Genomic DNA, 144,179 nt, shown 5'->3' on the forward strand with positions numbered 1-144,179 from the left:
AGAAAAACCCCTCTTTTTGACCATTGTTGTACTCTAAGAGGCACAGACCACATTTTAGTAAAGTGAAAGGAAACCAACTCTGTTTTTTTTTGTTTTTCATTTTAAAGTCTGATTTTTTCCTCTTTGGTCTCAAGACCTTTCTATGTTTATAATACGGAAACTTTTATCTATAAACATACTTTGTTTTGCAATTAGGTTATTTTCTTTACTTCTGCTTACGGAATAGGATAAAATACAGACAGATCAATGTGCTTAAAGGAGACTCTAAAATGTGGGACATGTTCCTTTCCTAGCCCAATCAGCCTGAGACCACGTGGGACAAACCTTACACTAAATAAGCCAGATGTACAGACTCACTGAGATGTGGGAGACAGCACAACAAAGGAATTGTGGGATGTTTCAGCAAAGGAAGGAAAAGAGTTAAGGATTTTACCAAAGATTGGAGTTTGGGTGCAGTGTAAATGCAACAGTGTTTTGATGGGCAGTATGTAAAGGGACCAATATCAGTTCTGGACTGTGAAATGTACCTTTTTTTTTTCTTTTCCTTTTTAAGTAGGCTTCATGCCCAGTGAGGAGCCCAAGTTGGGGCTTGAACTCACAACCCTGAGATCAAGACCTGAGCTGAGATCAAGAGTTGGACACTTAACCAACTGAGCCATCCAGGTGCCTCTAAAGTGGACGTTTCTTGGAAAGAAAGTTAAAATAGATGTCAAGTGTTATTTGCAGAGACCTGCTATCTGAAGCTCTGCACGTGGCCTGTAAATCAAGGCTGCTTCGCTGTGTCACAGCTGAACTCTTCCAGACAAGAGTGGGATGTTTTATTACTACTGAATCATTTCAAACAAAAGTGTTTCTGATAGTCTATGATTTTAGAGAAAAAGATTTCTCAGTAAGAAATCAGTAGATTCTCCAATATTTGCGCTCTTATGACACTTTATGGCTGCAGCATATATTTGGGAGAAGTGTTGTTTTCTGATAAATTTTCACTTGGCTTTATCTACAGTTCTGATTCTGGACTGACGAATGGTAGAGAAGATTTTTGCTTTGTTTTTCGTTCTTCGTTGCTATTATTACAACTTCCTATAGTTTAAAATATTGGGGCCTAAGTCGCTGTCTCTTCCCGGGTAATCTTGTTCAAGACACTTGAAGAGATTGTATCTAATAAAAAAAATGTAGTGTAAGGATGTTGGGAGAAATCCTCATCAGTCTTTGTATGTAAGATTAAGCCTCGTTTATTTTTAATGACCAAATTACAATGCCTCCCACAGTATGTTGACAAGACCTCAGCATCCAAGAGTCTTGCAATTATGTCTGGCAATCTCCAAAGGGAGCCTCCCAAGTGCTCACACTCCCAGTGTGACATCTTCGTATTCTTCCTTTCTTGTGTTAGCTTCCCCAGGCTAACAATCACTACCATCCAAGTCGTCTGAGAAAGACCTCCTCTTGCTGTGACTGATGAGTACGTGGCACCCTAGCCATGTTCTCATAGCTGTTGCTCACCAAGGGAGCAGAGCATTGAATGGTTCTATATGGACCTCAGGGGATGCCTCTTCTCACTATGATATCTTCTGGGTTAGAGCATTCTGTTCATGCTAAGTCTTTCAGGAAAGCTGCTTCTCTCTTCTGTGCCTCATCTCTTGCAGATAATCCTCAAAAACATAACAAGCAAAAAGAAAACAAAAAAACAGAGAAATAAGTCAACCAGTAATAATGATGATAATAATAATAATAATAATAATAATAATAGAAATGAAGTCCATATTCTTACAGATCTAACTCTGATCCTACCTTGCATAATGATGTATCAAACTACAACACTTGACTTCAGCTACAGAGTGCCACAATTTTGTCAAGAACAAAGAACTTGCCTTACATTTATATAGCTAAAGGGATCACCTGTTGATTTTCTAAAAACAAAGGAACAGTTTGTCTAGGTAATTTGAAGGCTACATCTTTAGAAGACCAAAACTTATTATAGTGCTACATTCAAAGTTTTTGCTTAATTTTACTCTTCAGAAATTTAAAATCTCTTGACTCAAATCTTAGCTAAAAGGAAATCCTTTTGCATAAATAATCTTTAACATGCCTTCCAATGAACATATATGGTCTCTCATACCTTGTTGGTTGGTCTGACCATGTGATATCTCTTTAACAGTGTTCCACAAGGTGAAAGTCAGCATAATACTTATGGTGGAATGACAAAGGAGAAAGATCATGGGGGGTGCTGATGAGCATATCATTGATGAAATCTAGCAAGAGCTCTAAGTAAGGTAGAGAACTAAGTCAGGAAAGAAAGGTGCTGATGGGGCTCTAAAAGAAAGCCTTCCGGATGGAGTATAAAAACAACACAAATAATAATTATTGAACATTTACTTTGGGCAGGCACGGCACATAAGACCCTTGTCTTCATTATCTTGTTCCAGACTTAGAACACCTTGAGGAGGCACATGCTAGTCTTATCTCCATTTTATGGATGAGGACACCCAAGTTCAAAGAGTAACTTGCTCAGAATCACTCAGCTGTAGTAAGTGACAGTGGCAGTTGTAAGCCAAAATGTCTGTGATTTCAGTACTTGGAGTTATTAGTTCTCAATGTAATTTTCAAAATATCATGAGATTTGTGCCTTTTTCTGACTAAATAGACCTGAAATGCACATGCAAGTCAGTATCTGACACAGGTAAAGAACTAATACATCTATGTGTCTTGACACGCATACTCAAAAATTCTCTAAGCTTGCTTCCTTCACTGATATAATCAGCTACATCTTGACTTTTTTGGTTTCTGACTTATGAGTCCTCCTATTTTTACTATGTTACCACTATCCTTGTATTTTTCGGGTAGATGTCTCATTTTCAAGCTTATCATATTGATTTCTCCCTTTAGGATGAAAATTGGATGTAATTCAATTTCATGGACCAGAACCACTAGTAAGAGATAGCTTTACGGTTGCTAAATAATCACAAGGAAAATATTAGATATATTTGAAAAAAATTGTAAACCATTAGCTATGCATCTGATGTGCAAAGTGTATTAATGAAAATTTATAATGGATCCAGAAACCCCATTTCTGGGTATATATCCAAATTAAATTAAATCAGTATCTCAAAGAGATATGCATTCCTATGTTCACTGCAGCATAGCCAACACAGGGAAACAACGAAACAACCTAAGTGTCTGTCAACAGATGAATGGATAAAGAAATGTGATATATAATGGAATATTATGTGTGTGTGTGTGCGCGTGTGTGTGTATATATATATATACACATATATGTATATATATACATATATATACATATATGTGTATATATATACATATATATATATATATATATATATATATATATATATAGTGATGGAAGAGAATTCAACCGTAAAAAAAGAAGGAAATCCTGCCATTTGAGACAACATGGATAAGTCTAGAGGATGTTATGCTAAGTGAAATAAACCAGTCCCAGAAAGGGAAAAAAAAAACCCTGCATGATCTCACTTGTATGTGGAATCTAAAAAACTCAAACTCAGAGAAGCACAGTATAGAATGACGGTTGTCAGGGCCAGGGTGAGAGGGTGGCAAGGAAAATGGGGAAATGTTGGCCAAAGGGTACAAACTTTCAGTTATAAGATGAATAACTTCTGGAAATGTCATGTATAGTTGGTGACTAGTTAAAATATTGTTTTATATATTTCAAATTTGCTGAGAGAGACCTTAAGCCTTTTCACCACACACACTCACAGAAAGGTAACTGGATGTAAGGTGATGAATATGCTAATTAGCTTGATTGTGGTAATCATTTCACAATGTATATGTACGTCAAATCATCACATTGTACACCTTAAATACACACCATTTTTATTTGTTAATTATACTTCAGTAAAACTGGAAAAACCATACTAAAAAGGACCCATGAAGGTGAAACACTTAGCACAGGCAAAAAATCCAATATGAATATAAATGTAGTTCCTTTAGTTTTATCTTTAGTAGGTTTGATTTTTCTCTCCACTGCTCATGAGAAGGAATAAAAAATTAATTAAAAGCCGAGTCCAATCTATTCATTTAAGCAGAAGCTTTATCTAATACTTGGTCTCTCTTAGCAAAATAAAAGCCACACATATTGTGCCCAGTTTATCAAATAGCCTCTCAGTTCCCCGATTTCTCTCTCTCATGGTGTCACTGGCTATAGGGGAAGGGTGTGGCTTATGGATCATCATGAACATGAAGTGTCAAGAGTCCTGAGATGTCTTATGCATCTTCTAGTTTCCAGAACTACATCCAATTTAATTTTGGTATTTTCTGCTGGCATTCATGGTCAAAGTGTAACTTTTGTCTTTTGCTTCTATCACTTAATGGAGACTGTCAGCATCATTGGTGGCAGCCACATTGCTAAATCCAACAATTATGTCTCTGTCATTATTTACGTGACCCTTCAGCAGGATCTGTCATGGTTGATTTTTCCTTTCTTTTTGCTATTTTTCATTGATATGGCTTCCAGAACACCACATTCTCCTGGTTTGTCTCCTATCTTCCGAAGTCTCCTTCATCGGTCTGCTTGGGTGGTTTCTCATTTCATCCATGACCTCTTAATGTTGGAGGGCCCAGATTGCTCTTCTGAAATCCAGTCCCATATTTTGAATAGCTTACCTGACAACTCCACTTAAAGGCCTGAGAGAAAACTCAAACTTACCCCCACTCTGCCCTTCTTGTAATCTTCCCTTTCTTAGCCAGTGGCAACCTTATTCCAGTTGTTCAGACCAAAAATCTTGGAGTCCTGAGATTCTGCCAGTCCATGACCTTGTCTCGTGCCCAATACGAGGGAGACAGAAATTAGGATATTTTGTTCCTAAGGTCCTGCCTTTGTGATTCCCAACACTTTCTCTTCTCTTACCTCACAATGTCACTCTACTATAGCACATAACCACATGATTGTTTTGAAAACTGGAGTTTTGAGTCATCTTGGGGTAAAATTATATATAGTTTACAGTTTGCATTTGCAGTATATAGTCTGAGGTGATCTGTTTCATCAGAATCAATTATATCCATCAATTGTCCTCTGTAGACTTGACTGATAATTTTAACTGGCCACATTTCCTTGGCTTTCTTTTGGCCCTGCATTGGGCCTCAAATTCAACAATGTCTAAAACATCATCTTTCCAGGAAGGGACACTGACAGCTATGTTTCTGCTTCTTCTAGAACTAGTACTGCAATTCTTTTCAAAATTACTCCTCTGTCTCCTCCCTGAGCTTCCTTGAGCGTTGCTATTTTCTTACGTGAGTCTGCCCCGCTGGCCTCATTTGGTTGGTTTAGGGATGTCAACCTGGCCTAAACTAAGCCAATCATAGTCTTTAAAAACCCTAGTTACAATGAACTGATCTATTATTATATGACACTAGGTGGGTCAATTAGAATCCTTTCTTAGAATTTTTGAACTTGGACGCACAGAGAGTAAAAGGCAGAGAGTAAAACTGCCATTTACTCTCTGTGCGTCCAAGTTCAAAAATAGAGATAAAAACCTAGTTTAAAAATAGAGATAGAACTAAGTTCAAAAATAGGGATGGAACCTATGAAAAGTGAAACTAGGGAGCTGTTGTGGCCACATTTCCAACTCTGTAAAAGAAAGTAGTCTGTAGTGGCAGAGAATGAAACCAATATCCAGAGAGAGGCACTGATGAAAGGGGGGAGGACTAGTGATATTTCAGTCCCTGGATCTAGTTTCCCTGAGGCCCAGTTGTATCTCTGGCCTTTCGGAGGTATTAACGGAGAATAGTATACTTTGTATTACAGAGTCCCATTGCTAACTAGCTTAGGGGAGAAAAAAGGAATTTATTTTCTTATATGGTTGGGAAGGAGCTTACAGTAGCTAATATGATCAGTGAAATAACTGCATTAACCAGGCCTCTATTTATTTCTGGAACTGACACTTCAGAACTGCCAGATCTCTTTTTATCCATCTTGCATCTCTGCTTGCCTCAGCTTTTGACTTGGTCTCAGTTGAACCCCCGCAATTAGGCTTTTTCTAGGCTGCTGAGGAAGACAGTTGTAAGCTGCTCCATTCTTTCATCTATCCTAAACTGTGACCCCAAAGACAAAAGCTCTAGGGAGAAAATCTCTGTTAGTTTTAATGAAAAGTCTCCTGAGGTCCCTTGATTGATTGGCTTAGCTCAGGTCTTAGGACTACCTCTGAGCTAATCACTCTGGCCAAAAGCATGGGTGCTATGATTGGCCAGACCCAGTTCCTATGCTATTTCTATGTGCGTGGGTAGGTCAGACATAGCTGTAATCAAAACATAAAAGTCTTATTAGAATGGATATCAAAATATATTCTAGGAAGACAGCACCATAGCTCTCGCAGTTCACTACCCTATTGTTGGTTTAATGCTTTCTTAGATTCCATGCAGCAAGAAAAGTCATTTTTTGCCCTAAGCCAAATGAGTTATTTTCTTTCATTTGCAATCAAGAGTCTTGATGCATATACATTTTTTCATCTCTCTTTTCCTTAGGTGCTTGTCTTCCAGAATGGAAGTGTTTGCTGAATCACCCTTTTGGATATGTGGGAATCCTCTTCCGTTTCTGCCTATTCCTCATTCTCCATACCCAAATATCCTATGTGAGTTCTCACTAAAATATTTCTACAACCAACCTCACTGTTCCATCCGTATCGTCACCACTGTTCTTCATGCCTTTATCATCATATGCTTGATTTGCTGCCTCATTAGTCTTCTTACTTTCAGTCTTGTTTTTTGCATTCCTTCCTCCACTCTATTGTGCAGGTAAAATGGTAGTGTCGTTTCTCTGAATAAAATTTTCTCTTGGCACTCACTGCTAAGAAGCTAAAAACTTCTTGGTGATGTGTACAGGAGCTTTTGTGTACTTCAGCTAAGGATGCCTCATGTGTCCCTCGGTGTTCAGGTCTTCGCATCCGTTCTTACTTGTGTGTCCCATTAATTGGCTTTGTATTATCTTTGTCCTATTCCTTGCAAGCATTGCTGCAAAGCTTGTCCTAAACGCCAATATCAAATCAGATGTCTTTTATTTGCTCTTGGGATGCCTTGATAACCTGACTCTTTCTGCCTTTATTATTTACCAGGTTCTCAAACGTACTGTTACACATAAATCACTTATGGAGCTTGGTCCTTACCCAACCCAGACACATTGCATCAGAAATATTTTTTTATTTATTTAAAAAAATTAATGTTTATTTTTCAGAGAGAGAGAGAGAGAGAGAGAGAGAAGGACACACAGAATCTGAAGCAGGCTCCAGGCTGCATCAGAAATATTTTTTTAAATGCCTTTCAGAGATTCAGAAACACATGGTTTGTAGAGCATTCATTTGGCTGACACTGTTTGAGTATCTCTTGCTACTGCCTGCTTTTGAAGTTCTGATTCCTCTACCTATTCCTGAGACTTCTGATTGGCTGAACTGTCTTTGAAGTCTCTTTAGGTTTATATCCTAGTCATCCCTGCTCTAGACCTTTGTGCCATCAATTGGGAATCAGCTATTTCAACCATTGACCTCTCCTATAGTTATATAGCCCCTTCATTATTCCCCATTCTTGGATTTATTCTATTCTTGCTTTATCATCTCAACTTCAACTCCTAGTTCAAGTATAAATTATTTTTCTCAACTAGTTTGGCTATATCTCCAATCACAAATTCTCCCTCTCATTTGAGAGCCCCGAATTATGATTGCTAGATAGTTACTAGTGCTTTAAAATTATTGTCAAGACTCCAATTAGTGGTATGTTATAGCTTAGGGCAAATTGTGTGCATCTCTTCCAAATTCCACATTCAATAAAATCATATTGTTTGAAATTGGCTATGGTGAGAATATTTACATCACAGAAATCAGCAAATACTCAGAAAATGTTACTTACCCCCTCCCCCTGAAGGACTGGTAAATGTTACCAGCCAACCCTATTTCCAGTAGAAGACCCAGATGTGGGAATCCTGGTGCCAACCTAGAGTACCTGGTATAATCCTCGTAGGTGAAAAACAGATACCATGGATTAATAGCAGCTGAAAGCAAAGGTGGACTGAGCCTGGACAGTTAATGGTCTCTAGGCCTTAAAAAGTAGAAAAGTAGGGTTCTAAACCTGTTCCACTCCTACATTGATCCATCTCAGTTAATGGCAACAATAGTCACAAGGACTTTACACAAGTCATTTAAGCAACCTGTGTATCAAGTTCCTCATCTATAAAATGGGAATACTAATAACATCTGTCTCATAGGGTTATGAGGATTAAATGAGTTATGATTGGCAAAAGGCATAGGATAATGCCTGGCACAATCATGATTTCCTGACGTAGTATATAGACGTTTAAATAATTTCGGATAGAAACCCATAGAATTAACCTTGCTTTTATCCTTTTTTTCATACCCTATGTCCACTCTGTCAAGAAATCCTTTTACCTTGAATATATACGTATATATCTGGATCTGACTTCATCTTATCACCTCTACTGTGGCCATCTTGGGTCAAGCCTCCATCATCTCAATCTAAATTGTTTTGATGATGGTCAGCAGATAGTTTTTCTGGCTTTCACTCTTTTGGCCCCTCCTACCCACCCCCCAACTCCCTGTTATTTTAGTCTGTTCCTAAAATAACAACCAGAGTGATCCTTTTCCATCATTTTTACACAATGTTAACTCCTTAGCTGAAAAACCTTCCAATGGCTCCCCATTTCCTTAGGGGTAAAAGACAAAGTCTTCACAATGGCCTACAAGGTCTTGGCCCCACTCCAAGCTGTCCTCTGACTCTTTTTCTATGACATTCCCTCACTCAATTCTCACTCAATGGCCCGTCTAGCCATTCTATAATGGACTAAGAGAGGAAAATATAGTAGGATTGTGAAAATAAGAATGGGTATGACAGTAAGAACGGACATAGTGAATGAAGTGGGGGCAGGTGTGGAGGGTTGGGTTTAAGTAGGTACAAAGCAGCCAAGAAAGAGTCAGAATAGGAGAAGGTCAGAAATTTTTCCAAAGCAAATCAAGTAAGAACAAGATCTATACCCAGCCACTTGGAAATGGGCCTAGTATGAAAGAGCCAAAAAAGCAGCCCCAACTAATACCTTGCAGAGAACCTGGCAAGCTTGAATGCTCCTGAGTCCTGGGTGGAACTGGGCCAAGTGTGGGCTGGCTTTGTTGTGGAGGTAGGTATTCAGCGTGAGAAAGCCTATGCATGTCTTGACAAAAAATATTTCCAAACCTGGTGGTATGCAGAATACACTCCACTAATAATATTGACCTCCTTCTCTCCTAGAAAAATGATGAGAACTGAATGTTCCTTGGGAGCAGCTGGGATGAGACTAGGATGAGGGCAAGGGTTAACACAGCAAAGAGCAAAACTGGAAAACAGGGAACTTGGAGAATTAGGCTTGATCTAGCTCATGGATAAACTTCCTCTTTTTCAGAGAAGAGAAGGCATAGCACAAAAGTAGATTATACCGAGTTTCATCTTTAAAATGTCATCTTGATAGGGCCAGGGTTGTAAACCAAACAAGCAGATAGTCAAAAACAAAGCAAATCCAAAAAACAAGTCTTTTGCTTCTCCAACTGAAAAATATTGCACTAAGAAAAAGATCCTGTAACAGAATCTTTTGGAATCCTACAACAAAATCAGGGTGGGATCCTGACTATTGTCTTGTAGCCTAGCCTCATCCCCTGGCTCCTCTCTTTTTCTGGTGCTGATTTCAGTCTTTAATGCTGTTGCAGTCTGCACATGTACCTTTTTTGCTGTGTTTCTCATCCATGTGCTCACTGTTATCTCTTTGTTGCTAAGATTCAATATCCCTTACGATTAAATAGCTGTACCTTGTGTACTCACTACTCACTTTGCTTAGGTCTCTATGCTTTAGGTTCCTGTTGATACAGTTGAACCTAATATTTTAATGTTTCTCTTGCTTGCCTTGTTCTCACATGCATCTACCTCATCCTGGTTTCTTCCATTCCATGTCCTTGGGATGGTAACTCAGATTACCCTCAGATATATACCTACAGAGATGGACTATGTAAATATCTCGCTGCAGGATAGAAAATTCCATCATAACATATCCGGCCACAAAATAAAAGATTATGGAGTGCCAACAAAGTCAAAGCTTGGTTTTACGCTACAAAAATTTGTTTTATCTGAGAGTTTAGGACCTGGTGATGAACCATTTCTACTCATATGCAGTCAAGCTGTTGGTTCCCTATGTAGTCTGCCACTCAGCTAATGTATCCTTCCCCCAGCTGCTGAGAGCACTGAAGCTAAGGCTTAGATCTACAACTTTTTGAGAGATTGCCCTTGGCTGATGGGAGCTGGCTCAGCTGAGATACTTGGGAAATTACTCCTCTCTTCTCCTACCAGTCAACCTGGATTCGATTTCAAACCTCACTTTTTGTGTAGGATCAGGTTGAAGCCGGGGGTTGGGGGAGAGCCCATGTAATCACTATACATGGCTCTTTGAGAAAGGTTATGTGTCTGTGACTTTGTGCTGAATGAGTGGTGCCAATTAAAATGATCCTTCCTCCCGTCTTTAAATAAAATTTACCTGGAGACTTAGAATTTTTAGGTGATTCAAGCATGAAAACCTTTCTCCAACTCTGATTAGGGTATTATTTCCAGATGAGGGCTCTGATACATCTTTTGGACAAGCTGTCAAACCCATACTTCATCGAGTATGCCTTAACCCAGTAATGACTTGTGTCTTTTGAGGTAATATATCTTCAGACTTATAAAATACAGGTAGGAGGTAGTATGTTAGTCCCCCACATCAAATTGCATTGATGTGAGGCTCTAGAGAGAGATATTGGATTCTGTTTCCATGGCAACTGCTTCACTGCTCAAGGGGAAAACAGGACAGCAATTGAAGTCTGTGTTAATAGCAGCTCTAAAAATAATCAGTAATGTGTTGAAACAAAGTGAAACACCCAGGAAGCAATAGGTAAAAATTATAACCACGAAGGGTGGGATTGAACAATAAGGTGTTGTGCAAATATTATTACAAATACAATATGCTTTAAGAATTACAGGATGGCTGATGACAAATAGATTTCTGAGGAGAATCAGTTATTTTATTTGTTCATTCAGGTGACTATTGAATACTGATTCTATGGCAGCTATGAGGTAGGGCCTGAAGACACAGAGATGTCTCTATCTTCCAGGTTGCCATGGCTTTATAGAGACGATAGAATAAAAGTCCACCATAGGTATAATGGATGTTTCGTTTGTCTATCTAACACCATTCTGTTTCCCACTGTGTTGCAGCCAGGAGATTAAGGATTTGTGTTGGATGGATATCACATCCAGCTCCAGGGGCAATTCAAAATCATTTACAGCAGCTATTGTTTTAGCAATAAGCATGTAACCAGGGTATAAACCTCTATGACACTCTTATCTATAGTGAATGTCTTTTGGACAAAGCTCAGAAATCTTGTTTGATGGTTGCGAGATGCTTCTAATCTTTTTTACCTAGATGCGAAAGAGGGATCATGCAGTCTGCTGTTTCTTCAAGAAGCCACCTTGTGATCAGGAGGAAATTCAGCCAAGGATACAGCCAAAAAGACCACAAAGAAACTTAGCCAGACATGGCTGAACTGAGCTAAAGCCTACTCTACCTCTGGATATTTGAGGGAAACTAGCCAATAAAATTCTTTTTGTGGAAGCTTGACTAGGGTCTCTGGGTTTTCTGTTGCCTGAAACCGAGAAGAGTATCCACTAATGTCAAATGACAATACCAGGGGATGGGTGAAATAATGGAAATAAGCAGAGGGAATTATTGGATGTACAGAGAAAGAATAAATAAAGGGAGAAAGAGTAGGTAAAAACTAACTTAATCTTGGAGAAAGGAGTGCAGCAAAATCCTATTTCCTGTATTGTGAGGTACAGAATCCAACTTTTCTGTCAGCATAGTGCCTGATTGTCTAACTCTCCAGGATTTCTGGCTACTGGCAAAATGGGTCTCTCTTAACCCAAGCTTCATGACATAGATGTAGCATGAACCTAAAGAGGCTTCAGCTCTAGTGCACTTCACTTACACTGCCCCTTTGGGTCTGGGGTCAAAGTAGCAGGCCCAGCTACACATTGGCAGATTGTCCTAACTTAAAGGTCACTCTCTAAAATCTGGTAGTGTTTCTGGGCTGTGGGCAGGGTGGAGGTGGGCTGACGGCACCATTGAACTATTTCTATATTTTTCTGGCTTCTATTAAGCCCTGGTAAGCCCCATCAAGTACCTGGACCTTATATTTGACCCCAATGAACTACTCCCTGCTCTCATCTCTTCCTTGAACACTAAGAACTAGGCTTCCTGGCTGTTTAGCACGGCACATCCCCAGACTGGAAGAGTGCAGAAAAAAGGTGAAATCCGGCTGAGTTAGACCAGCTCCTATGGACAGAAGCTGTGTGTGTGTGCGTGTGTGTGTGTGTGTGTGTGTGTGCATGTGCACACATGTGCAAATGCCTGCATGTGTAAATTATTTCACAATGTATACATATATCTAATGATCACATTGTACACTTTAAGCACATACAATTTTATTTGTCAATTATACCCCAATATATCTGGGAAAAAAAGCACTAAAGAAACAGAAATTGAGTCACAAGATAATAATTGCTAAGGTGAAGGTAAAAGAACAGGAGTTTCATGGTCTTACATGCAGTGTGTAAGTGCTATTAAAAAACACCACCACCGGGGCGCCTGGGTGGGTCAGTCGGTTGGGCAGCCGACTTCGGCTCAGGTCATGATCTCGCAGTCCGTGGGTTCGAGCCCCGCATCGGGCTCTGTGCTGACAGCTCGGAGCCTGGAGCCTGTTTCGGATTCCGTGTCTCCCTCTCTCTTTGCCCCTCCCCTGTCCATGCTCTGTCTCTGTCTCAAAAATAAATAAAACGTTAAAAAAATTAAAAAACAAACAAACAAACAAACAAAAAAAAACCCACCACCACTTGGGGCGCCTGGGTGGCTCCTTCGGTGAAGCATCTGACTTCAGCTCAGATCATGATCTTTTAGTTTGTGAGTTTGAGCCCCGTGTTGGGCTCTGTGCTGACAGCTCAGAGCCTGGAGCCTGCTTCGGATTCTGTGTCTCCCCCTCTCTCTGCCCTGTCCCTGCTCATGCTCGGTGTCTTTCTGTCTCTCAATTGTAAATAAATGTTAAAAAAAAAGAAAACAAAACAAAAAACCAAAAACCAAACACCACCACCACCAAGCTGGAGATGAAAAGTACTCTGCAATAGAAAGTTCAATAATCTGAATTTCTGTTCTGCTCTACTTCTAACATTAAGCAACCTGAGTAAGTGATTGACCTAGAGTTACTTTTTTACACTATTAATCTGTTTGGTAATATGGAAGTCAGCAAGAAAGATTTAAAAAGAGTTTAATTAAGAAAACATAATTTAAAAATGATAGAATGATCTATATCTTTGGATAGTGCTGCTGAACATATAAAGTTAAATGAGAGAGAAGGTCTTGTATAGTGAAAATATTGTCTAATTTGAATTCAAGAATTCCGATTCTGGCTGTGCCTTATCTGTGCCTTTCCTTAGGTCATTTGCTTGTGCAGGTCTCGATCTGCTTCCTCTCTAAGATCAGTGTGTCATATCAGCTTATCTCTCAGGCCTCCTCTGGTTCTAAGATTCCACTGTAAAATACAAGTATGTTTCAGTTATCCAAACTTGGTATTGTTTCCTTTATATAAAAATGTTTGTTTGAAACAATCCTTGCTGGAGTTTGTAGCATTTCTTGAATCTGAACTCTCATGGCCATTTTTTTTTTCTTCAAATACTGCTTTTGTCAGATTCTCTCCTTTCTTTCTATACCTCAAATTATTCTTGTCTTAAATCTTTCTCATAACCATGTCTAAGAAGTCTCTTATACTCCTTTATGTATTTTCTAACCTAGTAACTGTCTGTGTTTCAGTTTATATATCGTTTTCTGACCCACCTTTCAGTTTACAAATTCTCAACTCTATTTTGTTTTTAAAATTTTTTTAATGTTTATTTATTTTTGACAGAGAGAGAGAGAGAGAGAGAGAGAGACAAAGCAGAGAGAGAGAGGGAGACACAGAATCCAAAGCAGGCTCCAGGCTCTGAGCTGTCAGCACAGAGCCCGATGCGGGGCTCGAACTCACAGCCTGCGACATCATGACCTGAGCCGAAGTTAGACGCTCAAATGACTGAGCCACCCAGGCACCCCTCTATTTTGTTTTTTAGTAAGCTGACCAAGAGGTGGTTATTGGTTTTCTTTGACATATCTTTCCTTGAGTTCAGTGAGTTTTTTGGAACTTTGAACTGATGTCTTTTGCCAGTTTGAAAATTCTCTGTCATTATCTCTTTCAATATTGTTTCTGCCACATTGTCTTTCTCTTTTCTTCTGGGCATCCAGTTATGTATTAGATCTTTTAATTGTGTCCAATGTATCTCTTAAACACTCAGTTCTTATTTTTTTCCAACTTCTTCTCTGACAGTTTTTATATTTCTTAGGGACCTGTTTCTGATTTTACACACCTTGCATTTTTACCTTGTCCAATCTGCCTTTTAAACCCAAATAAATACTTTTCATTGTAGATATTTTTTTTTCAGATTAAGAATGTTCATTTGATTCTTTTTAATGGTTCCAATTTTCTGTTGAAATTTTCTCATTCTTCATCTTTTTTGTTCATCTTTTGCTTTTTTAACTTTCTAGTCTTAGTATTTTAAAGTCTGAATCACCAGTGGATTCTTTATCTCTTTCTCTCTTTTTTTAAAAGTTTATTTATTTATTTATTTAAAAAAGAATTTTTTAATGTTTATTTATTTTTGAGACAGAGACAGAGTGTGAACAGAGGGGCAGAGACAGAGACACACAGAATCTGAAACAGGCTCCAGGCTCTGAGCTGTGAGCACAGAGCCCGACGCGGGGCTCGAACCCACAAACGGTGAGATCATGACCTGAGCCGAAGTCGGACGCTTAACCGACTGAGCCACCCAGGCACCCCTAAAAGTTTATTTTTGAGAAAGAGAGAGAGCGAGAGAGAGCACATGCACACATACATGCACAAGCAAGGGAGGGGCAGAGACAGAGGGAGAGAGAGGATCCCACTATCAGCGCAGAGCTCAATGTGGGCTTGGGCTGTAACTCACAAACCGTGAAATTGTCACGTGACCAAAATCAAAGAGTAGGATGCTTAACCAACTGAGCCACCCAGGCATCCCCCTGTCACTCTTTTTAAAACCATTGTCTCTATTTTATAGTTCAGAAAAATAAGACATTGCATGAGAAATGAACTCCACCATATAATGTGTAATACAGTCACAGGTCTTAAGTAGAATTTGGTGTAATGACTATCATTTCCCACGTTTAATCAATAAGCATTGTTCCTCTTTTAGAGGACCTGCAGAAATTACCCATATTAAACACACTGAAAATAAACATTAAATACCATTAAATGATGAGTAGCTCTAAATTTCTCTAACCTCTTTGCATTCATTAACTAGCTCTCCAGAGTGAAAATAATTATGGTTTTCTATTTCTTTAAAATATTGACTGAAAAAGATTTCCAGTTTCAGAAACATAAAAACTAACGTCATTTGGTTCTAAACAAAAATATACCTTAATTATCAAGCTAAAACCATAGCAAAAAAAAATAATAATGACATTATCACCTGAGGTTTTCCTCAGCCTATTTGTTTACCATGTAATCAGACTCTCTTAAATTAATTTCAGCAGAAAGTCTGCCAATTCATGGGCTTGCCCCAAAGCACATCAGGGGATCGTTAATACATTGGGCAGTTAGAAGAACAGTGGTAGTAGAACATCTTATTTTATACAGAAGTGGGAATCGTTATGAATTTTTTTTTCTTGTTTCAGTAACAAGATTATAGTACTTTATAGTATGGCATACTTTAATGTTTAAAGAATAAAAAAAATGCAAGCGAGCACCATAATACACTTGAAAGAAGTGTATTTATTTCACGGGCCCAAGTGTATAACTTTCACAGGCACAAAGTTCCCTGTTTTAAGTAAATCTAGCTAACCCTCACTGTTCATTAGGACTATTTCATATATGCCATCTTACAAATAAGCAACACTTTACAAAAGGCTCTTATCTACTACCTAGTTCTTAGAATAAATGTGTTTATACTTTGAACAGTCATGTGGATACTATAAAGACTATAGCACGCTCTAGTCATGTGGATACTATAAAGATTACTATTCTTGATGAAATTTATTGCCTTCTGTCATGATTTCTTTAATCTCTTTTTACAGTGAACAAATGACTTCCTAAAAAGTCTGAATTTTGTAAGTACAGGTCACCTCCTGGTTAAAGCTGGAGTACTTCTCAGCAACTAAAAATGTGATGGGCAGCCATTTTTCCTGGCCTTCTAACGTATGATCCAAACAAAGTTTACGCAAGTCAGAGGGAAGGACAAAGTTGTCAAGTCTTATTTTATGGAACTATGGGGATTCCAGCCAAATTTCTTCTGACAAGAAATTTTCAGTTGCCTTTGGGGGAGATGACCACTGGCAGCCTACTGTTGGAGACATTTGGTGCAGGAAGCCATTGACTTGCACAGGTGTATGGGAAGAAGAATGGTCAAGCAGTAGCCTGGGCTAGAGGAAGTCCAGTGTGAAGTGAGATGTGCTCCCAGGTGCAAAAAGTGGCCAAATAGCATTGGACTGGGCTTCTCCAGGTGATCAGGGCCAGCAGTGGTGACTCTGTGGTGGCCCTGTGGATGGCACCTATATCTCTTTATTTCTTGTCTTTTCTCTTCATATTGGTCATTTTCTTTTATTTTTAGCATGCGTATAATTTTCAGTTGCTTTTCAGATTATGAATTATAAACTGTAGAGGCTTTATAGAATATTCTTCCAAAAAGCATTAAGATTTTTAGTCAAAGAGTTACAGTGAATGACCTTGATCCAGTCAAGACTTGTTTTTCAGCTTTGTTATGCTTATTTCCATTTTGCTTTTATTCATAGGGGTGGTCATTAGCCCTAGGGAATGCCTAGGTCTCAGTGCTTCAAGTCTCTTCCATCTTGAATAACAATCTTTTAACACCCTGGTGCTGTCTGGTTGCTGAAATCTACCTCAGTTCTTGAGCTTTCTGTCTGCTGTTTGCTAATTTATTCAGGATTGCCTTGCACATTCACAGTTCAGAAGCTGACCAGCCATTTGAGGGAAATTTGAATGCAGATTTTTGGGCACTTCCTCCGAAGTTCCTTTCTCTCCAATATTTTGCTTCTCAAATCCCATCTCCTTGGGCATCCCCAAACTCACTCTCTGACTCCTCAGACCTAGCAGCATGCTGCTTTCTTCTTGAGCTCTTTTCACTCTTGCCAACACTGGGAAAGTGCCCTCAGAAAAATTCTGAGGAGTGCACCTTGTGTGCTTTCTTTTCTCAAGGATTCTTGCTGCTCAATGTTACTTGAGCTAGTTCTCCAATGCTTTCAAAGAATTTTTTATGTTTTCCCAACTTTTAAAGTTATTTTTGGTATAAGATTTAGTTCAACATAAGCTACATTATTGGGTCCAGGGCCAAAAATTTTATCCATTAAATTTTAATTTCAACAATTTGTTTTATCACCTGAGTGGTATTTTATTTTTATTTTTATTTTTTGAGAGAGAGAGCATGCATGTGAGTAGGGGAGAGACAGAGAGAAAGACAGACAGAAAGAGAGAGAGGGAGAGAGAGAGAGAGAGAGAGAGGAAGAATCTTAAGCAGGCTCTATGCCCATCATGGAGCCTGACTTTGGTCTCAGTCTCACAACTGAGAGCATGACCTGAGCCAAAATCAAGAGTCAGATCCTTAACTGATTGAGTCACCCAGGCACCCCACCCGTGAATAATATTAAAAAAACTTTTTAAAAATATGTCCTCATTATTTTTAATCCCTTTTTATTGCATGCTCACTTTGTCTTCCTTTAAACATTTTATATATATATATATATATATATGTATATTTATATATGCATATATATATATATACATATATATATAATAAATTTATATGTGGATTCTGACAATTCTAAAATTTGTTTTTTTTTCCTTCTTTGCATGCTTAGTGATTTTTTGTATTCACCTCATATAAACTGATAATAATTTGTGGAAGTTTTAAATTTGAGAATCCTTCCTTTTTAGAAAACTTGTAAACAGTGGATTATATATGTTTTTCCTTATTTATTATGGGTCTAGGCTTAAAGTAAGAAGGCCTTTGAGTATCTAGCCTTACATACTGCTGAGGCAGAAGTTATATATTTTAATCTCAAATTATGCTTTCCATGGAAAATTTAGAAAAGTAATACAAATGTTTAGTGATATACTTAGATTCACCATGCTTCTTAGACATTTGAAAGCCTTAGCTACAGAAATTCCAAACCCATCTATTAAACATTTATTTAAAAAAATTATGTATTTGAGAGGGAAAGTTACCTACTTGCTAGCAGAAATTCAACCAATTTTAAAGGATTTTTTTTCTTACTTAAGGAAAAGAAAAATGCCTTTTCCAGGATCCAATAAGAGAATAGGTGAAAATAAGCTTTGGTTCAGTTTGAAATTTATGATGGATTGGTAGGTAAATTATTCATTAAATGAAAATGAATAATCTATGAAACTAATCAAGCCAGTCTAGTACCATTACTTGGCAGATGACAAATTTGGCCAGATTAGAATTGCCATATTTGATGCTGGGTATAGGCATGATCTAGAAAACAATGGGAAGACTTGAAATCTGAACGTAGAAGATGTGTCTATTAGATGTGGGCAGATTCTAAGGGTGGTACATGGGCGAGAAGGTGGAGAACTGACAGAACTGAAAATTTTTAAAAGCAATCCAGTCTGGAAGGTCGGGTCCTACATGCTGCCCGACTTGCTAGACCACCGAGTATCTTTTTGGAACCCAAAGTAGCATGACTAATTTTAGCAGAATATACTCCTGCTTAATTTTGAAGTCTTTTGTTAAGTACAGAGGGAGATAGTGAGCAAATCCTGGATACCATGCTGCATTGGTAACTTGGTAAGACTGACCACTATTTCTTGAACCTGCAATTATGTATTCATCAGTGCTTTATCCCATCAATGTTTTCTTTCCCTGGTCTCTTTAGAGAGTGCTTAGTCATTAGCATCATCCTTCCAAGAAAAAAAGAGCAAGTACATGGTTTACAGATGGCTACCTTCTTTCTGGGTCGTCACATGGCAGAGACCAGAGAAAGGAGGCAAGCTCTCCTTTGTCTCTTCTTAGGAGGGCAAAAATTCCATCATGAGGGCTCTACCTTCGTGACCTAGTTACTTCCTGGAGTTCCCATCTCCATTTATATCATACTGGTAATTAGAGTCTCAACATATGAATTTTGAGGGGGCACAAACATTCAGTTAATAGCCCTTACCAAAAGCACCTAGCTAAGAATATTTTGTTTACAAATTCCTCAACTCAGTGGAATTAAATGTAGATCTATTGTCATAAACTGTATTTCTGGCTGTTTCTATATTATGAGGAATTAGTACAGAGATAAAAAAAAAAAAGGAGTGCTGCCTTTGAGCTGATGATTACTTCAATCAAGTTTGCTTTATTGCCCAAAAAACTGCAAAATAATGTGCCTTCTTAAACCAAAGCATTGGTAATTTCCTGTGGAAAAAGAATTGGGGTGTGTTATATTTAGGGAAATGACATGTTCATTCTTATACAAATATTTAGTTTTCTTCTGTGTGTCACACTACTTTGTATCTGCTCATTTTTTTATGTTTCAGAAACCCATTCCAGGCTTCTCACCAAAGCTTTTTGGCTTATAATTTTTGTCTATGCTACACATTATGTGGCCATGGGAACCCTAGGACCGCCTTTGGAAAACAGTGTGATTTTCCTATAAAAAGTGTCTTTATGGGTACAGATCTGGCGATGGCCTGCAGAGGATTTGATTTCTTCCTGTAATTTTCCTTAGACAGTCCCTCCACACCCAGGAGTGTTCCTGGTTTTCATTCTATGGTTTGTGAATTTTTGTCACTCTCAAATTTCTTCTTTTCCCAGTATCTACATGCTATGACCTTGCTTTGAGAAAGGGCTAGAATCAGTCCGGCTGGGTAGGTGAGGGTGCCTGACTGGGCAGAACATATGATATTAGCACAGTCTGTCTTTTCCAAACCAAGGAATGAAGTGCCAAAGAGGAAATGAACTCTCATAAAGAGGAAAAAAGTAAAGCATAACTTTACATAAATTACAAATGCTGTTTTGACACTTACGACAACTTTTTGCTCTTTTCTATTCTTCCTTTTTTGGCATTTTCCTATCTTCTTGCTGGCCTGCCCTGTTCTTTTTGGGGTTCCTCAACTAGAGCCATGGTTCTCAAACTTTAGCATATGTCAGATTATCTGGAGGGCTTGTTACAATACAGATTGCAGACCCTCTCCTCCAGAGTTTCTAGTCCAGTAGGTTTTGGGTGGCTCAAGGATTCACATGTCTAATAAATTCCCAGGTGCAGTTGATGCTGATGGTCCAGGGCCACACTCTGAGAGACGATAGTCTGGAGATTGTGTTTTATCATCTTAACATTTTCATTCATTTATTCATTATTTCATTCACTCACTCATTCAGTCAACACTTATTGGGATATCACTGGCCTTTAGTGGGTCTTTAATAAATGGTAAGTTGTTGTGCATTTCCCTGAGTCTCAGCAGCCTACGGGTACCAAGCACTCTTTAGTGGGAGGACTGCACGGACTCTTACCCTCTCCTGCATAAAACAAGACCTCCAGCACCTCTCAAACAAGCATGCAACTGTGTCACAGAATGCCAGGGTTTGTCACTCAAATGCTTATCACCCAGTCATTTGCAGTTACCACATTCCAGCTTCTCATGGATGTTTTCTGTCTGTGCAGCTAGTTAGGGTGATTGACTCACTGCTGAGCCTGCTGTTGCTGCTGCTGCCTTCCACGTGAAGCATGAGGGTCCGTGCCAGGGGTGCCACCTGCCAGGGCTCCCCAAAATTGCCAACACCTTGAAGCGGTCAGGAAAATGGGGTCATCCCTGATCTGCTTCACATTTCCTTGCCTGGAAACCACAGCGGGCTGCTGATGCCTCGACATATCACAGAACAAGATGTGAAAATATATCCATCTGTGTTTGTCTGTGGTTATTTCCTGGGGCTTGAATCTACAGGACTGGGAAGGTGGGAATGGGTGGCTGGGCAGAGAATGTGATATTAACACTTTCTGTCTTTTCTAACCCGGCTTCTCTATCAGTTCATGAAACGTGTGTGTGCAGTTTTCACACCCCAACGACTTCTCAGATATGCAACACATGTCTGAATCGCAGTGGGGGGACACAGCTGAGTCTCAGAACGGCTAGATGCAAATGAAAAAAGGACCCCAAATTTCTGTCTAGCTTCTTCTCCTGTATTTTTAAGGTGTTTGTTTATAATCCCGTTGCATTTCTAGAATGCCAAATTTAATCTAGTCTAGCCAGGGGGACTTTCTTCCACTGAATGTACTTTGCAGCTTCTTTCTTTTATACAAACTCTGCCTTAGGTGAGGAGAAAATAGATAATTTGTAGCTCTGCATAATTTTCTGCAAGGAGCCCAAGGATTCAGATGGCTTTATCCAATCTTCACTCCTCGACATAGGCTCAAATGGTTTTGGTTTTCCTATCCCAAGCCACAAATTACCTAGGGCTGGCGTGTCTGTCCTCATTTCTGTCTGTGGCCTGGGAGTGGAGGTGGGAGGTAGGGAATAGAGGCCTTCAGCACCCATGGCTGAAAAAGAGGAGCTTAATTGTCTAGACTGTCCAGGGGCTTTTAGAGGGACCTCAGGGAGTTTCTGATTTACCTAATTCTTCTCTGACTCCATGATGACTCTGCATTCTTGGGGTTTAGAACTATAGAAAAAAAGTGCTGGCTATTATAACATGTGTAAATCATCTAATTATCCAGAAGGGAAATAAGAACCATATAAATATGCTCTTTCAAATTTATGTCAGGTTGGCTGTCATACATTTTATTTGTTCCTTGTATTATGCTCTGTCCATATAAACATTGCTTGGTTTCTGGTCATGTGGCAGGGGCATCCTGACGCAGACACAAGTTTGTGTAAATAGAACAAATCCTCCCAGGGAAATGAGGCAAAAGGGATGGTTATGGTAGATTTCCACAGCAGGAAAAGGCAAGGAGGCTCATGTTCCTCTTTGCCAGGTATAACAGTAGATAGAGGGGAGAATACCCAATGCAATGAAATGTCAGGCCCTTCATCGCTTGGAAATGTGCCTATGTGGTGCCCTCCTGGTCACACGCGAGAGGTCAAGTTATGGCACTCAGCGTCACTTCACAGATTTGTAAGGCAGGCTCTGAGAAGACAGGCAGTTTTCTTTTCCAGTGTTTCTTCTACCTACAGCGAGTGGATGTGGGTCGACAGGAAAGATGTCCTTAGGAGTGACTAAATAATCTAACATCAGATGAAAGTGCACATGTTTTTAAATCAAATATAACACAATAACTGTAACTTCTTTTGCATATAGTTTTAAAGGCAGATATAATATAGAGCACAATTTAAGGAACTACAAACTTCTTGGTAGCAATCAAACACCTTTATGACAACATTTCAAAGACTATAAGCCTAAGGGTTTTTCAGGGTCAGGACAGGCCAGCTCAGGGATGCCCAGGCCTGGTGTTAGAATGGATAGCAAAAGTCTACGGCCATACCACCCTGAACGCGCCCGATCTCGTCTGATCTCGGAAGCTAAGGAGGGTTGGGCCTGGTTAGTACTTGGATGGGAGAATGGATAGCAAAAGTATTAGCAAATTCTGTATGACAAGCAAGACAGAGTGGGTACCCAAGAACCTAGGCTAAAGCCAGGATTATAGTTCTAGAAGGCTAGGTCCTAGAGAATCAGGAAAGTTGTGAGCAAGGGTTAGGAACCCAGTGGAAGGATCTGGTCAGCACAGATCCAGGAACGAAATGTCCATTTGTAGTAGGTGTGTAATCTATGTAACAAGCACGGGCCAACAAGGAAAAACTTTAATACTTAGGTTTTCAGTGACTGGAGTCCTCATATATTCCTTTTCACTTTCTGAATGGCTCTGAGGAGGTACATGAGCCTGAGCCCACAGTAGCAGCAAAAGGTACACGTGACAGGAGTGGGGAAATGAGAAATGTGAGTGAGAAATCTGGAGCCCTACGCACTGCCCAATCTGGTCCTGGAATTTTCCCAGCTTCAAGGAGAACCAGACTTTATTGCGTTTGGTTCTTACAACTGGAAGCCTTGAAGGATTTAAAGATTATTCTACTGCTGATGAAACCTAAGACTTATCACTTAACTGCATAAAGGTGTTAATTTGCTTCTGAACCCAGCCATTTAACTTTTAGAAGAGTGAATTACAAAACCGCACATTGGAAGGTTTTCAAACTATGGATTGCTGGGCTCTACCTCAGACCAATTAAATTAGAATCTCTGGGGAGGTGGATGGGGCCTAGGTGTCTATATATTTTAAAAGTTCTCAATGATATTTTTCTTTAACTTTTTTAAATTTAATTTTAAATGCTGAAAGTATCATAGACTCTTCATTGTAAATAAAAATATGTAAAAATTATTACTTCTCCTTTTCTAGACAGAGGCAGAGCATATGCAAGATATAAAAAATATAAAAAGACTATTTGTCTACCTACCACCTCTTTCATAAATCATAAATGGATAGCCAATAGATTGTCCCAAGATAAACATCCTTTCACAAATACCATACAGGTCAAGAAATCAAATGCTACCACAGGCTCCAGTTCCTGCTCATGTTGCTTTTCCTCACTACCTTCTCTTACCTCCAGTAAGGTATAAAAAGTTTCCCAGGGAATTAAAAAAAATTTTTTAATGCTTATTTTTGAGAGGGTGGGGAGGGGCAGAGAGAGAGAGGGAGACAGAGGATCTGAAGCAGGCTCTGCGCTGACAACTGCGGGGCTTGAACTCATGAACTGTGAGATCATAACCTGAGCCGAAGTTGCACACTGAACCAACTGAGCTACCCAGGCACCCCAGAGTTTCCCAGGTAATTTTAATTTGCCTTATAATTGTCTTTTGGGGTGCCTGGGTGGCTCAGTTGGTTAAGCGACCGATTTCGGCTCAGGTCACGATCTCACAGTTTGTGAGTTCGAGCCCTGCGTCAGGCTCTACGCTGACAGGTCAGAGCCTGGAGCCTGCTTCCGATTCTGTGTCTCCCTCTCTCTCTGCCCCTCCCCTGCTTGCACTCTGTCTCTCTCTCTCAAAAATAAACATTAAGAAATAATGAAATAAAATAAAAAAATAAAAAAATAATTGTCTTTGCACTTTGTTTTCCTCATGGATTTTTTTTTTTAATAGAGAGAAAGTACTTTACATATGAGGATTTGATCAGTCTCTCTGATCACATAATATTAATACCAGTAATAAGTATTTTGAGTGTTATATGTACACGCACATGTTATAGGTATATGTGACTGTTATATCTTGTTAACAAATTTTCATGCCAGTACTCATTCAAGGAATTGAGGTTTATTTTTCCAAAACAAAATTAAACTTCTCTCTTGAGCCACATAACACCCGATGGTAGAATATACCTTTCTGTTCAGTGTCAACAGTGACCATGAGCAATAGATTGCCACTGCTTCCCCCTTCTAGAATGAGGCTCCACCACACCAAGGGAAATAGGTTGCTGCCTTGGGAAGCCAGGGGTTGCTGAGGCCAAAGATTGTGGTTGTGTGTATCGGGCCACTTGTGGGCGATATATACAGGCCCAAATGAGAAAGCCACCGTGTTGGCCATTTTGAATGCTGAGAAACAGCTTGAAAAGAGATGACCTCAACAGAACAGAGGGCTACCAGATCCCAAGGGACTGAGGAGACATCAACAGCCAGCGGGAGAGACAGTAATAGGGGTGTTTTTGAAGCAACTGCAAATGCCCACCAGATGATCAGCTTTATATACCTGCACTAAAGTCCAGAGACCTTATAAATCAATTCACGACAATGTAATGGAGTAGCAACACATTTCTACTGTTACTACTTTTCTGTTCCCACTACCCTTCAACTCGGGAATAGCCAGAGAGACTCGGAGTGGGGTGAGTGGGCATGTGGGTGAGGAATTGAAGGTCTTAACAGGAAAAAAAAAAGCAATTCAGGATGAATTTTCCCTCCCCCTTTTCAGTAGGTTTTGGCTATGCTTTTTGAGGGACAGGTGATTTCTGGAAAAGGAAAAGTTAAACAAAATTTGAAACTTTTGACCCTGTTTGGATCAAACATTTTGATCAGGTTAGGTGCAGATTATGTGTGTGTGTGTGTGTGTGTGTGTGTGTGTGTGTGTGTGACGAAAATGAGTGGAGACATTTTAAAAAATCCAAGTATGACTAGAAAAGTCATATCTGGGTTTTTTACCCAAGGGAGTGGGAAAGCACTACTAAGCCACAGAGCAAGTTTGAATAGGCAATGGGGAGAATGATGAAAACTGTTTTCTGATTACATCTGACGGATATTCGTGTCCACTGTGTTGGTTATATCCACATGTTGACTATACCAATAATTCAATGAGTGTGTTCCTAAATCTACCATGATACCTCCCCCGACCCCCTGCCTCCTTGGTGCAATGGAGATTCTTGTTAAGTTGCCTGGGCTAGGAGGAGGGCCTCTGAGAAGTTCAAACAAGTGCTAGAGGAATAAAGAACATTAACTAGCATTTCAAATTGTCATTCCATCACCGCTATCTCCTTTAACCATTACAAGAAGCCAATGGGGTACGTGCTGTCATTAGTCTTCTCTTAAAGACGGAAAATGAGGCTAGAGAGGTAAGGCTACCTGTCACAAGGGACCACAGCTAGGAAGAGAAGAAGGGCTAGAAGCCAGGCTTTCACTCTCTGGAGCCCATTCTCTAAATATCCTACACTTTAGCTTCTACTAATCTCTCTTGTGGCTGTAAGGGGAAGCAATGCACTGGTCTCCTTCTAGTAAAAAGACCTTTTTTGGGGAGAGTGGCAGCCAAGCAAATTTACTAACTCATGAACTTCTCATCTAACTCTGAAACGTTTCTTCACGAAAAATTAAATTGCTTTAGAAACAGCCAGCAGAGGCTTCTGTTTGTTACAACCTGGCGTCTGCTTTTAATTTGAGGTGCACTTTTAATTTTGAGAGGTCAGTTGTTCTTCTCGATGTGTGAAAATAATAATATGGTTATAATAAAGCAACGCTGTTATGGCTTCCTTTCAAGAACTTAACATTTAGCACCGAGAAAATAATCTTGTGCTCATAGAAGTGAGCTTTAAGAGTTTTGGAACACAAAGAAAAATGCTTTTGGAAAAATGCTTGAATTCTCATGAAGGTTAGCCAAAATCCACAGGTACTTCTAGGCCATTGTCAATAGTGGAATTGTTCCTCTCCTTTCTCTATGTGGCAGAGCTTTTAAAAAAACAGAGAGGTCTGAGTTCGAGTGCTAAAGTAACAGTTGTATTAGAATTTTTTGGCATTTTATCACTTAGAAGATTGTTCTTTCCTTTTCTCTATATTTTAATTCCCTGATCTTTTATTTTTTATTGCATTGTAAAATGTGGTAGTTTTAGGATTATATATCATACGCTAATCTCTTACCCCCTCCCCACCCTAGGATCCCAAACTTCTTTTCCAGTGGGGAAAATGTTCCCTGTAGCCTTCCTGCCTTCTGACTCTATTTGCCATAGAAGCAAAAAAAAAAAAAAAAAAAAAAAAAAAAAGGAGCTTAAATGACACCCAGAGGTCATCAACCCTACCTTTGTGCCAGGACATGCAATCTCCCCAAGCCAATTACTAACCTGTTTTTAAAACAACCTCCAATCAGAGAGAATCCATGACTTCTTTTTGTGAGCTGTTGCACTGTGCAAGACCACACTATAAATGTCTTCGCCTATCTGTACGTACTCTTATCTCACCGTTCTATTTTTTTCCTCGTGGAAGTTAACCCTTTCTTACCTTTTTATAAACCTGTAGGTCCCTTCTTCTCAGAAGAGTTGGCAGACACATGTGACTCTGTAAACAGTCAAGATGGTAAGGTGAGTCGTAGTTCCGGGAACCTGGGTGCTCTAAATCCCCAGCTACGTGGGAGGGACAGCAGGGCAACGGGATTCCTCATTTTATAAAGTATTTATCCGGCTGCTGCCAAGCAAACACTCCCAATCCCTTTTTAACTTAGGAGACTGACATTTCTGAGTCTGTTTCCAAACAGGACACTAGAGGGCTCCCAGAGGTTAAGAATAAGTGGAAAATTATTTGAATGAAAACTGCTTCTGTACGGCTTTTGTTGTTCCAGAATTTAAAATCAAAGTTTATTTTTTAAACTATTTAAAAAAAAAAAACTTAGGCATCTGAAAACTGGGATAGCAGCAGCCAGTTCACAAGTAACTGTTTTGCTTTGCAATCAGTAGTTTTCAAGGGAGCTTTTAAAGCTGAGCTGAAATATTTGAAATGTGGAACACTCTTGACCATGAAATATGTTCTACTTACATGCTTCAGCCTTTAAAAGTTCTTTGCATTACAGTCAGGGATTACATTCTTCCTGGAGCCAAGCATGGGGCCAGCTGTGTAAGTAAGGTTGCTTGTGAGTTCTTCTTTTTCATAATGTGAAAAAATAGAGCTAAAGATCCCTTTATTTTCTTTCAGCTGACTTTTGTGGGAAGAAAAGGAATGAAAAGCAGTCGGATTTGTGTTTTGTGTTTGTGTGTGTGTGTGTGTGTGTGCATGTGTGTGTGACTGAATCAATGTAACTTCTGTTAAGATATATGGATGTTTATGGTTTCATATTACAATAATTCCTAATGCAGGATGTTGAAACATACTCTGAAGAAAAAACTGTACCATCAGATTAAGATAATATGTTTCTGAAACTGAATGTTAATACTTGATGCTTCTGCCCAATTTGTAATGCAGGACTTTAAAAAGTAAACACGGGATGGCAATAGATTGTTTTTAAAAACTACCTATCACTTGCCTTAAATTATTTCTAAATGTCAAAAAGGAAAAGCCTGGGTTGGTCAAATGTCAATACATTTCTTTCAGAATCAAATTAAATGACTCCAGCTACAAGTTATAAAATATTCTTGCATTTTAGGGTTTTGTTTTCATTACTCTAAACTGAGTATCAAATCTATACATCTATCTTGTGTCTATTTGTTAAACTCTCTTTAAAAAAAAAACATTTCATGGTGGTGATATTTATGAAAGGAAAGGGTTACTTTTTTTTTTTCCTTTACTCTTGAAGAGGAACTGAACTCGTCTGAGATTGTGACTCAGTTAACTCTGTTTCCATTCATTCTCAGACACAAGCCACACTTCTCCTCGGGGAAGCTGATAGGAGTTTAAACGGTTTGTCGTGGCGAGCGTCGGAAACATTCCCAACTTCATCACCAACCCTTTACACTTCCACCTTTACTCTACCCACTGGAGACCACTTATATACCTAAGCAGAGGCGACAGCTGAATTCAGGAAACCATGCATCATGTCAGCAGGAACCAACTGCAGACTTTAAAGTCTGCTCAACATGTGGATGCAGCAGAGAAATGACCTGTCCAGACAAGCCAGGGCAACTCATAAACTGGTTCATCTGCTCCCTGTGCGTCCCGCGGGTGCGTAAACTCTGGAGCAGCCGGCGCCCAAGGACCCGGAGGAACCTCCTGCTGGGCACTGCCTGCGCCATCTACTTGGGCTTTCTGGTGAGCCAGGTGGGACGTGCCTCTCTCCAGCAAGGAAGGGCAGCAGAAAAGGGGCCGCACCGGGGTCGTGACACCGTCGAGGCGCCCTTCCCTGAGATACCCTTGGATGGTACCCTGGCCCCTCCAGAGTCCCAGGGCAATGGGACCACGCTGCAGCTCAACGTGGTGTACATTACCCTACGCTCCAAGCGCAGCAAGCCTGCCAATATCCGTGGCACAGTGAAACCCAAGCGCAGAAAGAAGTATGCAGTGGCATCTCCGGCCCTGGGGCAGGAGACTTTGGTTGGGCCATCCCTTCAGCCACAGGAAGCTGCAAGGGCAGCTGATGCTGAAGTGCAGGGAGGAAACCTGGGCAAGGTTGGGGAACGACCCTGGAGGTTGATACGGGGTTCAGGGGTGCAGGTTGGTGGCTCAGATTTTCAGCGGCCCGAGACCAGGGAGAGCAACATCAGGATCTACAGCGAGAGCGCCCCCTCGTGGCTGAGCAAAGAAGACATCCTCAGAATGCGCCTGTTGGCGGATGGTGCCGTGGCCGGTCTTCACCCAGTTTCCTCTAAGAGCGGAGCCCGCTTGCTGGTGCTGGAGGGGAGCGCCGCTGGCTCTGTGCCTGGCTGCGGCCCCAGCCCCTGTGGACTGCTCAAGCAGCCCTTGGACATGAGTGAGGTGTTCGCCTTCCACCTGGACAGGATCCTTGGGCTCAACAGGACCCTGCCGTCTGTGAGCAGGAAATCAGAGTTCATCCAAGGTAACAGCTTCACATGCTTCGTTATTTGCAGCTGTTGGGGATTCGGGTTGATTTTTCTCTTTTCCCTCACTCTCCTTTTCGAAATGATTTTCTCCACCCACGTTTCACATTTGGACAGCAGCAGCATGTCTTTCCATACGTTTGGCATTCTTTACTTTCCCAGCTTTGGGAGGATATGAGAGTTCCAGGGAAATGCTGTACTCAACATGCAAGAGTAAGCCCACACTGTGTAATCTTTGCTCTCCATTTCCCTCCCTGCACTTCCCAGTGGCTTATTAAATCTAATTAAAGCCAGTGGCAATTTGCATGATGAGAAGAGGAAGCGGGGTGGAGGCAAAGAACTTGCTGACAGTCAGGCATATTATTAGAGAGGTTACTATGGAAGTAAGTAGAATTTCATTCGTTAGGAGTTTTTAAAAGGAAAGGGGAAATGGGTTATCTTTCTTCAGCAGATGGAATCTTCTTAAAAGGCCCAGAGCCAGACCATGTTAGCTTCAACCCTTGGATTCTTTTACAGTGGATTTAACCTCCTTATTTTACAGAGAAAATGAAGCAAAAATAGGTAATTTGTTCAGTATATATGCTAACTAGCCCTACGGTTTCTTCAAGCCTGTGACTGCAATTTATTGAGCCCGATTTCTAAGACTCTCTCAGGTGACGGACGATTTGGCAGGTTCTGGGGATATGTAGCTAGTCACTTTAGTTTCAGGCAAAGGGGCTGATCTGTGGCCATGCTTATGCCATATAAAGGATATTCTCTGAATCCTGAGGCTGTTCCAGGCTTTGAATACCAAGTAGGGTGGGTCAGTGGCTCGTGTTTGCAAGCAGAATAATGCCAGAAATTGCCAGTATGAATCTAGGTTGGCCCAACAGGCTAAAAAGGAGCACAAAGGGATCATAAACTCAAAGAGTATTTTCTTGCTTTGTGTCATAAAATTTAGCATTTTATGGAGCCTGGACTGGAGTGGATTAAGATTCTTGGGAGTGGCCAAGAACTAAACTGCATTTCCAATGACTTTAGGATTATAATTTAGTCTTAAAACCAGTACTTCTTGAAGTACCAGTGATACACTTGGAAGTACTTGGAATTCCTTACTTATCCTGGTTCATGTCTAAGTGCTTCAGATTCACAGGTATGTTTCGATGTCTCCAGTTCACAAAATAGTCCATCATGATTGTGCTGATACAACTCAAACATTTAACAAAAGTTTGGTAAAAGCTAATTTTTATTGGGTGCTCGCTGTTGGCCATGCACTATAATAATTGATTCATACAATTCATACATGCCTTGACTGTATGTTTCTCACAACAGTGCTGTAAGGTAGATACCACTATTATTTACATTTAGTGGATATGAAAATTGAGACTTATTTAGCCAAAATAATCGGCCTCAACTTCCACAGCTAGTAAATGGCTAAGTTGAGTTTCAAACATAGACCCGGCAAACTGCACAACCTAAGCTCTAAACCACTGGGCTTAGGTGACTGTGTTACTTATTTTCCAAAGTGGAACACCCTGGAGTAAAAGAAGATATTAGTGGGCATTGAGATAATGGGTATATACCAAGTCTGTCTTGGGCAAAGCAACACATAGCATAGAGTGACGCTTATTATCCTATACTGTCATTCACTATCCTGTCATAAAAGCCCCTGTGTAGAGAAGGTGAATTCTTGAATAGATCCTGAGGCATAGTACCCCAATATGGCACTCCCCTGGGATGCTCTTGGATGAAAGTCCAAAGAATAAGATAGTGGGTAGGAACTTGGAGCTGTTACCAACCATGGGACCCAGAAATGTTACAGTATCTCTGTATGGCTCAGTTTCCTCAACTGTAAAGTGACAATAATACCTGCCTCATGAGGTTATTGTTAGTGAATCCATGAAAAATACGTGGAATGAGTGCTTGTCACACAGTAAACCTTCAATAAATATTGTCTATTTTTGTTACTACGCTATACACATGAGGTACCAAGCTCACTGAGTCACTCACATACCCTCCAGTCCTCACATAGATATCATTTCTTTATGTGACCTGAACAGGTCTAAAACCCTGGTTTCTTGATTGCTCAAACTTTTTCAAAACCAGGATTCCTTGAATATATTTCATTCTGTGCTCTGAATATCCAGCATTTTTGGGAATAAAGAGTGCAGTTGCATTCGATTTGAAGGAGAGGTTTATAATCCCAATATATCCTAGCATTCTTCTCTTGTTTCAGAAGTAAGTAGTGATGGAAAGAAACCAATGAGGTTGTATTGATATGACTCTCCATGTGATGAGTTAAATACCTAAGATTATATCTCAAACAATACTATATCTTTCTTTGTTTTTTCACTTCTCCTATGTAGTTATTTAATTTTGTTTTGATTTGTTATTGATTTTACATCAAGCCAATTTCCTCGGGAGTCTATGAGATGATTTAAATATAGTTATGAACACTCTACACAATATAATTCTTATGTAGGCTATTACATTGATATAAAGTACATAAATAGTTCAGTTCTGCTCATGGTAGGAGATGTATGTGGACAGTCTTAGCTTCTTGGTATCTCTCTCTCCATCCACCAATTTCTAGGCTTTTCCTGACATGTCTTCCCTTTCTTGATTTCCACAGAAGTGTGTACTTTCCTCTGGGAGCCTCTTATTCTTCTTTCGGTCCAAGCTTAGATTTGTTTCAGCCTCCCTGTCTACATAAGGAGGTGATAGATTTTATCTAGTTACCCACGACCTATTTCTGCTTCATTCTGTATCATCTCTTTGCATTTTGGTTGTTCATTCAATCATCTTTTTTTCCCACTAGGTCTGTAGATGTGTGAAGGCAGAGATATTTCCTGTCTTTGTTTTATCATTTCTAGATTCTAGTGGGGAGTCTGGCCCATAGTAGGTGTTCACTAAATATTTTTGAATGAATGCAGGGATATAGTCTGAGCCTGTTCCACTGACTCCTAACAGTAAACCTGTATTTGCTTCCATCTTCCCATACTGAGGACAAGTACTAACATTTTTAGCCCTAAACATTTGTTTTAGTACTAACAATTTTAGGCCTAGATTTCTCCTGGAGGATCTTACAAAGAGCTCATCCTAGAGGTAGTGGGAAATGTCCTTGGCAGTCTCTGTATTATGCAAATAATAAGGTTGATAGAGCTTGTTCTTATGAGGACCATCAATATAGTCTGCTGGCCTCACACTATAGTTATTCGATAATGTGTTTTCTGTAGGAGGAAGTGTTGGATTTAGTTTAGGTATGTATTTCTCTGATGATCTGGCTTGGTCTAAAATAGATATTTTAATATCTGGGAGAGTGAGTAGTCAGAAAATCCTGTAAGTAATCCTGTCCTAAGCGTTGTTTCTGTTCTGACTTTTGATTAATGTTTGTGAAAATAAATTCATGCTCAGTACCGTTGTAAACTCTGGGTCTAGAGTTCTTTCTTGTCTAGCAAGAAAGCGGGACACAGGATTAAAATTCGAGAGATGGCTAATGTCCGGGAAAAGACAAGAGCCCCGATTGAGGGTCCTTGTTCCATTTTTATTAGGATCAGAAGGCTTACAAACATGGTGATGCACGTGCACAAAGAGACAATGAAACTGTGAACAGTAACTCATGGACGTGAAGGAAAGGGGGTTTTGAAGATATGTGGGGTTAGGGGTTTGCGTTAATATGAAACAAAATCCTGGTTCCAGGGGAAGGTTGTTTACAGCAGACTTAGGCACTATGTCTGTTAACCTAAACTGGTCTAGGGGACAAGAAAGACAGAGCATACAACCTCAGGGTCAACAAGGCACCTTTCTTTTGCTAATTATCTCTGTTCTGGGCAACCTTGCCCCACAGCCGGTCTATAGCCCTATTTACCTGTTTACCTAATTTGGTTCTTCCTTCCTGTGAAAGCAGCTTTCTGCCATTGTACTAAACTGGGGGGCGTTTCCGCCCTGAATACCTAATCTTGTTTACCTCATATACCTTCATATTGGGGCCTTTGCCCTGCCCTCTCTATACCTATTTACCTAATCTTATTTACCCACACTTGGGTGTGAGCATACTATAGCTTTCTGATTCTTTATGCCTTGTTAATAACCCATCAGTGCAGGCCCAGGGAATTCCTGACCTTATGGGAATAAAAACCAAGAACATACCACAGTACCAAGAACATAGCTAGTATGTACTGTGAATCAAATATAGATATTTGGCTTATCTAAGTAAATCTTTCCAAAAAACCTGTGCAGTAGAAGTTTTTTAACCTTCACTTTAAGTTGATAAAAGATAAGGGACGCCTGGGTGGCTCAGTCAGTTGAACGTCTGACTTCGGCTCAGGTCATGGTCTCACGGTTTGTGAGTTTGAGCCCCATGTCAGGCTCTGTGCTGACAGCTCGAAGCCTGGAGCCTGCTTCAGATTCTGGTCTCCCTCTCTCTCTGCCCCTCCCCTGTTCACACTCTGTCTCTCTCTCTCTCTCAAAAATAAACATTAAAAAAAAAATTAAAAAAAAAAAAAGATAGAAGAAGATTGCTCTCGGTCACACAATGAGTTGGATATCCAGAAAGAACTTCCTTGTCTTTCCTACTTTCATCAATCTGCTTCCTTCAACAAATCCATTAAGGGCCCTTAAGGAGGTCGTCTCCCTCCATCACCACAACATGTTAGTGCCACAACATGTTAGTGTATCTGGTTGTTTAATATAGTGAAATAGATGGCTTACACAGTGATGCACCAGTACAGGCTATGAGAGCCTCTTTTTCTCTCAAGGAGTCAACTACCCTAACCACAGCAAAAGTAATGTTGAGGTTAGGATATACTAGGCACCATTTTAGGTACTGTGCATGAGTTATCTCATTAAATCCTCATAAAAATTTTACAAGGCGAGTACTCCATGAAAAACGTTTTGTAGACACGGTGGTGGAGGCCCAGAGTAATTACGAACTTTGCTCGAAGTCATGTAAATTGCCTGTATGTAAAAAGGATACGTGAGATGCAAGAAGAGATGTAAAAGAGAATCAAATGCTATGATTAAATGATCTACCTGCCCCCAGCCTCTCAGATTGATCTTTCCGTTGATTCAGTCCAAAGACGAAAGGTCTCCGTTATAAAGCTTGTCTTCAGGTTTTGTTTGTTTCTTAATTACTAAAACTGTTGTGGGTGATCCTTTCAGCACAGAGCCATTAGCTCAGGCTAGCTTGGGACAGGCCCTTGATTGTATAATTTGATGACTTCTATGTGATTCTCCTTGAATACAAAAAATATGTATGTGAAATTAGTGGACTCGCTGACCTTGTACTGTATGCCAACCAGTTTTTGACAGATGCTACTCCAAAGATAACCCAGAAAAGAGGACGGGTGTACTTGAGGAAAGGCAAGGTTGTAATTAGGTAGGGAGTGCCAGTGGTGTACCATGCTACAAAATCTAGCAATTATCACTGGAGCAGATGCCTATCCTGGGCCTATCTATGTGGGAAATGCACAGTTGAATCGGAATATAACATCAAAGGGCTGTTTTTAAAAAATCATTTTCTGAAATAATAACACCTTCTTCAATTGTGAATTTATAATGAGTCTAGTGTTATGCATCACACCATTCCTGTACTGCATTTGGCGTCTTATGTCTATTGTATCACTTAACCATTATATAAAGCAGATACTACTGATACTTTAAATATGGGAATCCTGAAATTCGGCAAGATTTCTGAAACTTGTCCAAGGACACATAGCTAATGAGCAATGGAACTAGAATTTGTAACCATTCTGTCTGATACTAAAGCCTCCTCAAGTTGATTCTCTTAACCCATATTGCCTCTCAGATATAACTTGGTATAATTATAGGATAGTGGCAAAAATGGGCAAATTTTAGCATGGTGATTTCTAATTTGCCACTACACCAACATGTCTACTTAATTTCTTTCTTCAATTCAACAATTTAACATTGATGATACTTTTATGCAAGAAAAGTAGGACATATCACTCTGAACATTGCTGCAAGCTTTTTGTTTTTTATCTTTTTTTAATGCAAACCAATGCTTACCAGATTTTCTTGTTTTACCATAAATGATCATATAGATGCAAACGTGACTGAACGTAGTAGTGTATTTTCTGCCAAACTATTGCGAAAGTCTTAAATCATTTCAAAGGTCACCAGATACTATACGGTGCCGATACATTTAATTTTTTTTAACAAAATATTCTAAAATGTTTACCTAAGATTAGAAAAGCAGACTGCATTCATATAAAAGTCAAGAGCGTAAGAAGATCCAGCACCCCTCTGTGATCTTCGATTTAGCAGCTTTGCCCAAACTTCCCTAGCGGTCTGCACAGTAATGTGAATGAATCCCAAGGGACACCATTTTGGTAGCATTTAAGCATTATACTATTTTTCATGCCCAGCATGGAAGATGCATTATGTATGCTTTATTTTTAGAATGCTGTCTTATTGCCACAGAGCTGTCATACCGAATTAAGGTAGCCTGGTTCCAGGAATTCTGTATGTCAAGGCTGCTTAGATGACAAACTGTAGGCACCCCACCAACTTCCATATGAATTCATTGTAGATCCCTAGTTGCTCACTGTTTCCCAACTTGCATTGCCTCATTTTATTATAAAGTAGGAGAAATCCAGTGTGTATTTTCCACTCTCTTTTTGAGTCCGTGTGCACAGCACTGTACGTGCTGAGTGATGGGGCAGTTGCCAGAGCGGGGGGACAGCACCTGCACATTTCATGTGGTTTTAGGGTCTCAGGTAAGGACAGAAGCATTGTGTAGGGAGTAATGAGCATAATATAGCTGTCCCTACAACCTGGAAACACATGGACTCTAAATCCTAAAAATCTTGGACGTATGTACCAACTTTCTTAAAATATTTATTTGGGAGTGTAGGAATCACGTTTTGTTGTTAAAAATCTGGATGGAAAAGATTGTGTTCTTTATCAGAAAAGCCCTAAGGTTTTATCTTTAGCAATCAAATTGAGCTGGTCAGCTTAATACTTTAATTCCCTGGCGAACACAAGTTTGCTGGCATCCCCTCCAAGCAGCACTCTGTTCCAATGTCCTCTTGTTTGCTCACTACATACCTTCATAGACAAGCGAGGGGACCTGGTAACCTTGTCTGCCAGGCCTCTGCACCTTGTCCCTTGATCCCACACATGGCTGCGATAGAAAGGACATGACTAGTTACCACAGCATAAAACATGCACGTGCCTCAGTCCCATGCAATCTGCTCACATTCATCTTTTCTCCTTTTAAGAAATACATTACTGAGCACCTACTCTGTGCCAGCTGCTCTTCTAGTCATTGGGGGCCACATCAGTGAACACAAAAGTCAAGAATCTTTGTGGGGCTGACACCAGTGGCCTGTGTGAGAATTCGGGGGCCCGAATCTTTTGCCACTGATTTCAGGATCCACTCAGAACCTTCGGGATCCGCTCAGAAGCTGCCTGAGCTCAAGGTTATGATCTTTCCATTAGTACTAAATCTGTTTCCATCTTTAGATTGGTCTATGGACCACACGGGTGCAGAAGGACTAGACGGCCTCATTCTGATTTCAGTGAATGGACAAATATTGCAGTCATATTCAGTCGTAATTGATAGCATTTACTGTCTATGTGTGAAGCACTGTTCTAAACATGGGGAAGAAGCTGTGAGCTCTCTAATTCAAATAGCTTTGTAGTTAAGGGTGTGGATTGTCATATTAGTTTCCTAGGGCTGCCGTCACAAAATACCACAGGCGGGGTGGCTTAAACAACATACATTTATTTTCTCACAGTTCTGGAGGCTGGTAATCTAAGATCAAGGTGTCCATAGGTTTGCTTTCTTCTGAGACTTCTCTCCTTGGCTTGCAGATGGCCACCTTATCTTGTTCCTCTCACATGGCTTTTCCTTTGTGTGTGCCCATCGCTGGTGTCTCTTTGAATTCTAATATTTTCTTAAAAATTTTTTTTTAACGTTTATTTATTTTTGAGACAGAGAGAGACAGAGCATGAATGGGGGAGGGTCAGAGAGAGGGAGACATAGAATCTGAAACAGGCTTCAGGCTCCGAGCTGTCAGCACAGAGCCCGACGCGGGGCTCGAACTCACGGACCACAAGATCTTGACCTGAGCCGAAGTCGGCCGCCCAACTGACTGAGCCACCCAGGTGCCCCTCCAATATTTTCTTATAACAATACCAGTCATTTTGGATGAGGGTCTACCATATGGCCTCACTTTAACTTAACTACCTCTTTTTAAAAATATTTTTAAAATGTTTTATTTACTTTTGAGAGAGAGAGGGTGAGGGCAAGGGGCAGAGAAAGAGGGAGACAGAATCTGAAGCAGGCTCTGCACTGACAGCAGAGAGCCCAATGGGGGGCTCAAACTCATGAACCACAAGATCATGACCTGAGCTAAAGTTGGATGCTTAACTGACTGAGCCACCCAGGCACTGTTTAAGTACCTCTGTAAAGGCCTTATCTCCAGATACAATCACATTTTGAGGTACTGAGAGCTTCAACATATAAGTTTGGAGGAACACAATTCAGTTCATAATAACTAGCAATCTAGACTTCTAGTTTGAATCCTGATTCTATACCAGTTGTGAATCAAGCCTGGGATAAATTAACTTAATCACTGTGAGCCTTGTTTCTTCATTAGTATAATAAGGATGATGAGAGTAAAAATAATGATGATGACAGTGCTTAGCTCATGAAGTTGTGCAAATGAAGTGAGTTGATATGTAAAAAAATATTTCTAAAAGTGCCTAACACATCATAAGGCTCAGTACATGTTACCTTTTCTTTTCATCCAGGTTTAAAGCTGATTTAGCCCTTTGTGACGCGTTTGCTTAGATTTTCTTAATTTGTTTATCTGGATTAATGTTTACTTGAGCTAAGTAAACAGGCACCTAACATGGTCATTTAAAGAAAGTGCTTGGAGTTGATAGTGGATTGTAACAATATCTACCATGCGGGGAACACTGAACACTTTACATTTATTATGTCACTGAATTTCGCAATGGCCCCATGCATCAGATATTACTAGACAGATTTTCTGTGGAAAAAATGAGGCTCCGAATATAACACATGTCCTCCAGAGGTCCACAGGTCATGTGTAGTGGGGTTGGAGGAACCCCATAACCTTGTTCTTCATCACTGTACTATACTATCTCCCATAAGTCCTTCATATCATGTGTTAGTCTCCAGGGTGGTAGCCTGGGGCTTTCCCAGTTAATCACATATTGGGATTGTAACCTGCTTTTTCCCACTGTCCCGCAGTCTGACTCCTGAATGTAGCCACGATGCCTTAACTATTCCCCTTCTTATGACAGTGATCTGGGGTCAGGAGGAGAGAGGCTGGTGGGTCTTTCCACCACCCCATTTTTATTATTCCAGTGACTCACAGGATTATGGAAACATGGAGTGACTATTGAGCACAAGCTGAATAGAACCTGGTCATGGAAATCTCTGCATATCCTCACCTCCGTTTCTCAAGTTTCTCTCTAATCTTTCTTAACTCATTTAGAGTGAGGACAATGAAATCACTGTTTACTGCAAGGGTATCGCGCCAACCAAACTTCGATTCTGAGACAATTGACTATTCCTTGGATCTTCAGAGCTATAGATAAAACTTGAGGGATTCTGAAAAATTCATTCGTTCATTCACTAACATTTTTTGAATGCTTGCTTTCATGCAGACATCATGTCAAGAGATGGAGGTCCAAAAGTGATTAAGAAATACTCCCTGTTCTCACAGAGCTCTCAGCTTGGAAGGTAGCAACAGCTAAGCAGATGTATCATATAAAATGGGTATAATAAGACTGCAGTGGAGATATTTTTAGGAGAACTTGCAGGCATAGAGAGGGAAAATTTAGCCCAGAATGTGTGCATAGGGTGGTGGGTGGAGCATTGTAAAAACTTTCCAGAGAGCTAATGTCAGAACTGGATCTTAAGTCGCTGTGGGTGGAGTGAGAGATGGGGTGGGTGTTGGAAGGGTAGAGAGAATAGAGGTGTGGAAAACTTGTGAAGGCAGAGGTGCTTAGGAAACTGCAGAGTTAATAAGGAGACTAGGGTTTGGGAGGGTTGTAGGTGGGGATGAAGTAAGATAAAGCTGTGGTCTGTGGAGAGTGGCTGGGTTTTATGTCATGTAAGGACATGGACTTTATCTTGCAGATAATGGGGAATCATTGAAGGGTTTGAAGAAGAGGAGTGATATGATGAGTTTTGCATTGTAGGAAGGTCACCCTGGGCAGGAATTCATGGCTCTTTTATCTACATTAATAAACACTACCTTATTATCTACATTAATAAATTGCCCAGGACTGGGTCACCCTAATGTGACCAGGACTTTGTTCACAAAATATGATTGTTGGTGGAGCCTGGCTCCATCATCACCCCCACCCCCCTTGGAAGTCACATTTGATTTCTGTTTTCTAAATGGAATATCGAGATAGGAATTTTCTGGGAGTTTTCATTTATACAGTGGCAGTCCAGAGCAGACCTAGAAAGCAGAAGTTCCTGTCCATTAGTCTGTTCAGAACAGAGAAGGACACTTTGTTTTTAAAGCAGAGCTGATGATTTAGATTATTTAAGCAGTTTGTGATGGAGGAAGTCACAAGACATTCTCCTTTCCTGCTTCCTCAGCTTCACACTTAGCTAACTCTTGAGGAAATATGGAGATTATTTTAACTCAGTCCAATGTAGAGAAAACAACTTATAAAGTGAAAAACAGTTATATAAGTAAATAAATACTTTTTTGGTTGTTTGAATAAAAGTGTTACAAATCACCCAGAAATCTGTTTCTGGTACAAGTCCCCGTAATCAGGATTTGGTTGGCTATAGAGAACCTATACATAGGTTTTATACCTATGTATGTACCTATGCATAGGTTTTATGATTTAAAAAAAAAAAAGAGAGAGGCAGAAGAATTCTGCCTTTCTTCTGCCTCTCTTTTTTTTTTAATCATAAAAACCTAACCTAAGTTTGGTTCTTTTAAATATTTGACCGTGCTGTATTTTTCAGTATATCATTAGACTCTCACCCACCCCTGAGATAGATTTGGAAGGTACTCTTCTCAGACCTTGGGGAACTCGGTGCCTCAGTCAAGCTGACCGAAGGACCTCGCTCACGTCCTGTGGAGACCAGTGATAAGTCAGGGATAGAATCAACATTTGTGATTTCTTTTTCTACCACACCTCGTATTCTCAGCTCCTTTTCAGCTAAATCTCTTCCCCTATTAATTGTGACATTTCAGCACACAGCCATTCTAGGGTACAGCCTTTCTTCATTTCTTAACTTTGCACTGAAAGCTCAGTCTTTATGTTAGTCCTTCACTCGTTCCCTTCAAACACTCATTCAACTGGCAGATATTTTTGTTTGGTTGTCATTTGTGTGCACACTTGTCTTTCTCCACTAAACTCTAAACTGTCTGAGGCCTGGGCCTTGCCTGACCTGGGGACCTTGCGAGTCCTCCGTGTTTGCTCTGCCTCGCTGAATCCTTTCTGTCTGAAACCCGTGAACTAATAGGTCTATTTGAGGACAATTGAGGGACCATTGTAAAAATTTGTGTTTTGAATAAGTAAATTAACAACATTTGAAACCCTGAGCAGAAGGACTCATCAAGTCCTCCAAATTTCCTCCTTGCTCAAGGCTGTCCCAGAATCTTGTGTTCCTGGTTTATCCTCCCTCACATTCACTGACTTGTTCACATTGACCAACTCTAAGCCAAGAGATCTTACCTGCTTTTTCCCTTCAGCCTAATATTTTTAATTGCCAAAACCCTACTGGGATAGTCACTGAAAAAAAATTAGAGCAGCCAGTACTTAAGGGATCATTAACAACTAGTTGTTACACCTGCTACATCATCATTGGCATTACACCAGCACCAACAGTTGCTTTTAGCAATTGGAGATCCAAGGCATTGAGGTTTGTCTTCAATGCGTTGTGGATAGTTGTGGTGGAATGGGGCAGAATTCATTTCCTATAACAAAGATGAGTCTCAAGTTTTGATAGGCCTTTGTTTTCTTTGATAGGTTTTGTAGTCATTTTTAATGATGGACTCTGAACCTGAATTGCTACTTCCCTTTTTGTCTTGTTCGCGGGGAGCCTTGGAGCAGTCTTGGAACTTGGCCCATATGGTAGAAAGGGTTTTTGATTTCAGAACTCGGGACATCTTTACTAATTTTTGCCCGGGGAGAAATGCAGACAGACACTCACAACTTGACCCAGCGTGCTTAGCATTCACCTTTAGTTCAACAAAACTAGGCAGTCAATGTTCCAAGTGGAGGGCATTTCATAAATCCAGGCAAAGGAGATTGTATATAGCACATTCTTAGTGAATTTTCATGTTCATCTTTTCAGAAGAATGTCTTCTTTGTCTTTCGAATAAAGAATGACTTGGGAGAACACCAGCAGTAGAGGAGATATTCAGATTTTGGGGAAAAAATAAGTTTTCTGGCAAGTCTCATTTTTAAGGCAGCTGTATAACCTTTAATTCACATGAACACCCACATATCTTTGAAAACCTGCTTTCTCACCACTCTGACAGTTAAAATTTTATCTCTTCACTGTTAAGATTTCTCTAGAGAGTACAGTACTGCATCATTTTGACAAACCTGAATGTGAAGAGATGAATGTCCCTCATCTCTGAAACACTTCAGGGTAAGTTGCTTTAACCAGTTTCCTGTTTTCAGAGGCTATTTTTCTGTCATTCCTTTGGATCTATCAAAGTTCATTTAATTCTTTTAACAGCCATATTTTATAAAAAGTGGAATTCTTTTCACAGTAGTACTTATAGCCCTGAGATCTGGAGCCGTACTGACTACTGTTATCTCAAGGGCCATATGCACAGAGACTCAGCAAGAAGACCAGTGTGTGGATGGGACCCACCCCACCCACGCTCAGCCTGAGAGGTACTACTCATCCTACTTTCTTCTTGCTTTCTAGAAATCCCCCTTGCCTGAGGTGCATGGATTTCCAGCAGAGCAGGATGGAATGTTTTTATGTTATAGTCAGTACTCAAAATATTTTGCTGAGGGGACGTGAATGGATGTGGAGAAAAACCCGGAATACTAATTGAAAATGAATTATTCCTATCAGCTTAAAGCTCCCTTTGGAAGATCGAGAACAGCTTTTAAAATAATAGTTTAGAAAATGTATCATTCACACAATTCGATGTGCTAAAGTAGAGAAATGGTAAATGAAATACAGTACGCTCATAGACTAGATCAGGGGCTGATTCACTGCAGTCTGTGGGCCAAAGCTGGCCCCTCGCCTGTTTTGAATGCCCTGTGAGCTACAAATGCTTTCTCCAGTTTTAAATGGTTGAAAAAAATCAAAAGAATAATAACATTTCTATGACACTTGAAAATTCTATGAAACGCAAATTTCAATGTCAATAATAAAGCTTTATTGGAACACAGTCACATCCATCTGCTGATATATTGTTTTTGAGTGCTTTTGTGCTATAGCAGAGTTGAACACTTGCTGGGGGAATAGTTGTGAGGGAGACTGGATGGCTGTCAAAGCCTAAAATACTTTACTATCTACCTTTGACAGTTTGTTGACCACTGGGCTAGATTATTGTATGGCAGTTAAAGTGATGCTACTTAAAAATATTTAATTATAAGAGAAACTCTTGTGGTAAAATATTTAGTAAAACAATTGTGACACACTGTATATACAAGACAGTCCCAAATGTTTATTTTCTTTGCCTGTTTGCCTCTTTCTCCTGGTGGAAATGTAAACCCTAAGAAAATAAATAGAAATGGGCATTTATTTATTAATTTTCTTATTTGGAGTTTCTGGAACAATGCTTGGCATACAGTAGATACTCAAAAAACAAAGGCAGCCGAAGACTGATGAACTGTGCAATTGCATAATGTATATGTGTAATAACATGTGTAATAATAATAATAGTTACAGCAAAAGCTTTCTGGGATGTGCATATATGTTAGGCATCAGGTTGAGGACTTTAAATGCATCCTAAAAGCCAGTTTTAGAAGGTGTGTTATCGCCACCCCCCAACCCCCCTTTTTTTCAGAGGATAAAAGCAAGGCTTAGAGAGGTTGCTTAACTTGTCTAATGTTACAAAGCTAAGAAGTAATGTGACCAGAATTCAAAAGATCTTTTGGATTCCAGAGTCTAGGCTCTGATCATAAGCTATACTTCTTAAATTTCTAAAAACAATTTCCAGTTTTTTAGGTGAAAAGAAAGGGATGGGGAAAATACCAGAGGTCAGTATATAAATAATATAACCAATTACTGGGACAGAAGATTATAGATGATTTTTGTTTTCTTAGCCTTACATTTTGATGTTTTCCCACATTTCCTGAAATGAGTAGATTTGCTTTTAATTGCTTTAAAAATAAGAAACAAATGTTTCTAAGGGAAAGGAAAACAGCCCAGAAGGTTAACTGTTCCAATTGTTTATGTAGATCATTTCCGTGTTTCTCTGAGGGCCTCCTGTGACTTGTTGAGGAACCTGCTGGCCTGTCTCCTGTATTGATTTGTGTTGTTGAGCTTCAGTATTAGGTTTCAACTCCCTTTGAGTACTTCCTAGCCCTCAGAATCTAAAGTGCTATCTGTGTATAACTTTTATCTAAAGACACTGATGGCTAGAACTTCTTGGTGTTTATATTTAGAAATCTAAAGTACATGTGTCTTTGAAAGCTGTGTTGTGTCTTCCACCCATATTTGATTACACTGGTCTCTACATGTCTCCCACTGCACGATGGACTGCTTTTATGTGAATTTTATTACTATGATTTTTTACATTGATGCAGTATTTGGGGTACACTCATTTAAAATTATATTTATCTTCTATCTAAGAAGACAGTTGGGTCCCAGCAGCCCCCAAATCATTTAGGAAAGTCAAAGGAAATAAAAAGGGGAGATTGATGTTACAGATGAAGTTCCTTAGTTTGGATCTATGTTGTTTATTTATTTTTTTTTAAATTGTGTGTCAATGACTGTTACATAATTTCCAAAATCTAAAGGACTTCTTACATACCCAGGTCTAAACTAAATTGCCAGGCTAAATGGAGGAAGAGTTTTTTTTTTGAGCTAAACTGGAATGCAGGTTATCAGAATGATTAAGTGAATGCCACTAACATTACTGAGGTCACTGTAATAGCAAATTCAAGAGAGGTTGTAGAAGATGATGGTTTCCTGTAGTAAAGACCACACAGACATAGGAACTCCACAAGAAGGCAAACAAGCTAGATGGTAAAACAAATGCCTTTAACAAAAAGGAATACAGTTATAGATTGAGTATCTCTCAGGTTATGTGAAAGGGCTTTTAAAAATTCCTGTGATGTGTCTTAGACATTCCAGTCATAATTTGAGAGGCCTCTCTTGTCCAGGCCTGTTAAGAATGAGTTAAGTGGGCTTTTCTAGCACTTTGTGACTTATTTATTTTTTTTCCCAAGAGCATCATTCTGATTTTTAAGTGATAAGCAAAATCACTTAACATCATCTCTCAGTGACTTTACTTGGCAGAAATGGGGGCTTGAAAGCGATGTTATTGGTTTTAAGCTTGAAATGTCATTTAATGGACCCTTCATGGTCTTTTACATTTATGATGACTTCACTCAGGCTCATCATTCTTTATATAGTTTAGCAGTGGAATTTCTAAACTATCAAGAGTGAGACAAAAGCAATTAGGGTGACAGATTTTTTTGAAAACATCATCTATACAGATGCAGTTGAAGAAATGACATTTGCTTAAAAGCACTTTGTGAGGTTATGTGTGAATAAACGTCCATTATGAAGAGTGCTGTTTCCATCAGAAAAGAAAAAAATTTCCATCTTGCTCCTTTTTTGTGTCTTTGGAGAATATAGTGACTGATGTGAACCAAACAATTTCACTTTTAAATTTGCGACTTCTAAAAATTCTTTTTCTGTGGCCTCAGAAAATCAGACAGTTGTTATTACAAATAGCAGCTCCACTCAGACATTGAATAGACAATTATAAATGCCTGGCTTCTTTCCTTTTTCGTGGTAGCTGGCTTTTAGATGTGGAGTAAAACCACATTAACCAGAGGACGTTGTTATTGGTGATTAGTGGCTTATTGCTGGGCCACATCTTTAAAGCGTCTTGTTTCAAAAAGCTTTCCTTTCATTGTCCAGCAAGGACCATGAAATATCATCTACTCAAACTCCTGCATTTGGTAGGTGAGAGATTGAAGCTATGAGTGACTGCCTGAAGGCACATACTGAGTTAATATCATGCTAAAGTATGTTTGTTTTTTGGATTCTATAGATGGCCGCCCATGTCCTGTCATTCTCTGGGACTCATCTTTATCTCCAACAAGTAATGAAACTCACTCTTCTGTTAAGCTCACCTGGGGAACTTACCAACAGTCATTGAAACAGAAGTGCTGGCAGAATGGCCGAGTACCCAAACCTGAATGGGGTTGTACTGAAATACATCATCATGAGTGGTCTAAGCTGGCACTCTTTGATTTTTTGTTACAGGTAAGTTTATCAAATCACATTAGTGGTTATCTAAGACTGACACTGAGTTATAGAAGTCTGACACTAAGGAATTTTCTGTACCTTGAGTTTTTGTGAAGCCAGAGTTTAAGTTCTACAATGCTATATTTGGCAAGTATAATACCACATTACAAAATTTTGTGTTCTTTTGGGAAATATTCAGAAATGTCCCTCAGCTCTTTTATTAGTTTCCGAAGGAGTAATTTTTCAGTTCTTCAGTTCTGCAATAATCATAGAACCGATTTGTTGAGGAAACCCATGAAAAACTTTTCAAGGGGAATGGTCTTCTCGTATTTGTGAGGTGGATAAACTGATGTTTGATGAGGCTAAGGAACTCATCCAAGTTCTTACAACTACTAAAACCTGGAGGCTGGAGCTGGGTTTCCCTGGGATCTGTTGATGGTAAAAATTTGTCTTCTTTCCACACTGAAGTTCCATCATTCCACATTGTGTTTCACTGGTCACTTGGCCATGTAGCTTATGGCCACCATTTCTCTTGTGTTCTTTCCAGTAGTTTTTTGCAAATATTTAATTAAGATTGGATATTGTAGAATAATAAATATTGGCCATCTACTTAACTGAATGACTCAGAATCCTACAGGTTTCCTATAACTTATCTCCTTTTGATAAGGATCTCATTACTCTTGATCCCTTCATTCTGATTACTGCTTTTCCCTTTCTCCATTTTAGAAAAACTGATTGACTGCTGTTGTTGCATTGTTAAGTAGTATTTTGTGGAAATTTAGGTCTGTCTTAGGACATTTTCAAAACATTCCCCTTTTGTTTTTAATTTTTTTTACTTAAATTTTTTTTAAAATTTTTCTTTATTTTTGAGAGACAGACAGGATGCAAGTGGGGGAGGGCCAGAGAGAGAGGGAGACACAGAATCCAAAGCAGGTGCTGGGCTCCAAGCTGTCAGCACAGAGCCCACTGTAGGGCTCGAACCTATGAACCATGAGATCGTGACCTGAGTCAAAGTCAGATGCTTAACGGACTGAGCAAAGCAGGTGCCCCTCTCCTGTTGTTAATTCTGTGTGTGTGTGTGTGTGTGTGTGTGTGTGTGTGTGTGTAGGAACTAGAATGGGTTAAAATTGTAAGAAGGAAACCAGTTTAGTGCAGAGTCACAGTCTAAGGCATAGGAACTTTCAAGAGGAGGATGATATATGTTGTCAGTTCTGCAAAGCCATCAGTGAGAACTGACCTAGAGAGCAGGCCATTTGGCAAGGAGGCAGTCAAGAGTCACCAAAAACTGTTATTGAGTCCAGCTATGAGGCTCAGACTGGTTTTAAGTATTGTATATATATCGTTATTCCATTTAATTAACATACTCTGTGAGATAGGCATCTTTTCTCCATTTTATAGCTGAGTAAAAGGAAACTGAAGCATAAAGAGGTTATTATCAAGAACTGTGGAAAATCTGAGATCTTACCTTTCTTGAAAGCTAACAAATTAGCCAGCCACCTGTTCATAGATGCTAGCAGGTGACAAAAGATTCCTGGGTCAGAGACAGACAAATGACTTCATTACTCATGGTGGAGAAAGTGGCATGAGCTTCATGTTCCTTTGCCCCTCAAGTCCCATTGGGTTGATACAGGGTGGCCCTGGTGAATGCTGCATAGAGTGGGTTTGGGTCATTACAGAGAAACCCTAAGCTTAGGAAACCCCAATCTTATAGAGGCTGCTAGCAAACCTGTCCAACCTTTCCCTGGAAGGAGACATTATCTTGGTCAGCAGACAAATCAAATCTGCTTTCCACATCAGAGGGAGATACTCTTTATATCTTCCATGGCTATCTGCTATACTAACATCTTTGAAGAGACAGTGCAGAGCAAAATCTGATGTCAGATTGCATAAGATTGCAATGGAGAATTGTTTCTCAACAGTTACCTAAAACTTGTTTGGTATTACATAGCTAGTAAGTTCTCAGAGAGAGGGGTCAGCAGGTTCGGCTACATTCCATATTTTTTAACCATTACTGTGTGACAACTACCAGGTTATCCTTAGGTTAATGAAGGGAGTTGATGTGATGAAATGTATTAGGAATAAAATGAAGAATGAGTGAAGATTTCTAGGGCTAAGTAGGTAAAGATATTTACCATGAGGCCAGGTGTTTGGGGAGTGGTCAATATAGATGTTGAAGTTCCTGAGGGTGATGACTAGGGGCAGGATGGAGAGGAAATTCATGAGCTTGGAAGTAAAGTCTATGAGAAAGAAATGACTTTGAGGTTTGTAACTGAGTCACATTAAGAGCTAACTTACACCGAATAAAGGGCAAACCCTTTAGAAGTTGTCTCTAGTGACATTTGTTTTAATTCTGGAATCTTCAACTAAATCTCAACCTACCTTCTGTTTTTGTCATTCTCCTTTCTACTGAGGGAAACAACAACTAGGGTTCAACCAATAATAATATATTTATGCAATTCCTACCGTGCATTATACTGTAGAAATTGACACAGGGTAGCAAACTAGTAAAGATGGTTTATTCCTCCATCCCTATCCCTGTTTTGTTTTGTTTTGTTTTGTTTTTTAAATCACTTAGGAAAGAATAGTGTATGAAATAAAGATAGATACCTATAAGAATGGCTGGATGAAATAATATAAAATTTCTTACTGGTATAAGGTTAGCAAGGGAGAGCATTTTGCCATAAAATAGTAAAGAGGGAAGAGTCTGACTAAGATTGCAGGCTGTAAATGATAAAGAGGATAGACACAAATGTGAGGAAGAATATGGGGTTGGTAATGTTCATAGGATGCTTAGGGCATCCTAAATGTACCATTTGTCTGAAACAGAGTCATTTAGGGAAGTAGTGATACTCCCCGCCTATAAGAGATATCATAGATCACGGAGGAAGAGAGCTTTTTTTTCACAAAAGGTGTGTTCACATTGTCACACTCTCTTCATTACCTTGACTGAGTGAGAATAAATTCCAACTGAGCCATGGTCTCCTGAGTGTGTCAGCAGCTTCTATCATCATGTCCGTTGTCTGTGGTCTTTAGGATGAATCTAGGCACCTCACTAGTATAAGTTTTCAACAAAGATAAGTATTTTAAGTTCTTAAACTATTAATAATCTAACTATTATATAACACTTTCTATGTGCTTGGTACTGTTCTAAGCATTCTATACTAAGCACTGAGATATTAACTTATTTAATCCTCATAACAATTCTATGAAGTAGATATTATTATTATTATTATTATTATTCATATTTTAGAAATGAGAAAATTAAGACAAAGAGAAAGTAAGTAATTTGGCTAGAGTCACATCTCTGGTATCCAATAGAATTTGGAGTCGAACTCATGAGTTCTGGCTTAAGAGACGAACTTCTAAGCAATGCTTTCTTCCATTCATTTTATAGGATAATGGCACCATCATCTTCCAATTTCCCAAGCCAAGAATTTGGGAGTCATTTATATGCCTCGTGATACTTATCCTCACGTGCATACAGTGACCAAATCCTTGGTATCTACCCAATCCATCTTCTTTTAGGTATGGCTTGTGCTCCTATCTTAGTTCAGGCTTTGCCAGTTACTACCTGGATGATTCCCTCCAGTACACTCAAACTGCATGAGGCAAGATCACATTTGGCTTGAGATATTGGGCATCAGGCTGCTGCTACCTCTGCAGAAACTGATTCTATTGGCAGGTCAGTTCTATTTGTAGTATATCTTCTTTTTCCTTCTGCCTGGGGGAGGTGGTAAGGGTGTCTTTCACATTCTTGATAATCCATGAGGCTGTGATCTCTGCAAAACTTTACTGGAACCTGTTCAAGTCATGACACAAGATTGGACTTTCCAATTTTGGCTCGGCTAACGTACTGAATCTGAAAGTCAGAAGTTAATTCGATTGTTCAGAGTTAATGTGGTTAGTATCTAAAAGAGTATATCAAATTATGCATATGAGGATGTCATCTGTGAGAATAGACTTACTTTTTTTTTTTTATTCATCCAACATTTAGTTACTTCCCACAGTGCAACAGACAAAAGGCTAATTTCCTATACGTGCTGTAGCATTTTATTATTTTACCAATAAGGTGTGAGAGTGTCTATTTCCCTCTGTGTTGCCAACCTTGGGAAGTGGAAAACTGATTAATGTTTTTAGTGATTTAATGGAGGGTAACGAGATCTTGTTTACATTTTTATTTCTTTCATTACAAGTGAGATTAAGAATATCCTATTTTTAAATATTAATTATTTATAGTTCATTTTTTTGTAAGTTGTTTAAATCATTGCCCTTTTCATTGCATTCCATACCTTTTCCTTATTGATTTGTAAAGACGTTTTTATATCACGAAAATTAACCTTTATCAAGCTTGTATGTCTCAGATAATTTTTTTACTTTGTTGTTTTTCATTTGACTTTGCTCATAGTAGATATTACTCCAGAGAAATTTTACATTTTTATATAATATTATATCTTTAAAAATATCTTTTTATGTTTATTTTTGAGAGAGAGAGAAAGAGAGAGACAGAGTGTCAGCAGGGGAAGGGTAGATAGGGAGGAAGACACAGAATCCGAAGCAGGCTCCAGGCTCTGAACTCTGAGCTGTCAGCATAGAGCCAAACACAGGGCTTGAATCCATGAACTGCGAGATCATGACCTAAGCCAAAGTCCAACACTTAACCGACTGAGCCACCTAGGTACTCCTGATAATATTATATCTTAATTTATCTTTTTACTTCCTGTATTTAGCATTATACGGTGTTTACAGAGAGTTGTTGGTTGAAAATGTTTGCTAAAAATAAAAAAAGGAAAATGTTTGCTGAACAAATAAATGAATAAATGGACATACATAGGCCATTTTTCATGAGTACTATAATAATTATCTTTACTACAACAATCCTTCTCATCAATTACACTGCAGTGTTTACCTTAAAGTCAAATATATGCCTCATTTAAATGGTGGCTGGGAATGTGTTGGGAGTGCATTGGATGGATTTTGTTAACAATCTTAGGAAAGTTCTGCCTGAAGCAAATGAAAATCACTTGTTCTAGGATGCTACAGCGAGGCAAGAGAGTACAGAACCCAGTTGTTAATTTTCTGTACACAACATTCTTATTGTTTTACCCAATTAACAAATCTACATTCATAAAGGCCATGCCATTTTACTGGGCCTGTAAAATGTGACGGAGGCACAAGTAACCTTTTATTCTTGAAGCCGTGGGGGTATGAACTACATAGACAAAAATTTACCTCTGTGAGGATGAAAAAGGGCAGTATTCTAAAGAGCATTTGAATTTCTAAGATTGGGAAATTTCTATCAAAAGTTCATATAAAATAACAGGAAAAGATTTAGGAGATAGAAAACTTGCTTTTTGAGCTCAGAGATAGTCTGTATAATGGTTAGGAACTGAGATTCTGGAGCCAGCCTTCTACATTTCCACCCTGATTACCAATACTAATTTTTTAACATTGAAAAGTTACTTAATCTCTCTCTGCCTCAGTTTCCTCAGGAATAATTATATTGTTTATATAGAGGGCCATTGAGAGAATTCAATACTTTTACACACATGAAGGATTTAGAATAATGCCTATACATGATAGGTTCAGTGAGTATTACATATTAAGAAAGTGATCATCCAGAAATAATAGTAGAGGTCGATACCAATATAAGAATTAAAATATTTTATCATTATTTTTGTTCATTAAATTTTAAGTAATTCCCAAATCATTAATTTTTGCTACTCTTATGGACTTCCATACTTATATTATAGATCTTATCCTATTAAGTTTTAATTATTTTTGACTAGTCTGTCTTTTTTAATAAGCTGTGAATTTCTCAAGGGCAAGTCCCTGTCTTATCCAACTCTGTAACCTTCCAGTTAATAGCAGAGTATCTGAAAATGTCACACTCAGGGCGTTATATTTTTGGTCAAAGAAAACTACCTAGTTATATTAAAATATTAAATCAAAAGTGTCAAATTAAAGATGTCAGAAGTGAAAGAAATAAAAGTGTAATTGCAATAGAGAAATAAGGTTTGTGAAGAGAATTAGAAGTTTAGAAAATAAAAAATCAAATGAATAGAAAATATTAAGTATTTTTACTATTTAATGAAGTTCTTTCTGTACTTGTATTTTCTAAGAATAGCTATTTACTTGATGAGAAATTAAGGAGTGTTTAGACAGAGGAGGACTAACAGAGATGTGTTTGGGGAGATGTTTGCTTCTACCTTCAACCAAATAAGTTATACACATTTCTTTGCACTTGCACTCGCAGACTTTTTTTGGTCCCTATTCTGTTCTAGACACTTGGCAGGTTTAGTGCTGGTGATAAGATGGGTGAGACAGTGTCCCCGACCTCAAGAGTTATACAGTCTAATAGCATTAATAGAAAACCATAATAAAATGTATCAGGCATCATAATTGAATGTTAAATTCTTTAGAAATAAATAAGATGCTATTGGTTCTTATAGATTGGTAGAGAATGTGGATGAAAAACGTGACATTTAATCTAGAAACAAAATCTTGCAGTATCAGGTGAGTATAAGAGTTAGGAAGAGAGTTTCAGAGAGGGAGGGATTCTAACAAAGGGCTAAAAGTATGAAAAAGTTGAGTGGGAAAAATTATGCTTATGGAAACCTCCTGTGCCAGTAGGTAAGTTTCTCCCAGGTGGCTGTGAGTAGTAAACTTATGTTCACAAATTCAGCAAACAACAACAATATGACCTGGTAGGTCTTTTCCCCCTAGAGGTGTCTTTTGTTAGTCAACTCTCCTACCTTTTACCTGGCTTCTAATGATTTAGTTCCTGAATATAACACATTAGATTAATAGGTGTTAATCTCTGACATGTTGCCTTCCACTCTTTTTTCTATGCATCACTTTTTTTTCACTTAATGATGTGATAATAGTAAAAGTAAAACTTCCAACCAACTATCACCTAAACAAGAGAAATATAAGTTCTCACTAAAAGAATATTTTGTTCTGTAGGAGTATCCAAATGCTAGGCAAAGAAAGATTCCCATTGTAGCCTCCATGATAGATTATGAGGGTCTTCCAAGCATCCCCCACCTTTTATCCCTACTACTCAGTGATCAAAGATCTCACCTCTGACTTCCAGAGATCACTCATAGATAGGTGCTCTGACAACAAGAGACATACCAATCCAGGGTCTTGGACACTGGGATTTCTAAGAGTTTGATCAGTTCTATTGTTTTGCAGAAGTAGCATACTGCCAATGACATGGACAGTCAAGAAAATTTGATAGAAGAGGATCCCATGATCAGTGACATTGGTTATCAGGCACATTATTGGTTAGAGATGTTGGTGACTGGAGACAAGTGACCAAAGTCATTGTTAAGGAGACACTGGTGATGAAAATAGTGTGATCGGTGATATTGGAGACACATGGGAGTGCTCAGATCTATCAACTATTAGAAAAACATTGATCAGTGACATTGGTGATCATGTTTCCTGATGAACTAGGACATTGGTGACTGGTAGCCTTGTATTTATTGGTAAGTCCAAGCAAGCAATTAATATAGTTTTTTGTTCATTTGCTAGCAAACAAAGAGATGATGTAAGTCAGATACTGTCTTGTCTTCAAGTAGTGAAGAAAGTCTGGGATTAGCTTTGGCAATACTGGTTGACATGCTGAGTTGGCAGGGACCTAAGGAGCAAAGATGGCCAAGGCCCAAAGGTTTGGAAAATATATGTTACTGCTTTTTATTCTTTGTTGAAAAATCTTCACAATTTCTTTTTATGATGAGAATCACAGTTGTTCACTTGATTACAGAGAATATCTTGCTAAGGTAAAAGACATGGGAGTGTCTTGTTCTAGGCATTAAAAATGACCAACTCTAAACTTTGAAGGTGTAGGCGTGCTAAGAACTGAAACATTATGGTTTCTAGAGAATTTTAATTGTATAAAGCTAAGTATGCCTATTAAAATGAAATTCAAGTGTCCGTTCCTCAAAATCACTCCAATTATGGTTTTCTTTTTATCTCTATTAATACTTTCTAATCAGATTCTTATCAATATGGGTCCAGATGTTGTAAGGGACTTCTAGCTGATCTCCTTGTCTCTATCTTCCCCAACTGCGATTTGCTGTGCAAATTATTGCTGAGTTTATTTTTTCCTACTTTCCTTTTAATTGTACTAATTGCTTCTCACAAGAATGAATGAATGAATGAATGAATGAATAAATAAATAAATAAATAAATAAATAAAACTCAGAAGACTTCCATTGGATTGGAAAATAAATTTTAAATGCCTTCGTGCCTTACTGGAGAAATTTAAACATATACAAAAATAAATGAACCCCCAGGTACCTGTCATCCAAATTCAACAATTAATGAACTCATAACCAGGCTTGTTTTAGCTGTATCCCACGCTACTTCCCAAGCCCACATTAATTTGGAGCAAATCCCAGACATCATATTCTTTCATCTGTAAATATTTCAGTCTGTATCACTAGAAAATAAAACACACCCAAAAGAAAAATTAACAATAATGCCAGTCACATATCCAGTCAATGTTCAAGTTTTTGTCTTATAAATTATTTATTTATTTATTTGTTTGCTTGCTTGCTTATGCATTTATTATTTCAGGTTGTTTCTTTGAATCAGGATTCAAAGAAAGCCTAGACTTTGTGATCAGTTGATATGTCTTTTAATCTATGGATTCCACCCCCCACCTCTTATTTTTTCCCCCCTATTAGCCTACTTATTGAAGAAAGCATATGTCTTGTTTTCTACAAGTTCTAGATTCTGGAGTTTGCTAATTACACTTCTCTGGTGTCCTTATTTGTCCTCCTGTCATGTGTATCCCATATACACTGGTATGGAGTTTGTAGACTTGATCACATTTAGATTTCACTTATTTTCTCAAGACTTCTTCATAGATAGTGATGTATTCTTCTGCTGGGAGAGATAATGTCTTTTGGTCTTTCTTTTTTGCAATGGTAGCAGCTACTGATGCTCAATGTTGATCCATCAATTCAGTAGGCATTGAGAGACAGAGATATTTTAATTCCTCATCTCTTCTTCCTTTATTAGTTGGAGTACTTCTCTAAGGAGTAATTTCCCTTCATCTCTTATCTAGTTATAGTTGGTATGGCTGACATAATACCTGGTTGTCTAGTGGTACCATTTATCTAGAAAAATATTAACACCGCTTTTAAGAAACACTATGACCTGGGGCACCTGGGTGTCTCTTTTGGTTGAGCGTCCCACTCTTAGTTTCGGCTCAGGTCATGATTCATGATTTGCGATTTCGAGCCTCACATTGTGGTCTGTGCTGACAGTGCAGAGCTTGATTGAGATTCTCTCTCTCCCTCTCTCTCTTTCTGCCTCTCTCTTTCTCTTTCTCTCTCAAAATCGATAAATAAACTTAAAAAGAATAATAATAATAAAAAAAGAAGCACCATGCTTTGACCTCCTAACTTCCTTTCCATTCTTATCTTCCATTTCTTATATGTACTTCTGCACTGTAGGCTGAAGGGTTAACTGGAGGGTTATGTGTGCATGTGTCTGTGTTATAGTTTGGTTAATTTACTGTCTATTGGACCCCTCCCCAACCCCCCACCATGCTTTACTCACCACTGTGCCACTGCTTCTGCTCTCTCAGCTAATATGCAGCCTGTTCGTCACACTCCAATCAAATCCCTTCTTTGCAAAGTCTTCTGGAACTAATTCAGTCGTATTAAGCTTCCTCTTTCCTCTGAATGTCCAATATCATTCTAAAAAATTTCCACAAGTTTTGAGTACATTAAATTCAAAGGGCAGCAACATAGAATAGTAATGATGTAAAACAATAGTACTGATATAATATTGGCTTCAAATCCCAGCTTCTTCAATAGTTAGCTCTGTAATCTTGGGCAAGTTCATAATTTCTGAGCTTTGCTTTCTTTATTACTTAAATGGAGAAAGGCGACTTTAGTTGGAGACTGATGTGAAATGAAATGCTTATCACATGAAATGCTTATCATGGTACCTGCCTCCCTATGGTCTGAATGTTTGTGTCTCACCAAAATTCATATGTTGAATCTCAGCCCCCATGGTGATGATATTAGGAGGTAGGACCTTTGGGAGGTGACGAGGTCATGAGGGCAGAGCCCTATGAGTGGGATTAGTACTGTTGTAAAAGAGGCCTGACAGAACTCCCAAGTCTCTTCTACCAGGTGAGGACAGGGTGAGATGTTGGCAGTTTGCAATTGGGAAGAGGACCTTTACCCAAAAGAGATGATGTTGGCACCCTGTTGTCACACTTCCAGCCTCCAGAACTGTGAGAAATGAATGTTTATGAACTACCCAGACTGTGGTATTTTGTTAAGGCAGTGTACATGGACTAAGGCACTGGCAGATAGCAAGTACTCAACAGATCAGCTCAGATATCATCTAGAATCACCCTGTTTATAAGAATTTGAATGTATATATGTACACATAGCTATGATTTCTTGAATCTCCAAATACTGCAAGTCTTTAGTAGTAGGGCTCATGTAGGTTTTTCTGTGAATTTTCTGCAATAAAGAGCTGCTCACTATATAGCATTTGATGCTGTAGGAAACCATGTGATCCTATGAGGTTGTTTCCATGGACCTGCTGCTCAGGTCAAGTTGGGGTAAAAGGCTTGTCATTTTTTGCACAGATGGGGGAACTTCAGGAAAACCTCCTTACATGTCTGTTAACTGAAAGGTTCTCAGGCTACAGAACCTGGGAAACTAGTTGGGATTATATTCTGAGATTCTGTTCCTCAATGTCTCCATTCCCTTTGTTGAGACAATGAAAACAAAACAAAACAAAACAAAACAAAACAAAAACACCTCAAAGAACAAAGACTAACATAACAAACACAATGTTTCCACCTTCTAGGATTATCCTGTCAACTTTTTTTTTTTTTTGCATATTTGCTTTTATAATTTACTTAAAAAATATAAACACATTAAAAATACTTCAAGTCCCCTTTGGCCATGTCTTCAAGTCCCCTTCCTACACTCTCTCCAAACAGATGATCACAGTCATGAGATGAGTGTGCATGTTTTCAGCCAATTGAAAAATAATTTTATATGCATAGTAAGTGGATATTTGTGTGTTTTTAAAACTTAGATACTTTAAATGCAGTTGACCACATATTACTCCTATGCTTTTAAAAATTCGAGAGAAGCAGGGTTCTCTGTGGTTTTATGATGCCAATAAAAGGGGTGGTGTGGGAGGTGGATATTAGAAAGATTCTATTCCTGAGAACATCGATCTAAAGGTCAGAAGCCAAGAAATATTCCCTAGGTTGAAACAGCCTCTTAACGTAACAAATACCTTAAGGCATTTATTTGTTGCTTTTGGCCACTTCAACATCATGTGAAAGGCTTTCTTGGCTTCGGAGGTGTTTTATTTAAATAGTTTGCTTTATAACCATTTGTTCTGTTTCCTGTTTGCATAGCATAGTACTTTTTATTTTACTTTATAAACAAAACCCAGGAATTATAAGCATACAGGGTACTGCTTTTGAGGTTCAATTCAATTCAACAAACTTGAATTGAGGAATTTATGTGTTCTGTCTAGACAATTCCTAATCAATCTGTGAGGCTCAGTCATCATTTGAGATTTTGAGACTTGGCTTTGAATCTGACACAATGTCATTTCTATGCCTGGGAACTATTGTACTCTTGTTTCTCAGTGTAATTCCTCTCCAGATGTCCTCTTGGTTAATCCACACAGTCAATTCCCCTTTGACTATTCATGGAGTACATCCCATTTACACATGCTCGCTCCTTCAGAATCCTGTCTTCCAAAGACAGTCTGATAAAAGTCTTTGGAAGTCTGTGAAATCTGTCCCCCTCACTGAAGAAACTGACCTGCTAGCTTGTACCTGTCCCCTTAGCAGTTAGGCCTCAAAACCTTGGAGAGATTATGAAACCAAAAGTAGAATTGTATTGGCCTGTACTTCAAAAGGCAAATAGTTTCACTTTTTCTGACCTTCAAGTGGAATGTACGTCTGCTGCTAAAAACTTTCTACAGCAATATGACAGGATTGAGAAAGTAAACACAAAGGCACTGGCCTGTGAATCTCTGTTTTGGGCTTTGACATCATTGTTCTAGTGAAGGCCTGACTTTTAGAAACTGTGTTCTCTTACTTCACAGCATTTAAGCTATTTTTTTGATTCTTCATGGAGACAACTTTGAAGAGAAACAGTTGTCTAGCCATACTGACCCTGGTTTATCACAGAAGCATGGCTTATTAGCTACCTGGCCTTTACAACAAGAATGCATTTCTCTGGATCCTGGTCCACTTCCTGTGTTAAGACTGCTCTGTGTTTCAAAGCATATCCCTCCTGTTAAGGATCATACGGGTTCCTCAGATGTCTGCTTCCAACTTAAAAGCTTTTAGAATTTTATATATTCTTTCCGCCTACTGTCTAGCATTTATTCTCAGAGATTTCTGGCATTGATTATAGTTAAAGCCTAATTTGCATAAAACGTGGACTAGGAAATTGGCTCACAGAGTCTGCTCTTTTATCAGTCTGAATCAAAGGGGAAAATGTCTGGTCAGGTAAGTTATATTCATAAGCTTCATATTGCTAAGTGACAACCAACTGAGCATTCTGGGGTCAATTCTAATTTAATTATTAATCAAAAGCACAGTATATGTTATTTAATGATATGCCATTTTTACTTATTTCAACCCTTGCCATGGAATTTATAGACTGGGCTGAAATTGATTAGTGCATAATTACTATGTCTCAATCCTAAATCTTGTATACATAGCTGGGCTGGAGAGATCAATGATTTGAGGCAGCCTGTGTGATTCCATAACAACCTTTCAATATTCAAAGATTGTTTAATGCATCATTTGAGCTAGCTTTGGGATTGGCTTCCCCACTAATCCTATGCCATTGAACCGCAGACAATTTGAAACCAACCTTAACTGCTGTGTTCCAGGAAAATAGGAGATCTAAACATCGGACCTGCATAAAGCCACCAGGAAGCAAATAAGAAAAGCATGGAAAACTCAATATAAATTGTATTTTCATAGGAACACTTGAGAGGACAGGCAGATGTTCATCTGGCTCAATTTTTTTTTTTTTTTTTTTTTAATATTAAAAGCTCTTCAGCTGATTTTAATGTTCATTTATTTTTGAGACAGAGAGAGACAGAGCATGAACAGGGGAGGGTCTGAGAGAGAGGGAGACACAGAATCCGAAACAGGCTCCGGGCTCCGAGCTGTCAGCACAGAGCCCGATGCAGGGCTTGAACCCACGGACCGCGAGATCATGACCCGGGCCGAAGTCAGACGCTCAACCAACTGAGCCACCCAGGCACCCCTGGCTCAATGTTTTTTGATGTAATTATTTTTAAAAGATTTATTTTGAAAACAATTTTGCCCACGGGTGCCTGGGTGGTTTAGTCGGTTAAGTGATTTCAGCTCAGGTCATGATCTCACGGTCCATTAGTTCGAGCCCCACATTGGGCTCTGCACTGTCAGTGCAGAGCCTGCTTGAGATTCTCTCTCCCTCTCTGTCTCTCTCTCTCTCTCGTCTCTCAAAATAAATAAGTAAACATGAAAAAAAAATAATTTTGCCCAATGAAGTAGATTCAGAGAGGGTTAAGTGAGAGCTGGTGCATAAAGATGCTGTTAGTTCCATGCCCTTGGCAACCATATTCAAGTGTTTGTTTATGGACATAAATAACTAAGAGATAAATGGAACTTAAAAAAATTAGTACCAGATGGGATTGTTTAGGGCAATGGCTTTCTTGTGGCTATTTCAGGGGGTCCGTGAGGTCAACACTATTTCCATAATAATGTTGAGACTGTTTTTTGCTTTTTTCATTATGTGGATATTCTCAGTAGTGGGTGAATCTGTTGGTGCCTCAGCATGAATCAAAGCTGGCACCAAATTGTACCAACAGCTGTCCTACTCTTCATTGCCACTGTGCTCACATGAAAAAATACAGGAAAAAAATGCCTGATTCACTTAAGAATTTCCTTGATGAAGCAACGAAACTATTGATTTTCTTAAATCTCTACTGTAAATATGCATCTTTTAAAAATTCTGTGTGGTAACATGGGAAGAATGCCTAAGGCACTTGTAATGCCTCCCACAGTGCAATGTTTGTCTTGAGGAAAACTGCTTATGCAATTGTTTGAATTGTGAGCTGAACTAGCTGCTTTTTTCATTAAACATCATTTTAACTTGATAAAACAATTCCATTTCTCTTATTAATTTTGTTGGAAAGTGTAGCGATTTCTTTCAAACAGTTTAACATTTGGTGGATGTATCAGTGTTATTTTTAATTTTAATTTTTTTCAAAAATTATTTATTTGTTAGTTTTAAAGCTTTTATTTAAATTCTAGTTAGTTAACATATAGTGTAATGTTGGTTTTAAGAGCAGAATTTAGTGATTCATCACAGTGCTCATCACAAGTGCCCCCCCAGTGTTATTTTTAAATGAATTAATACATAGGTAGTTAATGTTTTTTAGGTTTAAATTCTATATAGTAAGTAGCCCACATAAATTAATCCCTTTTGGTGTCTTCAATGACTGTATGTGTCAAAGGTTCTTAAAGAAACTTTGAGAAGCGTGGCCTAGGGTCATTTTTCTGAAATAAACTTCCCTTTGTATAGTAGCTTATAACTTCACAAGTATTACAGCTCTGTGATTCTAAGATTCTGTGATTTTGATTTTACGATTCTGAGCTTTTTACAAGAAAATGGATAGAGGAAAACATGAAGGTCTTGTCTAAGGAGAGGTCTTTTGGTAGTTAGCTATCTGCATTAGATAGGTTTTAATAGGTGAGCTGAGTGAAGCCGGCAATCATTCCTTCATTTTTTCAACAGTTATTGAGTATGTGCATGGTGCAAGATGTGATATTGATCGATGTGGAGGATACACAGTGAATCATACTTAGAAGCATCCAGATTGTAATCTCCATGAAAACAAGAAACTTGTCTTTTCTACCTTGGGTGGCAGTATGATGAGTCAGGCAGAAATTGGTAGAAATTCACATCATACACTAGTTGTATCTCCTTGGACAAGTTACTTAGGATCTCAGCTTTTTTCTTACTTGTAATGTGGGGAAAAACTGATATGTATCCTTTTAGGTTATTTTGATAAAGACTTTATGATATAAACTTGGATTTTGTATCCAAGTTGCATAAAGGGCTTTATTTTATAGCTATTTGCTAACTCAAGGAGCATAAAAGCAAATCTATCTTCAAATAGGAACTTCTGTGTGTACATGTAGCAATAGTCTTTGAAAAAAGTTTAATTTAGGAAAGCAGAATTTATTTATTTACTATTTTCCCAACTCTATTGAAGTATACTTGACAAACACAATTGTGTTTGTACAGTTGTAAAGTGTACAATGTAATGATTTGATGTTTGCCTATATCGTGAAATATTTACCACAATCAAGGTAACTTAAACATTTATCACTTCACATAGTTACCTTTTGTGTGTGTATGAGAGAGAATGCTCAAAATCTACTTAGCAAATTTCAAGTATGTAATATAGTATTATTATCTATAGTCTGAGCCTCAGAACTTATCCCTCTTGCAGCTAAAAGTTTGTACCCTTTGACCAACATCCTTTCATCTTCCCACTTTCCAGCCCTTGGCAACCACCACTCCACATTCAAGCAGTACTTATTTTTCAATAACCAGAGAATAATCCATCTGTCAGAATTAATTAGCTTTTTATAAAAAGAACCAATTTCCATCGAAAGATATGCGTTTAAATAGCTTTGGGATATGCTATATTAGCTTGTGTTAATCATGGTTAAAGAAAGAGTCAGTGACACTTGTTAAAGATAGTAAGGAAGACGATTCAAGATGATCCTTGTAGGGATAGGAACCATTGCAATGGGATTTTCTAGTGGGGGAGACAGATAAGGCTCCAATCTGAATACAGCATAGTCAAGTGTGAATGTGTAGCCAAGGAGCAGGATAGGGGTCAGTGGATGGCAAATTATGAAGAGGAAACACCAGGGGTAAGAGGAGTTCTAGTTTAAATGGCCTAACCATATTCTTGCTGAAGACAGACCAGGGTGATCAGACATCGCCCTGGGGTCAGTGGAAGATGAGGAAGATGAGATATTGAGAGTGATCAGGTATCAGTGGTGGGGGGGTTCTGGTTAAACTGATTTACAGGGTTTTGCTAAAACTAGATTTGATATGGAAGGCCAGGGAGAAAGTTTCAGGAGCCTAACTAAAGTTACATCAAGCAAAGAATCTTTGTCACTGTAATCAGAATTGTGTTTTTGCGTAGTCATTTAGATGATCTTGTTTTTGCCAATCTCCTTATAATAAAATACCACATTATTGGGGAAACTAAAATTGATAGAAATTCCGTAAAAATACTAAAAGCTAGTACAGTCAAGTCAAGCAAAAAGTTTTCAGTAACAGTGTTTCCTCAGATGTAAATGTTCGTAATCTCAAGCTTGTTTACAACTCTATTTAATGTTAAATTGTTAAAAATGGTGTTTCATTTCCTCAAAAGAAAGCCCTTTTTAAACATTTTACTTATACCAAGGTTACTTTGTTTTTGGTTTACATTTATTTGTTTAATATAAACTCATTCCATAAATCAGAACTTTATGAAACATAAAAATTATTGTTTTCCTTAGTCTGAATGTTCTTTATAAATCTTTACAGGAAAGTGGGTGTGTCGTTGGCAGAGGCTGCTTCCTTGCAGCCCTGCTTGTGCAGATTACAGAAAGGGAATTTTCTTTGTCTAAAAAGAGATTATCACTTGTTTGGTGACTCTCTCCAGAGTCTTAATGTGGCAGAATGATGTTTGACTTCAGGTACTTTTTCTGAGGTACAATATATGGATTCTAAACATTGCATCCATAGAAATAGATCCAAATATATTGCAGCCTTAAAAAATGCTTTTGTGTGTAAATACTGTTATTTCTTTGCTTATGATTCAGTAACATGGAAGAAACTAGAGATTCTGCATTCACTTGGTTCATATTGATAGATATCTTTATGGAATTCTAAGATTAGGTAGTATAGAGCAATGACTGCTATTTAGAGGCAGAGGCAAAAGAGAGCCTGTGGCCACTGTTAGATGTATGTATTGCAAACTCATTTTACTTTTCTCATTGTTCATCAAATGTTCTGCTAGTCACGTTTACATGCGTAGTAATTTAACAGGCACCTGTTGCCATGGCAGCACAGAACACAAATGAAATCTATTATTTTATGAGGTGAGAGTTCCCAAGTGATACCGGTGTAGGTTGGTGAGACCACTTTTGATTTTGCTTGTGTGTAGTTCCCAAGGTAAGACACTAAGTCTGTATTAACAAGACTGTATTATCCTACCACGGGGACTGTAGGATTTGTTTGAAGTTCCTCTTTATGATCTGGTCTACCTTCACACATTCATTAGACTACAGGGATCCATCGAGTTTTTCACTGATAGCATGGCAATCATACCCTAGTTCACATCAAGACAAATTCATGTAGAAGGATTTTCCAATGTGAGTTAATAGCTTATAAGTAAGTCTATATGTTTTTGTGTTTCTCTGTACCTAGGGTGGGGCTGTTAATGGTAGCAATTCTCACTGTCTTTTTGCATTTCAGGAGCACCTGGGTGGCTCAGTCGGTTAAGTGTTTGACTCTTGATCTCAGCTCAGGTCATGACTCATGGTTCTTGGCCCCACATTGGGCTCCATACTGACAGTGTGGAGACTGCTTGTGAGTCTATCTCTCCTTCTCTCTCTGCCCTTCCCTCGCCCATATATGCACACACTCTCTTTCTCTCTCTCTCTCAAAACAGATAAATAAACATCAAAAACAAAAATAAAGGGGCGCCTGGGTGGCGCAGTCGGTTAAGCGTCCGACTTCAGCCAGGTCACGATCTCGCGGTCCGTGAGTTCGAGCCCCGCGTCAGGCTCTGGGCTGATGGCTCGGAGCCTGGAGCCTGTTTCAGATTCTGTGTCTCCCTCTCTCTGCCCCTCCCCCGTTCATGCTCTGTCTCTCTCTGTCCCAAAAATAAATAAAAAAACGTTGAAAAAAAAAATTAAAAACAAAACAAAACAAAACAAAAAACCCAAAAATAAAAACAAAGTGAATGCCAACTTTCAATAGTTCCTTTCATAATAGACATTTATCCAGTGCCTACTAGGTGCCAGGCCTTGGATGAGTTACTATGGTAAATTGTGAAATTCCATCTATTCCATGTCTTATTGTATTACTTAAACTCTTTCTCTAAAAATGCAGTTTTCTTTATAAAGGTTCTGTTTTTAAGTGGTTAAAAAAGCAAACAGCTTGAAAAGAGATGGTGATATTGACTTCCCAATCAGAAACACACATACATACACACGTATGCTCACTGAGACCCTTTAAGAGGTATGCGAAAACTGAGGTGGAAAAAATTTACAGGGTTATGTAATTTAACTAAAAAAGTTGAGTGAGGAAAATAGCTGGATCAGAGGAATTTCTCATCTAGATTAGGAAGAACATCTTCATGTTCTTCATCTTCCCTTGCCTTTTCTTCCAGCTCTACATGAGAAAATGATAGTGAAACGTGAAGACACGTCAGATTTTTTGGCTTCCCTTATAGGTACAGTCCTCTCCCTCAGCTTTTCCTCTGCTACCTGCCTTCACCTTCACCTTAGCGACAGTGTAGTCTTGCACTGTGCCACTCAAAGTGTGATTCAAGGACCCTGCTGATTGACTAGTCTGTGACAAGTACAAAAATTGCAAGTCAACACTTAGAAACTTTAGTAGCAGTTTGGTAAAGTAATTTCATCTGTTTGTTCTCACAAACTATTTGGCTGGTATTTTGTACTTTTAAAAATTTTATTTCTCTGAGGGTGCCTGGGTGGCACAGTCGGTTAAGCATCTGACTCTTGGCTTTAGCTCAGGACATGATCTTGCGTGGGATTGAGGCCCATCCAGCCCTGTGCCATGAGCATGGAGCCTGCTTGGGATTCTCTCACTCTCTCTCTCTCTCTCTCTCTCTCTCTCTCTCTCTCTCCTCTCTCTCTCTGTTTCTCCATCTCTCTCTGCCCCTACCCCACTCACGCTCACTCTCTCTCAAAATAAATAAACTAAAATTTTCTCTAGTAATAAATTATTATTTTTAAGTTTATTTATTTATTTTGAGAGAGAGTGAGAGCACAAGCGCAAGCAGGGGAGGGGCAGAGAGAGAGAAGGAGAGAGAGAGAATCCCAGGCCGGCTTCATGCTGTCAGCGAGGTCCTGATGTGGGGCTCAGAGCTCAATCCCACCAACCATGAGATCACGACCTAAGCCCAAACCCAGAATCAGATGTGCTTAACCAACTGAGCCACCCAGGTGCCCCTATTATTATTATTTAACAAACGACAACCCACATGAATTGTGGGACTGAGGGAAAGAAAAATCAAAACCGCTTGGTCTTTCACTACAGACAGTCTGAGAAGCGCTGGTCTAATGTACTCTCAGTTTTTCTAAAGGTGTCTTTTGATTTCCTACTTTCACGCCTTTGCTTATTTTTTTTTTAGCTAAGACTTCCTGTCTCTCAAAACACAACTGTAATATCTTCTCCTTCATGCATTTTTACCTAAACTCCTACACTGCAGTTCTTCGTACTTCTGCTGAAAGCTTATAACCAGCATTTGCTGAATGCAGTAACATTTACTATTCTATACAAAGGCACTTGGCTTTTTTGCAGTGCCTGCCACCTTGGCTACACCTGAGAGATACAACCAGGATGGGAAAGAGCATGGACTTTGAGATCATAGACATCTGGGTTAGAATCCTGAGTTCTGTCATTTATGAGCACAGGGACCTTGGGTCAGTCAACCAGCCTCCTTGTGCCTCTCTGTCTTTGCTTATCAGATGAGACTGTGGGTAGCGCCCATATCTTCAGGTTGCTCTGAGGATTAAATGAAGCAACACGTGTAAAGCATTCCGCACACAGTTCCTGGCACAGAGTAAATACTCAGTAAATGACTGCTGTTATGTTTTTCATTAATATGAGGAGCACTTTTAGAATATTTTTTTCTTGCTTTTGTTCAGGCATTGCCTGAAATTAGTCATTTAATCCCATTATTTTGAGGAAAAAGAAAATGTGAAGAAAGTACCTCAATTGCTTTGATAGACCCACATTTTGAAGGCACAGCTAGAATGGGTGGTGTGCAAAGGGTGGAAAGTCATTGGATTTCTGTAGATTCCTAAGGGGCTCTGGAGAGCTAGTCAGTGCAGTGCAGGCATCCTTGTTTAGGCTCTGTAAACATAACTGAGTCACTCAGGAGATGTTTTCATGCAGGCAAAAGTAACACCACCAAAAGGAAAATGGAATTAAAAAAAGAAACTTTAGGAGAAGGCAGTATATCTAAAAATATTGCCACGACCAACCAAAAAAAAAATTTGGCTGGAGCACCTGGATTTTTCTGAGTATAATTTTAGTTAGGTAAACATTGAAAAGATATATTTTCCTAAAAGAGGACAGAGTAATTTTATGGAAAATGATGGTTGGCAGTAATCTTCCGATTCAGAAGTTCAATTTTGTAAAAGATTTTCCTTGTTTAAAGGGTGAGAGGTTGTGAATTTGAACAAGTTGCAGAGATGATGATCAATACTCATAGTCGCTTACCTGATACAATTTACCCCCAGTGAGCCTTCTTTGTAAGATAATTATCTAAGGATGCAGACATGTTCATGTGAACTACAGTGCTTAATTATGCGATAGTTAAGTGAAATGATTGTTTTAATGTGTGCACTAAGAAGTATATTAGCACCATATTATGGATTCGTAGCTATCTAGGATATGCTTTATTAGGCTTTAAAAATAGGTACACTCTCTTGGCAGTAAGCAGATATATATTCAATATATAACTAAATTAAATGCCAGGCACATGGCACTGAATTTAAGGGAGTGGATGATGGTTTTGTGGTCAAATTATTTTGGGTATATTGAATGTGAATTCAAAAGGAAGACTATAAGCAAAATTCTGAGAAGAGCTAGGGAACAAGATTTAAGAGCTACGTAAGCCCTTGCTAGACAAGGGCAATAATACAAAGACATAATTTACTATAGTTAGAGGATAAGAAAGACAAAGTAAAACCCAGATTATTTAGGCCTTACAGACTGGGTCTGTATCTGTAGGTGTACACACAAACACATACACACATACACACACTCAACACGTGTTACTGTACCCACCAACTTCAAGTGTAAATCTGAATAAAAGGAGGGGTAAACATCTTATGGAAGAGGAGTTGAGTTGAACACACACACCCGTTTTTAATAATAAGGTCTGTTAGACTTGAATGGCACAACAGTCTGTCGGGGAAGCAGTGAAATCATCACAGACTGTTGAGTGATTCAAAATTAGATCAGATAAAGCACTTTAAAAATACACTGTAGGAAACAATCTCATGCTGGGAAGGCAATAAAAAAATGACCTAACTTGGTCTTTTCCACCTCTAACTTTTAATGCTTCCTTGTAGTTTAAAAATAGAAAAGTATAATATTTATAGAAGTACCGAAAGTTGGGGTCTAAACTCTAAAGTGCTTATCATTTAACACTAATATATTTGATACTCATGGCTTTGTTGTAGAAATGACAGAAATGTAGCTATAGGTCTTAGTCCTTTCTTCACTGGTGTGAAATCAAAAACGAAGAGAGCTCAGGGTTCAGGACACCATTTGTGAAGAGTTTGATAGATTGGTCCTTATAACTTAAGTTCTAAACCATTTATCCAACATAACAGACCTTGATGTTGTAGTCAAAAGTAAATAGGATTTATTTTTTCCATGTATTATGTTTTTCCCCGTGTATGCCATTATGACCGCATATAAACATATGATGATGAGGGGACAATGGTATAGAGAGTTTTGGAGAATTAATAGTTAATGTAGCAAAAAAAGGGGAGATTGGATGAGAAGCAGCTTCTAGAAAGCCTATTTTTCATGTCCCCCCTGATTCCCTGATCTTAGCTTAAATAATTGCCAATCAGATACAATCTCTTTATGTCACTTGGTTTCTCTTATATTCAAAGGCAGTCAAGTTACTACACAAAATTAATCAGACTGTGTGAAGAGAAAGGGCACAATAAATTTTTCTAATAGTTTCTGATCTATGCTTTTTTCATCTAACCTATAGTGATTTGCTTGGGGCACTCTTGCTCACCTTTGGGGAACCCCTGTCCTCATGTCAGGCAAATACACTTTAACCAGAAGTGGGAACTTACTGTTCTCTGTAGTCGGCCTCTGTGACCTTTTGGAGAAATCATTGCTGAGACTTATAGCCCCATGGATCAGCTGCCTGGAGCCAATCCTGACAGAGGCCTCCCTTTATCTGTAGGTTGCTTGTGGATCAGCAGTATACCCCCCTGAGCTATCCACATGCCTCTTGGCTCACTGACCACCCCTGCCCCATGTGACTGGTTTTATGCAAATGTCATAGAAAATTGGCTTAGGCTGACCTCTTTTATACTCCTTGTTTCTCAAAATATTGCTATTTGGTACAAAGTCCACTTATGTGCGGAAAACAGAGGAAGGTCATTCATCCAGTTCTTAAAGTTTGCCGTGGTAGTGAGACAAAATTAAATGACCACTTCATTTCCCTTTGGGAGTAGTGGTGGTGGGGAGGTACTGACCATGGGCAACTCTTTTCCTTGGTGCCCAGCCCACTGACAGGTGGTAGAAGATGTTCAATAAACATTTGTTGGATGAATGAGTGAATGAGTGGGGACCATTTCAAAGTAGGCTAAATTTTAGCACTACTCTCTCAGCATTCCTTCCTGAGCAATTGGCCTCCTCGAGTGGCTAGCCCCACAGGATCTGCAAAAACACAAGGGAAGAGAAAGGATGGGAATGACTGCCAAAGAAATAAAAGTGACAGCGTTCAGTCCAGCTGTTTTTTGAATCATGAGCATATGTACTTTGTTCGACTAGCCTTAAACTGTTCACCATGATGTGTTAGGGGGTAAATCATGGAATTTTGGAGACAAATATAGTTGTGTGTCAGTCTTTGCTACTTACGTATATTCTACCAAGAGCAGATTATTTAACCTCTCTGAGGCTCAGTTTTTCTTCATTAGCGTGGAGAAATTGCCTTTTGTCTTCGAAGCTTGTTTTGAGGTAAATCACGTCATATAGTGTGTGTGTGTGTGTGTGTGTGTGTGTGTGTGTGTGTCTCAACAATTATAACTGTTTTCAGGTTTTTTTTGAATATCTTCTGGGTGCCTGCGTCAGGGCTGGAGGGTGTATACATATTTTAATTAATCTTCTTACTGACTGTAAAAGGTATAGTACAATAGTATCATTCCCATCATACAGGTAATTAAGTTGAGAGTCAGTGACGTAAAGGAATCTATACAAGATTGCATAGCTAAGTGTGAGAACAGAGATTTGACTTGAAACTTATCTAATTCCTAAACTGAGGCTTTTTGAGCCTCTACTCAGAAGTAGACTTCACTCCCAGTGCAGAGCCCAGTGTGGGGCTCAAACTCACGACCTGTGAGATCAAGACCTGAGCCAAGATCAAGAGTCAGACGCTTAACTGATTGAGCCACCCAGGTGCCCCTAAGCTGAGGCTTTAATTTACCCTGATTAATAAATATTATTTCTTTCCTGCCCCAAAGAAATGAAAATAACACAATTTTCCCTTTCTAATTAATCTGTTTACCTCTTCTGTAGGGTAGAATCCCTATCCCTGTAATAAACCCCACTGGGCCCAATAGCTTTGTTCATTCTGCTCAGTTATTTAGAATCTAACTGTGGGGTCCACGCAGGTAGTGTTTTTTTGTTATCATTATTGAATGTCACATCTTTTCCAAAGATTTGTTCTGTGTTATTTCAGGTTAGATAGTATAATACTAAAGTCCAGAGAAACTAGGGGATGCAGTAAACTTTTAGAGCCACTGAGATAATTCAGGTTTTCTATAACCCAACCCAAGGAAGAAAACAAGATACAGCCTTTAGCTATGTGAAAGTGCAGTGGTTTCCATCTTTTGTCATGAATACAGTCAGAGATTCTTCTGGCCATGTGTCTACATATGATGTCAGTGGGAATTTTTAATACTAAGGGTGGAGATGTCTAACTTGGATGATCTGACTTTGGAACTGTTAGAAGCTGGAAATGCTTTTAACCATGGCTGAGTCAGAAGGATATGAACCCTGGACTTATTCTGACAGTTGCCTTTAATTAAGTGAGCCTGACCTTATTAGATTCTGGCAAGGCAGCTATTTAGAAAACACTAATTCTTTGGAAATCTAGCTTTTCCAAGTTTTGTTTTTGCTCAGCATCTTGGATATTGTTTTCGTTTTCCATTTTCAGATTTATAATCGCTTAGATATAAATTGCTGTGGATTCAGACCTCGAAAGGAAGATGCCTGTGTACAGAATGGACTGAGGCCAAAGTGTGACAACCAAGATTCTGTGGCTCTAGCACACGTTATCCAGCGAAAGCATGACCCAAGGCATTTGGTCTTTATAGACAACAAGGGTTTCTTTGACAGAAGCGAAGATAACTTAAACTTCAAATTGTTAGAAGGCATCAAAGAGTAAGTTTTATGCTATAGTAACATCTGCAGGACATCACATTTCTGTTATATAAGTAGTACGGTTTTGAGAAAACTTAAATCCTATTTAACCTATTTAATCCCGATTTAACCCTTGAATGGCATTGTACATCTGGAATCTGGGAATGGAGGTCCCGTAATGGGAAACAGACCTAAGCCAAAACGAACAAGATCACAGTCATGGCGTCACTATCACCAACCCATGCAACCTAGAAAACTCTTGCTACATTTCACATCTATCGTGTTGCTTGGCCCTCAGTGGAAATCCATGTGGGTAAGGGTGGAAGCATGCAGGGACCTCTGTAATAGGAATTGACAGAGCATGGATGAGCATGTGGCAGAAGCTCCATTATCAGGCCATGGGGCAGGGAAACTAACAGGCATGCAGATATTGACACGGCGGGATGTCCAAAGGCACAATAAACTCAAGAGACTTCTGGATGCAGTAGGAAATTAGAGCTAATCTGCTGACTAGGACACAGTATTAAAGGACAGTGGCCATTTAATTCAGGTAGAAAGGTTTTGGAACATTTAGAAATCTTTCCAGTAGACATAGACTATGGGGAAAAGTATCTTAAGCTTATCTCTTTGGAAATAAAGGAAACTTACGGGAACCCTCCTATAGAGTCTGGGCTATTCAACCTTGGCTGCAGCCACTGAGGCTGAATTTCAGGCCCCAGCTCATAGCCACTCTTCTTGGTCTTCCTACCTTAGTCAGAAATCAGAGTGTCTGGGACACTGGGGTATGTTTGAGACTTGAAAATAAGGGGGTGCATTGGTGAAAGACTGAGCCAGCTGTGTGAAGCTAAGTGACTTCTAGAGAGCACATGGATGAGTCTAAAACTGAGGGTAGAACTCCAGTTTTCCAAATCCAAGTCCAATAATTTTCATGCAGTAACTTGTGTGGTTCATGCTGTTATTTTTATTCTTGTTAATAACACTGAGGCCTATTTCTTTAGTTCTTCCTAGCACTCCGAATCAGCTAATGTGTATCTTATGTACTTTCAAGACTAAAGGTAATACTGTTCCTATGAGAGTTTCATGAGCCCCAATTTCATGAGTTTTTGCCATGTCTTGCCCTGTTAATACTCGTTTTCACATCTCTTTGTGGATTTTAGGTGAATATATAGCAGATTCTTTCTTTAAAGTGTTAAACTAAGGAAATTTTATATGCAGAAAAATTTACAAAATGCATCACTTACTGAGTTGATGTCATGGAATCTTCTTAAATCTCTAAATTTTCTTTAGGAATTAGGAGTGCTGGAGAATATGGTCCATCCATTCTATACATTCATATTAATGTGAATACTGTTTTATTTATGCTTTCAAAGAAGATTTAACATTAAATGCAATATGAGGAGTAATGAGTTTAAAGTGAAATTTTCTTTGAATAGGTAAATCACACTTTGCAAAGCAAAAATGAGGACTTTGCTAGCCCAGATTTATGCATAGACTATTCCTATTAATCAATATAACGCACAGACAGGTAATTTTTTTGATTTTCCTTTATGAAAAGGATTAGTCACTAACGACATCCATGATTTTAACAGTTTCATCTCATACACTCTGACACAGCTAAATTAGTTGAAGGGTCATAGAACTTATATATCATGGATTATTAATATTTCATAGAGGAAAATGCTTACTTAATTAATACTGTGGCCACTAAATTATATCGTACATGTCTCTAGGGAGCTAAGAGCATCTTATCAACATTATTTAATTCCATTCTTACTCAGATTCATTAAGCACGTCCAGCATTGTGGCCTTTGGTCTTTCTGCAGCACTCATGCCCCTTGAATGCCACCCCTAGCTCACTCCATTGAAATTTGGAAAAGGTGTTTCAGAGGCCTGAAACTTTGGGCTATTTGTACATCTCAAACAAGCGTATATTCTTGTTTTCGTTTTTAAGGAGCAACTAAGTTTACTTGAAAATTACTGTTAAACCCCATGATTTTATTGTGCGTTCATCAGTATTTGAATGAAAGCTGGATGGGGCCAATGGGGGATTCAAACATTCCTTAAGATTTTGAACCAGAAACTTGACAAAGTTCTTCCAATAATGTATGTGCTAGACCCTCTGTTTTTACTTTCTAAAAGAACAGCAGGACATATTGCCCCTCTTAACATAGTTCAGCAAGGACCTTTCCGGATTGGCCTCAGGTTTTCCAGGGATGGTTCATTGTGGTATGCCTTGGCTCCAAAACTTGAGTTTTGCTAAATTTATTTGAAAACAATTTAATATTCCAGTTTAGTGACATGCTCCCAGATTCTCAGAATTCCTGAAGTATAATCTGAATCAGAAGCAATTCTTCATTTAATTGGGCATTATGTAATGATTTCTTTCTTTTTTTACTACCTACATTTTGGATTATTTCACATTAAATTCAGGCGTGCATTTGTCAGCATTTTGCTTCTCACATTTTCTTGCATAAAACCCCACATTGACACTTATGAGGATACTATTCTACTTGACAGATTGAAGAGGTTTCCATGGGTGAAATGGAGCTTAAGATGGAGGAAAGTATTTTTGCCCAGCTAACAGAACTCTTTAATTCTGTGCCTCTCTTTGCCTACAGATAATGACCTTAAGTAAGACATTAGTATGTCAAGTTCTCAATGGAAAATTCAGCATAGAAAATTCAGTTCCCTTGAAACATATTCTTCTAGTATATTATTATTAAGAGAAGTATGTCAGTTTGACAGTGACAAAAATGTTTTCATTCTCCAGGTACCATTTGATAGTGTGATTTATGCCAGATTAATGAAGGGCAAAGCAATTGGGTAAGGCATAATATTTCTAAGCAATTACTAAGAATGAAATATCATTTTATCTTCTCAGGTTTCCCGAATCTGCAGTTTCTGTTTTGAAGAGCCAGCACTTGCGGCAGAAACTCCTTCAGTCCCTGTTTCTTGATAAAGTTTATTGGGAAAGTCAAGGAGGTAGACAAGGAATTGAAAAGCTTATTGATGTAATAGAACAGAGAGCCAAAATCCTTCTCACCTACATCAACGCACATGGGGCCAAAGTATTACCTATGAATGAATAACGAAAGGATCTTCTGGATAGAATACTAGATATATTTATGCATTTTGTTTTGTTTTGTTTTGTTTTGAAATCAGGTACACAAACCTCAAGTCCTTTTAGGAATGAGGCAGCGTGGAGGAATACATAAAAGAAATGAATTTGACCAAGTGTATATGATGGATCTGAGCTCTATAAGCAGGCTTAAAACCTTTTAAAAAACATACTGTTCAAAAAATATTTGTTTATATTTTTCTCATCACATCATAGGAGTCTCAACATCTGGTTACAGGTGGCCGCAATTATTATTCCAGTTAGCTTTGTCATGCCATTTAACGGAACAGTGTAAACCAGAGGTGCGGACTCCTTTAACAAGGCATATTTTATGCCATATTGACTGGTCTGACTGAGTACTGATAGGAATGGCTCTTGATATTCTTTGGTTGCTGATTGTTAAAACAGGGCAGCCTCAATATGACCCAGAGGCGATTCTACATTGGAAACCTGAGGCTGCCATCTGCAAAAAACATCAGGGTATGCGATAATTCTACATAGAAATGGTGGGTTATTTGCAAAAGCACCGGTATATATTTTATTTTATTTTATCTATAAATGATCAGCCATCTCTGATTCTGAGCAGCAAGAATCACATTTTCCATTTTTTAAGTAAATTTATTTTGTTTTCAATATAGAAATCATCCAAATCTGACGGTTTATATATTAGGTAGTTTTGCTTTCTCAGTTTGAGTCCAGTTTATGTCTAGTGGCTTAGAAATTAAATAATTTTAAGGTACAAGTTACCTATTTGAAAATATTATTTTAGAATGCCTTTTTTAATGGATGCTCTTTTGAAAAATTTTGTCATTTTTACAGTGGATACACTATAGTTTTTGTATATTTTATAAATAATAGTGGATTTCTTCAGATTTGTTCTAATTATACTTAGACTGATTTAATTGATCTTGCTCAGATATTGACAATAGAACCAGATATCGAATGTATTTAAATATATTGTTTGGCTTATTCTAATATGAGAAATATGAACAAAATAAATTAAAACCTGACTCTTTTCAATTCTCCTCAATGACTAGAACTAACAGTGAATTTGGATACTATTCAGGCTCAAATAATTCTCCCCAAACTCCCTCTACCTTCATTTTAATTAGGCATAGGGACATGGACATATAGTTTTCATGTGTTGGGTCTTTGTGTTTTGGCAAGATACCATTGCATTTTCTGTGTCCTAATCAAGGGCAACTTAATATCACCATAAATTAGAACTATTAAAGGCATTAAAATGAAGACTGTTTTTTTAAATATAACTATATATTCTAATTTATACAAATGTGTCGAGGCAAAATGTCAAAACAACATGGTAACTACAAGAGGTAGTTACCTTGGTAAGGCCAAGGAGAGAGGGGTCATTTGATTATCTAATTATAACTTTTCTAGGCTCACATTCATGTACTGTTTTCTAGCATCCTTATTTGCTGGGCTGACCTTTGGAGAAGTGGTCTTCAGACCATTCTTTTCTTCCATTATCCCTCTACAGCTCTGAGTTCCTCCCTCTGATTCTACACACTCAGCAAACTCTGACTCTCCTGAGTCTCCTCTTTTACCTGTTGTAGTTGGGCTTTTTAAGTCCCCCTTTCCCTCATTAATCAGTATATTACTAAAAAAAATTGGCCTAACAAAAGTTTGGCGACCCAGGTTTTATATTGAGCCATTGACTTGAAATAACTCTTTGTGAGGTTGCCTTATACCTTGCCTTATCAAGCTGGCATGTTTGCATTTTCATATGCTTTTTATGGAATATATCATCTTTATCTAAATTTGTGAAATTAATGGTGAGAATTCCCATATCCTCAGAAATGAGCTTTAATTTTGTGTCTCAAGCTACACTGCTTTTGGGCAGCCGGGTTCACTCTTACGTGGATCCAGCTTTCCTTATTTCCCTCCAGTTATTCTGACATGCTTAATATTAAATGAAAGGTCCGGGAACACATGTTTATTTTAGTCACCTTTGCTTTTTAACAATGTATTTTGTGCTATAATCAGTGAATAATTCATGCTGCATTATTTTTGAATAATGGATAGCTGCAGCGCCAGGCTTTTAATTTTAAGTAATGCTCTTTTCTCTTACTGAAACAATGAGAGTACCCTGAGCCGTTCAAATGCACTCAGATTATGCTGTGGTTTGGTTCACGTAAGCATATTATGTGGTTTATTTATAACTTGATAAATTTAAAATAAAACAATTTACCTTGGCAGACATGCAAAAGCTGATTGTTGTGTGATTTATTTTCTTTAAGCTGATAATATGCAAATAAATGCATATCTGAAAAATCTATAATAAAAATATTAGAAATTAAAGATGTGTGCTTTTTATTTTGTAAATGGGTTTTCTTTTGATAGATTACTCTTCTTCAGAAGTTAAGTATAGAAGACTGTTTGCTACCGTTGCCCATGGTGAAAGAAACAATTGAACCATTAAGAGTTTTATTGGATTGTGTTTATGTATGCATATATTTGGTATTGTTACTAGTGATATCATGCTTTCTCTTGGTGCATATACAACATTGTTTTAGGTGGTATGCAAATTAGTTAACAGATGTCACAAACTGTGAGAGGTTAGTTTTTGTTTCTCTTTTCTGGGGGTGAGTCTTAGAATTAAAGTTAAGGTTTTCCAAAGAACATTCTTATTTATTAAGTTTATTAGGTACCCAGGGAATTTATTGAAATATAAAATGTCTTAGACTTATGTTCAAAATATTTATGATCTCAGAGCCTGTATAATAGCCTGTTTATTCTGACATGCTTAATATTAAAGGTCCAGGAACACAGGTTTATTTTAGTCACCTTTGCTTTTTAACAATGTATACATTACATTATATCTAATGACTAAAATAACCTGGATATAGATTTATCTACAGTGTCTTATGACATTCTAATGTTTATCTCAGCGCAGAACAAGGTAGGGCACATTTAGAGCACTAGTCTGAAAATAAGATATGGAAATTGCACATGGGTCAAATAAAGATGATAAAGACCCTCCTCTAAAAACTAGTATCATCAAGAATTAAGAACTTTTATTCATGAAAGACAATTTGACTTCTTAGAAAAGTTATCTGACACTTTGAAATAGCCAGAAGAGATTTTTGAGTGTTCTTTCAGTGCAATGCTGGGCTTGCTTTTGTATTGAATTGTCTATTTAACAATGTTGTAGGGCAGAGGTCAACTTGTAGATTTTTATCCCATAGAGATGCAAATAATTTCTGCCTGGTGGAAAAGACAACCCTAACGGTTTTGCAGTTTATTACCCTGTTGGACATTGACCAGTTTTATATCTAGTCCAACAATCTTATCCTAACATTGCCTGTAGATACTTGGCTTTTGAAATACTCTTTGAAATGGTTTTACCATCTTACTGGTTTTCTCATTAATTTAATTGTTTAAATAAAATCTTTGACATATGTTCATTTTATATTTGCATAAGGATTGCAGTTTCATTCTTTTGAAAATTTTGCCTGTATAAACTTTTGACTACAGAGTCCTATTCTGTTTGCTTGATAGTCATGATTTTAAATTTTTGAAAATGTTATTTTAATAATCTTTCAAAACATTGTTATATACTTTAAGAACTGAAGGGTACCATGTGATTAGCGTTTTGAGCTTACTTTCCTTTAATCTTTTAATTTTTTAAAGATTATCAGCTGATTATCTAGTTCAAGGTCTGACTCAGAGGGGTTGCTGGCAGACTGTTTTGCAACCTAAAAATGCACATGGTAAGTGAATGAAGTCACAGAAGTCTTTTCTTACAACAACATTGCATATGGTTAACTTAGTTCAACCATTTTTTTTTTCCATCTTAGAAAGTTACCTTTTTACCATTGTGATTCCAAAGTGCATTTAGTTTACTGATAAAAAAATGCACAATTATGTGCACATTAAGAAATCTCTATGCATCTCCTTTCTAAAAAAAGTAATCTGTATTTCTTAGCAGTACTTGTCAAGATTTCTAAAGCTTTTGAGACAAAGAGCTAAAAAATAAAACCTCCCTTGTCAGTGGCTTTAATCACATGCTGCAGAATAGCTAGCTGGGCTATATTTCAAAAGGCAAACTGGGCTGCAAAGAGTGGGACCAGTCACTAAATGAGACCGAAACAGCTGTGATTTTGCAAGATGTGCCAACATTTTCTTTAGCTCCAGGACACCAGACATTATTTGGCTCATAAAGTACCCTATTTTATTGGCTCAACTTCTGTTTAGAACAAGAGATCTTGTTCTGTATCCTTGTTTCAGGCCCTCAGGGGTGTTAAAATTGAGGTCAGCATTTATTTTTTTTCCTCATAGTAACTTTGTATAAAACAAAAACTTTGATTTAGATATCCTCTCCAACTTTGTGAAATACATTATCATTAAGCTTGCAAGATTCGGGCCTTTCTTAAGAGAATGATGGAATAATGTATAGCCTCTCGTAAGTGTCAGTTTTCCACTCTTAATCAGGTAATAAGTGCCAGTTACAATATAGGACGTGAGTTTTGGTGACTATTGTGACAATACTATTTGCTGCTTATATTGTATCATTTCCTTTGTCTTATTTATTATTGGTTGCAAGTGGAGATAGCATGTTGTGTTTAAAGACGAGTGACATGGCAGTGGCTCTGTCGAATTCCTTGTATTAGACTGTATTGCCACAGTGCATGGCATCACTCAGAAACCTAAGAGGTCCTATGGTTTGGAGAAAGAGATCAATAAAAGAAGCCGTATAATAGGAGGAAGGGACATATTGGGCTCTGAAATAAAAATTTTAGGTGAAGAATAAATCTAGGAGAATACAATTAAGTATCGGGGTTTAATTTTTGGAATGGATGGTAGTTGAGGCAGAAGTGCTTGGAAATCTGCTCTACCTTCCTCTGTTCCAGAGGCCCATATCTATAGTCTTGGAGAAGATGCCTGGAACATAAAGAAGCCATACTGTCATCAGGACCCAGACAGCTGTGTGGGAGCCTCCTCTGACAGAGTGTCAAAGGAAATGGAGGGTGTTTCCTTATTAGCAGGATGGGAAGAAGAGTAGCAAAGTGCATTGGAGTGGAATTGTTCCACTGTGATACAGTCAGTAGCCAATGGACGGTGAAGAATCACAGTGGGAAGTAGAAGAATGGAATATCAACAGGGTAGACTAAGTAACTGTAGTAACAAAATGCCATCAAATCTCAGTGGCTTAAAGCAGTAAGTGTGGATTTCTCACAGCCTATGTCCACCACAACTTGGCAGGAAACTTTGCTTTGCATAAACACCTAGAGACCCAACCTGATGAGGCAGCCTGGATGTTTCCACTTCTGTACCAGAGTGAAAGAAAGTTCTGAAGGGCTTTACACATTGTCACAGCTAACTGGACAAAAACAGTCTGGAGAGCAGGGAAATTTGAACTGTCTGATAAGTAACATCGGTAACTACAGAGGATGGTGAAAACTTCCAGTGGTGGTTCTGATTATATTGGAGGCAAACATATCCTAAATCTATTATTGTCTATCAAATAACCCTCTTCTTTGGGGATACTCCTGTTTCCTGCCCCCTCCAACTTCCCCTCTGCTTGGGCTTTTAGGCCATAGTTGATAAGTTCAATGATGTACATGTGACTTAATGCTGGGCCAGTCACACTCCCTCTATTCAACTGTTTTCTGTCACAATTGGTTCAAAATTGAACACCTGACCTAAGCAGGTCAATCAGAAAACTTGCCTCAGAATTTTAGAATGGAAAAAGGTAAAAAGAAACCAAGACCCAGGACTAAAGCAATTATGGGTCATGTTCTGGAGATCTTAGACTTTCCTCTATGTGAGTGGAGAAAATTAATTGTAGAGGAAAAGGACAGATCAAGTGAAACCCTCAGAGGGGCTGGTAGATGAGATGGGGAGGTCTGGTGCCTTTTTAATCCTTTGTGTTAGTTGCTCTGGAGGTCCCTTCCAATTTTTGGTTTCCTTGAAGTTCTTTCTTAATTCACCTTTTTGCTTCAACTTAATCTAGGTGGATAGCTTTTGTGATCATTGCAATGCATGGCAAATCTGTAATTAGTTTCTAGAGTAATTAGGTCTTTTTCTAACTTATCAATTTCAGAAATTATATCATGAGTTCTTCCTATGACAGATAAAGATGTTCATGCTCTTAATTTCGCTGACTCCCCCCCACCAACTTCTTTCCTTCGCAAAAAAACTTCTAAAATATTTATCATGCTTACATGTTAATCTTCTTAATATTTACTTTCTGGTTTTCACTTTGTCACAGCTGAATTAATTCTATTTTTGAATGGATTTCCTGCCCACCATCAATTACAGCTTCTTCATTCTTGAGGTTTTTGTTTGTTTTCTTCATTCATCTCTTTGCTGTCTGGCTTTGTCATCAAATGATTTTTACAGACTTACCCCTGAGTTCCATATTCAGTGAGCCTTGCTTATTTGTGTATAGCATTCTGTTTTGTTTATGTAGGTAAACAACAGCCTGGCGATTTAAAATTTGGATTCCACACTTATTTTTTTTATTTTTTTCAAAACAAAATACCCTTGGAAGTCTATAGACATTATAACACTGTCACTTGGCATTAAACATTGCAGATAAGATTTCAGAGGCCAGACTGTGTGTGTGTGTGTGTGTGTGTGTGTGTGTGTGTGTGTTTCCTCTAACTAGTAGGTGATTTGCTTTTCTGGTTTTGATGTATGTTGAATTCTTTTTTTTTTTAAACTTTAATTTTAATAAATTCTCAGAATGTGTCTTAAAGTTGGTCATTCTTCATCACATTTTCCTGGAACATAACACAGAATCAACATATTTATATATTCTTTTACTTTAGGAAGATTTTTGCAATATATATTTGAATATTTGTTGGTTCTATTCTATTTGTTCTGTGTTCAGGTAAAGAGATTTATTATGTATGTATGGACTCTGCCTCTGAATCAACTGTATTTTCCTTTTTTGCTTACCTCTGTATTTTTTTGAACAAAATGTACTATTTTCTCAAGTGTTTCCTTTCTATCTCTGACTTTATTTCAGCCCCATCTGTTCTACTTCTTCCTGCTTCCCATTAGTCTTAATTTCTCCTAATGATTTTATTATCTTCAAATTTCTTTTTGGAGAGCTCAGCTTTGATCTTTTGCTGCTTTATTAACTCTTTATTGACTTTTCATTTTTCATGTTTTTTATTTGAACTTGTTTTTCAAAGAACTTTTAAAAATATTCTTTGAGGCTGTAGGGAATAGATTTTGAAACTATTAAAATTAAAATTAAATTAAACTAAAAAGTTCATTCCCTCAGTCATCCTAGCAACATGTCAGATGTTCAGGAACCATGTGTGCTTTGTGGATACCATATTATCAGCACAGATGTAGAACGTTTCCAACTTTGTAGAAAAGTGTGTTGGCTGATGTTGCTGTAGAACACAGGTCTCTGTATATTTTCTTGTGTGGTGGGGTTTGTATTTTCTGTCTTCAGCAGGAGTTGCTTGGTCCCCCCATTCTTCTCCCTTACCTTATCTGCCAGGCAGCATATCTAGGTTAGGGTTTTGGTCTCTGTCTTAGTTATCTTGGGTTGCCTTAACAAAACACCACAGACTAGGTGGCTTTAATAACAGGAATATATTTTTCACAATACTGGACGGTGGAAGTTCAAGATCCAGATGCCAGCAGGGCCAGTGTCTGGAAAGGGCTCTCTGCTTACGTTGTAGATGGCCACCTTTTTATAGTGTCTTCACATGGCCTTTCCTTGGTGTATGGTGGTAGAGAGAATGCAAATTCTTGGGTGTCTCTGCTTGTATGAGTACTAAACCCACAATGAGTGTTCCACCTTCATGACCTCATCTGAAACTTCAAAAGTCCCCATTTCCAAATACCATCACACCGAGGGCTTCAATGTATGAATTTCAGGGTGACACATTTCAGTCCATAGGACTAGCCCTTCCAAATTCATGTCCTTCTCATACACAAAATACATTAATCCTATACCAAAGAGCCCAAAGTGTCTTAACTTTTTCCAGCATCAACTCTAAAATCTAAAGTCGAAAGTCTCATCTCAATATCATCTAAATCAGATAGAGGGGAGACTTGAGCTATGATTTGTCCTAAAGCAAAATTCTTCTCCAGTTGTGAACGTGTGAAACCAGACAAGTTATGTGCTTCCATAATACAGAGGTGGGACAGGCATGGGAGAAACATTCCCATTACAGAAGAGACAAATAGAAAAGAAGAAAGGGGTGACATGTCCCAAGTAAGTCCAAAGGTAGAAAGGCAAATTTAGGGGCACCTGGATGGCTCAATTGGTTAAGCATCTGTCTCTTGATTTCAGCTCAGGTCATGACCTCGCTGTTCATGAAATCAAGCCTTGCATTGGGCTCTGAGCTGATAGCACAGAGCCTGCTTGGGGTTCTCTCTCTCCCTCTCTCTCTCTGCCCCTCTCCCTGCTTGTTCTCTGTCTCTCTTTCAAAATAAATAAATAAACATGAAAAAAATTAAAAAGCAAAGGCAAATTTCACTGGCCTTTAAGCATCAAGAACAATCCTCTTTGGCTTGATGTCCCACCTCCCAGGTCCATGGCTTGGTCTTGCTCCTTTAGTTTGCCATCACCCCAGGGCTCTCTGCAAGGGACCTGCCCTCCTGACTCTCTGGGAGGGCAGCCTTCCCCTGAGGCAGCTGAAACCAGCAGAAACCAGCTCTGCCCCCTGGGCCTGTGGTGAAAATAGCAATGATCTCTGAATCACCTTCAGCACCATTCTTCCCTTTTCTTTCTGAGAATAGGACACATTTACAGCCCAACAGCTTTATAGTCTCATCTTGTTGGTCATGCAGTAATGGAGGTTGAGAAGTCTCATGATCTGCAGTCAGCCAGCCTGATAGCCTTCTCTCATCTGTCCTGCTTTCTCTTGTCCCTTTTAGTCTAAATTGGCAATGTCATTGCTGGTATCATCCCATTTTCTTTTAATTAGGTCTTTGAGAACCCTATTGCTTATTTTCAAAGAAATCTACACAGTGCTTTCTGGTTTGGTGGTAGTTGTTTTACAGCTTTCTACAAGATATATCATTCTTTCCCATATTTTAGTTTTCTGTATTAATTTCAGTGGTCCTAAGAATAACGTTATCCCATTTTTCTCCTGCCATGTTTTACTGAGAAGCCATTATAAGTTCTTAGGCAAGGAAGCCATGTCATAAAAGTGTTTCTTAGAGTTGATTGGCATGTGTGTTGGGAGAACAAGGTTGGGAAGACATGGAGAAATAATTTAGGAAGTTTTAGAAATTACTTAGGCATAAGATAATCAAGGGATGAGGTAGGATGGGTCTAATTTTGAAGTATTTTTCACACATAATTGTGGACCATTGCATATTTTAAGATTCAAAGTGAATTAACTAACAATTCTGAGAAAAAATGTCATTGCTGTTGGAGACAACTTGAAAAGATATTCTGGAAACACTACATGAAACAGGCTGCTTAGGGCTTTAGATGTATTTTCTTCAAATATAGTCACCACCCCAGTATTATCTAAAGAGGCCTATCTAAACTAGAGAAGGTCACTTGAGTTTGTATTATTCAGAAACATTCAGAAGGATGGATGAAGCAACACACACACACACACACACACACACACACACACACACGAACATGTGGCCAAATACATGAACCGATACATCTAGATAAAGAGCTAGATTGTTTCTTTTTCTTTTTTCATAATGAACAAGCTGATTTCTCTTCTCAGTTGATTATAAATCAAACTACTTACTATTATCAGGATTGAGGCTCGGAACTCAGGTTGGGGTGCCCCAAACTATGAGATCAAATTTATATCTCAGGATGTTCTGGCCTAATTAGCTCTCAGTTGGTGATGATTACAGAGTTTATTTGCTAATTTGACTTCTCTAGGGCTTTATTTATTCATTCATGTAACAAATATCTGTTGAGTGCCAGGTAGGTGCCAAACACTGCTTTAGGTCTTAAGATACAGGAGAGAAAAATAAGTGAGCACCGGCATCTTTAGCAGCCCTCTTTCTTCAAATCTTTGAAAATTAAACTGCATGGTTGATATTTGTGTATACGTGGTATAACAGAAATCAAAGGCATCAGCCAAAGTTTTGCATACATAAGAACTAATTTTACAGGGTTCCCTTAACCTTTCCTTTCTGCTTTTGAATGTTCCTGTTAAAAACAGAAGCATGATTGCTCAGATATATTTGTGTACATAATCAGAATCTTTCGAGTAATATCTCCAATATCATTCACAATACCTCCAGCCAATGTATTTTATCATCAGGAATTGTGTGTATTGCACAGTTTGCATTCTGCTCTTCTTCCATTTTGTCTTGGTAGGAAAAACTACCTGTATCAATCATGACAAAGACTACAGAAAGAGAGTTTGGATTTTTGCCAATCTTGGTAGTCTACTTTCAAATCAAGGAAATGTTCTACGATCAATATTTAAATAGCGTATTTAGCCAAATGTTCTCCTCTGAGAGAAATGGATGACATTTTTTGAAGAGTAAGAGTAATGGGAACCAGACAGCATAGTTCAAGAAGCTGTCCTCCTTAAGCCTGCTTTCCTTTGTTGCAACATAATCCTTTTCAAGAGCCTTCAGCATTTCAGATCATTGCTCTATTGTGAGCAGTATTCTTTTCTGTCTTTACATTTTGTTTTTAAGTTCATGGCAGAATTGCCACTTCTATCTTATCTTTTCTAGAAGCCTCTTCAATGTAATTTCTGGCCATTAGAATAATTTCCTGCAATATACAGCCATATCGTTTTTGCAAAATTTCCAGTAACTCTTTCTCTTTTTCAATAATGCTGATTTCCCCCCTCTTTCTCTAGGACACAGAGATGCAGAATTTGGAATTCTCTCTGTTCTCATGGTTTCCTCACTCCTATCTACTTTTCCCCTCTATGTTTTTGTTCTCAAAAAATTCATAGCTTTGTTTCTGCTGCTTAGACAAATGACAGCTAAATTAGCTTTGTTCTCACTGAATACTTTACAAAACTCTTGCTTTTCTTATCTTTTAACACTTTAAAATTTCTTATACAAGTATAGATGCCATTTAAATCAACTGAAAGAGCATGAGATAAAGCAAGAGGCAAATATTGGATTGTACAGATGCAGTTGGAGATCTGGTTGTTATTTAGGCTTATTTGGTACAAATTTTTCATTTATATTTTGAAAATGATTACATGTGAGTTCCAGAGAGTTGTGGCATGAAAGAAATAGGGTATTTCTTCTAATTTAATAACAGCAGCCACCCATAACAGGTTCCTACTATGAAATTGGCATGGTTTGATGCACTTAAAAATATTATCCATCCAATTTAGTCCTCATGACTCTATCTGACAAATGAGGAAATAGAAGAATGGAGTTAATAATTTGTCCAGGAACATAGAGGACCAAACTGAAATTCATGTCCAAATCTACGTGACTTTACCACGTATGCTTGTTATGATTAGGCCACATTGCCTTCCCAATTCCATCCAGTGCTCTCTCCCCTCTGTCACAGTGACTGACCTCCCTGATAGAATTTGTCTTTCTTATACATATTGAGATGAACTGCAGAAACTATGGCCAGGTGTTTAAGTGGAAAAATGGACTAATAGACATCTGATAGAGATAAGCAGAAGCCACTCAAGTTTGCAATATTTCAGACATGTCTGGTCCTACTTATGTATGTGAGATAGTGATCCTTCATGTTTCCCACTATCAGTAACTAATATTTAGAAGTGTTATGTTGGGCCATGTGTTGAGGCTTTATGATTCATAGGAGACAAAGAGAATTTCAACTCTCAATTGCCATCTCAATTCATTTGTCATGATGTTGAGTTACACGGAACTAGGACACATGTAAAATAAATACCTCTTTCTGTTCCAAGCCTTGATGAGCATTTTTCTTGATGCATTTGGATTCCTCTGGTAAGAAAATCACAATGTAAAGCCATTCTTTACATTCGATGTTGGGTTTGAACAAAGAGCTGTGAGACTGCTGTGGTGTGAAAGCCAGTAAAGTTCACAGAACAAAGGAGGGCAAAGCCCCCTTAAAATCACAGCATTCCACTTCATTTTACTTTGTGTTGTTATGTTGAAAATTGAATTTGCTAGTTTGCAAGTAGATATAATAGCCATTAGAGCTTTGGTCAACTGATTAGTTAGTGTGTTTAAAGCAAGAGATTGAAAAAAAAAAATAAAGAACACATTTAAACTCCTATAAAATCAGCTCTGTGCTGGGAAAGAATTCTTACTTTCACTTAGAGTCATATAAAAAAGCTTATTTCCATGACCAAACAGTGATACTTGATAAACTCTTATACCACTACTGCAATTGAAACATTGTTTTGCATTCTTGTTTCCAGTTGTATGAGTGACAGCACTCTTAAAAATGGTATAAGTCCTCAACATATATGGTCAACAATTAAATATCTATTTGGTTGGCTTAAATAAAGCTTTGGAACTTTATATTGAGGATTGTGGAAGATTGAGAGGTAAAATATACACATGTCCTTTTATAAATAGGCATGCACGGTTTTTCAAGAACATTGGGACTCTCCATGCAGCTGTCTCATCGTGAGCGTGAAGCAGCTTCAAAGTTTATAGTCAATAGGGTATCTGAGATTGTGACACACAAAACAATATGAAATTCATGGCTTCAGTCCAGTTTCTTGGGGGGGGGGGGCGGTTATGAGGTGCTTTTTAAGAAAACCATATTCTTTCTTTTTTAAAAAACATTTTTTTTACGTTTATTTATTTTTGAGAGACAGAGTGAGACAAAGTGAGAGTGGGGGAGGAACAGAGAGAGAGGGAGACACAGAACCGGAAGCAGGCTCCAGGCTCTGAGCTGTCAGCATAGAGCCCGACAACGGGGCTCAAACCCACAAACCGTGAGATCATGACCTGGGCTGAAGTCGGACGCCTAACCAACTGAGCCACCCAGGCACCCCTAGAATACCATATTCTTTCTTATAAAGCCAAAAGAGTCTCTCAAATCTATTTCACTGCCATAATGTGGAAATGAGAGAGAGAAGCCATTCCCAAAGAACTAGTTAATAAACCCATTATAAAATGCTATTGTTGGAAAACAAAGCTCTATATTTTATCTATCAAGACATTCATTTATATGGTAATTGACTTATTTTTATTAATGTATTTCTCTATGTCATTCTAAAAAGGATTTGGAGCACCTAGTTTCCAGGTAGGAGTAGCAAAATACCTAAAGCTATAAAAATACAAATGACAATGAAAACCTGAATTTTGGAAAATAGAAAAGAAAGAGACTAGGAAATAAAGTGATTATTTTGAAGATGTTGGCATTGGATATAGGACTTTATGAAACAGGAAAAAAGTGAGCAAGGCACTTAGGGACCAGGACAATCAAACTGTAAAAGATTTACGAAGATATGGGAAAGAAATGCCTCTGATGTCAAAGCCATGTAAAAGTTTTATTAATTCCAGGATTGCTTTTGAAGATTAGAACCAAATTATAATATATAAGACATATTTACATTATAGAACATATGAATATGAATTTAAGGCACTATATTAGAAATATTATTATATATTATGCATACTATATTATATATGTGCATGCATATATTTAATACACATATATACCCGTAAGATATATACATCTTATATACATAGATGCACATATGTATATATGTATGCGTATAATATATACAGACATTTATAATATATATATGTATATTGTATGCATATATGTATCTATATTATATAATGCATTAACGATTTAGCGGCTGTACATACCCTGTCCATACGTAGTCTGTATTCAGGCATACACCTAAAACTTGAAGTCCTTATACATTCAAGTCTCACAGAACCTCTACAGCTGGTGTTAGCCAAGTAATGATTCCTGTTAAATTTCTGGTATACATTAATTCCTTCAACAAACATTTTCTGAATGCCTGCCATACTTATTCCAGGCCCAATAAAAAAGAGTGAACTCAACAGACATGGTTCTTGATTATATGAGACTTACATTTAGGGGAAAATATGAACAGTAACATTGAAAGTTGAATAAATGTTGTGAGAAATAATAGAGAAGATGTGTTACAGTTTGGGGCACAAGTTAAGGCCTTCTGGAGGAGAGGTATTTAAACAGATCTGTAGATTGAGCAGCATTTACCCTGAGAATTGGAGGAAAAGCATTCCAGGTAGAAGGAACAGTGCGCAGAATTGTGGAGGTGAAAAAAGCGTCATCCTCCAGGAAAAAAGAGAAAGCTAAGTTCTCTAAAGTGTGATGAATCAGGGACTAGTACAAAGGTGGTTAATGAGATCAGCAGGGCCCAGATCATGAACCCCTGACTTGAGGGCCCTGCTAAAGATTTTGAATTTTGCTAGGAGTGCAATGAGATTACCCTGTGTGGAAAAGAACTAGAGATGGGCAAGTTTGGAAGGGATACAGATTAGAAGACCATTTAGCAGCTCTAGTGAGAGATGGTAGACTATGATGAGGCTAGTGGAGATGAAAATCTGGTGATGTCAGGTACATCTTAGAGGGCATAGTCAACAAGATTGGCAACAAAGGTTTCAAGAATGGCCGCCGGATTTCTAACTTAAATAATTGGGTTCATTATGGTGCCCTTAACTGAAATGGAAAAGATCAGTGAGAAACAAATTTGTGGATAAAAAGAAAAAGAATACTTGGTTGGATACATGTCAATGTACATGCGAGTGGAGGTGTCAAGAACAAATGGGACGGATGGGCTCAGCAGGGGTCTCTCTACATTGGCACCACTGATATTTGGGCTGAGATAAGGTCCTGGGAATTACAGAACATTCAGCAGCGTCTCTGGCCTCTACCCACTAGATGCCAGTAGCACTGACCTCTTGTTATGGCAGTCAAAATATCTCAAGACATTGCCAAATGTCCTTTGGGGGTCAAAGCACCACTAATTCAGAATGACAAATTTAGCAATATACTTTGGGAATTAATGGAATATAGAGGGAATTTAAAATCCATTCAGGTAGAAGAAATCACCCAGGGAGTTTAAGTTCCACCTTTTGGTATAGCAAATAGACACAGAAACTCTCCCACCATGTTTGAAATGCTTGATAAAATAGAACAATATCACAGATTTAACACTGAGAACATAGAAAGAAAGAAAATATCCAAGCAATAGTATAATAATAAATAATAAAGAAGAATGAAACTTAAGTAAATAAACATAGAACTGATGCTGTGGTGGCCCTGATACTTGAGTTAGAGGGGTTCCATACTCCTTGTGAAATAGCACAGGACTGGAGTTTTAGTTCTTCTATATGGACTGTGCAAGGCAAAGGTTCAGAACTCTTTGTGAAAAATACTCTTTCACAAAGTCTGAACCATGGAAGGCTGAAACTTCAGTGAAAGGTGGACATAAATATCTGCCCCATGGCCCAGGATTTGATGAGGAAACTGATACTTGTCTAGTGTCTGGGAAAAAGGCTACTCCAAGCAATCAGAAGCCTAAAGTTATGTCCCATTTTGGTTGGAGTCTAACTTTGGAGTATCTGAGAAGGCCAGAATCATCCAGCTGAGAAATTAACCTAAAAGGTGGTCTTTATGATACCTTTTGTGTAAATAGAAGTGAGGCAAAACTTCCTCAGAGGATCATTCCCACAACTGGTCAACAACAAGACTCCAGCAAAAACCAAGCCCCTTTCCAGGAGTACTGAATTAAAAATTAAAATATAAAGAACCCATTTATCATGAAACAAAATTTATAGGCACAGTACACGGGAGAATTATTGCTCTAATCACTTGAAACAATAAATAACCTAAAGCTGACTATAAATCAGTAATGTGGAAAATAATTAAAAATATTAAAACAAATACAGAAGAAGAATGAGACACCAGGACAGAAAAAAGAGGAGGAGATGGAATTCTCGAAAAGACAATTATAACAAGTGAAATTACAAATGCAATGGAAATTAGATAGTAGCTTCTTGCTCTGCAGAAACCTAAGCTATGGAAGATAGAGCTGAGGAAATAGCCCAGATTATAGATACTAGGTGATGACAATCAAAGAGCTTAAAGATGACTTCTTTTTTTTAATTTTTTTTTCAACGTTTTTTTTATTTGTTTTTGGGACAGAGAGAGACAGAGCATGAACGGGGGAGGGGCAGAGAGAGAGGGAGACACAGAATCGGAAACAGGCTCCAGGCTCTGAGCCATCAGCCCAGAGCCTGACGCGGGGCTCGAACTCACGGACCGCGAGATCGTGACCTGGCTGAAGTCGGACGCTTAACCGACTGCGCCACCCAGGCGCCCCTAAAGATGACTTCTTTATGGCAGATAGCATGAAGTGGACCAGCACATATCTGTTAGGAGTTCTGAAAGGCTAGGATAGGAAAAAGAGAAAAATGGCAAGAACTGAAAAAACAATGCTTATAAATTCAGCTTAAGTACTGGGTCGGAAACTGCAGATTGGTGAAATGAAATACAAAGTATTTAAAAAGAGTGGTCATCGAAGTAAAGGGGACAGAGACAGAAGAGAAGAGGATTTACCAACAATTCCTGAGGAACCTTAAAAATTAGAGAAGGCAAATCAAGTTTAAGAGAATGTTTTGGAGATTAATCTGAGTAAGTTTTCTCCTGTGTGGTTTTGCTACTCACTATATACAAGCAAAAAGAGGGAAAAAAAATCAATCTACCTATATATTTCTTTTTCCTCCTGAGCACATGGACAACATATATACCTCAAGGACTAAAACTATTCTGTTTCTTTATATATTAGTTTGATCTTGGGACCTTCTGCTTGTTTCAACACACACCTATCAAAGGTCCTCAACCACAGCCCCAAACTTTCACTTGGTGTTAACTTCAGTCTTTTTTTTAAAATGCTTATTTATGTATTTTTAAGAGCCAGAGCGAGAGCGAGGGAGAGAGAGAGAGAGAGAGAGAGAGAATCCGAAGCAGGCCCTGCACTGTCAGCATAGAGCCTCATATGGGTCTCAATGTCATGAACTGTGAGATCATGACCTGAACCAAAATTAAGAGTCAGATGCTTAACTGACCGAGCCACCCAGGTGTCCCAGAACTGTAAACAGTCTTAAATTTTAATTTCCCTTTTCTTTTATTAAAGTGGTAAGGAATCAACTCTGTTGTGTGAAAAAAAATAACTTTCTGGTTTTATTGAATTATGATAATCAAATATAGCCTTTATATTTATTTATTTTTTATTTGAGATGTTCTTTGTATCTTAATACATTTGGTAAATATTGCATGACTCATTGCAACGGATATATTCTCTGAATCATAGAAGATTTTGTAGATTCTGTTAATGTCATCTTTAAAATTAAAAAAAATACCCAATGACTTTAAAAATTTTTGTTTTGATTCCCACTATAGGCTGACAGCATTTAGTTAGAATTTTCCTCTTTAATATTACTGTTGAATTTTTCTTTAATCTCACATAGACTTTATTTTATGTATTTTTCTATGCCCTTGTATTTGTAACATAAATATGTTATTTTTATATCTAATATATTCTTATTTTTTGTTTCTGTATTATCTGACTTTAGATGTATCTCTGTAAGTAACATCACACTAAATTTATACTTCAATTTGATAGACTGCTTTTAAACAAGTCAATTTTAGTCATATTATGTTATTGTCAAGATCATTACCCTTGGTATAACTTTAATTTTGCAATTTTTGGGTTTCTTTAGGTTACTTATTTCTGTTTTGTCATGTGCCAAGCACACTTGCTCTATTTACACATATTAATAATTAGTATTTGTAGTTGCCAGATGTTTTTATGTAATATGAATAATGGCTTAAGTTTATCTAGCACTTTCTATGTGACAAATACTTTGTGAGGATTTTCTCTTTTAGGTTTCCTAACAACCTGTGAGGAAGGTGTTATCGTTATCTCTGACTTGCAGGTGAGAAGCCTAAGAGAAATTGGCAGGTCACCCAAGATCAGAACACATAAGGAACAGAGTTGAATTTAAACCCAGAGTGCTGGACTCCAGAGCTAGTGCTCTTAACTGCGGGTTTCCTCCCCATATATTAACTCAACTAACTTTCACGTTATCGTGTTTTACAGATGAAGGGCACAGTACCCAGAGTGCTTCAGTATGGTGCGCACAGGAGCGTGAGCAGTAAACTAGAGATTCCAAAAGCTGAGGTCTGACTGGGAAGATTACGGAACAATGTTCCCTTGGGAAATGTTTGGAACTTGGATGTTTTAATTGTGTAGTAATTTTGTAAGAGACATCAAGTGCAGCAGATAAGAGTCCAGTACCGGGGCTAGACAAAGCCTGACATTGAATTCCAGCTGGGCCACTTTCTTGCTCTGTGTCCTTGGACAAATTGCCAAGCTCCGCTGAAGCCCAGGTTCTCCATCTGTAAAGTGAGAATAGTAGTACCTGACTGAGGTGCTGTGAGCATTGAACGAGATACTGCATTTGATACGCCCACTAATACAGTGCCTGCTGTAGAGTAAGTGCCATAAATTGCTCTAGAATAAATTTTATGGCTTAAAATTTTGAACCATTCAAGTAATAGGAAGAATGGATGCTATTTTGCAAAAGAAGGAGAAACTTTGGAAGCAAAAGGAAAATATTTTTCTATTTAAATGCCTGAAGAGATTTCATGTGGAAGAGGAAAAATAATTAATCAGGGATTTCCTGAAAAACAAAAACAGAACCTGTGGTTGGAAGTTATAGGGAGCCCGATTTCATTCCAATTTAAGACATTTTTTCACAATCAAAGCTATTCATAAATTTCTGCTTCTGAGGATGTTTGAGTAGAGACTGGTGACTGCTTTGTTGGGTGGGGTGGGTCTGACGCTAGATTTTTAGAACAGCAGTTTGCAAACTGCCGATGCAGGGCTTGTCAGCACTCACTGGGAAGGAGAAAAGGAGACAGTTGGGGAGGATGAAAGAAGAAATACATATAAAGAGATCAGGACCATTATAGGGGACTATCTCTTAATCTTTCATGAGAAAACAGTGTGTTATTGTTGCAAATTAATCATTTATTAATTGAGTATTTTTTGAGAGTCTAATTTATAAATAACAATTTACAAATCCCTGCCCTCCTAGAGCTTACATTCTGGAGGAAGAAGGCAGATGATAAAAGAATTAATGGTGCAGAATGTTGAAAGATTGTAAATGGGATGGAAAAAAAAAATAGAGCAAGTTAAAGGAGATCAGGAGAGCCAAGGTGAGGGTTGTAATTTTAAACTGGGTGATTAGAAGACCTTCATAAGAGGTGACATTGTGAAAGCAGGGAGGGACTGAGGCACACATATATTTGCAGGAAAAGCATTTCAAACTGAGGGAACATTCATTCAAAGGTACTGAGGTAACAACTGCCTCATGTGTTCTGGAAAGAACAAGAGGGCTAGCATGACTGGAGCAAAGGGAGCCATGGGAAGACTTGCAAGGGATAGTATCAGAGAAGTAACAAAGGGTTGAGCCATGTAAGGACTTGTATGCCATTGTAAGTACTTTGGCTTTTATTCAGATTGAAGGATTTAAGGGGTGACACCATCTAACTTTCCTTTTGATAGGCTCAGTTGATGTGTGAAGAATGTACTACATGGGTGAGAGTAGAAGCAGAGAGGCCAGTTAGGAGGTTGTTGTGATCCAGGTGGGTCATGATGATGGTTTGGTCCATGGTGAAAGCAGTGGCAGTGGAGGGAGGTGGTCAGATGCTGAATGCATTTTGATGGTGGAGCTAGCAGCCTGCATGTGGGTATGAGACATATAGAAGAATCAGTGACGACCAAGATGAGGAAGACTGTAGGTTGGATGGGTATTGGGTTGGAGAGAGGTTCACGTTTGTAAATTTTAAGATTGTGGTGTTTATCAGGCATGGAGAAGCCTGAAAAGGAGTGACCAGCAAGATAGATGGAAAACCAAGCTATTTTAGTGTCCTGGAACCAAGAAAAATAAAAACAAAACATAGCAAAGAGAAAGGAATGAGAAACTGAGTCTGAAGACTGAGAATTGACAGTTCATTAGTGCCCTTAAAAACAGTTTCATTGGAATAGTGGTGGTGAAAGTCCAAGTGGAGTGGTTTTAAAAAATGTAGGGAGTAAAAAAATAAAAATAAAAAAAATTAAAAATGTAGGGAGAGAAATTGGAGATGGTGAGTGTATAACTGAAATATAGTTTAAGGTAGTAAGAAATTAATTTGAAATTCACAGTCCCTGGAAAATCTAGTTTTCTTATGTTATTCTTTGGAATTTTCAATACTCTATGATGTTTTTACTCTTCTCTATCAACCCAACCCTAGAGAAAGATCTCTATATGACAAGAAAGAATAATTAACCCCCAAGGACTTATTTGCACACAACGTGACCAAACCAATAGGATATTAAGTCAAGCGTGCCTTAAACTCGTCTCTCTTAGCATACTCTATGGAATGATCTATTAGATAAGTTACACATTTTCAGATACTTATCATTATGGTATAGGCTTTTAATATTATGAGCAGTTACAATTAACAACTCAAATATAAACAAATAATTTTCCTATCCTGATGTTTGATTCTAAAGTTATTTTTTTGTCACAAAGCTTAACATGCTGATCATCCAGTCTGTTCTCTGGAAGAATATCCTTATTTGGGAGAGAGAAGAGTAAAAATTGAAAAGCAACCTTTTTTATTTTTGGTCTTAAAAACAGAAGCTCCTGGGACTTTAATGAGAAAGCTACGCCAGTGTCGGTGGGGATATTTTCATGAATGTCCCAGCAGAGAGTCAGGCTGCTCCTTCTCACTAACTAGTGTCTGTAAATAACACACATTTGACAGGTTCTGACTCTCAGAACATAAAGACCAAATTGTACAGTAAATTTTAGGTTATTGTGCTTTATATCAGAGATTCTTGTTCTATGTTTAGTGGATGATCAAGCATCCCTGAAGCACCACTTTGGTTTATGTTTTATGTACCTTTTTCTTCCTGAAATACCTTCTTTGACTTTACTTGTTCTGCCTTTCCTGATGACTTTCAATCGATCCAATGCCTTGTATTTGTTGATGACCTTCCAGGCCTGCATCTTCTCTGTAGGACTGACAAAAAGCCAACAAAAGACAAAAAGCAAAACAACCCCCCCCCCCCCAAAATAGATCTGGAGCAAATGCGTGGAGAGGAGAGTTAAAAGAAAATAAGTCTTGGGCATGGAACCTATTGGAATAAACTATGTACACTCGATGACTTTCCATATCATAAGAGGTAAGAAAATATCAGTGAAATATGGTGCTGATATCTGATTACAGTAACAGGCATTTGTTTATGTTGCTGTGCTGGATAAACAGGGAAGAGATTAAATACATGAATACAGTGAAGTCACCACCTTTAAAAAATTTAGGAGTACCTTGTGGTATCTCTGAGAAAAAGAAACAGACATAAAATATCAAGTGGCTCCCGAGTAAAAGTAATCAGAGGGTAGATATTACCTGAGTTAAATAATCGTATGAACCAAATATTAGTTAAATTTGGGTCAATATTTTTCTTTATGAAATGCTTCCTTATTAAAGATTTTATTTTCTTTAGTATTTTAGGAATATTTCCCATCATTTCTCAGCCATATAATGGAGGGGAAAAAAGCTTCTCTGAATGGGTATTGCTTCAATAACCACCTCCCACTTCTGCCCCTGGGCCCAGGTGCTTCTAGCACTCTCCAGCCCCCATTTCCCTGGAGGAGAGGTAAAGGAACAAGGACAGCTGTAAAAACTGGAACGTTTCGCTTAGGGACCAATGGTAATAAGCACTTCCTGGAACTCAAATCTGGGTCAAGATATTTGCCTGCCTGAACTTACTATCAGAAGATAAAAATTGTGCTTCTTTCCTAGCTAATCGACATGTTCACTTGATCCTAATGTATGCTTTTCTCTACTCCATCTCTAAACACAGAGACTGTGTCTGAAACCTGGAAATTAACCTGGAAACTCATAACCAAGCAGACATAAGCAATATCAGACAAGCATAAGAGAGCATTAGTAAGTGCAAAAATCACAGTGAAATCCTATGCAACAGTTGGTCAGGGAGCATTTATTTACCATTTTTACAGACCATTGGATTTCCAAATATTTCCGCAGAATTACTTTTAATTAGAGCAAATTAATCACTTGGTAGAATTTAGCTTTGATTCTCAAATAACCTTGCGATTATGTTTTTTTCCTTTGCTGAGGATTAACTCGTTCCCTAAACCCAGGTACATAGAAGAAATGTCTAAACAAACTTGCAAATGAGCATCATTTGTGTGGCATTTCCATTGTGAAGCTATGAAAAAATTTCAAAGTTCCTTTCAAAGATATCTGTCCTAACAGCACAGGGATCCCATTTAATTCCAGCAATTCATGAATTTCTGTTGTTGACTGTTCCTCAGGGTACATAGTCTGTTTTGCAGATTGGAGTTGATATTTAATAATATTTTAAAAAATTATCTTATTTCAGGGGCACCTGGGTGGCTCAGTTGGTAGAGCGTCCGACTTTGGCTCAGGTCATGATCTCGCAGTTCGTGGGCCGACCGGGCTCTGTACTGATAGCCCAGAGCCTGGAGCCTGCTTCAGATTCTGTGTCTCCTTCCTTTCTGTTCCTCCCCTGCTCACGTTCTGTCTCTCTCTCTCTCTCTCTCTATCAAAAATAAACATAAAAAAATTTTTTTTTAAATTATTTTATTTCAACAAAGAGTAGGGAAAATGACTTTTGCAAAGTTGGAATTGTGATCACTTGAACCTAATTACAAAGCTGTTAGCTATTATTTTATAATTACAGGTGACGAGCTCATAGTAAGAATGAAGCATAATGAATGCTACGAGGCTGTCTGCTTTCCTTCTGTCATGAACGTGCACTACTGAATTCAGTGTAATTCAGTCATGGAATTACTGGTAGCTGCCATTCTTGTCTATCCCTCCTTTCCTGTAATTTTCTTCGTCTCTCATTTACTGGATTTTTTCAGATAGCTCTGACCTTGTTTTTGTTATTATTTCTGGATAACAGTGTGGGCAAGCATCTGCTTCTGCAGTTGGCCAAGGTTATTTGCCAAGAACAGAACACAGGTTTTGTGGTTTTTTTTTTTTTTAACATATTGCAAATAAAAAATTCTCTCTTTTTTAAAAAATATTTATTTTATTTCAGTCATCTCTACACCCAATATGGGGCTTGAACTTACGACCCCGAGATCAAGGGTCACATGCTCTACGGACTGAGCCACCCAGGCACTCCGTGAGATAAAAAATTCTTCTTTTTTAATAAAAAAAATTCTTTAAAAAATGATTTCATCAGAATGGGAATATTTTGCAGTTAAAAAACAATGGAGAATATGCTATTTTCGGAGAAGAAAAATGCTTATAAATTATACATTTGCTTGTTGGATGGGCACAAAATCTATCTCACCTTCCCTACTCAGAGGTGTCTGCATTTGATCTTGTAAAAATTTCAGAGTGATAGCCTCAACAATGATATTTCAATAGTGCTTTCTTGCTTAGGTTGGTATTCACAAATCTCTGTAGGAAGTAAATAGCACTTCATTTAGCCAACTTCTTCGTTTTAATGTACCTCTCAAGCACATGTGCCTTCAGGGTTACTCATACTTTGTACTGGTGTGTGTACTATTGAGAATAACGTGTTTCAGGGATAGAAATAAGGAGGTGGCCCCTGTCTGTAGGTGGAAAAAAAAAAAAAAAAGACGTGTGCACAGCCAGTGCTTAGAACTCCACTTATCATCTTTAAGAGGCATCTACGGCTACTTCTTGGGTCTTTCACAAACTGTAAGAAGCTTGGGGCAAGGGAAAAGAATCCTGGCAGATTGTTAGGTTTTATGTATGACTTATTTGTCACTTCATGATATCTTAGACACTTATTTTTACCTAATTTCTCCTGTACAAATTGTTGTTAGGGGTGACACTGTGTTTGTTAGTATTCTCCTGGATTATCTTCTCTACTCATCCATCTCCAGAGAAGCTAAGTCCAACAATGTGCTGATATTTTACACTTTTAAATTCCAGGGGAGACAATGAGGCATTTTCTTAGACACACTACCAGGAAAAAAAAAAATGGAAATGAACTCAGATTAAATTTTATGGGTCATGGCCAAATTCTCATCTTTTGTAACCTTATTAAGAAATGTTATGAAAAACCTCTTGCCTATCTTTATGCATAACTTTTCTGTCCTTTTTATAAAATATTGCTCCAAAATTCATGTAAGATAAGAAATCAAATAACCAGCTTTAATATGGTCATTAGGAATGGCTTTTGAATACTTTTAAAGTGAGTTATTCATAAGTCCACTAGTTGTTTCCAGAGAAGTTTCTCTTGTGTGGATATAGTGTTTTGTTGCTTCGTTTGTTTTCTTACTAAATATATTTTTGTAAACTTCCTTAAATCACTTCTCCATTTCTTATTGTTAAGGAATAAGTGAGTAGACTTTATTCCCTTTCCTCCACCTAAAATCATGTATTCTTTTAGATTTCCAGATACTGAACTTGACATGAATAATCTTGATATCAAAAAAGCCATTCCTGAAATTAAATGAATATCTATGTTCCCCACTTCCTTAACACAATAGTCAATCCATAGCAGTTAATTTTAGTAAGATCAAGTTTGGACAATATATTAAAGGAAATGTTTAATGCAAATTCAGCATTTGATATAAAACCAGTCCATATCTTATACAAATAAGTCAGCTCTGTTTTTCTTGAATTTTTGCAAAACATGGGTTTTTAATTCTTGGGATGTTTTAAAAAAGAACTTTTAATTGTGAAGTGTTGGTTGAATCTGTGCCAAGCAGTGAGTCCCTGCATAGGCCCTGTGGGGTTTAGACTGTAGTAAAGCCTCATTTTGGGGTAAGAAGTATTTGTTTTGAGGGGAAGAGGCTTATTTGTAGAAATTGGAAGATTCAATACAGAAAGAAACATTAACAGTAACTTAAAGTTTTCCACTGTAATCCATTTGCTCTAATGACTTTCATAAAATCATATTCTGTTTTAAACAGTATAACTGAATTTAATTTTTTTTGGAAAATGGGAAAAAAGAAAAATAATCAGTTATAGTTGCACTACTTGTAGTGGCATTACATTTACACAAACATACCTTTGAGGCAAGCATTATTTATAATCTTTGTTTTATACACAGGAAAATTGAGGAAGGCTTACAAAGGTCAATTCATTTGCCCAAGGTCATATGGCTAGTAATTTGTCATCTCTGGCCTTGAATCCAGGAAATCTAACTTCAGAGGTCTTGATTTGAATGTTATGCCACGTTATGTCTCTGCAGAGTTATTTTTGTAGATTGAAATTAGTTGAATTTATGTAGATTGAAAATAAAATTATCTGGCTTTTTCCAGAAAGAACTCGACCATATTTCTCTGTTAAAGATGTGAGTTATGGGCTCCAAACTACTTTATGTAGAATAATTATTGACAATATGATCATATTGTTCAAATTATTGGTCTATCAAATAATTATTTTGATATAATAAAATTATTTTGGTATAATAAAAATAATAATTATAAAAATTATGTTTAACAATATCCTTAATGAATATTTGGCTTAGGAACCAAGTTAAAATACATTTAACTGGATTTCTTCCCCTTTATTTTTGACTAAATTTTCCCTTCTCTGGCATAGTTCTCAATCCTTCCCTTTTCTTTGACTGTGGACACCTAGATTAATAAATGAACATATTTAGCGCTGAAAAAGATACTCGCATACTGTGAAATGTTTCCTCTTTGATTTTAAAAAAGGGATCAAGACAAAATTAATCATGATCCCTTTTAAAATTCATTCCTGCAACTATAAAGCCACAATAGTGCTCGAGATTTCTGATTGTACAGAAAATGAAAATTGGAGAAAGGATGAGGGAATTGCAGTGAAGAAGGTGTAACTTACAAAAAGTCAATCTGAATTTTTATTGTCCAGTTTGAAGGGCATAAATCATTGTTTGATTAAGAATGTGACTGTTCCATGTGTAACTATCTTCTTTATATGCAGAACTAGACATTAGCAGCAGCCCAAGCAAACCCTTCAGTGCTTTCTTGGGAAAATTGAAATGCTGAGAACTAGAAGCCTGGCATGCAGAAAACAGACTTTGAGAGAGGCAAGCAGCTGCATAGAATGTGAAAGACGCTTTGGTTTTTCCCAGATGCTTGTTTATTAGAGTACAGAATGACAATAACACACGTTTGCCATATTGGCATATTATAGTGTACTTCTAGGTCCTCGGAGTGAAATGTGGAGGGGAGGATTCCTTTCCCAGAGATAACTTGGGAGCCCTCTCCTCCACATTGGCCATAATCAGGAATGGAGAGGAAAAATTGAAATGCCACTACCCCACATATATTTTTGTGAGTTATACTGACATTACAGTGTAGTGATCAACTGAGCAAAAAAACAGACGGTTCGACACAATTGAGGGATATCTGACTCTGCTACTCACTAAAAGGTTAGCTTAAGAAACAACTGACCTTTGTGGGGGCTTAGTTTCCTTCTCTGAGCACAATGGGAAGACTGGATTGCTCGATCTTCTAGTGTCACCTTTAGAGCATTTTCAGTACCTCAGTTCTTAGTATGGTGTTAAGCACATAGGAAGCCATTAAATAGCTGCTAATTAAGTGACTGTTAAATAAGATGCAGGGGAACCTGGCAGTAACCAGATAACACAGACGGGAAAAGAATATAGGTTTTACATGATTGATAAATAATACGTAAATGAGATTGAGGAAAGAAGGATTACAAATTTATATTTTAATGGTCAGTGTCTGCCTTGAACATTTTCCTTGATTTCTATCAGGGCTTTGATGCCTAAAGTGATAGTCTTCAGAGTGAAACCAAACCGCTAAATTCTATAAAGTGTTCAGATAATCAGGCCTCAGTGGAATCTTGGCTTAAGTGGTTCCTAACTTAACTTTTAAATTCTTCAATAGGTAGGGTAGTGTTATGATTGTGTGTCTCTGCCCCCTCCAAAGATATGTTGGAATCCTCACTCCCAGTAGCTGTGAATTTGACCCTATTTTGAAATGCAGTCTTTGCAGGTTTCATTAGGTTAGGGTGAGATCATTCAATCAATGTGACTGATGTCCTTGCAAGAAGAGGGAGATTTGGACACAGATGCAGAAGATGGAAAAGGCCATGTGAAGATAGAAGCAGAGTTTGGAGTGATGCACCTGCAAGCTGAGGACCACCACGGACTGATGGCTGTGATCAGATGGTAGGACACAGGCGAGGAACAGATTCTCCTTCAGATCCCTGAAAAGAAGCCAACCCTGCCGATACCTTGATTGAGAACTTCTGGCCTCCAGAACTGTGAGAGAATCAATTTCTCTTGTTTTAATCTGCCCAGTTTATGACAATTTGTTACGGCAGCTCTAAGAAACTCGTATAGGTAGGCAACTTCTTCCAAGTCATTTTGTGTTGGATGATGGACCTAAAATACATCCAAGTAATAGAAATAAGCCCCGGAGGAAGAGTTGTGAGAAACCTGAGGATTGTAACCTTGAACTAAATGTTCTCACTGATGCCTCGAGAGGGGGGTCCTTTGTTTCCTCCTGTGTTTAGAAGTTGTTCCCACCACGACCCACAATGTCAACAATTTGTGAATCTGCAAGACTCTCCTGCTTTCTTTTAGTAAAAATGATTTCAGACTTTAACTCTTTCAAGATTTAAAAATCATGCCTAGTATTCAAGATTCAAGTATTCAGGTATACATATATGTGTGTGCATGAAGGCAAATAACAACAAATCTCAATGAGCTATAAAGAGGCTTCCCAGTATGGCTGACTAGCTTTTGTAGCAGTAATATGACACCATTTTTCTATTTACCAGTATGTAATGGTAGGTATATGTCATGTTCCCTGTCCCCTCTTCCAAATTCACCTCGCCTCAAACAAAATATTAAGGCAGAGTTCCTGCCTCCCAGGAACTTGAAATGGAGTGAAAACAGGACCAAGAGTGCAGACCCTGGAGTGAGACTGCCCTAGCTTTGACTGACTTCTACTCATACTCTCTCTAAGATATTGAGCAAATTACCCTTCCTCTGCTTCATTTGTTCACTCATAAAATGAGGTTAATGATAGTAGCTACTTATTTTATTTTATTTTATTTTATTTTATTTTATTTTATTATCTCTACACCCAAAGTGGGACTCAAACTTACAACCCCAAGATCAAGGGTCACATGCTCTACTGACGAAGCCATCCAGGCACCCTTGATGGTAGCTACTTTATATGCCAAAGGAGTTATTTGTGTTAAATCAAGTGCTTGGCTTAGAGCAAATGCTTAATAAATGTTGCCTATTGTTATGTCATTAATATCATTTATGAAATTGGTTTTAGAAACTATATTGACTATATAATCTTGAATCATATATCTATAATATATAAAAATTTTACATTTAGTATATAAAACCCCATATATATAGAATAATTAGAAAAGACTATTGGCAATAAATGCTAAGAAACATAATTGAACTCCGAAACAAATAGAATTCATTGCATGTTAGACTTAACTATTTTAATCTTGGTATAGAGAACCAGTATCATAGACGAAGAAAGGAGGGCTTGCAAGTGAGTTGTGTAAAGAAGAACTCTGACCAATTAATTTTTTCGCCAACTGCATTAATATTTTTATTAGGTTTTTCATCAACTCCAAGAAAAACTTGCACATTTCTTTTCTTAAAACTTTGTATTTGATTGAATGTTTTCCAAAAGATTTCTGTGATTGCCATGCTCATTGCTTAAAAATAAATTAAAAAGTAAAATTTAAGACACCAAATGCCAGCTGTGACAGGCAGAATAATCATCCCCTAAAGATATCCATATGCTAATCTTTGGATCCTGTGAATGTTTTACCTTATGTGGCAAAAGTAACTCTGCAGGGGTGATTAAGTTAAGAATCTAGGCGGCTGACGGTGTAGTGGATTATCTAAATGGACATAATATAATCACATGAGGTAGTCAGAGGAAGATATGACTACAGAAGAATAATCAGATGGATGCAAAGTTCCTGGTTTTGAAGATGGGACAAGAAAGCCATAGCAAGGAAATACGGGTGGTCTTTAGAAGCTAGAAAATGTAGGGAAATGGATTGTTTCTTAAAGCCCCCAGAAAGAAATTCAGCCCCGCTGACTCCTTGATTTTAGACCACTGAAACCTGTGTCAGGCTTTTGACCTAAAAAACTATAAGTAATAAATTTTTATTGTTTTAAGTCACGAAGTTTGTGCTAATTTGTAACAGCAGCAATGGAAAGCTAACCCATCAACTACTATACATAATCACACAAGCTAGGAAGAGGAATTCTTCCATGATCTCTCTTTATCTACTGTTTTTGCCTTTGTTCCTTTTTTTTTAACAAGAGGAAAAGTTCCCCTTCTGCACAAGGAAAAGTATCAGGTACCAAAAATTTCCTCTTGTTTATGAAACAAAACACACACACACACACACACACACACACACACACACACAAATAAAACCAGTATATAAAAACTGTTGTTAAAACAGGGGATATCAGGCATCACAACATAGTGATCCCTAGAGGACAGTAAGCCCCCAGGTTGTAGCACAAGGTGGGCCCCCCAGGCAGAACCAAATGGACTCCTTGAGTTGAGAAGTTGGATATGAGAGAGTTGAAATCTGGAGACAACAAGGAGGCTAGATTCTTAGGACAGAGCATTGGAGATGAGAGAGCTGCACAGAATTAGATCCTTTGAGATGTTAAGATAGTCCCCATGAATATTCAACAAAGCACTAATCAGTGCATGCATGTGAAGAAGAAACTATCCAACACTGAGAAAACAACCAACCAAAAGGATTAAGTGAACAGTTTCTGGCACTCACACAGGCCTGGGAATGATTCCCATTTCTACTAGCCAGAATGGAAAAAGTCATAATTCAAGAAAGGTCTTGCCCGAGTACTAGGAAATTATTAGAATGAGCACCTCTCTTCTTCTGCCTAAAAAAAAGAAAGGTAAGATCCAAAAAGCTTAAATTATTTCCAAGTACCTTAATTGCATCTCAGAATAAAACAACAAACAAGGCAAAATTCATCATGTTTGTTATTAAACAAGATTACTAGTAATGCAAAGAAGTAGGAAAACCTAATGCATAATGAAAAGAATATTCAGAAAATCAAAATTGACCCAGACCTGCCACAGTATTAGAATGAGCAAAAAAGGATGTTGAAACCATTGTAACTGTATTCCATATGTTCAATGTGTTCAGTAGGGATAGAAAAATATTTAATTCAAAATTTTAGAGGTGAAAGCTACAATGTATGACATGAAAAATGTATGGAATTAAGAATAGATTAAACATTGCAGAGGAAAACATTAGTGAACTTGAAGATATAATAAGAGAAACTATACAAAATGAAAAGCAGAGAGAAAAGAATTTTTAAATTGTAAAGCATCAGTGAGTTGTAGGGAAATTTCAAGCAGTCTCATGTACTTGTAATTCAAGTTCCTGATGAAGAGAAGTGGAAGGGCAGAAAAAAAAAATATTTGAAGAAACAATGGCCACAATTTTTCCAAACTTGATGAAAACCTTATTCCACAGATAGGAATCAATTCATCAAAAACATGTATGTCTCGAGTAACAGAACTTCAAAATACATGAAACTAAACAGGTATAATTGCAAGGAAAAATGGAAATACTCTCAGTGATAGAAACATCAATACTCTTCTCTCAGTAAATGATAGAAGTAGGGAGAAAATCAATACGCATATTATAGACTTAACACTATTAACCACCTTGACCTATTTGAAATTTATAGAATACCCAATGACAAAATACTATACTCTTTTTTCAATTGCATATGGAATATTTACCAAGGTAAATCATATTTCCAGCCAAAGGACAAATTCCATTCAAAATCCCAGCAGGTGTTTTGTAAAAATTGACAAACTGGTTCTAAAATTCTTTCAGAAGTATAAAAAATTTAGAATAGACAAAACAACTTGGAAAAAGAACAGTTTAAAGGACTAGTACTAACTGGTTTCAAGACCATCAATAAAACTACAGTAATCACATAGTGTGGTACTGCTATGAAGATAGATAGATCAATGAAAAGAAAAAAGCATTCAGAAACAGGCCCACACATACTTGGAAATGGATTTTTAACAAAGATGAAAGAGTAGTTTCATGGAAAAGGGATAGTCTTTCCAACAACTTGTGCTGGAACAACTGAATGTGCAAAAATAATAAAATTAAAATACTTTGATCTATACTATCTCAGAGTATACAAAATTAACCCCAAATGTATTATAGACCTAAATGTCAAACCTAAAATGGTAATAATTCTAGATGTAAACATAGGGGAAAACCTTTGTGACCTTGTGTTAAGCAAAGATATCTTATATACATTTCCAAATGCATAATCCATAGAAGACTAAATTGATAAATTGGATTTCATCAAAATTTTAAAAATCTTCTCTTCAAAAGACACTCTTATGAAAATGGAAAGACAAGCCATATACTAGAAGAAAAATCAAGGACTCGTGACTGGAAAGTATAAAGAACTCTCAAAATGAAATAATTTTAAAAAAGAATCAACCCATAAAAAATCAGCAAAAGCTCTGAAGAGATGGCTCACAAAAGATTTGTGGATGACAGATAAGCATACAAAAAGATGTTTATTCATTAGTTATTAGGCAAATGCCAATGAGAACCATAATGCAATGCCACTGTAGACAGTGTAAAAATGATTGAAATTAAGATTTAAAAATCCATGCCAGATGTGGGAAAGGATATAGAGGAACTGGAACCCTCACTTCTTCATGGCAGGAATGTAAAATGATACAACCACTCGGAAAACCATTTGGCCATATCTTCAAAAGTTAAACATGCAATTGTCACATGATCTAGCCATGTCATTCCTAGGCTTTTACCCAAGAGAATCACCAAAACTCTTATATACAAATGTTCATAGCAGCTGGATTGGTAAGAACCACAAACTAGAAATAATCCAAATATGTATCAGCATGTGAATAAACAAGTGGTGCTGTATCCATACACTAGAGCATTACTAAGCAATAAAAGGTAGTGAACAATTATTTATATATGCATCAAGATAGATGAATTTCAAAATAACTATTCTGAGGGAAACGAGCCAGGCAGAAAAGGAGAATATATTTTATGATTCCATTTACATGTAAGTCTAGTTATATTTATAGTAACTAATGCTAATCTAAGTAATATAATCTATACTAGTCTACAGTAACATAAAACAGGTCAATGTTTACTTGACTGGGGCAAAGGGAAAAAGAAAGGACTAGTTTGGGGGTGATGGATGTATACATTATTTTGATTGTGGAAATGGGCTTCCCAATATGTACATAACATCACTCAGTATGAGCCGTGAGGATTAAATGCACTTATACAAGAAAAGCTCTAAAAAATGCAATAAGTAAATACTTGCAATTATTAAATATTTAATGAATAATCTGAATTAAGTGATTTCCTGTATCAGACCTTTATGATTTTCTACTCTATTTTTTTTTTAATTTTTTTTTCAACATTTATTTATTTTTGGGACAGAGAGAGACAGAGCATGAACGGGGGAGGGGCAGAGAGAGAGGGAGACACAGAATCGGAAACAGGCTCCAGGCTCTGAGCCATCAGCCTAGAGCCTGACGCGGGGCTCGAACTCAGGACCACGAGATCGTGACCTGGCTGAAGTCGGACGCCCAACCGACTGCGCCACCCAGGCGCCCCTTTTCTACTCTATTTTTCATACTTAGAACTGTTCTTCACACCTTCAATGATTTTGTTTTTCATCCTTTTTTTTTTCTTTTTTCATGGGTTTTTTCATTTTACTTCTCCTTTTACTTTTATTCTAAAAATGCAGCCCTACTGTTGTGGAAGTCTACTTCTTGCTATCACTGGATTTCTTTGTCAGTGAAAATAATGGATAGTGTAATAGTCCCTGGATTTAAAAAATCAACCAATAGGGACACTTGGGTGGCTCAATTGGTTGAGCTTCTGACTTTGGCTCAGGTCATGATCTTGTGGTTCCTGAGTTCCAGCCTAGCGTCGGGCTCTGTGCTGACAGCTCAGAGCCTGGAGCCTGCTTCAGATTCTGTTCTCCCTCTCTTCTCTAGCCCTCCTCCGTTTGTGCTCTCTATCTCTCAAAAATAAATAAACATTAAAAAAAATCAACCCAATAAATACCTTTTGGATGAAGAAATTTGTCACAAAACAGATTAAAAAAATGTACCTGCTTTCTATAAACTCTTGTTAAAGATGTTTTACATGATTGATCAGCTTTTATATTAAGAAACCTAGCATTTTAAATGTACGAAGTAATAAAAGGACTGAACTCACTGTATTTTTAAATTATAAAAATAATTAGGGATAAAGAGTTTCCTGATTATGTTTTGCACTATAGAATAAGGACAGGGGGAAAGGTAAGCTATTTCCTAATTCAAGTTTTTGGTTTTTATTCACTCTGGGTTAAGGCAAGAAACAGTGAAATAAACTAGATCCTATCTGCTCATAGGTAGTGTAACTGGGATTCTTATGAGGAAATATAAAAAATTAGTTCTCTTAATTTATACAGGGGAATTAGGAGTAGGAAGGGGAATAAAGAGAATTGCACAATGTGTCAACTCAAATAATCCATTCTTTATGTTCTGCCTTTTTTTCTTTGCAATATAGAAAGGGGATACAGACTGGAGGAATCAAAAGATGAAACAAAATAATTGTAGCAATTCTCCCATCTAGGAAGGACTGTGTTGGTGAAATGAAATAGCCCAACAATTTTCTTTCCACTAAATGAAAGAGGAGGGTACTCTCAAGAGCGGTAGTGATTATTTTTTTTTTTTACAAGTTAAGAGTGACTAGAGTCGAATAGCATTTCCTCAGTGCCCTGTAATAATACCTTAGATTCCTTGTGTATATAGCCAAACATGTAAATAAAAATGCCTTCATATACATTCAGTATCATAAACTATTTTGTGGGGAATGTGCACTGGATACATAAATACCATAGCAACAGTCTATGTTGGTCTTATTCAACCACAGAGGGTCATATTAAATATGTTGAAGGAAAGGAACAGACTCAACTATTTTATAGATACAGACTACACTTAAAGAAGCAAGGAAGTATTATTTTGTATAGAAAAAAATTCATGAATGTTTCAGTGTTTGTGGGCAGATGCTTTAGAATATTGTGATTTATCATTTCTTTATTGTTAATATAATTGCTTTTCTATGGACTTACTTGTTGCCACTATATCTTGAGCTGTAGCCACAGTTCTAGACAATTTTGGCCATTATGTGGGTTAAGACCCTATACAATTTTTTTTCCATTTTGGACCTTCTGTATCATCGCAGGACCTATCCATGACTTAAATGTTTGTGAATAATCTGTGGTTGTTGAATGAAGCGAACTTTGATGAAATCAGTCACTTCGTGAAAATTTCAAAACTTTTTCCCGTAATTGCACAATTTAGTTTTGTTAGTTTTAGGTTTCTTTAGTTTAGCTATCTGTGCTTCTAATTTTTGTTTTGACTACTACACGTGCTTCTTGCAAATTCCTCTGCTTCATCTTTCAAAAAACATTCAATAAATATTAGCCATTATATTTATAAAAAAATAAAAATAAAAGGAAAACCAACTACAACAAGAATAGACAAAGGCAAGAACAGAACAAAAACTTCTTTCTCCTTTTTCTCTTCCTCTTCCTCCTCCTTTTTCTTCTTTTTAAATACTTACTTGTTGAATCTCTCCCTCTTGGGGAGAAATACAGTTACTCTAAAATGGCAATGAAAATGAAATCCATCAGATGTTGTAAACCAATTGTTTCCTACACACTCAAAACTCAAAGCTATACAGTTCTCCAAGTAATTGTGAATATTTTTCCTTATTAATTTTCCTCTAGTTTTTAAAAAATCATGAAAGTACGAAATAGGGACAAATGCGGGAAAACAGAAGGTGTTGAGTGAATATAGGGTAAAATAAAGTTATATGCAGGTATCCAGGGCCATCATGAAAACTCAAGACTTTCAGGAACTTCTGAAGGGGGACCAATAGCTTATAGATGCTGCTTAGTTAATTACATACTGTATTTCATTTGCTGCGAAGTACTACTATTGAATGTAAAATTATCTCTACCTTTACAAATGAAAATATCTTGTCTCTTGCAGATTAAAATATTTTAGCCCCCCCAACCCGCAAAAAAAAAAAAAAAGTTATGTGGTGGTAGTGTGTGGATGTTGTGTCCTGTCTAGGAAGGACCATTCTCAATCTGACATTTTATTCAGTGCAGAGTTGCATATAGACGAACATGCTTTCAACATCACATTTGGCTTAGATATTCCCCTATCTCTTAAATAATTAAAAAAAATTTTTTTAACGTTTATTTATTTTTGAGACAGAGAGAGAACATGGGGAGGGGCAGAGAGAGAGGGAGACACTGAATCTGAAACAGGCTCCAGGCTCTGAGCTGTCAGCACAGAGCCTGACGCAGGGCTCGAACTTACGGACCGTGAGATCATGACCTGAGCCGAAGTCGGACGTTTAACCGACTGAGCCACCCAGGCGCCCCTTAAATAATTTTTGAAATGAAATTAATTTCTTTCCATTTTCTCTATAGCAAAATTTTGATGAAGCTAAGTCAGCAATCATTCTTATTTATAAGGTCTAACCAAAGCATTTCAGTCAACTACTAAAAAAACATTAACTTCTCTAATTTACACTATCTATTTTTATTAAAATATTTTAGGGTATATCATTACACACACAAACACACACACACATATATATATATATGTATATATATATATATATATATATATATATTGAATTTAGGAGATATCATTATATATATACATATATATATGTATATATGTATATATTTGGAATTTTACCCAGGAATCTGAATGTATTCTAATATTTTTTGTAATAGTATGCTAATTGCAACACTTTAATACTGACATTAGAGAATAAGTACACTAACAATTTCATACTCAAATAAACATTAAAAAAAACTATTCCTATAGAACTATAGTCATACTATACCAAATGTATGCCAAATCTGGCTTAGTTAAATTAATAACTATTTAATTATTCTGAGAAAAAATACAGATGAAAATTAATCGTATACAATCTCAACTTAGGAAATATTTGTTATTTAAGGATAAAATTACTTCATTTTTGGATTTTCAACAGAAAAAGCTTCTTTCCAATGAGTATGTTGGTTGTAAATGAATCTCAGACATTTTCAAGCAGCTCCAACGTCACTTATATTTAGTAACTCTGTCCCACCTATTTTTTGAGATAACGTATGTACTGGGAAAAATGAAATTATAATTTTTGAGTGTTTTCTACAATTAAGATATTTTTGATAGGTTCATTGACATACAATTCACAAACCACAAAGTTCACCTATGTAAAGTGTGCAATGCAATGGCTTGTAGTATATTCACAATTGTGTAGCCATCACTATAATGATCTTGAAAATGTTTTAAGGTTTATTCATTTTTCAGAGACAGACAGAGCGCGAGCAGGGAAGGGTCAGAGAGAGAGGCAGACAGAATCTGAAACAGGCTCCAGGCTCTGAGCTGTCAGCACTGAGCCTGAGGCGGGCCCGAACCCATGGACGGCGAGATCATGACCTGAGCTGAAGTCGACGCTTTACCGACTGAGCCACCCAGGCGCCCCACTGTAATGATCTTTAGAGCTTTTTCATTTCTCCAAAATGACCATTAGCAATCACTCACTATTTTACCCTACTCCAAGCTGCACAGTTAGGCTGTTACTGATTTCTATTTGTAAAGATATGCCTATTCTGGAACTTTCATACACAATATATAATCTTTTTGACAGGCTTCTTTCATTTAGCATACCGTTTTCAAAGTTATCCATATTGTAGCATGTATAGAAACTTCACTCATTTTTATTGCTGAATTATATTCCATCATATGGTTGTACTTCACATATGTATCCATTTATCAATTGTTAGACATTTGAGTTATTGCCACTTTTGGTTCTTATGAAGAATTCTATCACTATAACAAAAAATTAACGCATTAAGAGGTTTATTTGGGTAAATGGCCTGCAGTGGATTTTGCCCCAGAATGGAGGAAGGAACAAGCAGGTAGCCCTTTTTCTTTCAACAAAAGCTCAAAGTCATAAAATTTTGTGCGATGTCACTATGAGCACCCCCAGCAGTATTAGTGCCATTGGAATAATAAATTTGATATAGTAGTGAAAAGAAAAAAAAAAACAGAAAATTCCTGTATAAGTTTTTGTGTCGACATGTTTTCATTTCTTGTGGGTATATCCTAGGAGTTGAACTGCTGGTCCCATGGTAACTCTAAGAAACTCCTAGACTGTTTTCCAAAGTTGTTGCACCATTTTACATCCCCCAAAGATATGTGAGAGTACCAATTTCTCCACGTCCTTGCCAATCCTTCCTGTAGTCTGTATGTTGGATTATAGTCATCCTAGTAAAGGCTGTGGAATGGATTATCCCAGTTTTGATTTGTATTTCCCTTCTGGCTAATGAGGTGGACATCTTTTCATGTGTTTATTGATCATTGTGTATCTCCTTTGGAGAAATACCTATTCAGAAACGCCTATTTAATTGGGTTGTTAATTTATGGTTGGTTATTGACTTATTATTTTAATTAATGAGGGTAGACTCCCTAAAGCTGTTTTTTAATTGGTGAGCTTTAATTGACTGTATAAAGACAATAAGAATGACTTCCACCTTTAAGGTAGAGCCTGTTGTACTTAAGCCTAGTATATAACATTGGTTTTTATATGAAAGTATCAACACATTAAAATATCAATATAATTTTATACTTTATTTAAACATCAGTTATACCAAAACTATTTCATTAAGCAGTACTTTTAAAATAATTTTATCTTTCCTTCAAAGACAACATTTCTTGGGAAGAAACACATCAAGAACATTTAAGAAAGCAAGAACTACTTATTGGCTTATAAACAGTCGGGCTTGATATCATGAAAACATTTACAGTTCCAAGAGGACCTTGGCATCTAGACAATGACAATATTGTTTGAGTAGAAGTTATTTTTTTAATGACGCTAACTTTTCCCTATCCTGCTTTGGTAAGTTCTCCTGAATGTCTGTGTAGGAAGATTAACAATGTTGTCAACATGAGCTACATGTCTGAATCCTAAACGCTTGAAGGTGGCTGGATTTCATAGCAGCAAATAAAAATATTTTCTGCCGAACATCAACATTCTAGCATATTGATCCTGAAGATCCCTGGAAATACACCTTTGGTTTTTAACATGCAAGCTCTTTGTAGAGTGGCAAGGTTAATTAAAATAAATATGAAAATACTAGGGGCTCCTGGGTGGCTTAGTCGGTTAAGTGTCCGACTTTGGCACAGGTCATGATTTCAGGGTTTGTGAGTTTGAGCCCTGCATTGGGTTCTCTGCTGTCATCATGGAGCCCACCTTGGATCCTCTGTTGCCCTCTCCTCTGTCCCTTCCCTGCTCTCCTTCTCTCTCTCTCTCTCAAAAATAAATAAAATAAACATTAGAAAAAGAAAATATTAAAAAATGGTTTAGAAGAAAGCAACATTAATATATTTCCTGAGACCATTCTCAAAGGGTCTCTAAGCATGAAGCATAATAACATTTATGTAATTTTTTAATTATATACTTGGCATTTCATCGTTTATACTCATCTGTCTTTCACAATAAAAACACTCAATAAAAAATTTAAACCACTACAGATTAATATATTTTTATCTTTTAAAGATTTATATTTGAAGGGCAAAATTTTTCTTAAGTTTTTTACCTATAAGTTTCTTGAGAACAGAGAACCTGGTCTTGTGGACCACAGAACCTGACATAAAGAAAGTAAGTGCTTAATGTATGTTTATTGGTGAGTGAATTAAAGCTTTTTTTTTAATTTGTGAATTTTAACTGACTTAAAAAAAATGATTTCCACCATTAATGTAGATCCCGTTCAACTTTAGCCCCATATAAGATATTGATTTTATTTAGCATCAATATAATTTTATACTTAAAAAATATAGCTCCTCTCCCCCCGCCCCCCCCTCTGCTGGGATGCCTGGGGGGTGGGAGGGGGGACTTGCTCTGCTTCAGCCCAAGAACATTCAGGAGGTTAAAAGCCATTTGCTGGGCACCTGGGTGGCTTAGTTGATTAAGCATCTGACTCTTGATTTCAGCTCAGGTCATGATCTCAGGGTTCATGAGATCCAGCCCCTGCATGAGGCTCTGTGCTGACAGTGGGGAGCCTAGGATTTTCTCTCTCCCTTTCTCTCTGCCCCTCCCCTATGCATGCTCTCTCTCCATGTCTCTCTCTCTCTCTCTCTCTCTCTCTCAAAATACATAAATAAGCATTTAAAAACTTAAAAAATAAATAAATAAAAGCGGTTTGGAAAGACCAAAACCATCAGGGATTTCAGAAGGAGGAAAGTCCAGGGAGAGGAGGGATGGTTTGGCAACTGGGGTGAAGGACTGCCTTCCTCAGTCTGGCATCCTCTCAGTCCCCCTGGCAGTCAGGTCAGCCTGCAACCTCTGTGGGCAGGTTGGGGCTGCCAGATGCTCCAGGCAGGTAGACTGGAAAGAGACCCACGGAGGCTTGCTCTGCAGGGAGCAGGGCCCTGTCCCCACAGCTTCTCTACCAGTGGTCCTTGACCTACGCCTCTGAATTTGCTCGATCCGTTTCTTCTTGATGGTATCCTTGCAGGTGGCCTAGATCACTTTGCTCTTAAGGGGTGCAGACTTGGGCCCAGAAGATAAACAGCAGGTCCTCCTTCTGACTCTCCTTATTAAATTTTTACACATTAATTTTTTTCCCTAAGGCAGACCCCCTATTATGGCAAAGGATGTCTGTAAGGGTTATTGTTGAAAAGAGGACTCAGACGCTTATCTATGCATTTTTCCAGCAGGTCTGCAGCTACTGGAGACGTGATCTGTAAGCCTTTGTCACCTAATCTCTCAGACCCTGAGAAGTCCATCTGGACCCACTGTCTGTTACAGGTCACAACCCCACTTCACACACAGCTTCTCAGTGGCATTTGTATTCATTTCTTTTCAGATTCTCCTTGGGAAAAAAGGAAGAGGAAATCCATTTGCCTTTTACAGTATTTAGCTGCTGATGATTTCCAAAACAAATAAACATTGATTACCATTGGAAAGATTGTAGACAACTACAAAGCCATTTGTCCTGCACATCATTGCTTCATGATTTTGAATATTTTTAGCAAATGCCAAATTAGCACCGCAGCAAAGCTGTGGAACAGTGACTGTACAAGCCAGTGCTGAGAAATAACAGAAGTCGAAAGCATTTGACTGGCCACAAATCAATTATTTCAACAATTTTCTTTTACTTGTAAGAATGCAAGTGATCTTAGGCATGAGTTAGTATTTTTAGAGTCCTAGTTATCATCAGCTTCTTTCGATTCTAGGCTCAATTAAGAAATTAGAATTGCGTAGAAAGGACCAAGCATGACAACAAACCTTACTTCACCTCAATCATGAGCACAAATGCATTGGTTTTTCCTCCCTAGTGATATAGAGATACTATGGGTGAGATAATTAAATTTCTTCTGCATTAAAGAAAAACATGGAGGAAGTAAAACACAAAAGAGATTTTTTTTGAAGAGAGAGGACCTTAGAAATGTAATGTAGTGATTACTCAACTGTTCTTATTCTGCAGACAAGGACATTTAAGCCCAGAAATGCTCATTTCACAAGAACAAACTTGAGACACCAGGCAATAAACCTCAAAATAGATTACAGTAACAATTAACTATCTGCAACACAGCTACCAAAGGAAAAATGTACAAAAATAGCTATTTGCTAAACATATGCCACAAACCCATGGTCAAAGATGAAGAACTTCAAATAAACCCTGCCAATCTTTTCTGCTACAGAATTATTAGCAAACTATCAGGGTTCCAAGTCCATTAGAGATTAGAAATAAATATTGGACTGGGGAAAAGTCTCCTACTTGGTCCTCAGCAGCAAAAAAATGATAGATGTTATGTCAGGGGAAAAATGACTTATTCACCTTGACTGAGCAATTTTAACATCTTGCAAAATTGGCTTTACCATTCTCCCTCTCTCTGTCTTGTCCTTCTCTCACACATACACACAATTATTATTTATTTATTTTTCTGAACTATTTGAGAGTAGGCTGCACATTCAGATCCTTTAGCTGTTAATGTTACAGTCTGTATTTCCTAGAAACAAGAATATTTTCTTATAAGCACAGTGCAGTTAACAGATTTAGGAAATTTAACATTTCAATCTAATCTACATTTTCCTCTTGTATACAGCTAATTACATTAGCATCTAATTTATTCTTTATTTGATAGTTTTTGGGAAAAAAAGCAGATTTGTATACATTTTCTCATTTACCTAAATAGAATTGTTTATATAATAAGTCCATTAAGCATAAACAAATAAACTACAAAGCCAATTTTGAAGTAAAATTATTTGTATAGATTTTGGAATATTTTTATTCCTTCCTATGTCTTCTGTCCTTGCTTCTTTCCTGCTTTCTTTCCCCCTTGTTTGGCACAAGCCAAAGCCAATTTTGCAACTAAATAAGGAATCAATGAGAGGTTCCAAACAAAGAATTAAAATGATCAAATCTAAGACGAAGCAATCCAATTGTGGCCATTGCATGAAAGAGATAGTAAAGTGGGGAGACAGTAGAGGTTGAGGAGGCTAAGTTAGGAGACTACTGAGATTTTCCAGGTAAGAGATGTTGAAAGTCTGAATTAGGGTCATGGCTGAAGGGGTAGAAAGTGGTGAGGATGACCATCCTCTGAATTTGGAGAATGAACAATATGAAGAAGGCAGAGATTGTACTGAGTTTTATAGCCTTGGAAGATAGTGCCAGCATTGTCTGAATTGGGAAACAGAGAGGGCCTAGAGTTTAAGTGGGAGAAAAGATGAATGGTTTGGTTGTGAACCTGATGAGTTTGAGGTATTAGTATTCCATCCACTTGGAGAGATCCAGGGCATGATGTGACAACATAAAACCACATAAGAAAAACATGGGTGCTATATAGACTGGGTATAAGAGAATGGTTTGCTGTATAGTTTCATTTTATTGTTTTCATGCAAAGCCATCTTGTTTCCTTTGAGCCTATCCAGGTGGGCCTTCAGTGAATAAGTGGTGATGCTGATAGGCTTCTTCATGGTTACACTGGAAAGCAAGGCTGAAGCATCATGGTCTTGCTTTTATTCCACATAGTTGCATGAACTGTTAGAATGCAGTCTTGATAAAGACAATGTTCTACCAAAGACATTTTGTAATAATGCAATTTGGTGTCTGTAAAGAGATCTGACTATTGAATTCTTTTTCATATTCTCCTTGTAAGATCTGAGTGAGATCTGAGAATATTCTTGGAAGTGAGCACAATTCAATGTCCAATCCCACACCTGTTCATGGGCACACACGCATGGTTTTTTGGAAAGAAGTCAAACTTCTATTGTTGTTAAAATTCTTTCCATGGAGAATGGATGTTATTTTTCTCTACATATATTTTCCTGTTGTACATGGAGGGGAAATGTTTTCTCTTGTTTCTAGTAAACAGTCATGCATAGAAAATGGAAAATCTCATTTGAAAGAGAAACAAGTCTCTATTTTATCCTCTCTAGAGCTGGGAGAGATAGCAGCTTTTCTAAGAATTCTCCATGCTCTGACTCTGCTCTCCCCTCTCTCCTCCACAAGTACAGTACCTGTCCTTTGTTAGGGCCTAAATAGGCCATGAATATATAAGAAGTATCCCAGCACAGATGTGTCAGAGGGAAGAAGATACTGCGGTAGGAATGGTAATGATAATCCCTCTTTTAGGTGTATTAATGAAGACAGGCACATTGCTGTGACAGTCCTGCTATGCTCCCGTTGGTCAACACTAGGAGTAAAGTTGCTAAGAATGCAGAGGTCCCAGGAGCCCTGTGCCCACTATGGAATTCTGACTCTCGTCCTGATCTTCTGTCTGCATGACCTCTTTGCCATTTTTAACTCCCGTCTTACAGCTTGACTTGAGCTCAGTTGATGACATAAGGTGTGAGGCCACAACACAGTTCATTATGATTATAATATTTGTTTTAATTCTTATACAATATGAAACTTCCACACTAGGCTGTACCTGTCAATTCTCTTTTTTGTTCTTGCCTAAGAAGGACTTGCTATTTTCTGGACTCTAATAGGAGAAACAGATGCTTCCTACGTAGTAAGGCACAGCATCTTTTCTGTGGTACGGGAACTGTGATTATATTTGTTCATATAAATTTTGGTATTGTGTTTGTACAGTTTCATTACTTTATTTCCACCAGACATGCCCATTGTGTGTTCTTGAAAATGAGCATTTGGGCATTTCCTACCTCTTAGGTAGGTTTCATTTAGTGTCTTTATGCCACCTCATTTCTTCCCACATTTCCCTCTGGTTAATGCCCCAACTCTCTCCACCTACTTGTGTATTTCTTAACTTTCTAGATTTAACTTATATAAATTTTGTCTTAACCCCTTGTCCTCCTTTTTATTTATTATTATTATTATTATTATTATTATTATTATTATTTTGTAAGTAGGCTTCATGCCCAGAGTGGAGTCCAATGTGGGCTTGAACTCATGACCCTGAGATAAAGACCTGAGCCAATATCAAGGGTCAGACGCTTAACTGACTGAACCACCCAGGCGCCACTCTCTTCATTTTTAAAATCACACAGTCATCTTTTCCTCTTAAATACAGAGAACAAACTGAGGGTTGCTGGTGAGATGTTGGGTTGGGGGATAGGCTAAATGGGCAATGGGCATTGGCAATGGGCATTAAGGACGGCACTTGTTGGGATGAACAATGGGTGTTATGTGTAAGTGATGAATCACTAAATTCTATTCCTGAAATCACTATTACACTATATATTAACTAACTTGAATTTAAATTTAAATAAGTAAATAATAAAATTTAAAAACATTAAAATAAATAAAATGAAACCACAATCATGTTTTCTTACTCAGAAATTGTATACTGCTTCCTATGTGTGCTATTTATTTGACTACTGTACTCGTTTGCATGATTAGTTTCCTTTCTCTATGTCTAAATCTTGACTTTCTAAATAAATGCCATCAGTAGAATGAGGACCAAACCCTTGGGCTTTGGAGTCAACAGACTTGGGTTTGAATCCTTGCTCTTCTCCTTAATAGCTGGAAAACCTTGAAGGTTCTTAATCCCTATCAAGCTTTGGTTTTCTCATCTGTGAAATGAACATAATCTTAGTAACTCTAAGGTTGTCATGAGAATTAAATGAGATAATATATATATACGAAAGATTTAAAACAGTGATGAAGAATTGGACCAAAGGTTTGCTCAAAACTATTTGTTGACTGATCTTTTAAAAAAGTTGCTAAGTCCATAAATTAATCAATCAAATGGGACTATCATGTTGGTGAGGAATGACCCTACACTAGGGTGATACCTTGGTTGAGAAGCACTGGGGTGTATGCTAGATAAGACTATTTAAAATGGAAACCCTTTTCATGGAAGGCTGATAATGACATTAATAAACAACACACTCTCTTTTGGCACTATCCCAGCTCCCTTCTAATTGTTAGTAATAAATTTCTGCACAAAGGCAAACTTTCCTGCCTTTTCTTGAGACTAAACAAGTACAGCCTGCATAGCATGTACATATCAGTGTCATTGCTCCTTTGTCCAAGAGGCAGTATGAGCTGAAAATAAAGTTTGACTTTTCTGTCACTGGAAAACAGAAGCATAATATTTTTCAGAAAGAATAGGTAAGACAGCCTCACTGAAGGCCTCTGTGGAGAAGTCACAATGCTGTCTCAACTCACTCCAGGGTACATAGAAGCAGAGGAAACAGATCTCTTCTTGTCCCCAACCTACTGCCTGGCACCCGTCTCATTCTTGTCAGCCATTATTTTTAAAGACCATACCCTATTTCTTCTTTCCTTAAAAATGTTATTTGATAAATTGCCTTTAAAAGTTCTCCTTTGGCTATGTTTCTACCATTTCTGTTCTTGGTGTTTAAACTTGTGCCCCAATCCAGCTTTTCTGAATTGAGCCTCTTCCCCCATCCCTTGAAAGATACCTCAATTTTCTGTGTTTAGATCTACATTTACATTGTACATTATGGTGCGCACATTTCAAGACTATTAATTGCAGCAGAGTTTCATAGACTATACATCCAATAAGAAAGGAAGGACATTTGGGTTCTAATTTAGGTTCTATCATTAACTGATTTTCTCATTTTGTATGCATCATTTAGCCCCTGGGAGCCCACCTTTGTATCTGCAAATTAATTAATTAAGTAAGTAAATAAATAAATAACTCTTGAGAAAGGTGGGGGGGGGGAGAGAGAGAGAGAGAGAGATAGAGAGAGAGAGAGAGAGGGAGAAAGAGAGATAATCCCAAGCAGGCTATGCACTGTGAGTATAGACCCTGATGCAGGGTTCAAACCCACAAACCACGAGATCATGACCTGAGCCAAAGGTGGACGCTCAACCAACTAAATTACCCAGGAAGCTCTGCAAAATGAATATATTAGTACCTACTTTGACTGCTTCAGAGAATTTTAAAGAATAAAGCATGTTAATAATGGGAAAAGTATTTAGAAATATTGTGTAAATACGACTGAACTTTCTACTGTCAATCAGTTATTATGCAGCAGTCTGGAATACAGACTTAATACAATGTAAGTGGGCCATATAATTATTACTATATTTAAAATATCTTTTCTCACAAAATATTAATGTATATATGAATTTTCTATAATTCTCTCAATGTATCTCTTAACCATCTAGATATGTTCATTAGCCATGCTGGGCATAGAGAAAATTTGTGTAACTGCATAATTATAACACAGAGATTTGTTATAGGGACTGAAAGTATAGGGTGAAGAAATAGGAGGAGAAGAATAAAACTAGCATGCATTCGTGTCTGTTACATGTCACTCACAATCCTATTACTTAGACAGTTTCCATGTATTGCCCGTAAGCTTAAAAGAGAGAACAGAATTAAAAGGCATTAAGAAGAAAATTCAAAATACGGAATGCGGACAGTGATCTTTTGTTCATTTGTTTGACTTTTTTTTTGTGACTGGTTATTTTTCTTGGGCAATGAAAAATAAAATAGGGATAGATTTAAGGTTCTCTTCCACTCATGACATTTAATGACTATTTTTCCCTAAAAAACTGAAACAGAGAAGTTGTAAGAGAGGAAAACAAAAAAAAAAATGTGTTACATTGCCTACGGATATGATTAGTTCTTTTAATTTCAACATGCATGGCATCTTTGAGTACTCATTCATTTATTCACACAAACAGAGAGCAGCTAGGAATTTAATTTATTGAATTTTATTGAGTCAGATTCAATTCAGTGATTTATTTAACACATATCCCTTTAATCATGTTGAAAGTTCTACCCTTCCCTCAAATTTCCTTCAACTCTTTTATCATATATTTACTCCTCACATTATAGTATGCTGATAACAGAACTAGAACTCTATGAAATATTTGCTAAGACAATATAGTTTTCTTTGTGAAATATCCACAATAGGTCAAAACAAAATAAACTGTGAAATAAAAGAAATAAATTAATCCATAAATGCTACCAATGATAACCAATGTGAATCTGAGGGGAGGGGAAGTTTAATGTGTGGATTAAAATGATGTCAAATTGTATCAGATGAGTACATTTATGGATTCATGGCAGCTCAGTCACAAAAGGCACACAGTTAATGAGATGTGGGGCCTTGGATTATTATTTGCTCCTTACCATACCTTTATAAATCATTTATCTTTAACAAATAGGCTAGATGGAAGCAAACAATCATAAACTTGCTCAAATCTGGCGTGCCTTCTGTTTTCATAAATAAAATTTTACTGGAACGCAACAATGCCGATTTACTTGCCTTTTATAGCTGCTTCACTACAATGGCAGAGTTGGGTACTTGTGACAGAGTCCTACAAAGCCTAAAGTACTTACTACCTGGCCTTTTACAGAAAAAGCCTGCTGATACCTGAAATAAATTACAGGTAAAAGTCAAACAATGCAACAACTCACGTTATCTCCCTTCTATGTTGAAGAAAAACCAATACTGATTCCTTTCTGTTTCTCTGTGTTTTAATTTTTATTGTTTTCATTAAGTGCAAAAGTTGAGAATAACATCGTGTTTCCAATTTATCTACGTAAATATATGGGAGTATTTCCTTGACAGTATTTCCTTTTGAAAACATTACCAAAGTTAATGGTAATGAATACCTCCCTAAATTTTGTAAATTCCATACAAATCATATTACTAGTTATTATCCACGTTGGCAATTGCTTTCTGAATCATTAAGTAAGGAAATGTTGGAATATCTTTACTAACATTTTTAGATCAATTAAACTTAATTTCCTTTAGCTGAATATTTAATCTTTCTAATAATTTTAATCCTCTGGTAGCCAGAATCTGAAGTATAAATCTGCAGTAGAATTGTTCTCAAGTTTTCTTTTCTTATTCTCTCCTATTCCTGTGCAGGAATAAACACAGTGGCCAAAATCATTGTTTTTGACAAGATCATGCTGTGATCAAAATAAGTCAATGCCCAATTCCTGAGTCAAGGTAGTCTTCTGCTCTAGAAATAATGACTGTACTGATGAAGTTTCGTAGGGTGGTTGAAAGAATTGGCCCCTATCAGTTATGAGAGGTATATGGAGAGACTTAGAAAAGATATTGTCCCTACTTTAAGGAATCAGAGCTTTTTGAGTGCAGGTTGATGGACTTCTGAGAGTGTACCCGAGAGCATGATGAGTAAGCATGTCAAGGACAATTTAAGTGAATGGCTTTGAAATTGTGCTGAATATCTGAGTGAAAGTACTCCAGAAGAGACAGGAATTGGAATTAGTCCTCACGCTGGTAAGATACTTTCATAGGAAAGCTTTGCAGCACATTTGCAGATCAATACATTCGGCTTAGTCATGGATAATTCTTTAAGGCCCTTAGGATCTAGAGACCCTAGGCAGTTTAAAATAGAAAATGCTGGTGCATGTCCTAAAGGGATTATTACCATCCTACTAATTATTCAGAATTCTAAATGATATTCTGACTTATCAGAAGTATAGCTTTACCTGTAAGAAATGTGATATAGTAAATACTACAAAAGCAGAGAGTTGCAGGTATGGATTAAAACTGCTGTGTTTGGATATAAAATACATTTTAAATAAAGCTTGGGCCCTTTAGACTTTCCGAGCTCACAGCAGTCCTGTTTCTGTATTCCCATTTGTTACCTTAATCAAAATCGCACAAATATTTAGGGGTGCCTGTGTGGTTCAGTAGGTTAAGCGTCCAATTCGGCTTAGATCATGATCTTGCAGGTTCCTGACTTCAAGCCCTGTGTGGGGCTCTGTGCTGACAGTTCAAAGCCTGGAGCCTGCTTCAGATTCTGTATCTCCGTCTCTCTCTGCCCCTTCCACAGCTCATGCTTTGTCTCCCTCCCTCTCTCTCTCTCAAAAATAAATAACTATTAAAACATTTTTTTAATCTCACAAATATTTAAATTTTTAGTTCTTGCCAGTAAGTTAGCCTATGATCATCTCATTGCTAATTTCAAAGTAGACAATTATTTTACTGGTGTGTAAGTTTTTGAAGGAGAGCAGAAGGAGAGGAGACTCTAAAATATGACACTTTGGCATGAGGATTATTTTGAGCTAAAGGTAATCAAAACCCAGCAGATTCAGGAAGAGCTCTTTACCTCCCCCTGACCTGCCTAAATTTACATTGGAAAGGCAGCCTGCACCAGGAAGACAGTTGTTATCGGATATACGTTTTTAGCTAAGAAACTTGTCTCTGTAACAGGGCAGGCTTGTTTTTCTTTTTTCTTTTCTAAATTATTTATTTATTTATTTATTTATTTATTTATTTATTTATTTATTTATATTTCAGAGAGAGAGTGCGCTCAAGCAGGGCAGAGGGGCAAAGGGAGAGAGAGAGAGAGACAGAGACATAGAGAGAGAGAGAGAGAGGCAGATAGTCTCAAGTAGCGTCCGAGCTCAGCATGGAGCCGGACACGGGGTTTGAGCCCTGGGATCATGACCTTAACCAAAATCAGGAGTTAGATGCTCCACTACCCAGTCACCTAGGGGCCCCCAGGCTTTGTTTTTCAAACATCTCCTCTCACCTTTCTAAGCAGCCTCCCTTTCCTTTGTATCTCCAGCTACAGCAAATGCTGTATCTCCAGACCCCCCACCCCTTTCCACAGCTCAGGCCTAGGATTTTATATAAGCCTCAGTTCCTGAGTCCCTTTGGGTCTCATATTTTAATGGGGCTTCCATTCATGCAAAATTAAAGCATTTTTCTCCTGTTCATCTGTTTTATATCAATTTAATTATTAGAATAGCCAAAGAGGGGCTCCTGGGTGGCTCAGTCAGTTGGGCCTCTGACTTCGGCTCAGGTCATGATCTCACAATCTATGAGTTCGAACCTCGTGTGGGGCTGTGTGCTGACAGCTCAGAGCCTGGAGCCTGCTTCGGATTCTGTGTCTCCCTCTCTCTCTGTCCCTCCCCTGCTCACACTCTGTCTCTCTCTCCCTCTCAAAAATAAATAAACATTAAAAAAAAAAAAAAGAACAGCCAAAGAACCTAGAAAGGAAGAAAGGAAAACTCTTCCCCCCCTACATTTTCTGTAACAATGCATTTCAAACAAATAATGTTTGAAGTGGTCATGCAAATAAGAGTACACAATTGAAAACAAATGATATGCTGTAAAATGTAAATGTCTCTTCCCACTGCCATGTGTCAACTCTCTAGTTATCTTTCCTGGGAGCACTCACGGATACCATTTTCTTCTGTGTCCTTCCAGAGTTAATCTGTACATACGCAAGCATTTACTCATATGTATAATTTTTATGATGCAAATAGTACCATGTTCTTCATACAGGCCAGGGCTCTGTTATTTTACCTTAATATTAATGTTTGAGATGGTTTCCTATCAGCACTTCATTATTTTTAACAGCTTCAAAATATTCCATTGGATGAATGAAACATAATATTTTTGAGCAGCTCCCATAGCAGAGTTTTTTTTCTAATATTTTTGAGCAGCTCCCATAGCAGAGTTTTTTCTGGCTTTCTGTTTTCCTTTTTGTGTGTCTGTGCCTGTGTAAGTGTGTGTGTGGTGTGTGTGTGTATGAGTGTGTGTTGTAGGGCTCACACTCAGAAGCTCTATTGCTTAGCTCACTCCTACTATCCTGTTGGACTCTGTAAGTCTCCTCTGTCGCTCCATTTTACCCTTGCCTTTGCCCTTGATCACCAAATGCATTTGTTCACTTCTCCTGTACCACAGCCGTTGCTCTAAGGTGTGGTATTTTCTCGGATATGAATATATTTTTGTAAGCTACAAACTACTGGCTAGTGTGTGTGTATTTTGTATTTAAAAATTACATTAATGGCATTGTGTTATTGATACTTCATGGTCACTACTTCCGAACTGTTGCATGATATTTTTTAATATGCCTGTTTTTTTTTTCTTTAATTAATTTGCCAGCCATGGACACGTAGGGTGCTTCCATCTTTCATGTTCACAAATAATGCTGTAGCAAACATATGTATACATACCCCCATAGGGATCTATACATGAATGTTTCTATATCCAACATTGCTGGGCATCATAGCATTGCTAGGTCATACTCATGTTTGTTGGGTACTTTGCCAGATCATGCTTCCACCTAAGACATACGGGCTTCCTATGTTTTCACATCTTTCATCAGCATTCGGTAGCATATAACTTTCTAGATATTTTAATCGGTTGGATATAAAGTGATAAATAATTATCTAACTTTGCATTTTTCCGATGATTAGGGAGATTTGAAATATCTTCGCGTGTTTTTCAATCTATGAAGCTTCACTTCTTATTCTTATAGATTTCCCTCTGTTATAACAGGAGCATTAAGTGTTTTCCAATCTTGTAAGAGACTCTTCTATTCTAGATGACATTGTCTTGGTTGTTTTTTTTGCAGTTTTCACCCCGATGTTCTCTCGAAACTTTGAAAAGCAAAGATCCTTAATTTTGATGTACTTATCAATATTTCACCTTCTGATTGGTGCTTTCTGATATCCTTTTTACCATTAACTTTAGAGGGCTACATTTCCCATTTTCATACTTAACACATCAAAATTTCATTTGTGTAGATTTATTTTTCTCCATAAATATCTGGCTCTCTTTCCACCATTTCTTAAATAATCACTCCTTTGCTCACTACTTTGTGGTTCCACATGCAACCATCTTGATCTATGTAGCTATGTCAGGTTTTGAGGGTCCCTTTTTTCTATTTCCCAATTTGACTGCTTTTCATATCGCAATTTTTGTGTTATGTCTATGTTGTATCTCACAATCCAGTTACACAATTTCCCTTTTCACTTTAATATCAGCAAAATCTGCATATTGTTTTTATGTGCCATTGTCTTTTTCTTCATCAGTCTTGCCAGAGGTTTATCAGCTGTATTATTTCCTTTTTTAAGAGAACAAGCTTTTCTTGTTTCTGGCTTCACTGATTTTATTTTTTTTTTTTGGTCTATTTTCAATGTAATTGATTTTTGTTCTGCTCTTTATTATTTTCTCCCTTCTGCTTGCTTTAATTTGCTTTTCTTTTTCTAGTTTCTTAAGGTAGAAGCTTAGATTAATGATTTGGGACATTCTTCAGTCCTGACATAAACATTTAATGCTAATGAAGCTATTCTTTTTCTTTTTTCTTTTTTTTTTCTTTTCTTTTAAGAAAGAGCAAGCATGTGCAAGCAGGGGAGAGGGCATAGGGAGAGAGAGACAGAGACAGAGAGAGAGAAAATCTCAAGCAGACTCCACGCTCAGCACGGAGACCAACCTGGGGCTCCAACCCATGACCCCGGGATCATGACCTGAGCCTAAATCAAGAGTTGGACACTCAACCAACTGAGCCACCCAGGTGCCCTGAAGCTATTCTTCAGTGGATTCTTCAGGCAATCATTTGCGTGTCTGAAAAAGAATGTAACTTTCATTAAGAAATGTTTTCTCTAGATATAGATATGGGATGACAGATTTTCATATTTGCTTCCAAAATTTAATGACACTACTCGTTATCTTCTTGCTTGTGTGGTTTCTGATGAAATGGCTGCTGCAATTTTTGTCTTTGCTCCTCTGTATGTGATAGGCTTTTTTTTTTCCCCCCTTTGGCTGATTTCAAGCTTTCTTTTTTATATTTTTTAGCAGTTTGAATGCGATATATCTATGTGTACTTTTTTTAACTACTGCTTTCCGTTCTCTTAACCTCTTGAGTTTCAGTTTTGATGTCTTTCATTATTTTGGGAACCTGTATGGCCATTATCTTTTCAAATATTTCTTCTGTCTTGTGTTCTTTCTGTTCTCCTTCTGGGACTCCAGTTACAAATATTTAGATGATCTGATATTGTCGCACAGCTCTTTGATGCTCTGTTCTGTTTGGTTCATTCTTTTTTTTTCCCCCTTGTGTTTAAGTGTTGGTGATTTCTACAGATGTATCTTCAAGTTCACTGATCCTTTCATCTGCGAAGACAAGTCTACTGCTGAGCCTGCTGTAAGAATTCCTCAATGGATCTTTACTTATTTCCCAGGTTTGACACATGTCAGTTTTTCTACCTAAGGCATTTGCTTCTTAGGAGATAGGGGAGCAGGCTGGGAAATGTGATTTTTGCCTTTGCAGCAGTGGCAGTGAACCTCCTCCTCTATGTCTTCACCGGCAGGAGAAGTTCTCTTCAGTCTTTTACGCTGCTGCTGTCCCCAGTCTTTCACTTACTACCCACTGGAAGTTTTGTAAAAATAGTTTGTGAGTAAATGCAAATTCCTTTTGTGTCTGTTAGCAGGTGTGTACTATTAGGCTGTCCCATCCTCAGTCTTGAGGAATGTATTAAAATTTCAGATGATCCCTTTTTACCATCGTGTCTTATGATCCTGTCTTCATCTTATGTTCTATCATAGATGAGACAGTCCACACTTATGCTCTCTCTGATGGATGCTTGCCCCTTATTGGATTGGCAGGTTACTTGGTGTTGCTCTGTGACATCAGCTTTTTGAAAGGTTCAAGAAAATTGACGATTTTGCAGTTGATCTGGCTTTTTCTTGTTTTAGAGGGAGAAGCCTTCTTTTCAGCTCTCCGCTGCCTAGGTTGAGAAAAACCCTCTTACTGATTTCTTTTTAGATTTTATTTTTTTAGAATAGTTTCAGATTTATAGTAAAGCTGAGGGGGGAAGACACAGAGATTTGCCATATACTTCTTACCCGTACACATGCATAGCCTTCCTCATTATCAACATCCCTTGCCAGAGTGCTGCATTTGTTATAATTATTGAACCTACATTGATAGGTTCATTGATACATCATTATAATTGATATAATTGATTCATCATTATAACCCAGAATTCATAGTTTACATTATGAATCGCTCTTTTTCTTTTACACTCTGGATTTGAACGAATGTATAGTAAAATGTATTCATCGTTGTAATATCATACAGATTATTTTTACTGCCCTAAAATCTCTGCTCCACTTATTCATCTATCCCTTTTGCCCCAATCCCTGGCCACCACTGACCTTTTTTGTTATCTTCACAGATTTGCCTTTCTAGAATAATATAATTGAAACCACACAGTATATTGCCTTTTCAGATTGGCTTTTTTCACTTAGGAGTATATATGTAAGTGTTCCTCCATATCTTTTCATAGTTTGATAGCTCATTCCTTTTTGGCACTGAATAATATTCCATTATCCAATGTACCACAGTTTAATTATTCTTTCATCAATTAAGGGCAACTTGGTTGCTTCTAAGTTTTGGCCATGATGAATAAAGCTGCTATAAACATCCATGTGTATGTGTTTGTGGATCTAAGTTTTCAAATCCTTTGGGTAAATACCAAGGAGCATGATTGTTAGGTCTTATAGAAAAAATTATGTTTAGTTTTCTAACTACACACACACACACACACGCACACACACCAAAAGCTGCCAAAGTACCTTCCAAACTGGCAGTGTATTTTGCATTCCCACCAGCAATAAATGAAAATTCCTGTTGCTCCACATCCTTGCCAGAATTTGTTTTGTTCGTATTCTAGCTTTTGCACACTGTAACAGGTGTGTAGTGGCATCTCATTGTTTTCATTTGCATTTCCAAAGGATATGGGACATCTTTTCATATCCTTATTTGCTATCAGCATATCTTTTTTGGTGAGGTGTCTATTAAGGTCTTTGGCTCAATTGTTTTTAAATAAACATCATTAAAAGTTTATTTTGAGAGAGAGAGAGAGAGAGAGAGAGAGAGAGAGAGAGAGAAAGGGGCAATGGGAGAGGGAGAGAGAGAGAACTCCAAGCAGGTTTCTCACTGTAGGCACAAAGCCTGATGTGGGGTTCAAAATCACGAAGCATGGGATCATGACCTGACTTCAACCGACTGAGCCACCTAGGGGCGCCTGGCTCAATTTTTAATGGGCTATTTGTTTTCTTATTGCTGTGTTCTTTGTTGTATATTTTAGATAACAGTCCTTTATCAGATGTATCTTTTGCAAACATTTTCTCCTATTTGTGGCTCATCATTCTTTTGACATTTCATTCACAGGGCAGAAGTTTTTAATTTTAATGGAGTTCAGCCTATCAAATATTTCTTCATGGATTATGCCTTTTGCATTATATTCTTATTCAATTTTATTATGAAATTTAAGGTCAGTGTGTTTAGTGCCAAAAATAAATCAACCTTGTGTTTTTTATTGTAATTAAAAAATTGTAAGTTAATTGAAGAGAACTACCATCTTATTATGTGAAGCCTTCCTGTTCAATAGTAAGTTGTGCCATACAATTTTTCAAGCCTCTTTTTGCATCCTCTGGTAGGATTTAAATTGCTCTTCCTGTACATTGTGTGCGCTTCTCAAATTTATTTCTAGATATTTTAGTTATTCTTGTGTTATTTTAAGTGGATTATGTCTTCCAACTGGCAGTTATTTGTTGATGTGAAGATCATTGGTTTCTACATATTTAATTTTCCACTCAACTTCAATAAATCTTCTTACTGCTTGTAATTTTTTTTCAGCTTATTCTTTTCCCCAGAAAACAAACATGTAATCTCAATATAATGATAATATAACTTTCCTTATTTTCAATTTTTATATTTTTTTCTGTGATCCAATTGCACAAATATATTCAGAACAATGTTAATTATCATGGTGCCAAAGAAGAAATTTTTTTTTATTCTTGATTTTAATTAAACTGTTCTTAATGTTTCCCAATTAAGCATTAACTAAGTGAAATGCCTTCTATTACTGAGAATACTAATAATTATGTTAGCTTTTAGTTGTATGACTTTTCATTATGTAAGGAAATTACTGTATGATTTTTCTTCATTGGTACCTTAATTAATACATAAATTTATAGAAATAGATCTATTTATCTAACCATAACTAAGATTTAACAATCCTTTCATTTTTAGAATAAATAAACTTCTTAAACTGTATTATTTTAATGTGCTCTTGGATTCTGTTTGCTATTTTTTTTGTTTTTGTTTTTACATTCATAATCATTCAATAAGGATGATTTTTACTTTGCTTTGCTTTTACGCTATTGTTTTTGGGTTCTAGCTCCATATTAGAATAACTTTCTAAAGAGTATTTGAGTTCTTTCCATTCTTTTCTTTGTGTTTTTGAGCAGTATAAATTGCATTGTAGTTATTTTTTCCTTACAAGTTCAGTGGAAATCCCTGTGAAACTAAACCTCTAATTTTTGGAAATAGCTTTATAGTGACATCCTCCAGAATAACTTGTTTGTTAATATTGCATACTGTTCGGGGATTTAATTTTAATTTATGTGTTCCCAGAAAATAATTTATTTCATATAAGTTCTCACTGTCATTGCACAGGATGATGAGCAAAACATTCTCTTATCATTCTTTTTGTTTCTTTTCTATTCATAATTATTTCCACAAAAAATTTCTATATTTTGTAGTTGTGCTTTTACTCATTTGTCCTTGATGTGATTATTAATGGTTTATATATTTTTTGTATTTTAAAGAAAACAATTCTTAGATTCATTTTTATTCTATTAATTTAATGATTTTTAATGTATTAAAGTCTGGTTGTATATTTAATCCCTTCTATTTACTTTTCATAGGTTTATTTGTTTTATAACTTCTCAAGATAAATGTTTTAGTCATTCATTTTATTATTTTATTAATTTTATTATTTTATGAATTAATTTGATATTTGAAACTACAGGTTTTCCTCTGAACAATGTTTTAGTTCTGGTATGCATGTTTGTTCAAAGTTTGTTATTCCAGTGTGAACTTGCATGTCTTTCAGGAGTTATTTCCTTATGCCAAATACACTTTTAATGTTTGATTTTGCTGAGCCAAATGAACCTTAAAGTACTTTAGTTATTTTGGAGTGGCTCTGTATAATTACTAAATAAAAATATATCTAAATAAAATGATAGGGTATCAAGTACATACGTGGGAAATATGGTTTTTTTTCCATCTGAAAGAATAAAGCATTTCTATTGTATGGGTTGGCAATAATAAAAAATGAATAAATGAAGGTTCTAAGGCTCGGTCATTAATGTTCTCTTTTGCTTAGCTGGTTTGCATATCCTAGACTGAGAATAATGACTTCTATTCTAACCAACGTCTTAGAAATTTGAAAAATACAACTGGCTTGCTCTTGTTCCAGTTTACTTGTAACCACAAGCTTGAGAATGACGTATCCTGCTGTGGTGTAACAAAGAGCTTTACAGTGCCCGAAGGCTGTGTATGTCTATGGATGGATTCACAAAGAGTAGTTGAGTTTTATGGGAATTCTTAGAATGAGCCCATTTTTCACGATACGCAGTCACTTTATTTACCTTGGTGATGGCCTGAGGATCTGGAAATTAGATAGGATTTTAGATTTTCTATACCCCACAAAATTAGTTGGGTAACTTCTTCTGTGATTTGGTTATGTGTAGGCTTGACATTAGCACAGAAAGCCAGAGGGATACAAGGCTGAATGATAACTGTTTGAGTGAAAGTTATTGAATTGGCATTTCCACATTCAGTTCCATTGCGAGTCGGCAAGATTGTGTTGATTTATGTTTTTCCCGCCTCTTCCCACACTCCCTTTTTTTCTCCATGCCTGAACCCTATATGAGAAGTTACATAGTATAATGATTAATAGTGATAGAGCTAATGTACTATTTGTTCTTTCCTGGTATTAAGTGTTTTATATTTATAGCTCACTTAATCTTTACAACAAACCCATGAAGTACGTACTATTATTGTGGTAAGCATCCCAAAGTTGTTCAGTTCCTAATCTCCAGAATCTGTAGATATGTTATATTGCATATTATATTATGTGACAAGAGAAATGGCTTCAGATGGAACGAAGGATATTTCTCAGCTCTTCAAATGGAGAGATTATCCTGGAATATCTAGGTGAGCCCAATGTAATCATAAGCATTCTTTAAATGTGGAAGAGGGAGGCAGAAGGTCAGAGTCAGAGAGAGATTTAAAGATCTGGTGTATACTTTGAAGATAGAGGAAGGCAGGCAGCTTTCAGAAGCTGTGAAGGGCAAGTAAACATATTCTCCCATTTTCTCCCCTTGAGCCTCAGGAAGGACATACCCTTCCTGACAGCTCAATTTAGCCCAGTGAAGTCCATGTTGGACTTCTGAACTCCAGAGCTGTCTGATAACACATTTGTGTTGTGATAAGCCACCAAGCTCCTGGTAATTTGTTCCAACAACAATGGGAAACTAATGCAATTATCATACTTATTGGCAATGATGGGATAAGAAACTGAGGTTAGCTAACTGTATTATTGTTTTTGTAAAGCCAGGTTTCTTATCAGTTGCCAATAGCAAAATTTACCCTTTTCTAGTGCACAATTTTATGAGTTTTGAGAAATACATATAGTCCTAAAACCAAAACGAAAACGAAGATATCAAATATGTCCATCATCTTAACAGGTTCTTGTACCTCAGTCGTTAGAACTTCTTTCCATCCTAAGTGCCTGGAAACCACTGACCTATGTTTTGTCTCTATGATTTCTGCCTTTTGCAGATTGGCATAACAATGAAATAATAGTTGTGTGAATAGCTTAGTAACTCATGTCCACAAAAAGTGTATAAAACTGGACAAAGTTGTCAAAAACAATCATGAAGTGCACTGAAAATTAACCAAAAGCAGATCACAATTTGAGAATTTTTAATTCCCAAAAACCTGTGAGAGCTTTGGGCTAGGATGGCAGGAATCTCTGGCCATTTCCCGGGGATTGCTCACATCCCTAGTCCCTGCTTGGAGACAAGAGCTAGATTCACAGGTTGTGGCTGGGTGAAAAAACATGTGGCTTTGTTGCCAAAGGGGACAGACTAACTCAATTCAGGGTAGGGGTCAAACCCCCCCACTTGGCTGATTAACAATGGTGATGGAGTCAATTGGGAATAGGCAGGAAAATCCTCTAGCCAGACATTTCATGGGGAAATGAGAGAGCCATAAAAGTGCTGAGATAAGCTTTCCATGTGCCTACTGGCTGACTGGGAAGCTATGCATGTGCATGAGAAGTCTAACAAGGCCCAGGGGGGAAAAACAAGAAGAGTATGAAGAAAAAAGCCTAGGGAGACTTGAAAACAGGCTGCAACATTGTGTTTCTCAAACCACACACAGGTAAATTGGCAAGGGGTGGAAACTACATGGTCAAGGTATTTTAGCAAAACCTCTGTCTAAAGCATTAGTTAACCCTTTAGACAAATACAGGAGGTGATAACTAGGAAGCCAGGCTAAAATATCAATATGAGAATGAAAAACCTGAGCAGAGGCATCAGTGATTCTGGAGCAGACAGATTCTACAGTTTAAATCCAGACAAGGACCTTTTAAAAAAGTCCAATAGGTCTCAGAAAAAAAAAAAAAAAAGAACCCAGAGTTGCTACAATAGATAATCTAAAATGAACACTTTCCAAAAAAACAAACAAAAAAAGACAAACAAAGAAATAATAAAGTGTGATTCGTACTCAGTTACAGAAGCAGAAGCTGTCAATAAAGATTGACTCTGTATGGGGTCATCTGCCAGATGCAGCAGAGGTTTAAATACAGCCATTATAAATATATTCACAGAAGTAAAGGAAACACTGTTCCAAGAATAAAAGTAAATCAGGATGCCCATGAGTTGGTAAATAAAGAATGTTAGTAAAGAAATGTAAACTACACAAAAGGAAATAAATTCTAAAGTTGCAAGTTACAATGACTGCAATGGGGGGATCCACAATAGCTTTGAGGTGGTAGAAGAAAGAATCCCCATGAATGTGAGAAGCACCATGAATTCCATCTATCTCCTATCTTCAACTAGGAGAGAGAGGGAAAGGAATAGAAAAAGATATTTAAGAAATAATGGCTAAAAATTTGCCAAATTTGATGAAAACTATGATGCCCCGGATCCCAGAAACTCGCTGAATTCTAAGAAAGATAAATACAAAAACAACAACACCTATCCATATTGTCAAACTGTGAACGCCAAAGGCATAAAAGAAAATCTTGAAAGCAGCAAAACAAAAATGATTTACAACAATATGATTAATAACTGATTTCTTTTTAATTTTTTTTTAATGTTTATTTTTGACAGAGAGAGAGAGAGAGAGAGACAGACAGAGCATGAGTAGGGGAGGGGCAGAGAAAGAGGGAGACCCAGAATGTGAAGCAGGCTGCAGGCTCTGAGCTGTCAGCACAGAGCCCAACGTGGGGCCCGAACTCACGGACTGCAAGATCATGACCTAAGCCGAAGTTGGACCCTCAGCCGACTGAGCCACCCAGGTGCCCCAATAACTGATTTCTTATTGGGAACAATGGAGACCAAAAGGCAGTGTGGAATGACACATGCCAAGTATTGGTGAGGAAAAATAAAATCAGTGAAGAATTAAATATCATATTTGTGTATATGTGTGTGTATATGCACTATATGTTATATGTAAAACTAAAAATCGACAGAGAAAGTAATATGGTAAACTAAAAATGTTATTCCAAAGGAAGGCAGTAAAAGAATGACAAAGATATGAGAAATGGGAAAAAAACCCCAGCAAAATGTAAATCCAACCCTAACAATAATTATGTTAATGTAAATAAACTCCAATCTAAGACAGTGTTTGCCAAATTGAATACAAAAGATCCAATCCTATGCTTTCTATGAGAGACATATTTTATTTATATCCAAAGAAATATAGTTGAAGTAAAAAAAGGAAAAGAAAAAGATATGCCATTCAGACAGTAATTCTCAATAACCTGAAGTAGTTATATTAACATCAAAGTAGAGTTTAAGACAAGAAATATTACCAGAGGCAGAAATAGACTTTTCTAATTAATAAAGTGGCCAATACACTAAAAAGGTTTAGCAACTGAATGTGAATAAATGCACTTAAACAGAGTCCCTAAATAAATTAAGCAATTTCTTACATAATTATAACAGAAATAGACAACTCAATAATTATAGTTTATTTCAATACTCTTCTCGCAGTAACTTTCTTTTAGAAAAAAATAAAAAAGCAGTAAGATTGCAGAGGACTTGAGTAACACTATCACCAACTTGACCTGAAATATTGAGAACTTCTCACCCAACAACAGCAGAATGCACATACTCTTCAATGCACATGACCCATTGTCCAAGATAAACCCTACGCTAGGACATAAAATGAGTTTCAATAACTTCAAATGGATTGAAATCATGTCAAATATATTCTCCAACCACAACAGAATTAAATTGGAAATCGACAACAGAAAGAAGTCTGTGATTAGAGGACAATTTGTAACTTTAAGCACTTATGGTGGAAAGGAAGAAAGATTTAAAACCAATAATCTCAGCTTCCACCTTAAGAAGCTAGGAAAACAAGAGCAGCAAACCCAGTGCCAATAAGAGGAAGATGGAAATAATAAAATCAGAGTGGAAATCAATGTAAGAGAAAAGAGAAAACCATTAGAGGAAAATCAATGAAACTAAAAGTTCTTTGTAAAGATCAACACAGTCAATAGATATTCTGCTGGACTAATAAAAATAAAAGAGGGAGAGATAGAAGCTATTGCACAACAACAACATTAGATGTTGACCTTGATCTTACCTCTGCCAGATGTAGATTGCAGAGAGTGGAACTCCCAAGATAAATTTGGAAGATGGGAGGTCACTAGTATCTCACGTTTTATATGAAATACTAGGTAATGTTAGTCAAACAGATATTTCCTATGCCATAATGACATAGAAGCAGTAGAGAGAGAGGGTCTGACATAATCCCCAGCTTCCTGCAATGCCAAAGAATTTTAGAAGAGCATCCTAACGTTCTCCAGGCCACTAAGAAAGGTTTGGAACCTAGCTAAGGAACAGTTAGCAAGAGGATTCTCTAGGGGATGAGGGACACAAGAGGAATATTTTTCCTTTGAGAAAGACATTGCCCATATGTTTTAATTATTAGATTCCAAGACAGGAATCATATCTTAAATGTTCAAGCCCCATTTATTATTTTTTTTATTTTCTAGGGAGTTTAAATCACATTTTCGTGATTTGTAGAGGGACTGTTAACATTCGATAAACAGATTCAAGCACAGGTTCTCAGGCCCTGGCAACAGGGATTTGGTACAGCCACCTAAACTTCTTGAGTTTCTTCATCTCTAAAATACTATTAATCACTCTCTACTTACACTTAATTCTACAGAACAATAAGGTTGTTATGCTACTTAAATGATGCTCAGTATGGGAAAGTTGCTTTGAAAATGTCCATAAGCACCATAAAACATTATTTAGTTATTAATTGTTGTCCATTTAAATTTTTCTGCCGAATTTTCCTCTAGTTTGCAAATTTTTGAAAGCTTTTCAAACTACTACAGAAATTTACTGTTTTATTGTTTTTTTTTAAAAAAAGAAAGGAAAAGAAAAAGAAAGAAGCAGAAGTCTCGTTCATATTAAGTCCTGTAAAATATTATCCTAAGTTTCTGCTTAGATGTAAGACGTGAGATTAAGCCCACATTTTTCTGAAATTTTTACCTTGGCCTTTCCACAGTTATCCTGATGGACTCTTCTTTTCTTTACCTCTTCAAAACCTGCATTCAGAGAATTCATACTAAAATTCAAATGTTTGCCAATAGCTTTAGGTGAGAGCTCCAGTAGAAGTGTGGATAGGATAGGGAGAGATCAAAGTTTCTTATGAGAAATCAAAGTTTCACACGTATTTTTTCCAATCCCCAATATTCTGATTCAGCAATTCTGGCGGGACATCTGTATTTTGAAATAGAGTATTTTAAAACACTGAAGGCAGACCTCCTTACAACTTCTGATCTGAGGGATAAAGCATTTTGAAATTTTTTTTAACGTTTCTTCATTTTTTAGAGACAGAGATAGAGCAAGAGCAGGGGAGGGGCATCGAGAGAAGGAGACACAGAATCTGAAGCAGGCTCCAGAAGCTGAGCTGTCAGCACAGAGCCCAACACAGGGCTCGAACTCATGAACCTCGAGATCATGACCTGAGTCGAAGTCGGAAGCCCAACCAACTGAACCACCCGTGTGCCTGGAGCATTCTGGAACATCAGAAGTCAGTCAGCACATATGGAGGGTTAGGAAGGGCATGTTGGCTTGCCTGCCATGCGTCCATCACATCAGAGATAACTGCCTATTGTCTTAAAACCGGTCAGCACATAGAGCACTCTCTGACATCTGATGGGCTTTGACGGAACACATGGAGTCTTTGTCACCAGTGCTATCCTGAGACATAGAAGTGCAGTACCCCAACTATTTTATTGTATGTTCTTTGTCCCCCATCTATATAGTTATTTATCTTGGTGAAATGGTAAACGTTGATAAACAGTCAACTATTAACGAAATATAACTCAAGGTAAGCTATATTTTCATCCCTCATTGAATAATGCTTTAATTCATACTTCATGTTACTTCATCCTCAAGGGTTAGATTTCACAATTATATGAGCGAATTACTCAGGCATTCATGTTTATAATAGTCTTGGATCCTTCTGAGGCCCTTACATAAACATTTTGTTCCTGGAAAAATTATTAGAAATAGCAACATCTAATTTATTGTAATTATACTTAAGATGCAATAGTGTGATAGGCGAGCATTTATTTTTAAAAAGTTTAATATCCTATAGGATTTGAAGATGACTCTTAGAAAAGTATTATATACTTTTACCATATAGATTAGCAGCCAAATATGTCATACTTTAATATTCTTTTGTCGATGTAAAATTCATATGATATGAATTCTCAACAGATGGTTCTCTGAGCCATGTGGATAGTGGAATTGACTCTTCCTGAAGATGAGAGCAGAGGCCATTTGCTTTAAGCAAAACATGATACTATTTTTTAAGTCTCCAGATAATTCTGATGTACATCCAGGTTTGAGAAGCACAACGTTTTTAAAGTATATAAAATTTATTAAATAAGACTATTTGGTTTTACATATAAATGCAATAGTGTCAGTTATTTTTTATAAAATACACATTTATTAACTGGCTTCTAAATGCCAGGCACAATTCCAGACATTTCCATATCCATGATTTCAAAACATTCTCTTTAGAGATGTAACTTACTAGGTTCAAAGAGCAAACAAACAATATTAGCCTCTTCTTTGGAAGGAATGCAACATGGCGTCATGATGCTTAAGTCAGAGGAAATATCTTCAACAGCTACTGTTTTAAAATGAAACAGGCCTTGTCACATTCCTTTTCTGAAATATCTCCAGCCTTATTTGTTGTTGGTCGAGCAGTAGTGAGGAAAGGAGGTGAAGAGAGGACAGAATTACTCTATTTTCTTATTATAGACCTTCTATTCTGTGCTATATGATGCCAACAGAAATAACTTAAAATATCCCAAGTCCCTTAGAAGGTTGGGAGGTACAGTTTTGCAATGTTGTGAGGAAATGAGGTCTCATTCCAAGTCTCAGATGCCTGGAATGCAAAAGTGTTGGGTTACGTTAAAGTTCTCCCCCTTCCCAATGCTCTTTACTGCAAGTATCCCGAGACCATGTCAGGGATGGGGCAAAGGGATTGGTATTCTTTTAAAATCCCTTATGAGGTCTCTGTGCTGCCTTTGGTGCCAGGGTAGTTGGGAAACATTTTCTCTCAACAGTTTTTTTTTAAACTTATGAGAGAACAGGGACAAAATAATACATAATATGTCAAAACTCTTAAAATTCCTTTCTTCCTCAGAGCCAAAACCTCAGAGCATCAGTGTAAAACTTCCACTTGAATCCCAAGGCCCTTGGAGGAGTTGATTCATTGAACACTCACAATGAGGGAGGGAACTCTTTCCCAAGAGAAAGTGTGGGAGTCAGGACTGGGAAAGCTGGGACTCAACTCTATGTCTGTTCTTACTCACTCTTCTGAGATTTAAAAAAAAAAAAAAGACAACTGAGATATTAAAGGGGGAGAAAAAAATCCAAACTCCTCTGCTTCCTTGGGCACTATAAAATCAAAGATCTAATATGAAGAAGAAACTTATCATTTGGTCCAAACACCTACTTAGAGACTTTATATTATATTGTTTGGGTGTGTAATCTCTGATAATGTAACAGAGGTCCCAAGACATTAACTAAATTATTTTAAATTACATATCTGGCTGACTGCATTCTAACTCTTTAGAATCTAAAGGCTTATTATTATTGTTATTGTTTTTAATTTGACAACCGTGTAACAGCTTTGTAGCATGGATGACATCCATTTCCTCTGTCATTCTCAACCTTATGCTGAAACTGGGATTTTACATCCTTTTCTGAAACAGCAAGGTGCTAGAATCTCTGTTTTCCTTCTCTTGTTGTCCCTGGAATAAAAGACTCATGGTCTTTAGGCAGCAAACACCAAATTCCCTCTTTCATATTTTTGGTCTGGGCTAGATTATGTTAAAATTTAAGATGAGGTTCATATTAACATCTAGAGTGTCTTTGTTTCTCCCACAATGAATTGTTTTTGTGTATGAAAGAATATTTATGTGATTTAATACATTATTATTTTTAAAACATCAACTCATAGCGCCTTGTTTATGAACAGATTAGCCTATATGTCGCCCTAAAGCCGGTCTAATCAGACCTGAATAAAAATGTCTTAGAACACTGAGTGAAGAGAGCACTTATCTAGACACAAACAAAAGAGTTCAATAATGTCACTTATTTGTTCAATTAACCCAGGGCATTCAGTATTCATCATTAATCCAGGATTATTTAGTGATTAGATAAAAGTGGAAGTAAACACTAAAAAGTGTAATATGTTAACATTCTTAAATCGTAACTTACCTCTAAGGATATCTGTGAAGGTAAATTGGTCTTGATGCGTTAAAATAAATGTTTAAAACAATTGTGGTAGTATACAGAGAAAGTAAAACTTGTCCTCAAGTTTGCATCTGTGATAATAGATATGTCTTCAACCAGGTTTAGTTAGTTTTTTTGTCTTATTTTCCTCATTTTTTATTTATCTATGCATTAATAAGAAAAACCAGCTTCAAGAAAACAAAAACAGACCCAAACCATTGATTTGAGTATCTTTGGAAACGTCGAGATCTTTATTAAAAGTCATTTTAGGTAGAAACAAATTTATTCTTTGTGTGTTTTATTAATTCTTAATAAGTCATTCTTTTAGGGTTTACATACATATTCAGAAAGTAAATAATTTTGGAAAAATAATGATTTTGAAAAAAAAAAAAGCTTAATTTAATCAGAGCTTGCACCAAACAAGATCTCAAATAAGACCACTTTTTCCATGGATGGAGATAAAAGTAACAAAACTTGTTTACTCATTTGATGCCATCAAGAAGAGGATCTTGTTTCTCTCATAAAAAAAAAAACAAAAAAAAAAAAACAGACAGAGCAAAGGTAGATAGGGATAATTATAAATGGAGTCTTCCCAAATACTACTGGCTCAAATTCAATAGTTGGGCATTTCTATTGAAGTATCTTTGTGTTGAATTGCATAAATAATTGCCTACTTTGTGTTTAGGTTTAATCTTAAACCCTTCAATAAATAATAATTTTAAAGACAGTAATTTATTTGCTTGTCCCCACTGAATTTCAGATATATAATGGGCGATCATCTTTTGTTTTCAGAAGTACAACTGTCTCTCTAAATGAAAAAACACCAATTTTAAAATCTGAGATTATAAAAGGAGAAGTTAATTTATTAGTAAATTATGTCCTGGCTTCCAGTTAGAGTGTCATGAACACAATTTATTAATGCAGAGCATTGCTTGAATTGCCATAATAGTCCATGGATATCAGCTGTCCAATGTTTGAAATGTAGGTATATGATCGGCATTTAAAAGGATTCTTTTGATTCATTACCGATGGGACATCACAAGCTAGTAAATAAAACTCAGCAATAGAAACTCAATGAAGAAGGGTTAACTATAGGAAACAAATAGTCTTGACTCAATAAAATTTAGAAAACAACTTTTTTAAAGGACATTTTCTGACTCTTCTTACCATGTTTGTAGAATATTAAAAAGTCAAGGAAATACTCTGAGGACTCCTCAAATTTACTGTCTGATACATTGAAATAAGTTCCTATTTGTATCTAAGGAAGCTAAAGATAATGTTTGTTGCCAAATTTCACATGTATATGAACTAAGGTTGATTTCCTTAAACCAAGCAACTTTCTTACAAAGAGTTCAATTTCTATATGTACATAGGAATAGAAATTGGTTGAATGAATTTATACATATGAATAGAAATTGGTTGACATAGGGCACTCTCAGAATTCAAATCTTAAATTGAGTATTAAATGTCCTTTGATGAGAAATGGATCAGACTCTATGGGTTGTCGCTGACACCAGAGATGCAATCTCTGGAAAATTAATTTCTTGAGCCTTTCATGTCACTTGAGGAAGGGACGGACATGTTTCAGAGGAGAAAAGAGCTCAAAGTGTATCAACTTTTAGAACTTTAGATCAATAGCACTTTTTCAATTACTTTATATGTATTTATGTCAGAAAGGAGAGTTCCATGTATGCTGTATAACAAGCAACCACAGTGTCTGAATAATTTAAAACCAAAGGTTTAGTTTTCTGCTCATTCCATATGTATTTCGAGGATTAGCTTTGGGCTATATGCCACCTCATCCTCACTCAGGAATTCCAGGTGTCAGAGTGTCTACCCTTTAGGGGAAAGATCATAGTGTGCTGGTTTTTCAAGCTTTCTACCTGCAAATGACACATTACTTTCACTCCTATATTATTGACCAATACAAGTCGCATGATTATGTCTAACTTCAAGGGACAGCAAAGCACAATTTTACCACAGACTGAAAGAGAGCAAGAAATGGTAATGAAAATACTAATGAACTATCCTAGTGATTATGATCACTTAGAATACTGGTCACTAATTTTGAGCTTATTAATCCACATACTACAACAAATACACTTTCTCCCTCTTGTGGGTAAATAAACGTCTCTGGATTTCTCAGTGTTCCTGTAAAAAGCCCTAGCCTTTTGAGAGAGAGAGAGAAATAGAACACAAAGTTAGGAAATGTTTGCTTTCACTTTTCCTGGAAGCATCTTACTCTTCACATATCATGAGAATTATTTCTGTGCCCATTTAGACTAGGTCCCTGGGTTAAGCTTCAAGATGCATGAGCAACTGGAGAACTCTCTTCCTAGGTATTTACATTCCCAAGTCTATGAAGTTCAGAGGTTGGCGATATTTCTAGGTCACAAAAGCAGGAGACATCCAGTGTTTTATCTGGCCCTTGGAAAGATGTATTTACATTCCCAAAGATTAGGGTCAGAATCTGGGATCTTCTCCATCCTTTCCCAAAGGAGCAAAAGTGTCTTTTTTGTTTTTGTTTTTCCTTCTTCTCCTCTTAAGAGGGGTGGGGGGCAGACAGCTGTCTCTTCACTGGATATAAACAAAGAAAATCCATTGTTCTCCATTCTTTTGGAGACACAGACGTTGAGGTTTGTGTGGGTAGAACATTTTATGTGACTTTCCTCGTATCACTCCTGAGGCAAGAATCAGGGTAAGAGGGACCACGATGTTATTATTTGCTTTTTAAGTAAATAGTGATAGTCTGGCTCATAGTCCACATCATTTGTGCATCCAGGAAAAGATGAACAAAGATCAATATTAAATATATAGCACTTCTGTAAGGGAAACAATCCAAAAGCCAGATCTCGTCACAGCATCAAGACCAGGCCTCTAGTTTTACACAGCAGTCTCCACCTCAAGGGATAGTGCTGGGATCACTCCATGAAGTCCAGGTCTGGCATGCCCTGATCCAGAGATTTATGAATATAAAAAGATATTTGCCTTACATGTGCTCAATATACAATGACTGCTCAGCTTCAGGACGGTCATGATAAAGACACCTGTGGGAAGGGGAAAATGGGAGTCACGTAGCCAACTTGTCCCTACAGTGATAAAATTCTGCTGGGCAACATATCAAGGACTCTTCCACTCCTTGCACTCACATGTTTTGTGGTCTGAATGTTAACCGCTTGCCATACTTACTGCTATGCTCCTTGGACAACATGTGCCATCTGTAGAATAGATGTCCACCCCCTCTGCACCTACAGCCTTCCCCATACGTGTCCACATGCATTTAGTAGGTAATAGAATATATGTGATTAAAGGTCAGCCAGGAACAACTTATTGAAGACAACCCTGTACAAAGCTACACGGTTGGGATGATGTACCCATGGAATTCCCCATCTTCTCAAAAATGTGTAGTTTTTTTAATTATTTGAGTATTTTACTCAAAATGCATTATACTTAGCCTGAAATTTACTTTCTCTATTGTGGGTAAAACTTTTTAGTATTAGTAAGAAAAATACAATCGTTCTTATTTCTACATACACACATACACAGTGCCAATCTATGGATTGTAGCACATTTCAAATACCTCTTAAAGCATCATAGGAAAAATGAGGCTAAAATACATTTCAAACGTGTTGTGAAGCGGAATGGAAATACAGTTCTTGGAAACTAATTTTAAAAATTTAAATCAAGTTTTATTATGATTGAAAAGGCAAAGTTAAGTAATAGTGCTACCCACCTCAAATTTTCTTTTAAATGAAACACTTAATATATTTGCATGCATAGTGCATATGTATATTTGCACGGTATCTCAATAATCACCCAGTATGTATTCATAAGAGGATGTATGATTTTGGTTTGAAACAGCATTACTTAAAGAAACTTACATTAAATGTTCACTGATACGATAGCAAATGTTGTACTTAAATTAACTTCAAATAAAAATGGAAAGCGTGAAAGTCAAGTGGAATTTATCCCTCCCTCTTTCTTTGTCTCTTATCTCCTTACATTCTTCTGCTCTTTCCTTCCTTCCATTTGTTCGTATAGGAGACAAGTGTTATTCTTATGTATTCATTCTCTCAACAAATACTCATTGAGTACTTGCAATGCAGCCTTTCTATTATACAATATTCTGTACTTTGGGAAGATATTGTATACCTTTTTAATTAAAAATATTTATTTTGAGTTTTCAGTCCATTCATAAAGTTCAAAATCCAAGTGATATATACAAAGATATGTATTTAGACATTTAGTTACCACCCCTGCCTTTGGTCACCCTGTATTGACTGAACTCCCTTAGGGAACTATGTTTTATTATGTCATTGTGTAATCTTCCAATGTTTCTCTGTGGAAATATAGGCACATGTAAATATATATTATTACTTTTCCAAACAAAAGATATGACACTGTTGTGTACCTTGAATTTTTTAAAATGTGTATTCACTTATTTTGAGAGAGAGTGAGAGAGATTGTGTGAGGGGCAGAGAGAGAGGAAGAGAGAATCCCAAGCAGGCTCAATGCTCAGCACAGAGCCCAATGCAGGGCTTGATCCCACCACCATAATATGACCTGAACTGAAATCAAGAGTCGGATGCTAAACCGACTGAGCCACCCGGTAGTCCCTTGAGTATTTTTTTAAAACTTAACTATATATCCTGGAAGTTTTCCATACAAGGATATAGAATCTTCTAAGGTCTTTCCCCCCCTCTTCCTCCAAATCTTCATGTAAGAAAAACTGCTGGATAAAAGATACATGTATTTTAAATTTTGTTAAATTTTGTCAAGTTGTTCTCCACGGGGGTTGTGGTATTTTGTACTCCTACCAAGAATGAATGAAAATGTTTTTTCCATATAACCTCCCAACAGAGTGTTTTGTCAAACATTTTGGATATTGACCTATATGATAGGTAAAAAAATGTTATCATACTTTAATGAAGATTTCAGTTGTAATGAATGAGGTTGCATAATTTTTATTTCTCAGGGGATATTTTTACTAAATTTTCAATAAATTGTTCATGTCTTCGCTTATTTTTCTACTGAGCTATTGGCTTCTTGCTTCTTGATTTCTAGGTATTCACATATCTGGGAGATAACACATTGCCTACAAAAAGGTTCTTTTTATTTTTAGGTAGGAAAAGTGTCTTTCTTTTTGCTTATGGTGTCTTTGTGATTCATTTCTCTTATAGTGGCATTTAAAAAATCTCACTTATGATTTTATCAATCTCACTTTAATGACTTCACTTTACGTCATGGTTAGAAAGATCTTCCTTCTCTATTCTTTCATCAAAAAATACAACCATGTTTCTTTAATACCTCATGGCTTTATGCTTTGTAGCTATATTGTTTTTGTTTCCTTTATAACTTACCTTGGATTTTCCACCTGTACAATTAAATCATCTGCAAAGAGTGTTGATTTAACTTCATTTCATTTTTAAACTTCTAATAAAAAATAAATTTTCTGCCATAATTGCAATGGCTAATACCTCTAGCAGCTTGTTCATTAGTCATTCTAACGGTGAGCATTTTCATCTTGTTCCTGACTCCAGTGTTCTTTCCCCATTTGGTGTGCTGGTTTCAGGGCTTGATACGTGTATGTGTGCATATGTGTACACCCAGGTGTTAGTGAAAATTTGACTGATTTTTATTTTCTGAAGTTTTTTGTTTTGTTTTGTTTTGTAAAT

General features: G+C 37.4%; 1 protein-coding gene and 1 long non-coding RNA gene across 3 annotated transcripts; one reads left to right on the plus strand and one right to left on the minus strand.

Annotated features, from left to right (window-relative positions):
• Nucleotides 1-287: 287 nt before the first annotated feature.
• On the minus strand, nt 288-26,836 carry LOC128776530 (uncharacterized). Of its 2 annotated transcripts, none has more exons than XR_008421648.1 (3): nt 26,732-26,836; nt 7,870-7,973; nt 288-1,649 (listed from the first exon to the last, which is right to left on the minus strand). It is a non-coding gene; the product is annotated as an uncharacterized LOC128776530 (long non-coding RNA). The 2 variants fall into 2 exon arrangements; XR_008421649.1 differs by lacking the exon at nt 288-1,649 and adding an exon at nt 3,337-6,754.
• Nucleotides 26,837-27,379: 543 nt separating this feature from the next.
• GASK1B (golgi associated kinase 1B) lies at nt 27,380-75,662 on the plus strand. Its single transcript, XM_019441148.2, has 5 exons — nt 27,380-27,497; nt 28,232-29,370; nt 45,577-45,791; nt 70,020-70,246; nt 73,107-75,662. The coding sequence occupies exons 2-5, from the start codon at nt 28,473-28,475 to the stop codon at nt 73,312-73,314; spliced, it is 1,548 nt and encodes a 515-aa protein (XP_019296693.1). The 5' UTR covers nt 27,380-27,497; nt 28,232-28,472; the 3' UTR covers nt 73,315-75,662.
• The last annotated feature ends 68,517 nt before the right edge of the window (nt 75,663-144,179 follow it).

This window comes from Panthera pardus, unplaced genomic scaffold (genome assembly GCF_024362965.1).
Source record: "Panthera pardus isolate Hobbes unplaced genomic scaffold, ASM2436296v1 HiC_scaffold_13, whole genome shotgun sequence".
NCBI lineage: Eukaryota > Metazoa > Chordata > Mammalia > Carnivora > Felidae > Panthera > Panthera pardus.

Excerpts from the sequence above, each read along its gene's own strand:
- GASK1B (XM_019441148.2), top strand. The coding sequence starts at position 28,473 with ATGACCTGTCCAGACAAGCCAGGGCAACTCATAAACTGGTTCATCTGC. Across the intron at positions 45,792-70,019 it reads TCTTTGATTTTTTGTTACAG|ATTTATAATCGCTTAGATAT; the intron begins GTAAGTTTATCA and ends TTCCATTTTCAG. Across the intron at positions 70,247-73,106 it reads TTGTTAGAAGGCATCAAAGA|GTTTCCCGAATCTGCAGTTT; the intron begins GTAAGTTTTATG and ends TTATCTTCTCAG.